This window comes from Amaranthus tricolor, chromosome 4, assembly GCF_026212465.1.
Source record: "Amaranthus tricolor cultivar Red isolate AtriRed21 chromosome 4, ASM2621246v1, whole genome shotgun sequence".
Taxonomy (NCBI): Eukaryota; Viridiplantae; Streptophyta; class Magnoliopsida; order Caryophyllales; family Amaranthaceae; genus Amaranthus; species Amaranthus tricolor.
The window spans coordinates 4,440,509-4,584,326 of NC_080050.1; the positions used below are offsets into that span (position 1 = coordinate 4,440,509).

At 32.8% G+C, this 143,818-nt stretch overlaps 13 protein-coding genes and 2 non-coding genes across 29 annotated transcripts in view; 9 read left to right on the top strand and 6 right to left on the bottom strand.

Moving 5' to 3' along the window:
• The first annotated feature begins 11,114 nt into the window (after window positions 1-11,114).
• LOC130810358 (uncharacterized) lies at window positions 11,115-17,862 on the top strand. The gene is made up of 7 exons (XM_057676383.1): window positions 11,115-11,681; window positions 13,517-14,248; window positions 14,572-14,927; window positions 15,094-15,305; window positions 16,588-16,844; window positions 17,000-17,178; window positions 17,275-17,862. Exons 1-7 carry the CDS (start codon window positions 11,381-11,383, stop codon window positions 17,356-17,358), a joined length of 2,121 nt encoding a protein of 706 aa, XP_057532366.1. The 5' UTR covers window positions 11,115-11,380; the 3' UTR covers window positions 17,359-17,862.
• Window positions 17,863-26,766: 8,904 nt separating this feature from the next.
• LOC130810473 (histidinol-phosphate aminotransferase, chloroplastic) lies at window positions 26,767-33,021 on the bottom strand. 2 transcript variants are annotated; one of them, XM_057676549.1, is made up of 10 exons: window positions 32,909-33,021; window positions 32,476-32,703; window positions 31,545-31,628; window positions 31,270-31,424; window positions 31,083-31,180; window positions 30,834-30,942; window positions 28,560-28,717; window positions 27,962-28,104; window positions 27,734-27,874; window positions 26,767-27,056 (listed from the first exon to the last, which is right to left on the bottom strand). In XM_057676549.1, exons 2-10 carry the CDS (start codon window positions 32,695-32,697, stop codon window positions 26,928-26,930), a joined length of 1,239 nt encoding a protein of 412 aa, XP_057532532.1. In that variant the 5' UTR covers window positions 32,698-32,703; window positions 32,909-33,021; the 3' UTR covers window positions 26,767-26,927. The 2 variants fall into 2 exon arrangements, with proteins under 2 accessions (XP_057532532.1, XP_057532531.1); XM_057676548.1 differs by having other exon boundaries at window positions 32,868-33,021.
• A 4,814-nt stretch (window positions 33,022-37,835) lies between these two features.
• LOC130810497 (probable magnesium transporter NIPA4) lies at window positions 37,836-46,740 on the top strand. 2 transcript variants are annotated; one of them, XM_057676585.1, is made up of 10 exons: window positions 37,836-38,648; window positions 40,130-40,186; window positions 43,771-43,861; window positions 43,965-44,125; window positions 44,292-44,419; window positions 44,786-44,923; window positions 45,368-45,460; window positions 45,860-45,968; window positions 46,052-46,160; window positions 46,233-46,740. In XM_057676585.1, the coding sequence occupies exons 1-9, from the start codon at window positions 38,489-38,491 to the stop codon at window positions 46,153-46,155; spliced, it is 1,041 nt and encodes a 346-aa protein (XP_057532568.1). In that variant the 5' UTR covers window positions 37,836-38,488; the 3' UTR covers window positions 46,156-46,160; window positions 46,233-46,740. The 2 variants fall into 2 exon arrangements, with proteins under 2 accessions (XP_057532568.1, XP_057532567.1); XM_057676584.1 differs by having other exon boundaries at window positions 46,052-46,740.
• A 1,966-nt stretch (window positions 46,741-48,706) lies between these two features.
• LOC130810667 (uncharacterized) lies at window positions 48,707-56,807 on the top strand. Its single transcript, XM_057676809.1, has 3 exons — window positions 48,707-49,562; window positions 56,335-56,407; window positions 56,601-56,807. Exons 1-3 carry the CDS (start codon window positions 49,057-49,059, stop codon window positions 56,805-56,807), a joined length of 786 nt encoding a protein of 261 aa, XP_057532792.1. The 5' UTR covers window positions 48,707-49,056.
• A 7,780-nt stretch (window positions 56,808-64,587) lies between these two features.
• TRNAH-GUG (transfer RNA histidin (anticodon GUG)) lies at window positions 64,588-64,659 on the bottom strand. The gene has a single exon. It is a non-coding gene; the product is annotated as a tRNA-His (tRNA).
• Window positions 64,660-65,361: 702 nt separating this feature from the next.
• Window positions 65,362-67,247, top strand: LOC130810399 (probable inorganic phosphate transporter 1-3). The gene has a single exon (XM_057676442.1). The coding sequence runs from the start codon at window positions 65,504-65,506 to the stop codon at window positions 67,103-67,105; it is 1,602 nt and encodes a 533-aa protein (XP_057532425.1). The 5' UTR covers window positions 65,362-65,503; the 3' UTR covers window positions 67,106-67,247.
• A 4,574-nt stretch (window positions 67,248-71,821) lies between these two features.
• Window positions 71,822-73,420, top strand: LOC130810668 (probable inorganic phosphate transporter 1-3). Its single transcript, XM_057676810.1, has one exon. The coding sequence runs from the start codon at window positions 71,822-71,824 to the stop codon at window positions 73,418-73,420; it is 1,599 nt and encodes a 532-aa protein (XP_057532793.1).
• Window positions 73,421-73,849: 429 nt separating this feature from the next.
• LOC130811979 (small nucleolar RNA Z279/snoR105/snoR108) lies at window positions 73,850-73,952 on the top strand. The gene has a single exon (XR_009041589.1). It is a non-coding gene; the product is annotated as a small nucleolar RNA Z279/snoR105/snoR108 (small nucleolar RNA).
• A 13,328-nt stretch (window positions 73,953-87,280) lies between these two features.
• Window positions 87,281-90,678, top strand: LOC130809911 (leucine-rich repeat receptor-like tyrosine-protein kinase PXC3). Its single transcript, XM_057675767.1, has 2 exons — window positions 87,281-89,972; window positions 90,059-90,678. Exons 1-2 carry the CDS (start codon window positions 87,437-87,439, stop codon window positions 90,364-90,366), a joined length of 2,844 nt encoding a protein of 947 aa, XP_057531750.1. The 5' UTR covers window positions 87,281-87,436; the 3' UTR covers window positions 90,367-90,678.
• A 106-nt stretch (window positions 90,679-90,784) lies between these two features.
• Window positions 90,785-94,836, bottom strand: LOC130809912 (dihydrolipoyllysine-residue acetyltransferase component 5 of pyruvate dehydrogenase complex, chloroplastic). Its single transcript, XM_057675768.1, has 5 exons — window positions 93,825-94,836; window positions 93,094-93,285; window positions 92,919-93,006; window positions 91,506-91,576; window positions 90,785-91,418 (listed from the first exon to the last, which is right to left on the bottom strand). The coding sequence occupies exons 1-5, from the start codon at window positions 94,782-94,784 to the stop codon at window positions 91,230-91,232; spliced, it is 1,500 nt and encodes a 499-aa protein (XP_057531751.1). The 5' UTR covers window positions 94,785-94,836; the 3' UTR covers window positions 90,785-91,229.
• Window positions 94,837-99,196: 4,360 nt separating this feature from the next.
• Window positions 99,197-106,736, top strand: LOC130810247 (uncharacterized). Of its 6 annotated transcripts, none has more exons than XR_009041006.1 (7): window positions 99,197-99,581; window positions 102,555-102,725; window positions 103,975-104,209; window positions 104,816-105,038; window positions 105,129-105,310; window positions 105,837-105,915; window positions 106,295-106,736. XR_009041006.1 is itself a non-coding variant. In XM_057676230.1 (5 exons), exons 1-5 carry the CDS (start codon window positions 99,282-99,284, stop codon window positions 105,229-105,231), a joined length of 1,032 nt encoding a protein of 343 aa, XP_057532213.1. In that variant the 5' UTR covers window positions 99,197-99,281; the 3' UTR covers window positions 105,232-106,736. The 6 variants fall into 6 exon arrangements, 1 of the variants encoding a protein (XP_057532213.1); XR_009041005.1 differs by having other exon boundaries at window positions 105,859-105,915; XR_009041004.1 differs by having other exon boundaries at window positions 105,129-105,289.
• A 3,022-nt stretch (window positions 106,737-109,758) lies between these two features.
• On the top strand, window positions 109,759-115,210 carry LOC130810511 (protein SENSITIVE TO PROTON RHIZOTOXICITY 1). 5 transcript variants are annotated; one of them, XM_057676608.1, is made up of 3 exons: window positions 109,759-109,778; window positions 110,903-110,944; window positions 113,615-115,210. In XM_057676608.1, the coding sequence occupies exon 3, from the start codon at window positions 113,651-113,653 to the stop codon at window positions 115,067-115,069; it is 1,419 nt and encodes a 472-aa protein (XP_057532591.1). In that variant the 5' UTR covers window positions 109,759-109,778; window positions 110,903-110,944; window positions 113,615-113,650; the 3' UTR covers window positions 115,070-115,210. The 5 variants fall into 5 exon arrangements, with proteins under 5 accessions (XP_057532591.1, XP_057532590.1, XP_057532588.1 ...); XM_057676607.1 differs by lacking the exon at window positions 109,759-109,778 and adding an exon at window positions 110,159-110,327; XM_057676605.1 differs by lacking the exon at window positions 109,759-109,778 and adding an exon at window positions 110,160-110,327 and having other exon boundaries at window positions 113,609-115,210.
• A 1,171-nt stretch (window positions 115,211-116,381) lies between these two features.
• Window positions 116,382-120,813, bottom strand: LOC130810509 (pentatricopeptide repeat-containing protein At1g02150). Its single transcript, XM_057676599.1, has 2 exons — window positions 120,235-120,813; window positions 116,382-118,024 (listed from the first exon to the last, which is right to left on the bottom strand). Exons 1-2 carry the CDS (start codon window positions 120,598-120,600, stop codon window positions 116,843-116,845), a joined length of 1,548 nt encoding a protein of 515 aa, XP_057532582.1. The 5' UTR covers window positions 120,601-120,813; the 3' UTR covers window positions 116,382-116,842.
• Window positions 120,814-121,142: 329 nt separating this feature from the next.
• On the bottom strand, window positions 121,143-138,568 carry LOC130810510 (dol-P-Man:Man(7)GlcNAc(2)-PP-Dol alpha-1,6-mannosyltransferase). Of its 4 annotated transcripts, none has more exons than XM_057676603.1 (20): window positions 138,317-138,337; window positions 138,141-138,226; window positions 137,974-138,060; window positions 137,826-137,871; window positions 133,525-133,611; window positions 133,198-133,253; window positions 132,478-132,595; window positions 131,537-131,595; window positions 128,905-128,976; window positions 127,351-127,414; window positions 126,932-127,035; window positions 126,713-126,784; window positions 126,345-126,431; window positions 126,199-126,266; window positions 125,156-125,224; window positions 124,987-125,069; window positions 123,711-123,807; window positions 122,876-122,941; window positions 122,355-122,448; window positions 121,143-122,271 (listed from the first exon to the last, which is right to left on the bottom strand). In XM_057676603.1, exons 3-20 carry the CDS (start codon window positions 137,974-137,976, stop codon window positions 122,194-122,196), a joined length of 1,323 nt encoding a protein of 440 aa, XP_057532586.1. In that variant the 5' UTR covers window positions 137,977-138,060; window positions 138,141-138,226; window positions 138,317-138,337; the 3' UTR covers window positions 121,143-122,193. The 4 variants fall into 4 exon arrangements, 3 of the variants coding, with proteins under 3 accessions (XP_057532586.1, XP_057532585.1, XP_057532584.1); XM_057676602.1 differs by having other exon boundaries at window positions 137,962-138,060; XM_057676601.1 differs by having other exon boundaries at window positions 121,144-122,271; window positions 138,019-138,060; window positions 138,317-138,566.
• Window positions 138,569-139,403: 835 nt separating this feature from the next.
• LOC130810512 (isocitrate dehydrogenase [NAD] catalytic subunit 5, mitochondrial) overlaps window positions 139,404-143,818 on the bottom strand; it is an 11,068-nt gene continuing 6,653 nt past the window's right edge. Inside the window, exon 7 of the mRNA XM_057676609.1 lies at window positions 139,404-140,025. Coding sequence (XP_057532592.1) covers window positions 139,834-140,025 — 192 coding nt within the window. The 3' untranslated portion in view covers window positions 139,404-139,833. The remainder of the gene's footprint in view (window positions 140,026-143,818) is intronic.

Consider the following 143,818-nt stretch of genomic DNA (forward strand, 5'->3'; position numbering starts at 1 on the left):
AGTGTTCACTCAGTAGAGGAAAAAATCTTATCTGCTGTGTGACATTTGATGCGGTTTTTTCTTAACGCAGTATTAAATAGCATGAAAAAACGAGGGAAAAAAAGTTACTGTGGTTTTTCGAAAACCGCAGCATATAAGGTAATTTTTGTTTTTAAATAAAATATAAAATACCTTATATGCTGCGGTTCTTTGAAAACCGCAACATATAAGGTATTTTTTATTTTTTTTTAAAAATGCACCTCATATTACTAGTCTTCATGAATACTATGCTACTGTTTTATTCTTCAAACTGCTTCTTGTTCTTCAAGTGCAAAAATCCATGACACCATTCTTCACATTGCTGCTGTCTGCAAAAACCCACTACATTTTTTGCTTCTTTTCTTCTTCATCCTTCTTTTTTCTTGTTTCTTCTTAAAAACCGACGAATTGCTACTATTTTATCGTTCTTGTTTCTTCTTAAAACCTATGAATTGCTTCTTCTTCTCAAAAACCCACGCACAAAATTGTTCTTCATCCTTCTTCAAACTTTTTGTTGTTGTCTTCTTCGACCTAACCCACGAAAAGGTGTTTTTTAGGGCTTAGTTTTTGTTAAGGTAATATATCATTTTAATTTTTTTAACATTTTACTTCTTTCAAACTTCATGGTATTTAGAGCTTAGTACGGTTGTGTACTAATTTTGTTTGTGTTTTCCCATTATAGATTACATAACTCCATTGTAGAGCACTAACATTATCATCTAAATACCAAGGTAATTATTAATTATATATCAAGTTTTGTTTTTGATGTTTTTATGTGTGTAATTATTAATGTGATTTTATTTATGAATTTAGTTGTTTTATTATTAGTTTGTAAAAGGGTTAATTTTAGGTTGTATTATTTTTAGAAATAATTAGCTAGAGTTAGTTGAATGAATGTTATTATTATATATATACATAGGTTTGGTTGAATAAATGTTGTTATTAGAATATACATATGAATATAATTAGGGTTAATTAGGATTAATTACTTAGTTTTAGGGTTAATTAGGGTTAAGTATATATATTGATTTATGTGTATTTATTTTGTTTTGAATTTATTAATCACACTTAGGATGATAAAAGATCGTTTTTGGATGTATGGAAACATTGAATCGTCAGAATTTTTTGATGGTGTATTAGAATTTTCTAGTATTGCCGTTGAACATCAAGTTAGGACGGGGGAGTTGGTTTTTATTGCTCATGTGTCAAGTGTGGCAATGTATCAAAGGTAGATAGTGTTGATATCCTCAGGGAGTACATACTTCGACTTGGGTTTAGGTCTTAATATTATGTTTGGGTTTGACATGATAAGGAGGGAGTTTACAAAGAAAAAAAGTGATGTTGAAGATGTCAATAATGTGGATGTCAATGAGTATGTAGTAGATTGTGTTGATGGGTATGAGACAAATGAAGAGAATGTCGAAAAGGATGTAGATCGTGTTGATGAGATGATGGAGGGAGTCGAGGATGAGTTAGGAAAACGTCCTTATGTTTTTGACTTGTTGACAGAGGCTTCTCAAAAGCCTTTATACCCTGGATGTTACAAAGTTCACCAAACTAACAACCGTGTTAGCAATTTTTAACATTAAGTCAAACTTCAATTGGAGTGACACTAATTTCACAATGTTATTAGAAGCGTCAGGTGAGATGCTTCCTGAGGGAAATGAACTTCCAAAGTCCACATATTATGCCAAAAAGCTCATGTGTCCTTTCGAATTAGAGTACTAGAAGATTCATGTCTGTCCGAATGATTGTGTATTGTATCGGAATGAAAATGAAAAGTTAGAAGAGTATCTTAGATATGGGTTATCGCGTTACAAGCGCAAAGGGGCTCGGGATGCTAAAGGGCCCTTGGCTAAAGTATTGTGGTATGAAGGGCCCTTGACTGTGTACGGATGGAATGAACCCATTCGCAATCTTAGTTCTCAACATAGTACTTGGCCAGTACTGTTAGTGATCTATAATTTTCCACCTTGGTTGTGTATGAAGCGTAAATATATTATACTTTCGCTTATTATCTCGAGTCCTAAACAACCTGGCAATAACATAGATGTATATCTTGCACCTCTCGTTGAGGATTTGAGAAAGGTGTGGGATGAAGGCGTTTCCGTGTTTGATGCACATGCTAATGAGGAATTCACCTTGCGTGCAATGCTCTTATGCACCGTTAATGATTTTTCGGCATATAGAAACTTATCAGGGTATAAGAACAAAGGGAAGAAAGCATGCCCAATATGTATCAATGAAATAGAATCCACGTGGATTCCTAATTGCAAGCATGTATTCATGCACCATCGAAAGTTCCTCCCACAAGATTACCAATATCGTAAAAAGAAAAACATGTTCTACGGAGAGGTTGAGGACCGTGTAGCTCATCGACTATTGACCGGTTATGAGGTTTACGAACAGGTTAAGGAAGTTGAAACATTATTTGGAAAAACAGGGCGAGTGCAAGGGTTAAAATTGAAAACAATAGTCATATGCTTGAAATTACGTGCTAAGTTCGTTTTTAAAGTTTTTAAGCTTTTTTGGCACTTTCTCGCATAAAGTAGTTCAAACTTGGTTTGTTTTGCATGAAACTTGGCGCACACAACACTATTTGGTATATATTGTTGTGTTGAAATGGTTAGAATCGAAAACAATAGTCATATGCTTGATATTACGTGCTAAGTTGTTTTTTTTAAGGTTTTTACAGCGTTTTTGGCACTTTCTCGCATAAAGTGGTTCAAACTTGGTTTGTTTGGCACGATACATGGCACACAACACTATTTGGTATATATTGTTGTGTTGAAATGGTTAGAATCGAAAATAATAGTCATATGCTTGATATTATGTGCTAAGTTTCTTTTTAATGGTTTTTTCAGCGTTTTTGGCAATTTCTCGCATAAAATGGTTCAAACTTGGTTTGCTTAGCACGAAACTTGGCACACAACACTATTTGGTATATATTGCTGTGTTGAAATGGTTAAAATCGAAAACAATAATCATATGCTTGATATTACGTGATAAGTTGCTTTTTAAAGGTTTTTTAAGCGTTTTTGGTACTAACATCTATTTTCTCTTAATGCTTTCGATAAGATAATGGTATTGATTGCGGCTACTACACTATCAAATATATGAACGATCTCTTACAAGCCGTGAAGAACGTTGGAGTCGAAAATATAGATGCTGTACGTATATGTTACGTTTCTTAAATTATAATATTATATATTTAATATTGGTAAAATCTAATGTATATGTATTATATAAACTTTTTTAATTATTTCATATCATATTTAGGTTTTATATGACACTCCAAGAGAAACACGCACTTTGACAGAAGGGGAAATGCGCGAATTGAAAGACAAGGTGGCCGTGTATCTTTCTAATTTAATTGTTTGGTAGTGTAATTAGTTTAGATTTTGGACTTTTGTATATGTATATATATATAATTAAATTATTGTTAGATTTTAATATCAATATACTTTTGCCATTATATATATATATATATATATATATATATATATATATATATATATATATATATATATATATATATATATATATATATAATATCAATATATATTATATATATTTGTTTATTACAATGATTGAGTGTATATTAGTGACGAATTTATGATTATTTACTGATTGCCATTGTGTACATTAGAAATGAATATATGCATTGGATTATTAATACAACGAAAAAAACAAAAAAAAAATCATTATATACTGCGATTCCAAGGGAACCGCAGCATATAGTGTGTTTTTCTATTTTTAAAAAATACACTATATGTTGCGGTTCTCTTAGACCTGCATCATATAATGTATTTTTGTGTGCTGCGATTTTAAACCGCAACATTTAAAATAAGTCATCTGCTGCGATCACTAATGCTTGGGGTTAAAACACAGCATATGGTGGTCAAAAAATCGCAGCATTTGAGGTTTTTTTCCATTAGTGACTGCGAGTGGTTTTAGTGTTTTGGATGCTTCTACTGATATTTCTATCGATATTGATGCCCTTATTACTGAGGTTCCATCTTTTATAGCGCTAGGAGCTGATTTCATCCCGGAAAATGAATAGTATTTATGCTTGGAATATTTGGGGTATTAATAAGGTTAATAAGCAATTTGAAATTGCATCTTTTGTTCACCATCATAATATTAACCTTTTTGGTATCCTTGAAGCTAAGGTTAAGAAAGCAAGATTGGGGGCTCTTTACCTTCGTATTTTTCCCAATTGGTGTATTATGAGTAATTTGAATTGGCATAGAGGTGGTAGAATTGTGGTAGTTTGGAAGAGTGAGGACATGAATGTTGATATTCTGACTTCTTTTAGTCAACTCATTCATATTTCAGTTCATCCTAGAAATAAGACTCAATTCTATTGTACTTTTGTTTATGGCTCTAGTGATAGGAAGGAGAGACTCGACCTCTTCCATCAGTTGCATGATATTAGTAAAACTTTGATTGGTCCTTGGCTTATTATAGGCGATTTTAATACTGTTGCTAATCTCAATGAAAGGCATGGTCTCCCGGTTCTACTTCGTGAAATTCAACCTATACGGGAATGTATGGCAAACTGTGATGTCCATGATCTTCACTACAATGGGTGTTTCTATACTTGGAATAATAAGCAGGTGGGTGATAGAGAGTCATAAGCAAGATTGATCGAGTACTTGGTAATGCTCAATGGGAGGAGGCTTTTCTTAATGCTGTTATGTCTTTCCTTCTTGAGGGAGCTTATGATCACTCTCCCATGTTAATTCAATTTACTAAGCAGCATAGGGGGAAAAACCGTTTAGATTTTTCATTACGTGGTCTGAAAGGGATGATTTTTTGGAAGTAATCCAGCATATTTGGGATACTCCTATTCAGGGATGTTGTAGCTTTCAAATATCTCAAAAATTGAAGATCCTTAAAAAGAGGCTTAAAGACAAATATGGGAGAGACCAACTTCAGATAGATATTGCCAAAGCTAAAGAAGATCTACTCCACTTACAAAGTAGGATGCATGATTACCCTGAGCTCACTGAGCTAGCTGGCAAGGAGTGCGAACTCAATAAACACTTGCGATGGTTACAAGCTTATTTTGAGGGTTCTCTGCGACAGAAGGCTAAACTTCAATGGCTTAAATTGGGGGATGACAATACAACTTTCTTTCATCGTAGTATTAATCATCGTGTTCGAAGCAACATAATTAATTTCTTGCATATGAATGGAGAGGACATTTATGATCCTGATAGGATTCAGGCTGCTTTTTTTGATCATTTCTTGAATATCTTTTCTACAGTTCCTTAATCTAAAACGTCAGTGAACGTTAACATTGCTCATAATGGTCCAATTCTTTCTTCCCTGCAAGGTAAACTTTTGGATCTCACTTTTTCTGATGACGAGATAAAAAATGCATTGTGGAGTATTCCGAATGAGAAAGCTTCTGGTCTGGATGGTTTCAATAGCAAATTTTATAAGGCCTTTTGGAGTATTGTTGGTAACGATGTTATTTCAGCCATCAAGCTTTTTTTCCTCACTGGTAAAATGCTTAAGAGTTGGAATACAAACACTATAACTTATTTGGTCCATCACATCCTAGGGATTTTAGGCCGATTTCGTGTTGCCATGTTCTTTATAAATGCATTTCAAAGCTTATTTGTTCTAGGCTTAAATTAGTGCTGGGTGACCTTATTAATTAGGCTCAAGGTGCGTTTGTGGCGGGTAGAAATATCATGCATAATATTTTACTATGCCAAGATCTTGTGAAGCATTATACCAGGAAGAATTGTGCACCCAGTTGTCTTATGAAGATTGATCTTTGTAAGGTGTATGATACTATGAATTGGCAGTTTATCAAGGAGATTCTGGTTGTTTTGAACTTCCCTCATACTTTTATCAAGATCATTATGATGTGTATAACTTCGACAAGTTATGTGCTCATGCTCAATGGTACTCCTACTCTTGTTTTCAGCGCAAAGAGGGGCCTTCGACAAGGAGATCCACTTTCCCTTTTTCTTTTTGTTATTGGCATATCCGTCCAGAATTTTGAGGAATGCAAAAGGTTCCTTTGATTTTCATACTAGATGCAAAACTATTACACTCTCTCACCTTTGTTTTGCAGATAATTTGATGTAAAACTGTAAAGGAAATATTTCCTCTGTTAGAGCATTGTGTAATTATATTCTTTTATTTTCCCAATCATCTGGATTGCTAGTTAATTCAGTTAAGTTAGCTATTTACACTGCTGGAGTTCCTATAGGAGATCAGGACTATATCCCAGTTTGCTTATGGTTCTCTTCCTTTCAAGTATCTTGGGGTTCCTCTTTCTTCCAAACGACTCATAGTTGATTGTGAGCAAATAGCTGACAAGATAACTTGGAGGATTAGAGCCTGGAGTGCGAAGAACCTTTCTTATGTTGCTCGCCTTTAATTAATAAATTCTGTCTTGATGGGAATCTCCACGTACTGGTGCCAGATGTTTATTCTCTCTCGTCGTGTTATTAAGACTGTTAATTCCATTTGCCGTTCCTTTTTATGGTTTGGTGTGCATGATTCACAAAACCTGGGCATGTTAGTTAGGCTACTGTTTGTAAGTCGAAAAAAGCTGGTGGTCTTGGCATGCGAAATTTGCAAGCTTGGAATATTGCGGTTGTAGGGAAAATAGCTTGGCATGTCTCACATCTTAAGGATTCCTTATGGGTTAGATGGGTGCATGGTGTCTATACTAAGGGTGGTCGTTGGGAGATCTTCAATGCCCCTATCACTACTAGTTGGACATTGAAGAAAATTTGTTGTGTCAAAGATCTTCTTTTGACCTGGATTAGTAAGGATAAATATTCGATCAAGGAAACATACATGGCTCAGGTGGTGCCTCATCTGAGGATTAGATGGATTAACGTCCTTTGGAATAGGCTTTCAATTCCAAAGACTTGTTTTATCTATTGGATGGCTGCTATTTAGAAGCTTAAGACAAAGGACAAACTGACGCTTATGGGAGTGGTTGATAATGATCTTTGCCCTCTTTGTGGTATTCATTCAGAATCTAATGCTCATTTGTTCTTTGAGTATATCTTCAGTCAGAGATGTTTGCAAGAAGTTCGCAATTGGTCAGGCCTGAAATTTAAACCAATTGCACACATGAAATTCCGGAAGCTCAAAGGTACTACAACGCAACGGAATACGCTTTGTGCTATTTATTCTTCTACTGTCTACCACATTTGGCGATCTAGGAATGATGCAGTTTGGAATGGCTTTGTGAGGTCACCTTCCTATATTAGTGTCGTGGTGCGAGCTGATGTGCGACATAGATTTCTTAGTCTGCATTCAGTGATAGTTGAGGATTCAATTTGATGTTGGCTTTTATAGTTTCTTGTATTCTTAGATTTTTTTTTTCTTAAGTTCCAGTTTTGCATTGTCTTGTATACAGTTTTTATTAGCTGTTAGCTCTCCTTGTGATGCATGTGTAGGGTGGGCTTGGGCAACCCTTCCTAGAAGGTGGGCCCTTGTTCCATACTGATGCAATTCTCACTTGGTGTTGTTTCTTTTAGCTTTTGTGTCTTTTTGTTCTGGTAAATAATAAATTCTTTTATTTGTCAAATAATAATAATAATAATAATAATAATAATAATAATAATAATAATATATCAGAATTTAAGAAAAATATTATAATAAAGGGTCACTTAAGACCATGTATAAAGCTTGTTTAGTCCATTTTATTTATGAAAATAAAGGGTCTATTTAAAGCCCGATCTATTTAAGGCTCAAATATTTATGGGTCGAATCTGAATCCCAATCCGTTGCACATCTCTATTTGCCACTCAAGAGATATCCCGATTTTTTAAAAAATTATTTTCTTTTTATTTGTTTATTCCGTATAGGGGTAAGAGAAGAAAAAATTAATTTTTCATGTTGACAATAAAAATCATTCTCGTATTATAAATGCGAAAGAATAATATATTCAATCACTAACAAATAATTCTCAATTATCTTTTTCTATTGAAGTCAAATGAAACCTTATTTTACGGAATGATAATAATAAAATTCAACGGAGTGAAGGTCAATTAATTACTCAAATTTTATGGAAATTATAAATTTGAAGTTTCAATATTGTGTTTAATGACAAAAATTCTATGCATTATAGATTATACCATGACCATATACTTAATGTACTTTTATTGTATACCACATATACATTTTGTAACAATTACGTCCTCCATTATTTTTATTTGCACACAAATCAATTTTTATACTATGTATCATTCTATAGTATTTTTTATATTGCGGTTATTATAAAAAAAAAAAAAAACACACTCATATAAGAGATTTTGTTTTATTTGTCTTATCGCATATTTTCTTGATATCAAATCATACATCATACATACTTATAATTTTGAAGTAAAATGATAAATGTTAATCTTCTTGGTGGCTTGCCCTTTGTAATTATGTGATTAGGTTAGAAATCTAAATGGACAATAATCTTTTCATATTAGAAGAATAATTTAATGGCATGTTAAATAAAGAATGTTTCAAATATATTATATATCTAATATGCATGCCTAATTTGCATATTTTTCATTTTAAATGCTAATATATGAACTAAAATTAATTTCAAAATAATATTTATTAAGTATGTCTAATTAATTAAGTGTACAAAGTCATTTAAGTATTATCTCAAAAAAAAGTCATTTGAGTTTGTTTGTCTATTATGTTTTCAAAAATTTTAGTTTTATAAAAATTGTGTATTGCATGGATTTTTAACTAGTTTTTATAATTAGTTTTTATAATTTTTAATTATGTATAACTATAAATCTAAATGATCCAACAAATATAAAGTAAAGTGCGTTTGGATGCAAGTTAAATAAATTAAGTAAAAGAGAAAGTATTATTCCCACATATCATTAATACTTCTCATAATTTGATAAAATATTTGACTAAGGATTGTATACGAATTACGAGTGTACATTGTACAATATAGTTTACTTTCTTTGTCTCATTAGAATTGAATCAAAGATAAAGAAATAGTTATTTTAAGAAAAAAATGAATAATGGTAATAAATGAAAATAGATAATGAATTGTGTGAATAAAATTAGAAAAAAATTAAAATGTATTGGATGAAATCAAACGAAAATAGTGGACCATTGTCAAAAATAAAAATAATATAAATAAATAAAATAGACTAAAATAACATATAATATAAATTGAGTGGGGCAGAAAAAATACATTTTATTTTATATATCAGGTATTCCCAAGCTGAAATAATATCATTACTGAGAGAATAAACACGAGGTGTATTAATCAAATTTGATTATTATTGCTTTTTTATTGAGTTTGATTCTCACAAATCCTCTTTATTTTTAGTCTACTCTATTATAAAAAATTTAAATTAAATTCAATTATCTTTCTAAATTGAAATTTTTGAAATTGATTTAATTGATCAAAATAAATTAATGTTAAAATTCAGGGGTGGAGCAAAAATTTTGATGGCCCTATTTATTTTTATGATGTCTTTTAAAATGGGGTTGTTTATTATATCAAAAGATAAAATTCTTTCCACTTTAAGAAAAATAATTCAAGACGAAATATATTATAATATTATATTCTAAAATTACTTTAAATATAAAAAAGATTTACAAATAAAACACTTAAAAAGTATTGCTAAAAACGGGGTTGAAAAGCACCATTTAAATTTTAATGCCTCTTATTTTGGAAGCCCTAGACGGTCGACTACCCGACTATACTTAGAACTGGCCATGTTAAAAACTCATTGTAAAATCATTGATATATTATACATTTATACTCATAACTTCTTACACAAACAATAAAAAATTATATTATCATTTTAATAAAGTCTCAAGTATATTTATGAAAGAGGATATTAATACACAAATCTATTCCCATGTGAACTTAAAACTTTTTAATCCTTTGTTTCATGTCAAATTGCTATGAAATATGAATGATCGTCAAATTAGGTATTGGTTGTTGAATAGTATTTTTTATACATATGAATAGGATTGTTTTATTTATTTTTGGCCCCAGAACGAATGATAAAAAGGCTCTAATATTTGTTTTATTTTGTATTGTTGATATTTTAACTATTTTAAAAAAAATATTTCTTACTCATAGTATTAAACGGCAAAAAAATGTAAATTATACCTAATATTTAATTAAAATTAATATCAATTTTGTACATGAAAAAATATATTTTTTGGGCCCTAAAAAATTCGAGACCCTGGGCGATTACCCGCTTTATCCTTGCTAATCGACGACCATGCATATCAATGATTGTTTAATTAGGTATTGGTTGTTGATTGTGGATTAGAGAAAAAGTGAACCCACATACGAAAACTGTTAAAAAAGTGGTCAAAACTAGTTTATATATATATATATATATATATATATATATATATATATATATATATATATATATATATATATATATATATATATATATATATATATATATATATATATATATTGGCTTAATAACCAACATTTCAGTTGACTAAGCTATTTACCAAATAAGTTTTTCTGACTATTATTATCATTTCTAGTATATTATGATCATAAAAACTATGATAAAAACGACAAATATAATTAAAGGTTAACTTGATCATATCTAATATATTATGATTATAAAATTTTTCTTTATTACATTAGTAAAAGTATGCTTATTTCATCCTTCTCATTTAGCATCATTTTTCATTTTGAGTTATCTTTCTCATTTAACATCATTTGTCATTTCTATATCTGCTTCTTATTTGTCGTTGTTTTTTTCATTGTGTAATTTTATTTTTTTTTCAATTTTACCCCTCACAAAAGTTTTGAACTTGTTTATTGATTATTTTTCATAAATATATTCTAACTTCCTTTAAATTTTATCCACATAATTAAATTTATTTTTTTATTTTATTTTCAAATACTATTTTTTTCTTCAAAACTTTACTTTCTCTTTAACGTAAATCAAACAGATGAAAAGTATAGTGAATCTCACCATTTGCCAGCCATCCTCAAGGTTAATAGCAAACGAACCGTGACGAAGACGAAGACAAAAAAATTAATTTTAATAAATTTTTAATAAATAAAATAGAAAAAAAAAAAGAAAGAAAAACGTTCGCTTTCAAGTTTCATGTTTGATACAAGGCAGCCACCATCTTCTTTCATTGACAGAACGAACCTTGTCTTCCCCTTCCTCACATTATTATTCACTTTCTCTCTCCACCTACATCTCACAGACTCCTTGCTCTTTTCTTCAACTTCTTCCTTCTTCACTTCCCATTTTCTTCATCTACTTTACATCTCAAGAATCCTAGAAATCCAAATCAAAATCCAAATCCAAATCTATATCTAAATCAGTTCATCTTCAGTCAAATCAGTGATGAAATGATTTGAATGGCTCAGTACAGACAACAATCAGGGTTTCATAACCATCTTGATTACGTTACTACAAGTGGAAATAGTATTATTAGTAATAATCATCATTATAGTAACGGCATTACTGGTACTGGTTCTGGAATTTCCGATCATGTTAGTGTTGGAATTCGTGCGGCGTCGCATAAACAATCGCGTCATTACCGTAGATTAGGTCATTCCAAACGCGGGATCTCGATTTGTACTATTTTCTCTTTCCTTTGTTTTGTTCTTGCTGCTTCCGCTTTTGCTTATGTCTTCCTTTCTCGAGATCATTCTCCAGGTTTTTTTTGATCTTCTTTTATTTGATTTGATTTTCCGACCATGTCAGTGTGCTTGATCCTGCATTATTTCTTTTTATTTTTGTTATTTTGTTTATTTTGGAGTTTTTAGATTGGATATAAAGAGTTTGTGTTGAACCTTGAATTGTATTTTTTTGAATTGTATTGTTATTTTAAGTTGTTGAAGTTGAAAAACTGCTTAATTTTTGAGTCTTTGTTATGGAGTCTGTTAATTGTACTACCTTTGTTTGAATCCTATCGGCTTATTTTAATATTGACTGGTTATCTTTGGGTAAGATTTGATTAGAGCTACAGTATATGCTTCACGAAGCATAACCTGGAATCAGATCTATTATCTGTAAGCAGCTAGAACATAGTATTAAGTAATGAGTTTATAGGTTAGAGTTGATGGATTATATACACGTTGAGTTTATTGGGATTCAATTGGTTCTTTGAGTAAGGAAAAATGAATTTGATAACAGTTGAACAAATATTATTTTCAAATATATAGGAATTATACATCAACTGTGAAAATGTAGAAGATGTTAACAGTGTTAGTGATCTTGACTTTCTCGTCCGAGGGTGTAACATTGTATTGTTTAATTTTGGTGAGATGCTGGAGAGTTGTAAGGAAGGTTCTTGAACCCATTGAATTATGATCTTGAGATTTGTGCATTAAATTCTTTAGGAAAGGCTATTCCTTTTTGAAATTAAAGAGCTGTGGACTGTGGATGTAAAGTTGACACAATCTCTTTGTTAACGTAACAGGTTTTGCTTGATTAGGAATAAGGTGTTTACTGAATTTGCTCACCTAGAGTGTATCCCCTATATTTGTTTATATTTCCCTCCTATACTTGTTGAATATGAGCTTTTAGATGTTTTGGGGAAATATATAGGGACCAAGTATTAATGAGCAACGGATGTGATGGGATTTATGATGGATGGATTGCAAATTTGTAATGGGATTTACGATGAATGAATTGTAATGGGATCTGTAATAGGTAGTGTTTTGAGGAAAGCGTCTCTTTTAAAATGTTCTAGTGGATGCTTTTGGTTGTTTTAAGGGTATGTTTCATTTTTACAATTTGAGCTCCCCCCCCTCTGCAAATTGATTTAGGGAAACCCATTTCTTGTTTGGATATGTGTTGTTACCTTTGTCCTTAGTCCGTACAAATGATGTTTTGGTTTGATCTCAGCAATAAAATGTCATCTATGGGTGGTTTGGGACCGTCTCTAGGTAGGATTGGTTGTGAGCATAAATAAATGTTATTTAAATAATTTGTTCTATTGATCGGTTCTTTCATTCTGTTTTGATTTTGACCATAATATGTTATTTTTTGTTTAACTGAATAACTTGCTTCTTCATTGATCTTTATGATTTTGTTCATTGAACAAAAAAATGGGTGTATGGGAGAAAAATTATGAGAACAAAAAAAAAGTTCTACTATTCTATTTTATACAGTCAATTGCTTGTTGTTTAGGTCAGTTACAAATACAAGCTTTTGAACTATAGCTTTTTAGAAAGAACATTATCATAGCCGCTCCCACTGTTCAATTTTAGGCTGAAATGGTAGCAGCGCATTTTGTAAATTTAGGCACTTTTTTAGGAAGGTTTTTGTACATTTGTCATAGAATTTGTTGCAGTCTCCTAGCCTCATGGCCTTATTGAACTACAATTTTTAATAGTTTGGAGGGGCCTCTTGTAAATTCAATGGTCTTAAATATTATCTGTGGAATTACAACTATTTTTTTCATCATCAAAATAGTATCTTTGACTATTGAAACTAGATGAGTTGTTTTTTGAGTCTCTTATAACATATTCTTGCTTCTTTTGCAGAGATAAATACAAGAGATACCCAAGATGATGCCTTAGATGATTTTCTGTCAAATGTGACAAGGATTAAACCCAAAGTGAAGTTTGGCCATGGGTCTGTTGCTCATGGACGAGATTCAAGGTATTGGGATGGGGATGATAGGAGAAGGGATGAAGATTACAATGAGGATGTGTATAAAAATAGGGTAGATACTGATGTCGAGTCTGTGAAAAGTCATGTATCCAGTAAGGGAAAATCTCCAACTAAGAAATTCAAGAGTCATGTAATTAAAGGCACAGATCATAATGGTTTATACAATGAAGCTGGTCGTAATGAATTAAAAATGTATGAGGAAAAATATGAAGCTTCTTTGAAGAATGTCGGCCATGCTGGTGCGGAAACTGAGGATAGCAATCATGTTTCGAAAGAGGGTGATTCTGATGTGGAGAATGAAGATATTGATGTGGATGATGAATATGATGATTCCATCGATTCACATGACGCTCATCTTGATGACTATGATGGTAATAGACATGAAATTGATTCTAAAATGAAACTACCCAAGTCTCACTCTGATCATAGTGCAAGTGGTCTCGGTAAAGGCCATGATTCCCACGTGGATTATGACTCATTAGATGATAGTTCTTCCAAACAGCAGAGTTCTAAGACTAAGCAAGCCAGTTCTGCTGATGCACGGTCAAATACTAGCTCCGGAAAGCCTCCTAAAAAACGTAGGAGACGTCGGAAGTTCTCATGTGAGTTCTTGATTTTTAAGAATGACTAATTAAATATGTATGAGGCCTGGGGGGATGCCATATTCTTTTCTTAGCTTTCTTTTTACATGTTTGGATTGTGAAGTTAGACTGTAGGCTATCTTCTAAAAAGCAAAAAATTTTAAAACAAATTTAAGACCACTTTGCTGCTAGTTTTTTCTCCAATGGGGGTACTATTCTATATAGGCTATGCTATATGATCTACTATTGGAGCTTTTTAGTTATGCGTTACTATCAGCTCAGAGTTTTTTTTATACATTGGGATCTTAATCTTATGCATAATTCAACCCTCTTTTTTTATGTAGCCTCAAGTTGTGAAATGAAATTGCTGAATTCTACCGCACAGCTTGTAGAACCCCTTGAAAGTAGAAAATTTGCAAGATTTTCGCTTTCGTATACAGAAAGAGAGGAGAAACCTGATGGGGTAGATAACTGGGAGCCAAGGTTTGCTGGGCATCAAAGCTTAAGAGAAAGGGAAGACTCGTTTCTTGCTCGTGATCAAAAGGTTAACTGTGGCTTTATTAAGGGTCCCAGCGTTTATTCAAGTACAGGATTTGACTTGGCTGAGGATGATTCCAGATACATCAGTAAATGTCACATTGCAGTTGTTTCTTGCATCTTTGGAAATTCTGATCGTCTGAGATCTCCCTTCATTAAAGCGGTAAGATATCTGTCACGCTTGGCTATTTTTGCATGTGTATGAGAACTTTGATTAACTTGACCATCTGAAAAATGATAGCCCAAAACTCAATTTTGTTTTTTGTTTCTTCGATTTTGTTAGTAAAATATTATATTCAGTCTTCATTTGTTTTTTATTTTATTTTCAGATCAGTCGGTTGTCTAGGAAAAATGTTTGCTTTGTGATGTTTATGGATGAAAAGACCCTGCAAACTCTTACTATGGAAGGCCATATACCCGATAGAATGGGTTTCATTGGTTTGTGGAAGGTTGTTGTGGTGAAAAATCTTCCTTATACAGACATGAGAAGGGTGGGGAAAATACCAAAACTTCTGTCTCATCGACTCTTTCCTTCAGCGAGGTAAAACTGTCTTTTGTATAGTAGTATGAGTATTTGTGTGTGGCATTGTATAGTTTTCCTCTTGGTAATAATTTTATACTCTGATATGGTAATCAGCTAATTATGGGATTGAAGTTCTTGCTAGAATGTGCCATTTGGGAATAGATCTGTAATTTTGATTTCAAGTGGAAACCAAAGAGTTAAATGATGGCACTGTCCGGAGTCCCTTCTAAATTGAAATTTTCCTTATGGGATTGGAGTTCTTGCTAGAGTGTGTTCTCCACTGGGGAATTTTGTAGTGGTCTATCTTTGATGCTTTGTTTGGATTGATGGGAAATAGGAAATGAATTTCCGTTTATTTGGATAGCAAATGAGGAGGGGAGGGAATTGGAGAGATGACATACTTAACATTTGGCACAAAACAAATCTTTCTCACGGTAAAGAGATTTTGAAGGAGAACTTGTCTCCCCTGCCTTTCCTTTCTGTTTTTTCATCCCAACACACACTTATTAAGAAAATCGTATATGCTAGGAATAAGTAGAAAAGGAATTGAGTAGATTAAAGTGCTTTTAACTAAGGAACATCCCATAAGATTTTTTGTGAGCAATTTCGAAATTGATTTTGATTGATAATTAAAAACTCGTAAGCTATGTTACTTTGAGTCTTCCTTGTGCCTTATGTACCCGTGTTAGATCCTTTTTATGCCATCGTCTTTGTAAAACACCATTGCTAAGTTGAGAAATAATCCAATTGCGACACATTTTTTATCTCACACAACAATTTCTTACGATTCTAAATTTTGCCAGTGAAGGGTATTTTCTATCATCATTTTGTTGTAGTTGACAAAATATTGAGAGAAAAATGACGATGTATATGTTTTGTAGCTCAAAGGTGGTGTTTTGCGAAAAAATTTATTTTTAGGGTGGCTTCAATGAATTTTTAAGAAGTTGGCTGTTGTTAACTTGACAAACATTTGAGGTAGCTGGAAATTATCTAAAAATATATTTGGCTAAAAGCCTTAAAACTTGAAAGCACAACTGTATGAGATGTCTCTATGGGGATTACGCTCATTCTAGTTATGAGTAGCTAGCAAATAACAATAACCATATCATCACAATTGAGAGAAATTAGAAATCTGGAGAATTTGACACCTTTTGAACCTTTTGCTTACCTGCATTACATCGTTGCAAGTTTTTATAGACATTGTAAACTGCTGTAGGCATGTAGCTAAGATAATTCACGGAAAATTACCTACATTAATATCTTTCCTGTGTCAATATCTGAACATTTCGTTACATGCCAGGTATTCTATCTGGTTGGATAGCAAATTGCGTCTTCAAAGTGACCCTTTGTTGTTATTGGAGCACTTCTTATGGAGAAAGGGTCATGAGTATGCAATTTCAAATCACTATGATCGCCATTGCGTTTGGGAAGAGGTTGAGCGGAATAAGAAGCTTAATAAATACAACCACACCATGATCGATCAGCAATTCCAATTTTATCAGGCTGATGGGCTGAAGAGATTCAATGCCTCCGATCCTGGAAAGTTGCTTCCGAGCAGTATGTTCTCATGCATATCATATCTTTACCTTTTTTGTTTTTATGTCTACCGATTCGAAAAATTATGTTATTGTTTGGTTAATCGTCCACTATAACTTTGGTAATAGATCTAACCTGTTATCAGTCTCGCTAATTCTTTTTTATTCTGCCAACAGACGTACCAGAAGGGTCTTTGATAATAAGGGCACACACGCCAATGTCAAATCTGTTTTCTTGTCTCTGGTTCAATGAGGTGGATCGTTTTACCCCTAGGGATCAGTTGAGCTTTGCATATACGTACCAGAAGTTAAATAAAAAAAATCCCGGCAAAACATTTTATATCCACATGTTTAAGGTAAGGAACATCTGTGATGAAGGCTTTATTTCCGCAAAATATTTAAAGTATTATCATATTCGTAGTATTAACATACTGTTGCTTGGGTACTTGCAGGATTGTGAGAGGAGGCAGATCGCCAAATTGTTCCACCACAGGTCCGAGGAAAAGCGTCGGATTCCCCAGGATGCTACGGAGTAGGCAAAGGAAGTCATCCGTGTTGCACAAAACGTGATTTTCCACTTTGTATGTCATTCTCGCTCATACCTTTACTCAGGGAATGTAACTACCCCACAGAAGTCCATATTAGGTCCAGGATGGTGGAGTATAAAACACCATATGCTGGAAATTTTTCATCGAGAAAACTGTTGTGTTTGACAACCATGATTCCGCTGGACCAGAAGTGGTAAAAGGGGCAGCGCAACTCATGGAGGTTAACAGCAGTAGAAGGAATTGTTCATTTTCCAGTTCCTCATTTGTATTAATTTTATTCTCATTCATTCTATGTTTGATGACTTACACAAGTCGTCATTCGATACTTTTGTAACACTTATTATGATCTTCAGAAATTGCTGTTTCCATATGTATTTTTAGGGAAGGATACGGAACAGATCATCGTCTCGAGGAAATTTTTTGATTGTCCATTTACAGTGTACCATTAGATTTTGGAAACACTCTAGATTAATACATGATGTTTGGTTCGTATATATCACTATTTTCAGAAGAATATTGGAATTATTGATTTGGATTTTTGTTTATGTATTAATGTTTTATGTACTATTTCTGTATTTTAGACAAACTCGGGAGTGTTTGTCCTGAAGGGGCGATTATATTCCAAGTGGGGAATTCGAATTGGGATCTCTATCTTGTTGAGTTGTACATAAATCATTTGATGTGATATGAGGTACTTTTTTTTCCTTTATTTGTTTTATTAAATTTGTCCTTTTTATATATTTTTTTTGTTAGAGTTTAATTTTGAAGAAATTACTTAGAATACTGTAATCTTTTTATGATTTCTTACAATAATCTTACTTATTGATTAACTATAAATAATTTCAACTTTTGAGGGTATTTTTCTAGAGTAAACTTGGTAATCTAATGACTTGGTATAGTATTTTTTTTTAAAGACAAAATTAAAATAAAATGTCAAAAAAAGTGCTTAAAAATGTTAGAAAAAAAATTCTAATTTATTTTTATTATTGAGAAGTTTTTATGTAAATTTTCAAATTTTTTTTTTTTGATTTTACATTAATTTTTAGTTTACTATAGCAAGTCATCAGGTTACCTAAGTTTACACTAGGTAAATACTCTTTAAAATTGAGATTATTTATGATTAATCAATAAGTGAGATTATTCTATTAATATCATGAAAATGTTGAATTATTATAAGTAATTTTTCCTATAATTTTTTTTTTCATTCACATATTTAATTTAATTTTTTGTTTCATGTATATGTTTCTTTTACTATTCTATAAATTATATCTTTTACTCACATTTCTTAATTTTCATCCAATTATACTTGCTATTCCTTTGAAACAGAGGAAATACTATATGCTGAAATGATGGTTTTTGTTCATTTCTTTATGAAATGCTTGGTCCCCGATCCTCATTTTGTAGGGTGATTATTATGAAAAACTGCATAAGGAAAAAGAAAAGAGTTTTCTTGTTATTAGTGTTTTTATTGTTACAATTGAATAATATTTGTCGGTATAATATCTCTATTGAATTGTTAGAATTAAGTTTTCGACATTATTATCATTACATTAACATCATTAAAAAAACTCAAAACACTGACTAGACGAGATGGTAGCAATGTGGTCACTATATGTGTATAGCGACCACATTGCTATCATTCTAGTTTGGTCACTACACAAATCTTTGCAGTAGTGAAATGGTAGTCATTTGACGCATCTGTTTGGTCGTCAATTGCGACATGGCCCCGCTACCCATCCTTGAAGCCTCCTACAACAAAGGCAACACATGAAAAATTCAACCACTTGGCCACTAACTATTTGGTGATTCTTCATATATACATGTAGAATTAATAGGCGTATTAGTATAGTAATATTAGTTGTACTATTATTGTATTAGTCGTAATAATATATAATAAAAAATATTAATTGTATTAGGCATATTAACATAAGATTAGTATATTATTACTATCATATTAGTCGTATTAGTACTTTATTAGTTGTATTAGTAAATTATTAATCGTATTGATATTTTATTTGCCGTATTAATATATAATTTTTCGTATTAATATATAATTACCATAGTATATTAGTTGTATTACCATATTATTGGACGTATAAGTATTGTATTAGTCGTATTAATATATGATTAGTAGCATATAAGTCGTATTAGTTTAGTATTAGTAGTATTTGTATAATATTAGTCGTATTTGTATACTATTAGTTTAGTATAGTATTAAGTTTATTAGTATTGTATTAGTCGTACTAATATATAATTAGCATAATATTTATCCTATTAATTTAATATTATTTGTATATGTATAGTATTAATCGTATTAGTATTGTACTAGTCATATTAGTGTTTAATATTGATCGTATTAGTATACTATTAGTCGTATTATATGAAATTATTGGAGGGACAATTTCCCTTTTTTATGAATTCATGATCACTTTGTGACCAATTGACGACTAGTCAACAACATACACTAAATGTAAAAACTTTATTCAATAAAAAATAGTAAAAAATAAAGGGTGGTCGCCAACTGGTCACAAGGCAGTTGACACATACGACCAGAACAGTCAACGACTAGCGCTAAAACACAAAACTTAATTTAACAAAAAAAGGAAATAAAGGATGGTCATCAACTGGTCATAAAGTAGTCATCATTTGCGACCACCCACTATCTCGTAGCCAACTGGTCACAAAAGGTGACCATCACGTTTCGCTAATAGAATTTGGTCGCTATTGAGGCGGTCAAAGTTTTCTGGTCACAATTTCTAACTCTTTTACCCGATTTATGACTAAATGTGATGATGAGTCGAGTAAATCCGCCAATGTGATACAAAAACAATATCTTTGAAATAATAAAAAGATTAGATTATTTTCCTTTAAAATAAGAAAGTTCCATAATTACACAACATGTTTAAGGCTTTAAGCTAATTAAGACTAATAGGATATATTAATTAATAAAATAACAATTTTATTCACATTTAATATTAACATTATTGGAATACATTTTGAAATTTTCAATTAATATTTACTTTCAATGAAATATGTAATTATCAACAAACCGTGAAATTAAGCTATCAAATAGGGCAACTAACTAAGCACCAACAGAGAATCGAAGTCCTTGCTAATATGCGTGGAAATCATCTCTTCCTTCCGCAAGTTCATATCCACACATCTTTATTTATACTTCAATAATAATATTATTAATATTATTAATATGATCAAGGCCGGGCAAGACCTTATACCCAGGGCCCACTAAAAAAGTTATAATTTGTCTTTATGAATTTTTGAACACAAATCTATTGTGTGAAAGATAGGTTACTTAACCACTAAGCTAAGGTCATAATGCTTGTATTAAATACAATATTTATTGAATTTATATAATTACATTAATTGCATTATGGTGTGCACAATTGCACATACGTTAAATTTAAGTGGATTTTAAGTCATTAAGCATTAGTTAATTTTCCTAATGAATACTTTTTAATTTTTTGTGAGTTTTGTTTTTCTATAATTATAAATCTCATAAATGTGTGATTTTTTTATATTTTCGAATTGTTTCTTTTTCTTATATAGCTTTGCGTACGTGTTTATTTGACTAAATTTATATTTGTTGGTTTTGCGTTAATTAATTAAAATGGTGTTGTTTAATATTTTCTCTTTTATTTTTTGATAATAAATACAATTGTTCTATGAACTTATATGTGCTCCTTTTTGAGTTGTAATTAGGGATGCAGGCGGGGCGGGTCTAATAGGAGACCCACCCCATCCCCGCCCCATCGGGGCGGGGATGGGTCCCGGTTTGATGGGTCATGAGGCGGGTACGGGTATAAAACTCATACCCACCGCGGGGATGGGGATGGGGATGGGTTTTAGGTGATACCCGCTCCATCCCCGCCCCGCCCCACCTCAAGATATGTACAAATTTTGGGATATGTGCTTGTTTGAAACTTTGGATATGTAATTATTTGAGACTTTGGATGTGTGTTTGTTTGAGACTTTGGAGTTTAGATATGTATTATGGGTTTTAAGGCCCAAATGATTGAATATAAATATGTGGCACAGATGGGTATTAAGCGGGGATTTGACGGGTGGTGGGGCGGAAAAAATGGGTATTAGACGAAGATGGATACCCAGATGGGTGGTGGGGTGGGGATGGTTTTAGGTACAAACCCATCGGGGACGGGACGGGGAAAAAAATTATATCCGCCGCGGGGATGGGGACGGGGATGGATATTGCATTAACAGATGGGGATGGGGATGGGAATTCCAATCCCCGCCCCGCCCCGCCCCGTTTGCACCCCTAGTTGTAATATTTCAAAATATAACTTTCAATTGTACAAGGCTAGCTAAGAGGATCATAAGTTGTGCAACCCTGTTTTTCAAATCATGTTTTGTCTTGTCCTTATTAATATAAAGGAGGTTTTACTAACTTAACTTTTTTTTTCTATAAAGATAGTCTCTTGATTAGATTTTGTTATTAGAGATATTAAATTAAAAATTTATCTTAGAAATTTATTTGATTTTATATTATTTATTGGCGTGTACATCCAATATTATAGATATATATAATTTTTTAATCTATATTTTATACTTCTTTCGTTTTTATCTATATCTCATTGTGATAATAAAATAAAACGGAAAACATATATCGTGAGGGCCCATAGTTTAACTTTCCCCCTGGGCCCTTAAAATCATAGGGTCGGCCCCGAATATGATCTTGCTAATGAACAACCTCGATAATAATAATATATACTCCCTCCGTTCTTTTTTGATTTTCCACATTACTATAACGGGTAGTTTCAAAAGTTCTTCCATTTTAGAATACTTTCTATTTTTAGAAAGTTTTTATCCCACTTTTACCCCTTAAAACCCTCCCTTTTCTTTTAATGTACCCCTTTTATTTTATTTATAATTATTTTCTCTCTCATACTTTCAATACAATCATTACCTCATACTACTATTTAATTAAAATAATACTCACTACAACCTCATACTTCCAATACAATCATTAGTTCACACTACTATTTAATTAAAATAATACCCACTACAACCCAAAGATTCTATCTTCCTTAATATGTGTGAAAAACTCAAAGTGGAAGATCAAAAAAGAACGGAGGGAGTAGCAATTTACATTAGAAAATATTTTAAAATTTAAATTTAAGCATTGATTATATTACTTATCAATCATAATATTAAATTTTGACAATTATCATCAAATCACACGTAAAAATGTACTATATTATTTTAAACTAGTATAGAAATTCGTGCAATGCACGAATTTATTTATGAAATATATATAAATATAACTTTAAAGAATAATGCAAGTATATATTATTATGATTAAATTTATCATATACATGACTTTTTTAAAGCAAAAATTAATTAAATATTGATTTTTTTAATTATTTATCGAATACATTACTTTTTCATTCAATTAAATATATCAAATTTTAGATTAGTTATATAGAATTTCTATAATAAATTATACTCCATAGTATACCTAATTTAGCTTTAATTTTTAAAATAACTAAATTCTAAATTAGGTAAATATTGTCATATAATCAACTATCATCCACTAAAATAATTACATTTGTCATGCCTCCTTAGAAGATGACACATGAAATTTTCCAACACTTTTATAGTATTGTATGATTTCCATCACTTTTATAGTATTGTATGATATGATACATGATTTTATTTTATTTCATAATTTACTCATTAAAATGTTTTATTATTCTCATTAAATAAGTCATGAGGATATTCGTTAGCTTTTTCCATGATAATTTATATAATAGTTAAAATAAAAATAATAACAGTAAACTATTTTTTTAAGCTTTGTTATTTTTAAGGGTAATCAAGTTGATCACACGTTTCCTCCCTTCAATAACATTCTCAAACAACTCATTCACTCCATACTCAAACAAGTCTAGACCTTCCTTAAGATCTAGAGCCCTCTTCTTCAACATCTCTAAACTTTTTGCTACATTCCCTTCATCAAAACTCGAATCCTCATGTTGCCCTTTAAACTCGATAAATGCATCCTCAATCATTGCATTCTCTACTAAAACCGACCTCTTTAACTCTTGCGCGTTCTGAAGCTTCTTACAAAATGCAGTAACAAGTTTTTGGATAGAATGAGGAGATGAATCGAAACGACACAATTGAACATAAAATCCCTCATCGATTTTGATTGGATTTGGGTGGAGAATCGAAACGAATATGAACAAAGAAATAATAGACATAGTGCACCTAATTGCTTGTAAAACATACACATTAGTCCTTCTAGTCTTAAGCTTCACTTTAGACAATCCTTCCTTATTAAGGTTCATATCTCTCAATTTCTTCACATCAAAAAACTTGTTATAATTCTCCCTTTCAATCCTTTCAAGCTCAAACTTACTTCTCCTCACATCATTCAATCTCTTAGCCATAAAATCGATCATCAATCGATACCTATCAAAGCTCGAAATAGCCGATTTGAGCAAGTTACACAAGTCTAAAACATCCAAAGTAGCACCCATATACTCATCAAGCAACTGTATAGCTTCCCATGAAGTAACATCCTTAGACTTCTCGAAATCAAGTAGGAAATGTGTATGAATTTTCTTCATAACAAATATGGCTTCACTACACCAATGAAGGGAAAGAGGGTTCTCTTCTAGAGACTTCTCAAGCCGCTGAAGATCATCTACAAGAGAAGAAAGCAACCCAACGGCTAGTTCATCACTTGAGAACGGTTTAAAAGGTGCAAAACATGTTAGAAACACCTTAGCCATATATGCCCTCGGATCCTGACTTGTGCGGAATATTGGGTAGATGACTCTAAATAGTGATAAAAAATAGAGGTTTTTAAGGTGTCCTAACTAAGATGGTTTTGCTAACTTTTTCGAGTTTTCGAGTTTTGGACATACATTTTAAAGATGTTTGAAAGAAGATATAGATAAAATTGGGGTACCAAAAGACTTGAAGAAGCAGAAGCTAACAGAAACTGAATAGGACTGGTAATATTGTAGCTTTGTAGTGTAAAATACTCTCTTTTCTCTAACAAGTGGGAAAGAATACGTGAAAAGCAAGAACTTGAGAGTTTGTATGGAAACTAAAGACTAAAGAGAAATGGTTAAGTCACGCAATGAACGTTTGCTATGTACACCACAAAAGTGTGCTTTTTCATCAACTTAACCAAACTAGATGTGTTCAAAATAGATTCGGCGATTCGATATTTATCTCACTTTGTCCAAATTCGACTTTGACCTGACTTTGAAATGGATTTGAATTATGTAAAAATCAATGTAGATTTTAAACCGGCTGAAACATTTGACCAAAAATCGACCCGATAACTGCTAAACTTAAATTATATTTATTTATTTATAACTATTAGTTTATGTACGTAATGAAGGTGGCATTGTCATGAATATAGAAAATATGGTTTATTTTATATTTTAAAATTGCTTACAAGTTAATTTTAAAAGGTTAGTATGATATATTTATTTATTAAGTTTATTTTATTCAAGGAAACTATTTTTTTTACTATAATACAATATGTATTTTTTACTCTATTTTCACCTAAGCAAAAGCTACTTACATGAGTGTTTAATCATTGTTAGAATTCAATGGTGGTGGTGGAAATGAATTTAGTTTTAATTTTCATAAAACATATTATCATTCCTACGGCAATAAAACTCCTCCGCACCTTCAAAGATATATTTTTCTTCATAACTTTTCACTACCGCTTGATATCATAATTTCGCAAATGATAATAAGAATGAATTTTGTGAAAAAATTAATTATTCATCATCAAATAGTTTTTCTGAAGCAATGATTTTTTACCAATAAGGTTCAAGGGTTAAGGTGAATTTACTATAGCATTTAGAGTGTTCATTCAGGTCATTAGTTAAGTTTCCATTGTGATGTTTCAGGTTGATTTATTTTGAATTTTGTCACGTGGCTAGCTAACGTGTTATTACGTTCAAGTTATTTTCATTAATTTGATTCACCATGGGTGGTGGTGTCTTTTTCATCCCATTTAGTATTCATTAAGAAAGGGAAACAAGGTTGGACATGAAGACAAGTCTTATCATAGCATCCTTTCATATAATAAAAGCAAAGAATGTTAAACTAGGAACATTGATGCCAATAATTAGCCATAAAAAGTGATACTTTGTTGGCCTCTTTATCCCATTTTTAAATCACAAATTGTTATGAAAGACGGTCTCTCTGAGAGACTCATTAGATATATGGGCTAAATAGCCCAATTAATATAAATTAAAGAGAAAATAAGAATGTGGACTTCTTGTTTTGAGGTCGTCTCTTTGAGAGACAGCCTCTCACAAGAGTAGCTGTTTATAAATACCTTAAAATATATATATAAATAAAAAAGGGAAATTTCACGTGGTAATCCTGAGGTTTTGCGTTTTTCACGTGGTAACCAAAACTTTTAAAAAATCCACGAGGTAACTCTGAGGTTTACCAAATTGTTCCACCGTGACCTTTTTATACATAAAACGTTAGCAAAAGTTAATTTCGAAGCTTTAAGGCTGTTGTACGCCTATTTATGCGACTCACCATTTCAAATGCCATCAATTTCAACCTTTTCTTCCAAAATATAAACCCTAACTCTACTATCTTTCATCCAAATCATTTTTTTACCCCATATCCAAAAATGGTAGAGTCAGGGTCTATATTTTGAGGGAAAATGTTGAAACTAATAGCAATTGAAATGGTAAGTCACATAAATAGACGTACAACATTCCTAAAGCTTCGAAATTAACATTTGCTAATGTTTTTTGTACAAAAAGATCACGGTGGAACAATTTGGTTACCGCGTGGGTTTTTTAAGAGTTTTGGTTACCACGTGAAAAACCCAAAACCTCAAGGTTTTCACGTGAAATTTCCCTAAAAAAAAATAAAAACAAATGATATCGCAACTAAGCAATCATGCAAATCTTGTTGAGTATATTGAATTAATAACTACTCCAAAACATGTTTGTATAGAACTTGTCTTGATTGTATTTTGATTGAGGTAGTTAGTGTGGTTGTGTGCAGCGCTATGTAATACTCATAAGTCGTAAGTGTTGCAACTTCCTAGGTGCTCGAGCTGCTGCAGTACTTGATGTCCTCGGCTGTCACACGCTCAGACGAGCACCAACGTGGTAGCATCTGGATGCTGCAAACAGCCATGCTCAGTCGCTCAGACAAGCTGAACTCTCGGCAAACATACCTCTTGTCGTTAAGTAATTGAGCGAGCATAAGCAGCCAATTCGCAGTTTGGATAAACTCAATTTATTTCACGAGATATATATATATATTTTATGTTCTTGGTTACGAAAGAAACAAAAAGTAGGCAGCCGAACATAAAAATGTGATGAAACTTTCTCGACAAAGGATAATACGGGGAAGGCTAACATATTAGACGGCAAATTCACTTCAAAATTTTAAGATTGTCTTTCAAGAACAAAGTTTTTGACACGAATCGAGAATTTGGTTGTTTTTACAGGAATAATAAAATCCAGTTGGAGAAGAATTGTGTACCCAGTTGACAATCCAAGATTGTTAGCGCTCGTGAATCATCATAATTCTTTGAGGCACTTTATTAAGACATCTGTGTGCTCAGGTTTTCCGACTGATACACGAACAAAACCCTTCAGCTCCTTGCTATTGTAGTGACGGATCATGACTCCCATCTTCGCCAAGTCCTCCTGTTTTTTGTTACAAACAAGATACATTCTATCAACCGTCGGGTTCAGAGAAAAATAGTAGTCTCCTCGTCCCCCCCCCCCCCCCTAAAGAGACGCAATACCACAACAAAAATGCCAAAGCCTTAATCCCAAAAGATACGGTCGGTTAACCCCCAAAAAAGATACATTCCTATTTAGGCCATCAACTTAAAAATTTTAAAAACTAGTGGTGGAGCCAAGAAAAAAACTTACTGGTCAGAAAAATATTCCCCGAAATTTTGGGGGGACAAACTACCATTTTCAACCTAATTTCTCGGAAATTCAATACAGTTTACCTTAAAATTCACAAAAAAAAATGAAATTTGGTATAGAGTAATGGAAAGATTTGGTCTTTTAAGTCAATTTCTTAAAACTGATTCTAATTACGTGAGGCATTACTATGTATGGATAATTATGGCACAAGATAGAGTTACTACCACTGAGCTAGAAAGAAGATACCCTAATTTTGCATCTTGTGTCAACATTAGTGTCACATGATTCGCTAATCTCCTCGTAAATCGCGAATCGAAAAAAACGAATTATGGTCGGTTTTGGGCTATTCTTGGGCAAATTTGAGCGAATCATGAATTCAAAAAGCGAATTATGCAACACTGGTCCAAATAAATTATTATTTATTTTTATAGGCAATATGATAGTACCTTGAGCTTCTTTGCATCCATTCCGGAGGTAACCGCGCAAAGAATAAAGTTTGAGAAGCTTGGAGAGGGTTTAAGAAAAGGAACTTCCTGCAAAAGCTTAAAAAGCCTTTCACGTTCCTTCACCAAAGCATCTTTGACATTCTGGCACATAACCATATATCAGCAACTTTATATGGAACACAACAAGATGTACTTACTAAACAAATTGCAACAAAGGAAAAACATTACTTCTAGATAAGTAGGATTTTGCAATGCGGCGCAAGCAGCTACTTCAGCAGCTACTGATACATTATATGGTTGTTTCGCTCTCCAGAGATACTCGATTATACTAGAAGGAAATGCTCCATATCCCACCCTAAGGCCAGCTAAACCTGTTGATCATAAATTAATGACACGATCTTATATACTTTTTTGGAAGTTTGATAAGAGGCCCCACTCGAGGGGGAGAGAATAGGAATTGCTTAATGAGTATCATGAGGTTTGAAATCTAGACTACAAGGTTATGACGTGGGAAGTGATGCACTACTCCACCACCTCAGCTTCATAACAAAATCTTATATAGGATAGTCTTTACTTGATTTTAGCTTCAGATTCCAGTGCCCTTTTACGGTTACAACAACATTCTTTTACTGGCTCCCACCTAAGGTGGGATTTGGGGTCCGATGTAAGCAACCTTACCCTTGCTAGTGATAACAAAGAGATTGTTTCCGATTGACCCTTGGTATCAAACATCATTTGTATCTTCACATAAATAAGAAGTGCAAGGTAAAAAATATGCAATTGCAATCAATCTTCTGTAAAAATAAACGAGGATTCAGCGACAAACCAGCCCGTTTGCTAAAGGTTCGCAGAACAATCAGATTCTCATGTTGTTTGACCCACTTCATTCGAGATTCCAAACCAGAAAATTCGATGTAGGCTTCATCTAGAATCACCAGTATGGGAAGATCAAGAATCTTCAACAAAGTTTCATCACTGATTATACTGTAAGAAAGTAATACAATGCAACTGTCAAGATAAAGCCATCACACTTACTTTTTAGGGTTACATACATATGATGACAAACCATCCATGGATTTACACACACAAACAAGAAAGATTGACCATAATGTTTTGGGAATTACACCTCTCTTAACCTTGTTTAAAATCATAATTGTATATATCCAAAACAATAATTAACAAGGAAAAATTATGTCCCAGGAGTCTAAAAAGAAACGCAATGACTCCACCAAGAGGAACCAAAAAGACCATCAAGAGGGACCCAAAATGGGAGAGCTCATTTGATCATATGCTACTAACAACCAAAAAAAAGGGGCGCTACATAAAGCCCCAGAAACAAAGGGCACCAAAGAACAACGACAACACACCACCCAAAGGAAAAGGCTAAGATTAGCATGCAGGCAAAACTACAAAAACAAGAGGGCTGGAAGAGCTACTCTACCAGTTAGGACAAAAAAGCTCTACAAAAAATCAGGAGCACAGGTGCAGAGATCCCTACTCATTGCAAAGGAGCACGAAAAGAAGCAATCCCAGCAGCAGACAGGCGTAAACAGCAGAAACAAACAGAAAAAAGAAAGAGGGACATGGGGGGGCCACTGTACAGGCACATTGCAACTGTTCCTCTGATCTGATAGGCAGAATCGACCCCCAAACCAGCAACAAACAAGACCAAAAACCCGTGGGCAGATAGAGACACCAGTAGAACACTGGTGCAACAGCCCTGCACAAAATCCACACACCAGCACTGCACAGGACTAGCATCAACACACAGCAGCAAGAAAGCCCCTGCCCCTGACCAGCACCAAGCAAACCCAGCTCGCACAGCAGCAAGCTGGCAGCAACAGAACATTGACACCCAGAGGAGCATCACATGCAGATAGAAACAGCTTAAGCCAACTCATCCAATTATCCTACCACTCCTTTAACAAGAATGAGGTCCTTTTTTCATTAGCTCAGGTGGCTACGCTAAACAGAACTTCTTTAACTACTTTGGTGGGGGAGTTGTGACAGATTCCAAATATATTCATGCTCCTTTGAGACCAAATCATGTAGAGCGTTTCCACCCAACAAAGGAGCAGAAGCTTCTTTTTCTAGGCTTTGCTTTTGCTAATATCAACAAATAAATATTTCTCTTCTTGCCAAGATCTACCCAAGCTCCCCATATTAAATGCTTTTAAAAGCCCCATTCTTAGCTTGAATTGTGTAGACACATTCATGAAGGGTGTGATCTATACTTTCATCTTCAGACACGAAGAGTGCAGGAAGAATTGTAAACAATTTGCCATTTAGCTAATTTATCTACTGTTGAAAGCCGTCTTTGCAATGAGCCAAAAGCAGATTGCTACTGCACACTAAACACATCCAAGGAACTTTCTCCCATTGGAGGTTGCGAATTAAGCTGCGAAGCTAGGGTTTACCCTCCATTGGGACTTCCTCTCACTAGAATCTCACCGTTTTTTTTAATATTACTTCTCTTAACTTAAAAAATACATTATTATCATACACAATACAGAGTTTCTCTGGTCGATGTTATAAGAAATGTATATTCAACCATTATTTTCTAATAGATACTTCATAAACCGAAACATAGTGCCATGTTCCATATAATTCTTACCAACACCTAGAAGCAATACAATTCTTACCAATCTAGTCAAATACAATTAAACTTAGGAATCATTCTACCCTCGACTAGATAACACCACCTAGAAGCAACTACAATCCTAAATCAATTTTTAAAACTTTTGCCATTTGTTTTCAAATTAGCATTAGATGTTTCTGGGTTTCTAAATACTTATTCATCAAAATTCATAATCCCCAGGTTCAAGTCCATCAACAGAATATAAACGCCTTGTATTCATGAAACCTCATCCCAAATGACTCTTCCTCTTATCCAACCTATAATACTGAACAACAGTGTCAGCTTAACATGTTTTTGCAAGACAACTTAAATTTTTGGCAATAATGTTGAATTGTGAACATAAATCAGGATTTCAAAAAATTGACCATACTAGGGCAGCTCATGATATCAACAGAACAGTATCAAACACGTAGGATAACTTGTTTTTGTGAACATAGCGTCTATTATCAGTTTATCACTAACCTCCCATCTGGATTATTTGGGGAAGTGAGAAATATGCATTTTGGTTTCTCTAATTCAACAACCCGTGCAATTTCTTCTACATTCAGGCTAAAATCAGGATGCCTCAGAACTGCAGAGAAAAAGTGAAATTCAAAATCTTTAGAACTTTCATTTTTGCACAATAACTCCCATGAAATTCAGAAGAAAAAAGAGATTGCATAAACACTAAAAATACATCCAAACTTGTATCAAGATTATTTTTTGTCCTACCCTTAAGGACAGCAGCTCCATTTACATTTGCATCAAACTCATACATTGCAAATGTTGGTGGGCAGTCAACTATTTTGTCACCAGGTTCCAGCACACAACTGAACTACAATATCATTTAGAACAAATGGTACGACAAACAGAAGCTGCTAGAAAATTGCTGACAATTAAAATGGTTATGATCTCTAACCGCATGATAAGATCAATTAACTCATCAGCACCACATCCTACAAGAATATAATCAGCCTCAAGGCCCGAGTCTTCTGCAAGGGCAGCACGCAACCTCCGACTTTCAGGATCAGGATAGATGTAAGGAAACTGCAAGGTCCCTAGTGCTTCAAACACCTAGAGAGTGATCAAAAATTGTCATTAAGGAATACATATTTGTTATAAGACAGGAAAAACAATAGATTAAGCAAATGCAACAGCCATCATATCAGCACGATTAATATTTGTTTAACTTGCCTCTGGCGGTGGACCATAAGGGTTCTCATTTGCATCCAATTTAATAATATCCTCAGGCTTCCTACCAAGGCGAGTTGATAATACCTATCAAAAAGCAGGAAGAATTTAAAGGCAGTAAGTTCTAAAGACAAAAATACAAACTTCCAATTAAGTCAAAACACTAGTATATATCACAAGCATAGAACAAAAAGAACTTCTAATCATGGTCACGATGATGCGCTAGCTAAGAGTTTTTCTTGCTTGATTGCCAAATATCTGCATGAACCACAAGATATCGCGTAAATTAGCCTATAATGTTGGCTTTTTTACACCTTTACAATGCAAGTAGTATCAGTTCAATAGATTTCAAAACATGCACAACTCGACAACATGATACATTGTGGCTTTGTTTTGACACCATGGTCCCAAGTCTCATGTTTGTTTTATTATATAATGAATCCCAATTTTTGGTTGGAAATGAAGTGTTAAGTATCCATACTCATCGTGCTTCAAGAGGAATTATACAAGTTACTTCCCAATGATTCTAAACCACATAACTTTCAATCAACAATTCCATAGACTCAACCTATGTCCAACAAAATGAGTCATAATTAGTTATTCAGCTCTAATTACACAATGGACTTCAAAATGATGAAACTAATCTTCTTAAACTCTTAACTTCAGCTCAATTCCGATTTGTACACTTCAATTCAGGTCATCCTATTAATTCACCATCACAGTCCACTAAATAAAAGTTCTAATAAGTTCATTGCAACAAATGGGAAGAATTGACCCACCCAAAAATTCACCCATTACACATCCAAAAAGAGCAATTATTATATAAACCAAGAGATGATCAACATCAATAATTACTATGCCAAAGCCTAAATACCAAAAGCTTTGGGAAACCAAAAGATTATCAACAAATAAAATAGCAAAATAATTGCTTTACCTCAAAAGGCAAAATGGGTTGGTAAGGGGATAAGTTTCTGAGATGGGTTCTAATAAAAGAGTCCCCAGTGACTCTCTGTTGGCTTTTCACTTGTTCAACAGGCAGTGTAGAAGCCATAGCAAAAACCCTTTTGTGATTCACCTCAAATCCAAAACTGGGTTTACTAAGACTTGACTTAATCATGCAAACAGAAGAAGGGTTGCACAGATCAATCACACCCATTAAAACCTGCATGATTTTTTTTCTCAATTAGGATTTTAGATATATGATGATTATAAGGAAAAAAAAAAATCACAGATAATTAAAATTAAATAGAAATAAAGAAGGGTTGGAATTAGCTGATGCCTGATATGATTAATGTTAAGATTGAGGAAGAGAGAATCAGAGTATACCTGAAGAAGTGAAAAGTTTGTATGAAGGAAAACCCTAATACCTGGAATTCAGCACAGTTAAGAATAGATGCCAATGCCACCAAGCTAGTTATTCTTCAACACTATTAGAGCCATCGATTCCTTTTGTCCAAAGTCCAAATCGATTAGAAATTAGTGTGGGGTGTTATAATTTGAAATTATTAACTTAATGAATAAAATAGTGTGACATGAAATGAAAGAATAGTAATTTTTAATTTTTTTTTAAAAAAGAATAGTAAAAATTGAATCAAATACAATCTTGGTTAATTATTTGAGTTATACGTCATCAAATTTATAAGGCGGAATATTTTGATATGTATACTCATTACCAGACATCTACACTTGAACCGGTTTGTCGGATGAGTTTCGTGTCAAATTATTTTTAATCAGGTCAATTTTGAGTCAAATTGGTTTGTGGTGGGTCGTGTTGTGTCGGGTTTAGGACGAGTCAAGAACTTTAAATATTTTTCTTATCATTATATTTCTAAAATATAGTAGTATATATAATAATTTAATTTTGTTTTCTTAGAAAATATTTTTGTATTAAAAAGGATAAATATACCGACTTTAAACTATAATAAAGATATGTTGAATCAAATCAAAATTTATAAAAATTGACTATAAAGGTAGTGGGTACCGGTTAAAAATGATGCCATGGGACTGAAACTGTTGAAATTAAACTGAAAACAGGTCAAAACGATTGATTTAGGTTTCGATCGAGATTGCTCTAGTTTTTTTCAAGTCTAGCCATTTTTAGGTCGCATGTCAAAATTTCTGAGATATGACCTACTAATTTCCGATTAGATTTTGAGTTAATTTTGGATTAAGTCAAAATTTGACAAGTCTTCCCCCACCCTACTAGTTATAGTTGAACAGTGAACAATTATTTATTTAAGTTAACACCTAATTAATTAATTAATTAATATTATTTAATTAATTATTTGATAAATAATAATAATATTGATAATAATAATAATAATAATAATAATAATAATAATAATAAATAATAATAATAATAATAATAATAATAATAATATTATTATTATTATTATTATTATTACTATTTATTAGAAATAATAATTAATAACACCTATAATAATAATAATAGTAATGATAATAATAATAATAATAATAATAATAATAATAATAATAGGAGTAATAATAATGATATTGAATTTCGGGCTGCTGAGGGTTGTGTTTTCAATGCATTGAATGTCTTAGTATTCCTTTTTGTAATAGAATTATGTGTAGGATTGCTAACAATATGTAAAAGCTAGACGATAGCTATACCTTTTGAGGAGTCGTCTCCCTCCTAATGTATGACAAGGGGCTATGTGTGATGGAAAGTTAGAAATGAAGTCGTCTCCTCCTAGCATCTGTAATCTATGTTATTATATATGGAAAGTTAAAAATGAAGTTGTCTGGAAACTCCTTATGAGTACCGTGTGGTGGTAGAAGTGTCAAATTATCTATATGTGATGGTAGTAACTCAATAACTCAAAAGAAGGCACATCATATTGAGAGCAACATTAACGGTGCAATAAAAGACATTTAAATATATAATTAATTGCTAATTTATGGGTGAGTTAATATTTCACTTAATGGTGTATTTAAGAGGCAATTAAACTAGGAATAACTGTCAGCTTTAATATGGTTTTATTGTCATGCATTATTATAGAGTTTATTGTTATGTTAAATGTTAGGTGTTAATGTACTATTGATGGTGAGTTAAGTAAGGATTTTAGAATGATGTATGAGTCTCTATATAAGGGTACATCGTTCTTAGAATCAAATCACCACAACACACATAAACACATTGTTGAGAGGACTATTACTTTGTAAGGGGCTAGGGTAAACACCAAAAAAGCGTTTCTTCTATATATTAGTATTGTAAGATCTCCTTTGTGATATATATGACTTGAGAGGTTGTTCTCAAGTATAAGAGTTTAGTCATTGATGTATAGTTGAATCCATTAATGAAAGTAAACATTTGTTGAGAGGGAGGTATCTAGGATACCTCATTAAACTTATTGTGTTGTTTCTTTTGTTGCATTTTGTTTTTTCATCATTTTCTACATTTGTTCTTTTGCCATTGTTGGGGTCCAAACACCCCCTCTTTCACCGTGGACAAAGCTTTGGATCATGTCCAAAATGAGATAAGGATTAGATTTTCCTTTTTATATTTTGTTAAATCTGAAACCAACTCTTGGTTTAGAGATCTTATCTTGTGATGTATTTTTTTGCTGAGCTTTATTTATTGTATGCACTTGAAGAGTGAGCCGATACAACCCTTCCTAAAAGATGGGTACCTTCTTCATACTAATGCAAAATTACATTATGTCGATATGCCTAACTATGATGTATTTTGTCTTTGTATTGGTGCAATGGAACTTCATCCTTAAAAAAAATAAAAATAAAAATAAAATAATAATAATAATAATAATAATAATAATAATAATAATAAGTAATCATGATCTCATTTGATCTGGTATAGTCTGATATAGTTTGAAATTTTCTAACCTGATCTAAAAAATTTTAATCTGATTTAATCTGGTGTAATTTGATCTGATCTGATTTTAATAAAAATAAGTAATAAGTTTAAAAAATAGTTGGAAGAAAATATGTTGTTTAGTCAATGGTTATCCTCATTCTTCACTAGCCAGCAATAGTATGATAGTATTTCTTCATCATCTTGAAACTTATAGTATTAATAGTATTTTTTTAAACGCAAATTCTTCTATAAAATAGTCTCATTGTGAGATGCATCGTATACATAGGTTGTATAAATCAAGTAATATAAATTATTAGCATATAAAATTTTTATTTTGAGGTCGCTTCAGTTTCTCATAGGATTCTTTTTAAAAAAATAGAAGAATATTGTTTTTGAGTAGAAAAATATTAAGATTTTTATTTTATGGTATATCCCCTAATAAATGTATATGAAATTATGAAGTTTTATGGTTATGAATTAAATTTTTCCTCACAAAAATTAAAACATTAGACACATATTTGAAATTATATAAAAAATAGGACCCCGTAACTTCTCATCCTAAATTTTCTATCACTTATATTTGTTAGCACTTTACAAGAAAATTTGACTTAATGAGACATATTATAAAAGTATCTCACATATTAAGATAATACTCCGAAGTCCAAACCTCTAAAATTTCTTAGTATCTAAATATTAATAATTTAAGTTTATTCAAATCTTTAACAAAGGAATAACATTTGAAAAAAAAAATAATGCTCACTCCTATTCTTTCTATTAGTCCCATTTTTAAATAGGGTTAAGTTACCCTAGTAGTCTCATTCTATTTAAATTGTATATATTTTACCTTATATTCTTACTCACATTACCTTATTATAATTAATCTCATGAAGAATCATTAACAATTTACTTATTACACCTTTTCTCATTTCTAAGTTGTCCCGTTTGAACCACCTAAAATTTGGTAAAACGTCAAAAGGGACTAATTAGAAGAATAAGACGGAGTCTAAGAGAGAGGCAAAGTCAAAACTTTTAGTGAAAGGAATTATTTTTTGGTTGAATACTTTTTGGTTGAACTTTAAGTTCGTGGTCCGCTCCTTATTTAAGTTTAGATTTGATTATCAAGTTGAATACTTTTACGCTTTATAAATAAGAATAAATTGCAAATTATAACCTTAAATAAGGCTTTTGCGAATTATAACGTTAATTTTTTTTTTGTGAATTATAGATACTAGAGTATCAAAGTCTACAATATTCGAGCCAAGTCACCAGAATCCAGCTAATTAATCTTCTAATGACATAGACCATCCCTAATTGCCTTTTAACTTTCTAATTTCTTAATTTTATATATATAAAAAAAAAACCTCACACCCCATCCTCCCACCACCCTTTACACCATCTAATCCTATACCCCTCCACCACCACCCTTAAACCCCCCCCCCCCCCCCCCCCTCCACTCCAAATCCCTAATTTCTCCATCTCTAAAATCAAATTTAGTAAATTAAAAACCCTGAAACCCTAACTTGTGATTTTTCTATCAATTATTAAAATACTTCTTACAATGTATTTACTTAATTAATCTAGTTTCCTAGTTTAGATCATGGATTGACTAAGGTTTAGTTTGGGTCAATTGAGTTTAGATCATGATGTTTACAATGGTATATTAATCAAATTATGGTCACATTTGACTATTTATGTTTTTGAAGTGATTCAATGGACATTTTAATAAAAAATATTTTAATTTTGATTAAACAAATAATTATGAAAATAACATATTATAAATATGTTTTAAGAAGAATAGAATAACATCAAATATGACTATATTCTTATTTGTTATGTGTAAATTCCTGAAATAAATTAGAGATAAATAGTGTAACTATTAAAATGTACTTTAATTTTATCTTAATCAAAGTGAGTCATTTCAAATTTTCAAGTCTTTAAGTTTAATTTAAACCGAATCATAAATACTACTAAAAAAGTTATGAAACATCAAATTGTCATATTATAAGAAACTATGACAAATAGCTAAAATACATTGGTTGAAATTTTTGTATGGCTACATGTCATACTAAAAGCTTAAAAATTTTCAAGTATCATAATTAAAGAGAGTACCAAATAAATTTTATTTATTGGCTAAATAAAAATGACGTAGCATTTGATGTTGACCAATATCTTTATCATTAAAGTATTTTTAATTAGCATTTATTTAGAGTTAAATTTAGTAAATTAAAGAATATATAATATAATATACTGTATAAATATATTGTTGATAATTTCTATAATACATATATCTTTCAAAATTGTATGTTTCCACTGTATAATATCTTTGACTTTATTTTTTAAAAATTATATGTTTATATATATATATATATATATATATATATATATATATATATATATATATATATATATATATATATATATATATATATATATATATATATATCCAAGTGACACCTTGATCCCCCATCCCCAACGGATGACAGACAGTAGAACTAAGGAAAACCGGAAACACAGAGAAATCAGAAAACCCTTTAACCCTCCCTTCATCTTCTCTTTCCTCTCTGTCACATTTCTGCAATTCTGCCCTATATGTCGGTGCCTTTCACTTAGATCTCCAGAAATAAAGCTTAATCTTATTGTCTCATAATCTTTACATTCTTACCTGCTCAAGATCCCACCTTTTTTTGTTTTACCCTCATATGTTAGCGTGATTTCAACTTTCTGACATTGTCGATTCACTTTTGCTAAAAGATTAGGGATATTATTACTGGGTTTGTTCAGAATTTGAAGAACAAATTTCCCATCTTTTGAAGTTGGGTTTTTAGGGCTTATGTGGGTCAAATGTTCGAGTATTTGCTCATACTATAAAAACTGCTTAAGATTACACCTTTTTTTTTTGTTTTGCCCTCAAATGTTAATATTGATAGGAAAAAATTAGTGGGTTTGTTTGGAATTTGAAGAAAAAAAAACCATTGTTGGAAGTTGGGTTTTTGGTTTTTATGTGGGTTGAAACTTGAAAGTTTCAGTATTTGCATCATACTAATTACATTTTGCAGAGGAGTTTGAGAAAGAAGAAATAATTAATTAAAGATTATTGTAAAAATATTAAGCTATGCAAGATTCAGGGGAAACTTCTGGAACTTACAATGGAATGTCTTCTGATAATATTAAAGGTTTAGTTTTAGCTTTATCTTCAAGTTTTTTCATTGGGGCAAGTTTTATTGTCAAGAAAAAAGGTTTGAAGAAAGCTGGAACTACTGGTCTAAGAGCAGGTTTTAATCAAAACTTTCCTTTAATCCTTAATTTTGAATTTTTTTTTTCTGATGTTGTATCTTCTTGGGTATTTAATTTGTGATTAGGGTTTTAATGAATTGGGAATCAAAATCAAATAGGCCTTCTTTATGTTTCTGTGGCATGAATTTGGTACTGGGTTGTTGAAATGTTAGTAATGAGCAGCACTTTGTTGAAGGATAATGGTATTTCCTTTGTATGGAAAATGCCATATTATGTGGGAATTTCGAAACTAGGTAAAAATTGCATTTATTTCCCATAAAAAAATACATCACTGATTTGATGTTCTGCAAGTAGAATATTTGTTTGATGAATTCTGGTATTGGGCAAGAGTTAATACATATCAGTCAAGGATTCAAGAGAACCTACAATGTTTTTATTGCAGGAAATGTGACTTTCTTTAGCGACTATATGTACATTATTCCCAATTGCTAAGTTCTCATTACGGTAAACTTGGATGGAATATATTGTTGGAATTTTGGTGCTTAGATCGACCGATGTAATTGTAAGTTGGTCATTGTGTGAGGTTGCATTGTGTATCATAAAGGATTTAAAATCTATCAAATTGATTTTAGCGTCTTAAAAGGTGTAAAAATACTGCATTTTAGGCTAGGTCATGCGATGTCTAATAAGTTTTGATGTATTACTTTACGGAAACCACATCACCACAATCGTGACCAAAAGCGCATTTTTTCTCTGATTATGTCTCACTTGATTAAATGAGCTACCTTGGAATTCAAATTTATCAATGATAGGTCAAGTTGTTTATTGGTCTTAGTTCTTTATGACTTTCGATATCATGTGGCATGGAAAGATCTTTTCTTAGAGGAACTCGATATCGGATTTTATATTATTCTCTTTAAATTTTTCTTAAAATAAGTTACCTTTTGTTACTGGCCTGGCACTCTGGCTTATATTCACATTATGCATTCACTACAAAGTTCAAAGGAAGTCATTTTAGTAAAACAAAGAGGATTTGGTAATGTTTGAAGGATTCTCGTAATTGTTGGCTTGCCCTTTTGGCATTAAACTTGTTAGTTTATGTTTGATCAACATAAATTCTTGTCCTCTTGATGGATGGACCACCTGTTTTCTAAATGTGCAAGTACCGCCTAAAGATAACTAAACATGAAATGATTTATGTTGCTTGACCCTAAGAATGATAGAACCAACTATATTATCTCATTGGACATTATTTGCACACCCATTTGAATTTTTTGCCTGAAATATAAGATAATAAGATAGGTTATCGTATGTGAGGAGTTACTTTTGTTTGTGGTGAGGTGGTAGGTTCTCGGTGATACATTATCTTTCTGATGATAGACATGCTACATTTGTGATGATGATAGAAATGCTCTTCAAATAACTTCTAAATTTCTTTGATGCTTATGTTTCAGTTTTTTCCATTGACGCAAATATTTTGTTATATAAGGCTGTAACTGTTTCCTATATATTTTTACAGGTAGTGGAGGCTACTCCTACTTATATGAGCCACTTTGGTGGACTGGCATGATAACCAGTAAGTTCATTAACCCTCTGCTCTTTGTAATATGTTATATAAGTTCTATTTAGTACTTATATATTAGTGTAGCTGTATTCACTTTTCATCATATTGCTCCCATTTCCACGGTATGGCTGCACAAAGTGTAGTCTACACTGTAATTTGGTTATTTGGTCAGGTTTAAAATTTAGTTATTTGATTAGAATTTTGGGCTTTTAGAAAGGATTATGATAGAAAGATGGGAGTAGTTGAAATGTGAATGCTTTGATGGATATAAGAAAGGGTTTAGGAGTTGCAAATATTGAGGAAAAGATAAAAGAAAATCGTTTAGATGGTTTTGGCATGTCCAAAGACGGGGTATTAGCCAACCGGCAAGGAAAATAGAAAATTAAAGGGACTCGAGAGGCTAAAAAAGAGGGAGAGGAAGATTGAAGATGACTTAGAGGACATTTGCGGAAAAAGATATAAGAAGATCTAGATTTACAAGTTGAGATGGTAGAAAATTGAAATGAATGGAGAAGATTTCATGTGGACGACCATTAGAACAAATATATATGTTCATGTTGTCGACTTCCAATCTTTTAAGATTAAGACTCTGTCATTGTTGTTATGGTCTAATTCATCTTTATAAAGGCTAAATGAGTTTTCGGTCCAGCTCGTTCCAAACCAGAAAACCCCACTTTTAAAAATATAATTGTTATCATTTAGTAGTTACAATTAAAATAATATATTATAAATATTTGAACATGTTTACTGCTGTACTTGTTGGCAAATTAAATGCTTAATGTATGCCATAAGATTCATTGAAATATTATGTTAGAACATAGACATATTATTTGTACAATATGTTGGCAAATACCCCAATATGTTGGCAAATTAAATAATATATGCTTAATTGTTTCCAAGATGCAAATTGAATGTTTGATGTAACTCATTTTATAAACCAATTATATGTAACCCAGGAAAACCGAACCAAACCATACTGTTTTGGAATGGTCTGAACTTGCCTAGTCAATCAAACCAAACTGAATCGTGTGCAGTCATATTTTTCTCTTTACCTCCTTGTGAAGTAGTAAAGATATATACTACCCCTTTTATTTCCTTATTTGTAATGATTGAAATTTTTATATGCTTAATAGTGCACTTGAGAAACTAGCTTCTGAAAAAAGGATCTTTAGATTCTTTATGTTACATAGTGAGGGTGTTTGGTAAATGACTTTTGGGTTGACTTTTGGCTTTTAGCTTTTTAGTTGGTTAAATAGCCAAAAAATGTGTTTAATAAATGACTTTTCAGCTAGCTTTAAGCTGGCTTTTAAGCCAAAATGAAAAAGCTAACTTTCTTAGTGTTTTTCAATAGCTTTTGACTAGTTGGCTTACTCTTCTTTTTATAAATTAATAACAGTCAATACTTAATTTTACCAAATATTTCCTAAACGGTCGACTTATCCATCTAGCTTAAAAACCAACAAAAACAATCGACACTTTCAGTTGGTCAATCAAGCCAACTAAAAAGCCAACGACGAACGGTCATTTGCCAAACAACCCAATGTCCAAATTACAAGATTTGCTAGTGTGTGAACAATTAAATAAACTAAGTGTACATTGTTGGTTGTTCTATGTTGAGAAGGCATGTAGAATTGTAGAGTATTTCTAACATTTAGGGAAAACTAATACCCTAGGCTATGTCATGAAGTTGAATTTTTCACTAAGAACCTGCTGCATAGTGTAAAAATGCGGTACTATCATGATCGCGGTAACGCAACAATGATAGGCTAACGACAGTGATGCGATTATTGTAACGCCTAAAAATATGTGAAATCATAAGTATCCCTTGATATGACCCAATACACTTTTTTATACCTTTACCACTCGAGAAATGTCGTTTTGTTTGTTTTGAAATTTTTTAAAACGTGGCCGATGCGATGCGATACGACCTTGTTTTTACACTATGACGTATATATACAGTACAATTTTATGCATATGTATTCTAAAATATTTGGCAATTGGCATATAAAGAAATAAACTTTCTCCTTTTATTTTCAAGTGTACAATTTTTGTTGGGCACGCAAAATAAAGAATTGTGAAAGATGATATATAAACATTAAAAAATCTGTGATTATAAGAGTGAGATTCATCTCCAAGTGGGTGAGTAGTATGAACATGGATAAGCTAGCAATTGAGCTAGAACATATATATATATATATATATATATATATATATATACATACATATATATATACATACATATATATATACATACATATATATATATACATACATATATATACATATATATATATATATATATATATATATATATATATATATATATATATATATATATTAAAGAAAACGATGCACCTATTTGAAATCTCTCAAGTGTACAATTTTTGTTGGGCACGCAAAATAAAGAATTGTGAAAGATGACATATAAACATTAAAAAATCTGTGATTATAAGAGTGAGATTCATCTCCAAGTGGGTAAGTAGTATGAACATGGATAAGCTAGCAATTGAGCTAGAACATATGTATATATATATATATATACATATATATATATATATATATATATATATATATATATATATATACTTATATATATATATATATACATACATATATATATATATACATATACATATATATATATATATATATATATATATATATATATATATATTAAAGAAAACGATGCACCTATTTGAAATCTCTCAAAGGGAAAGTGGTGCACAAAATAAAACAAAGGAAGTATAAAATTATCTAAACCAAAACAAGTGAAATCAAATGGTGCACCTATTTGAAATTTTTGAATCTTCTCAGAGGGAAAGTGGTGTAATTGATAAGGATAACATTAGCTAAACCAAAACAAGTGAAATTGATACAATGATAATATTATTTAGCTTACAATGCGTATGCTCTACTGAAACATTAACGACAAATTCATTATGGTATCGTCTAACATGTTGATCACCTTTCTAGACATTCTTTAATTTAGTTTACGTGTTAATGAGCTACGATATGGTCATACAACTTTTTTCGCATGTTACCTACCCAAAGCTCTCTAATTTTTATTTATTGCTGTCTTGAATTAGAGGCTAAATAAGACAAATGGAAGTATGTGTTAAGTGACTTGTACAAAAAGCAGAATTATCTTTTAGTGTGTATTTGAATTCGCTTCTTTTTTTCCCTCCTAGACTTAATCTGAAGTTGGGTTCCAAATTTCTTACTTCACTTGTTACGATACAACATTGCATTACCCGAATGCTACTAACTACTAAGTGGCTCCTGTTTTGTTAGAGTAAAGGCCAACATTAATTTCTAAGTGTATAATATGTCTCCATTGTGTCTCATTCCTCTATTCCAATTTGAAAATTCGATGGTTAAGATTACAACTTTTTTCTTTTCTTGTGAAATTTTTGGTGAACGATGGGTAAACCTCCCATTTTCCACCACCTATATAGTACTTATCTCTTGAGTCTCTAAGCTTCATTTCATGATAATCCCTATATGTGATTTCCAATTTTCTGTTATTTAAAGGACTTGATGTTTATTTCTTGATAGCCTATCTTTGAAGATTTCTGATTTAAATGACTTCTCTGCAGTGATTGTTGGGGAAATCGCTAATTTTGCGGCATATGCATTTGCACCAGCAATTTTGGTTACTCCACTTGGTGCAGTTAGTATCATCATAAGGTAAGTAGTTAGTATAATTTCCTATATTATACTATATTTGTTGTTCCTTTCTAGTTTTTATTTTTGTTTTAATTATGAAGTGTTTGCTATTATGCCACTTTAGTGCTTCCCTCGCACATATTATTTTGAGAGAGAAGCTACATATGTTCGGGATTCTCGGATGTATACTATGCGTTGTGGGGTCAATAACAATAGTTCTGCATGCACCTCAAGAGCGCCAAATTGAGTCTGTCGCAGAAGTATGGAATCTAGCCACAGAACCAGGTTTATATTCTTGTACCATTTGGAATAACTTCCAAGCTGTAAATGCTGTTGAATATTAACCAGTTAAGAGATTTGAAAGGTTTAGGTACAAAGATGAATTTGTGCTCATGTGCTTGCTCTTGATAATCTTCTATGAAGTACTGAATTTATTGCTTGCCCGTGGCAGGATTCATTGCATATGCAGTCCTGGTGCTAGTGCTAGTTTTCATTCTTATTGTGCATTATGTCCCACAATATGGGCAGTCTCATGTAATGGTCTACATCGGAATATGTTCTCTTGTGGGATCTTTGTCGGTATGTAGGTGACATCTTCTTTTACCTTTTTTATTAGAACAATTTGCGAATTACAACCTTAAAGTTTTGGAATTTTGCGAATTACAGCCCCAAAGCCTCAAAGTCAACAACATTCAGGCCAAATCATAGAACTCCGACCACTTAACCTAAAATTCCGACTACTAAAATGGTCGGAATTCTGTGATTTAGCTTGAATGCTGTAGACTTTGATACTTCAGTGGTTGTAATTCGCAAAAAATAAACGTTAAGACTGTAATTCGCAAAAGTCCTAAACTTTAAGGTTGTGATTCGCAAATTATTCTTTTTATAAATGAAAATTTTGCAAATAATTGTCCTGATGTTGTGGAGCTTTGTTTGCTAAAACAGGTAATGGGTGTCAAAGCTCTTGGAATTGCTTTGAAGTTGACATTTTCAGGAATGAATCAGTTGGCATATCCCCAAACTTGGGTTTTTGCAATCTTTGTGGCATCTTGCATACTAACACAAATGAATTATTTAAATAAGGTAATGCGTGGTTTTAGTCCTTAGAAGCATCTATCAATATAATAGGAAATCCAAAGAGCATACACCTTTTAGTTGATGTCTATAAATTTGGATGGTGTTCTATTTTACATATGATTGGGGAAAGTTGAGAAAATAAGTGTTTTTCTTGAGAAAAAGGTGACATTAACTAATATAGAAGTAATAATCTAGTGAAAAATATTGGTAACATCACCGCATTGCGACCGCATTTTTAGTTCACTGCAACCACATTATAGCCCTTGATAACCACAAAACCATTCGCATTGATCGTGAAAGTGGTTATGCGGCCATTATTGCAACTTAGACTTTGCACTATTGATACTTGGAACATGGACTAATACTGTCATCGTTTTTATTTCGTATTTCTTTTTTTCCTCTATCACGTGACGTAAACTTGAAGATTATGACTATGCCTTCCATTTGCAGGCACTTGATACTTTCAACACGGCTTTGGTCTCACCAATCTACTATGTGATGTTTACGTCCTTCACTATCCTGGCTAGTGTAATCATGTTCAAGGTAACTTATTTTATTAATCTAAAATTATTTATAAACATAAAAGAAACATATTTTTGAATTTAGATTTAATATTTAGGTTCCTAGTTTTGTCGGATCGGGGATAGTTTAGTTGAAAAGAGTTACCCTCCCTTGAATATATGGCTACCTAAAACCGAAATTTTATGGTCTATTGATTAAAGATCTTGTCTAAGATTGTATCGTCTAGATTTTTAGTTAGCATTTTCATATTTTAGCTTTTTGCGAGTGTTTTTTTGTGTGTTGAGGGGTGTGTTTTGGGAAGTGTTGACCGGATTTGTCCCTATCATCATAGTATTTCAGGCGTTTCTCGGCTCTGTCATATGCTTATCTGGAAAACTCGTTAAATCTTCGGTTTATAACTCGGATTCGGTTGTTACTCAGGATTGGGCTGGACAAAACGGTTCCCAAATCGTCACGGAAATGTGTGGATTTATAACCATTTTGGGTGGCACCTTTCTTCTACACAAAACAAAGGATATGGCGGCAGACAGTATGATCGTGTTCTTTTATCCTCAATACCCTTCTGTCCTTTATTAGATGTAGATCTTTTCTCATCCGTTTTTCCCTTCTTAGGTTCATCACTCTCATTCCCGAGAACACCGAAACACTCTAACATAGACGCATTTGACGTAGAGAGTGCCCCGCTGGTAAACCAAGAATTAGCCCGGATATCATAATCAAGGCATGTATCTTCTTAATTTTTATGGGGTTGGCAACTGTTTTTAATACAAGTGAATGAGCTTTCAATTTTTAGGCCAAAAAATATCGGCTGCAAAGTGAAGCAGCATGCAGTCCAGCATTAATGGATTGCACTGTTCTTTGATACATCCACCATCGTCCATCGGCTCTACCTATACCGTGTGCTTTACTTTCAGTCGGGATATTAAGAAATCTTAAGCGGGCTTTTGAGTGATTGATGATGAATACTTTGTCGATAGTTAAGATCAATACTACTTATTTTAGGTTCGAGCCTGTCTCTGTCACAGGTTGTATAAACACAAAGAGGTGAATTGAGAATTAAAATTCATTGTTGATCTCTTCTTTTGAGGGGTTGGGTTCATCATATGTACCATTTTGTATCTCATATATATTCTCTTGATTTTGCTGTCTTACCACTTATTAGTTACGATTATTCAATTTTTTTTGTTTATGTATATTAGACATCGACGCACCAATGAGGCATGTTATCTAACGACTCCTATATTTTGTCTTTTCCATTGAATTTGCTATACTATAATCAAAAGAGCTCTTATTTCAGTTTGTGTAATGTAGCAAATTTTCAGAGGGAGAATGTGCTTGAAAAATATATTCACTCGTTTTTTTGTTAAAAATAAGCGGATGTAAAATGCAATTGTTTGTAGATTAGTTACTCAGCGGAAGATCATGTGAACTTTCTAGTTTCTACCTTTCAGATTTGATTACCTCACAATTAGAGGTAGTCATGGGCGAGTAACGGACCTGACATTCTTATAAGAGTTTGCCTGCGGGCTCGAATTTTCAAAATTCTGATCGCTATTGTGGGATATTCTTTTATCTGACGGAACCCATTCAAATATCAAATTTTTTTCAAAATTATTGTCTGAGTCTGCCTATTTTTCGAGCGGAATGGGTTGAGCATAGCGAGTAGTGTACCCATGAAAAGCAATACTTACAATGCCGTTATAACATTGATGATTAGTCTTATCTTTGGACTATTTCACATAAACCTTGCTTTGGGTTTATTGAGTCACTTTCAGTATCACCACATAGTTGTGAAGAAAATGGCTGACGTTCTTGAAGTCTAACAGACTTTCGTTAACTTAGAAAAGTCCAGTTTTGCTACAAGCTGTTCATGAACGTATCTACTTCAATTAATCACATCAATGGAGTTTTGAAAACGAAAGAATGCACTTTTTCCGTTGCGTGGTCGAGTGACTCAAATGTCGAAAGTCAAAAATGTTTCTTTGTTCCATTTAGATCGTATGTAACCTTTTGATGTGAGGCTTTTATGATTAAATGTAACAATCTTAGTGGGACAGAGGAGTTTCTAAAACATTTAAAACTTCATACAGGTTTAAACTCGTAGAATTCTTATTGTCCGATTTAACGGTGTTCTAAAATGATAATGGATGTAAATAGGCTTGGTCTGAATCTGATCTGTAAATTTGTGAAATCTTAATGTTACTTTGCTGGTAAATCACAAGTGAAGGTTTTTGTTTAGCTTCAAAGATTTTCTTTAAATTGAGCAAAAATAAACATATTTAAGAACGAGGTTTTATTAAAAATAATTTGCTAACTTTATAGGAAAAAAAAATAAAAAATATTTGCATCATCATTGTACGTAGTGTATTTCGCTTATAGACTATAATCAAAATTTAGAGAGAGATGGAAAACGACAACTCATATCCATACAAAAGTATGCTTAAAGAGTTCTCTGATTTAAAAAAGACACTCAGATAGCAAATGGATTGTTTTATATCATTATAAGTTTATAACTATTTACACTTGGAATTTACCAGATTCTCCTGTCAATTGGGATTGTTTCATACCATTTGCTATCGAGTGCCAATCAATTTGGGTCAATTTTCATGGCCATAGTATACTAGTTGCAAGAGACAGAAAAAGTAATAATTAATCAAACCACAAGGGTAAGAGATGATGTCCATTCTGGATGGACAGAAATATTATTGTTTTTTTGATTTTGAACTATAATAGAATATTCTAAAATAACTCATAATTTTATAAGGATAAAGTTATATATATTCGATCTCTTATTTTATCTACAAGACATATACTAACTGACTTCGTATTAGGATTTTGACTAGAGCAAATTCAAATTCTGGTATATGATGTGTCGAACACTCATATATGCATGAGTGCTGAACTAACTCGGTTGCCATTTAATGTGTTATATGTTACACAATAAAAAATTAATACAATGTTTGGATTGCAGATTAGTGAAGAAAAAAAAGGGAGGAGAGGGGTACGGACGGAGAGTGCACCTTATTTGTTTAAAAGGAAAAGGAAAAAAAATAAAGGAAAATTAATGTTTTTCATTCAAATTTTTCCACTTTAAAAAATATTGTATTTTTAATATAATTTATTTATGTTTTCCTTTCAAACCCCTCCTTCCCTTACTTTTTATCAACAAAACAAGAGATTCTCCATCTTTCTATATTTCTTCCCTCTATTCAAACATAGTGTAATAGAAATTCTGATCAAATAAATAAGGTGATATCCTAAATAGACCTCGGTCTAGATTTTCTCTTATTGTTAGTGTTGTTACTATATAGTGCAAGACATGAGATGATGTTGAAAGATTGACGCTTTGAGAGTCATCTTTAAGTTAGGTGCACTATTGACTTAATTAGCTTAATAGCAAGAAATTGAGCACCCATCAACACAAAAGCTAAGCTTTTCACATAACTTAAACTCATACAAACAACTATACATACATTCCCCAAGTTGTCAACTTCCATAGTAGTTGAACTAATACTCTAACTTGTTATACTCCAAAATCCCAAAACAAACCAAATCAAACCAAACCAAACCCAACCCATTTCTTAAATCATTAACAAAAATTTGATCATCCAAACCAAATGGAATTGGATGAATTCACCTTCCCTACAACAAACCCAAGTACTCCGATCGATTCGCCGCCATTATGGCGGCTATCTCCTTCAGCATCTCCTACACCCTCCTATAATCAAAGCCCAACAACAAAAGAATCAAATTTTGTCCCCAAAAAAAGAGATCAAAATGGGAATTTTTACTCAAGAAAAAGTTGTTCTTTTTTAGAAGGAAAGTGTTTGATGAAAAGGTCAAAAATGGGGACAAATAATCATCATAATACTATGTATATGCAAGATGATGATCAAGAGAAGATGGATATGATATGGGAAGATTTGAATTATGAAGAATTATTTAAAAATAATCATGGGTTTAATCCTAAATTAAATAATGAAGTTGTAGAATTTGGATGTGTTCCTGCTTCTTTTAGATTGGTAAGAACTAATAATATGAAAAATAATACTTTTAAGAAACCTAGTTTTTTTGTTTTTGTTAAGATTATTAAGAGATTATTTGTTCTTCAACAATCTGCTAAGAACAAATCTTCATGAATCATCTACATGTACTTAATTTTTTTTTTAATTTCAATTTATAAGTTTAGCACTTATATTTTTTATATACATATAATATTATATATAGAGGAAAATAGAATAATACATGATTGTATTTCTATAACATATGGTTTGATTATTGAATTTAGTTTGATTCATTTTTAATGTTATTCTGGGCTGACCCAGAAATTTGAGAGGCCGAAAGAAAAACATTAATTATAAGCCTCTAATTTTAATATATTATCATAAGCCCTTAACTATTAAATATTAAAGCTTTTTTTGTTGATGAATCTGGGATACAGTCCCTTCTTACCTACAACCCTGTGTTTATTTACCGACTAAAAATTATTTTTTACGATGATTTGTTTTGGTTCATGTATGGCTTCATATAATTGGTATTAAGGTTTTTAATTTGATATTATCATTTGCTCACAATTTGATAGGAGTATTAGATTTGCAAATATTTACTCATTAGTTTAGCTTTTATATTGGATTAGTGCGTGTAACATCCACATTATTAGGCAATCAATCATATGCTAAGATGCAAAAAAGGTAGAATATGTTTGTAAATGAAAACGTTTGGAACTTATGAATAAATTAAGTTTCTTTTAGTGATTATTTTAATTGTTTGGGCTTTTAAATATTTTAATTTGGCTTAATATCTATGGATTCTTTAATTAATTAGTCAAGTTAAACACTTTAAGACTTGTAATGCTTTCGATGTAAATATATAAATATAAAATGATAGAAGTATGACGTGCATATTGCAAGAGCTAATTTTGTAAGAGGTTATCTCTCGGTGCTAGATGACCTTAAAACAAAAAGCATGAAATTTGTCTTTCTAGCTAGAATATGGAGTCTACTATCATACAACTACCCGGTTTAAATGATAATTTGAAGAACAACACCTTAAATATGTTCTAAAATCTTATTTGTGGCATATAACCACATTGAAATAAAGGGATAAAAACCAAGTTTAAACTTTAAACTATCAACATAAAACTAAAGAAATACCATCTAGTTAGTAAATCAAATAATAAAATTTAAACAGATTATCGATTAGAATTTAGAACTATTCTTGTATGATCTCAAATAAGGAATTTATATTCTCGTATGTATATTAGATGAGCTATTTAACCCAGGTTCAGTGACGCTTTGTGGAATTTGGGTTGAAATAAAAAATTAAAAAAGGAAACTTTGTTTAAAATTATCTTTCAAATTAAGTAATTTGTCATAGTGGGACCCAATTTATTGGAAAAATATGTAGTTCTTGATCAGTCTCACTTCTACTTCCTTAGTCTTTCCACCAAGTACCCACTATGTGTTTTTGTTGATTTGCGCGTGATGAACGCAGCTGATAGTGGGAACACTATACAAACTAGATTAACGGTACTAATTTTGTCTTATAGATATGTTAGTCTTTAATGGTTTTATTAATTCATCATTATGGAAAAAAAAATCTTATATGGAAGCATTTGGAATGTTAGTAATCTAAAACTCAACATCAAGTTCAGTTTGGATGGGATAAAAATGATGATAAAGATTATAGTTTGAATTTTGAAATTACTAATTTTATCTAGATTATGATATTGATAAATATTTTATCTGTTGCACCAAATTTGTTATAAATGCAAAATTCTAATTCTTAGCTTGGTTGTGGATTGTCAAATAAAAAAGATAAAAAAAATAAATAAATAAATAAGCAAAAAATTTATGTAGAAAAGATGTAGAGAAAATTGAGTTTCTAATTGAGACGGTAAGAGATGATGTGAACTCATTTCTAAATATAGAGTTATAGAAAATCACAAATTCTTAGTTGAGACGGTCTTTACAAAAGACCTCTTGAATATGGGCTGACCCATATTTCAAATTTAAAAAAAAAAAAGAAAAAGAAATTGTCTCACACGCGTTTCCTAATCACTTCCATATAACTTTTCAACTTTCATTTTAATTTTTTTGCCTGACAAAATCAATAAATTTTCTTAAATCACTGAACTTCCATTTCAACTTCCCTCTAATTTCACTTGCTTTCAGTTTCTTTTTCTTAACTTCTTCATTTTCGATCTCAAGCTTTTTCATTGTCGTGCTTCAGTTCTCATTCTCATCTTCACCATTTGCGGTTTTCATCTATGTATTAGGAGTTTTATCCTTTCCATTTGTGTGTATCAAACTTTTATTTTTTATTTTAATAACTTCACCATTGTCGTATCATCTTCACCATCTTCGTATTTTGGTGTTAAATTTGGTGCTTCATCTTCACTATTTTCGTTTTTAAAACTTCCATTTTCATTTTTTTGGGGTTAATCGTGTTATATATTAGTTGGAATTACAATCCTGTGGTTTTTTTTTTTATTAAAACTTCATCAATGGTGGAAAACAATAATGCTGAAGAAGACAATAAAATTGAAACTAAGGAAGGAATGTAAGTTAATGTTTGGACCTAATTAAAGTTTGTAGTTTAATATTTTACTATTTTAAATTTGTTTGTTTTTCGATTTTACTTATTCTTGATTTTTAGGGTTTAAAAAATGGAAAAGATAAGTGATGATACTGTCTTGGCTTCTGTATTCACAAAGAAGATCAAAAAGGTTCCTTTTAGGATTAAAATGACAACCCTCAACAGTCAAAGGTGGCTGATTAAGTACCCAAACAAAGGGCTTATAGTAGTTGGAATTATAATATTGTGCATTTAGATTTATAACATTATGTATTTGTGTTTATAATAGTGGTATCTGTCGCATTGTTTTGTATTCATATTTGAGATTATGTTGGAATTATAACAGTGTGTATTTAAATTTATAATATTGTGTATTTAGATTTATAATATTGTATATATGGGTTTATAATAGTATGTATTTGTGTTTATAATTGTGTGTAGTTTATAATATTTGAATTTATAAATTAATGTTATAATCCTAACTAAATAATGTTATACCCCCAACTAAACAATGTTATAATCACAAATAAACTATGTTATAACCTCTAAAAAACTATGTTATAACCCCAATTAAACTATGTTATAACCCTAACTAAACAAGGTTATGCTCCCACTACTTTAAGTTATAAACCAACTAAAAATGATATAACCCACACTAGACAATGTTGTACTCTCATCAACATCAACCTATGTCAAAGGTTTACAGTTATAATACCAATTATATTATGGTATAACTACAATATATGTTCTTATAACACAAAATATATTATGTCATAACCCCAAATATATGTTGTTATAACTCCAAAATATATTATGTTTGTAACACCTCGTAATTTATCTGGTTTAAAAATAAATAAAATATAATAAAATAAAGTATAACAAAATAAAATAAATAAGTAATATTGAATTATATTATTTTACTTGGTTAATTATAGGAAACGAAGTAAGTTTAATTTAACGGTAACGCGTTTTATCGCATACGTTGTTATCGCGTAATATTTCTTTTCTGTTTTTAACAAAAAAAATAGACAATTATATAATTAATAATTAATTAAAAAAAAATAAAAGACTAGAGGAGGGGAAGGGTGGCCGGTTGTGTGGAGGAATGGGAGGAGTCTTGTAACTCCTCTCATAAGTGTGTATTATGGCACATTAAGCTCATTCCTTAATTGCCTATTAATCCTTGTGAACACCATTTGAATTCTTCACCCTTCTAAGCTCCCAAGTGAACAAAGAAAATCAGAAAAATTCTCTCCTTTGTGCTTTTGGTTCGGCATTTCCAAAAAAAAAAAAAAAAAAAAAATTGTTCTCTTGTTTTTCCATTCAATCTTTTGATCAAAGAGGTAAGTTTAATTGAATTGCTAGTTATAGATTTTATATACAAGGTTTTCTAAGATGAATTACATTTTACGTATAATGATATCCTATGACTTTGAGGAGGATTGAGTATATTTTTATGTAATTTTCTTTAACAATCCTTTAATAAACCTTAACTTTGTTAAAAGGATTAAGTTATGTTCTTGATTTATATTCTTTAACAAAGTTTAAATTTGTTATAAGAATTGAGTTTATGTTGATGTTTAAATAAATTTCTTTTATGGTTTAAATTTCTCTAACTAAAGTTCAATTTGTTAGTAGAAATTAAGTTGGTATGGATTAAGTTATGTAGTCATCCAAGGGTTTAATAATCCTTTAGCAAAATTTGATTTGTTTGAAGGATTGTGTTATATTTATATATATGTGTCTTGATTTAAAAGGGTAATTTGGTTTTGTAATTCTCTACAAAATTTAATTTGTTAAGAGAATTAAGTATTTAATTTAGTTATCATAATTTATGAAATTTCAAGTCTCTTGAAGGATTTGTTGAATGTGACCTTGCTAGAATTATTTTGGTTATGAGATTTAAAAGAAAAAGGGGTTGATAATGTATATATAAAATAATAATAATTATGAAGCAGCAGCTGATCTGCCTCGTTAAAGGTGCCGACCCGGAAACGTTAGTTGTTTTCCGTTGTTTTATGCACCGTTGCGTTAAAAACTCGTTAAACGCTTAAAATAATTAAAAATAGTAAATGGATGTTAGAAATTACGAAATTTGGTACCCAAGGTAATTGACGCGTTCCGAACGCAATGGCGAAGTCGGATTTTTCATTTGAATTTTCTAATCTGTCCGAAATGACCCTTAAAGTTTCTGGTCAGAACTTGAAATTTGGAACCATTGGGAATTGGATCTAAACAATTAAAAATTATCAAGTCTTCGTGATATTTTAGCGTATGGAGTGGATTAAATGTGTAAACACGTCCTAATACGTGATCGTTTTGTGTGTGTGTTATTTAGGACCTCGATTCATAAGAGGGCGAAATTTCTGTCGTGCTTGAACTTTGTTGTTGCAGCGCTTAAAGGTACACGCTTAGACCATACTGTTTATATGGTTGTGCAAGTAGTGTTGTTTCATTTCTAATCAAGGCTTTGTAAATCACATAAGAATTAGGCACTCAAATAATTTGAAAGGAATTAATTGAACATTAACAATTTATGTGTTTGTCACCCAAAAGGGTTGACCTTTGGTTATGTACCCAAAAGGGTTAACGTATTGGTTTGGATTATTATAATTATTGTTCCCATGGCAGTTTTGGATCATTACGGTCACCATGGGGGTATGCATACTTTACCCTTTGACGACCCGAACAGGACGGGCAACATCTTAGGTCGGTGGTTGCCTTGGGATTAGCTCTCCCAAGTGTATTCCTCCAAAAAGGATTGGTTTATACTTGAACGACCCGAACAGGACGGGCAACGTTACAAGTTGGAATTATCTAATAATGAATGATTTATACTTGAACGACCAGAACAGGACGGGCAACGTTACAAGTTGGGATTAACTAATAATGAATGTATTAGAGCCTATGCATGCTAGGATGAACATTTTGCTTGTATTCAACCTGATTGATATTTGTATGAAGTCTCTGACGTGTATTGGTTTGTTTCTTTGGAACCTACTGTGTGTTGTCATACGACGACTAGTAGGTTGATTGCAGGTGGGGTCTGGAGTGAGATCTCGACTTAGAACCCGTAATCATCAAGACTATGTTATTATCTTTTGTATTAGATTATGAGTAGAAAGAAACTTTGTATTTAAGTAACAAGGGATAGTGTAGTTTTCTTTTCGCTTCCGCTATTTTGATTAGTTTGTTTAGAGGCCTTTAGGCTCTCGAGTTGTACGTTAGAGCTTCCGCTGACTTATTATCTTTCACGTTGGTACTGTTTTCTGTTTATCTATATTTCTTTATCGACGAAACGTTGACGGTCCTAGAGAAAAGTCTTCTCTGGAGTCCTAAGAGTGAACCGGAATTTGTATTTTTATATGGATTTCCGGGTCACTTAAACCGGACCGTTCCACTTAAACCGGACCGTTCCAATTGGTATCAGAGCCAACGTTCCATAGATGATAAAGGAATAAACAACCTAGTAGAGAGTTGGGGCACAGTCCTTAGGACGTATTTTTTTGTTGAAATGTGTTTGTGTTGTAAGTTGTTTTGTGATAGTAATGTTTTGTTTTGTACTTTCGTGTAGAATCAGAATTTATGGATAAGGGAAAAACACTTTTGGACTCACACACCCCCGGGGAGTCTAGTAAGGTATCGATGTTTGACCCAGAGACTGCCTGGAGAGAAGTCTCCAATGCTGATATTTGGAAAATAAGGGATGGTGAAAGTATCAGAGATTATAGGGAGAGGATGCGTATGGTTAAGGCAAAGGCTGATAGGGTATGTTATGATTTAGATTTGGACTTAAATGAGTTACATCGTTTGTCCGAATCTAGGAGCGGAACCCCACATATCGGACGACGCTGATGTAGTCATGGAACCGTTGAAGGAGCAGAACCTACCCAACCCTCCACTAGTGGAAACCGAGGTTCAGTCAGAGAGTGATGTCGAAATGTGGGAGCCTAAGCGGGAACCACCTATCTATGTAGAGATTTCCAGCGAAGATGAGAGTGGCGATTGGGGTTGCACTATGATCTGTATGGCTATGAGACTGGGTTTGACCTCAGATGAAGAGGATCCCGAAGAAGACGTGGAGGAAGTTCCAATAGACGTTCCTAGGAATAGTGATAGTGAAAAGAAGAAGCACACTCGAACTCCAGCTCTGATTCTGGGGAAGATGCAGATGATGAGGACTTTGACTTAGTAAGCTATGATGAGAGTGCTGACACTTGGGACGCTTGGCGTTAAATGTTTCCCTTCTTTTGTTCAATGTTTTCCTTTAGTTATATTTTTTCTTTAGTTATTATCTTTATGAAAAATGTATATGCTTTGCGGAAACCAGTGAAGACGCATCAGTTTATATCAATAAAATATCATAATATGTTTATGGTTTCTTCCAATGAGGTGTGATGTGTATTATATATTGAGTCGCTTTTACAATGTTTTTATTAGGTTTAATAGTATATACATTTAGAAATAAATAAACCTATGCACTAGTAAATAAGTAGTTGTATGTTAAGTGAAATTCTGTTCTTTCTCTAGAACTTTCGAACCCTTAGGTCTTTCTTGTAATTAGTACCTTCTTTTTTGCTTGCAGAAGATGCCTCCTTTGTCAAGAAAGAGACTGTCTAGAAATGATGCTAACTGTACGCTAAGAAATCTGGTGAAAGCGTTATCAAGTGTAAGCGCACCACGAGAGAGGTCTATGTCGGAATTAGCATCTGAAATGGCAAACGGATTAGTCAGAGCAAACCCTCGACTTTCGATGGTAAAGGGGAACCGTCGGAGCTTGAACTCTGGTTAAGAGAATTTGACAAACTTTTTGATGTAGTAGAATGTCCAGAAGAATTGAAAGTCAATCAGGCTGCATTTTATTTGGTTGGAGAAGCCGACTACTGGTGGGCAAACAGTAGATCGGGGTTGTTGGAGTAGGCTGAGGGGGATTTTAGTTGGGATTTGTTTAAAAGGGCCATGCGAGAGAAATTCTATCCGCTGCACGTAAGAAAAGATAAGTCGAACGAGTTTGCGCGGTTAGAGATGGGTGGTATGACTGTTGATGAGTATTACCACAAATTTATGGAGTACCTCAAGTACTGTCCTGATGATGTTCCCACTGAAGAGATGAAAATGCAGCGATTTGAGCTGGGATTGTCGTATGACATTCAAAAACATATCGAAAGTGATCGTTATAACAACCTGGAACAGATGTACAAGCGAGCGTCTAAAATAGGGAATATTTTGAGGAAAGAGAAGGAAAAAGAGAAGAGTAATGTCCCTGAGAAGAGGAAAAAGGTTTCTGGCCAGACATCGGAGAACTTGTCGGGCTTTTATCATAAGAAAGCAAGAAATTTCGGAAATTTTCAGGGAGGCGGGTCTAGTACAAATTATGGGTTTAGAGGAGACGCGAAGCCTGCTGACCCATTACTGGACCGAGATGGCAATGAAAAGAAGTATTTCTGTAGAAGATGCAAGAGAAATCACCCGGAAAAAGATTGTGATGGGAATTTGATCGAGTGTAACTTTTGCCACAAAAGAGGACATAGGGAGTTTGAATGCTACATAAAGAAAGGGGGTAGAAGTCAACAGCCGGGTGGACCACACCGGCAACAGAATTTAAACAACGCCGGCAGTCAAGTCAGCCAGCAGTACGGGAATGGAAATCGTGGTAATGCGGGTCAGAGGTTCCAGCGACCTTTTAATGGGGGACAAGGCCGGGTAGATGGAAACCGGGCTGAAGGGTCAGAAATGCATCGTGGGGGCAATCACGTGGGAGGAATTAATGCACAAACAGCTAGTGGAAGGGTATATGCAGTCAGTGCAAGAGAAGCTGACAGGCGACGGATGTGGTTACAGGTACGTCCGCCATTCATTCTATAGCTGTTAATGTATTATTTGATTCGGGAGCTACATGTTCATTTCTTGCAAAGAGTAAAGTAGAAGAATTGAATTTAGGAACTTTTGAACAAGTTTCTTATACGGTGGCTGTTCCATCGGGAAAATTGTACAGTTGTGATAGACTGTATAAGGATGTACCCTTGAAGATAGGGAAAGTTGTCTTTCCTAGTGACTTGTATGTATTAGATATGGAAGGCTTAGAGGTAATTTTGGGAGATACAGTTGAAGGTTGTACAAGGGAGATGAAAAAACTAATGTATCCATAATTGAAGTTGTATATTGCTTTGGAAGAGGTAGTTAATAATTAGATGTTTTCAATTTCCAAGCACAATACACGCGCTTTACTTTTCTAAAGTAGCAGTTTTTTTTTTTAAATGAATTATCAGATATGGGCTGGGCTTCTTGAGAGGCGTCTTTACAAAAGATGGTCTCTCAAGAGAGGACCTGGTTAAAAGTTCTTTTTAACAAAATGAGATTTTTTTTTAGTAGATTTGGCTTGCAATACACAGATATCTTAGTGTATTAAATTATATAAAATTAAATTAAATTAGCTGACAATTTAAAATCTAAATGATGAAGTAAAATAATACTAAAAAACGTATGATTTTTTTACTAAGGTTATGTTATTGATCTAACACATTTAATCAATGTATATATAATTGTGCAGTGCATGCATCTTTTAGTTAGTTAATTTACATAAATTAAATTGAAAATTTTTAAATTTTTATATCTATAAATTTTTACATCTATAAATTTTTACACAATTTTTAAATGAGACAGTCTTATAGTGAGACTATCTCTATTAAACTGACACATGCATATTTTGCTATTAAAGTGATCACTTATAACTTTAAAATGATCAAATAATTAAATAAACTAATTATATGAGTCCGTCTTATGTTGACACGGTCTCATATAAGACGAATTGTTAATCACTAGTTCTTTATCTCATACAAAACGAGATGCTTTCTAGTAGAAAACAACAGCTAGTCACTTGGGAGACTTTCTCTTTGAGAGACGTATCTCAAGCCCAACTCATTAAAGATTGATGTCTACTTACCGTATTCTTAATGTCTACTTACATTATCATTAATGCTTATATACCGTATCCTTAATGCCTACTTTCAATATCATAAATGTTTACTTATATGATTCTTAATGTCTACTTACAATACTTTAAAAAATGTATACTAGGCCGAGCCAATTAAATATACTCTTTTAAAGAGACAGTCTCTCACAAAAATTTGTGAGAAAACAAAAAAAGATGATTTTAGATGGGCCTTTTGAATAAGCCCAAAGTTCTGTATACTAATTCAAAGTTCAAACCAACACCAACTAAATTGGTAGGACTTTCTAAAGAGTGTTTAATTTTGTGATGAAAATATATTTCGTAACACAAATTGTTGTGAGAGACAATCTCTTTAAGAGACGCATTAGATATATGGGCTAAATAGCCTAAATTAATACAAATTAAAGAGAAAGTAAGAACGTGGACTTCTTGTTTTGAGGTCGTCTCTTTAAGAGACGATCTCTTACAAGAGTAGCTGTTTCCGTAAGAATGAAATTTTGATAAAATTAATATTGAAAGGAGAATATAAATATTTTTTGTTGATTTGATAGAATAATATCACGCTAAATAATGAAATAAAGACATTGAGAATGAAAATTGACAAATAATTTATTTACTTTTATTTTTAGTAAAACTTATTTTAACAAATTGTAGTGAGAGACGAGAGATAGTCTCTAAATGAACCGACCCAAATTTTAAAAAAGAAAAAAAATAAAATTTACAAATTGATAACTAATGTGTAATTGCATGCTTACTAGGTAGGGTTTTAGGATCTCTCAAGTAGGCATTTATGACAAGTCAACTAGGGGTTCACTGTACGTCAAGTAGGCATTTAGTATATCTTAAGTAAGTATTTAGGATGCATCAAGTAGCTTTTTTGAATAACTCAAGTCAGGGTTCTACAACGTATAAAAGAGGGTTTTTCAGCATATAAAGTAGAACTTTACACCATATGAAGTTGGGATTTAGAGTATAATAAGTTGATGTTTAGGGAACATTAAGTAGGGGTTTAATGTAACTCAAGTTGAGGTTTAAAAAGTGTCAATTAGGGGTTTAGAGTACCTCAAGTAGGAGTTTGTGATACCTCAAGTAGTGATTAAGTATCTATGGAGTAGGGATTAAGAATATGTTAATGTGTTCAGTAGGGTTTTACACTATGCTAAGTTGGGGTTTAAATTATACCAAATTGGTGTTTAGGGAACCTCAAGCAGGAGTTTAATACACTTAGCAGGGGTGATGGACCCAACGTATATTTTATTACTGCATTTGCAAATTATTAATTATTTTTTTTTATACAATTTAGTTATTTGTCATCTTAAGTCTATTATCTCAATCGGTAGAGCACTATGAAATTGCGTGGTAAATATAGGTTCGACTCCTACATAGATTATTATTGTTCATAGTTTAAATTTACTATATTTTTAGTGACAAAATTATCTCTCCCCTACTTGAGGTATCCTAAAATCCTACTTGACGTATCCTAAATGTCTAAATGTCTACTTGAGGGATCCTAAAATCCTAATCGAGGTATCCTAAATATCTACTTGAGCTATACTTAATGTCTACTTGAGGTATTTTAAACCCTACTTAAGGTATACTAAATGCTTACTTGATATATTGTGAACTCCTACTTAACTTATCCTAAATGCCTACCTGAATCCTAAAACTCTACCGAATAAACGTGCAGTTTGAGTTACACAAATTAGTTATCATCTTTTTTTATTAGGTTTTAATGGGCCGTGTCTCCTAAAAGACATCTGTTAGAGAGACGGGCTCTCAAGAAACTGACTATATAAATAATTGGAGAAAACTCCGATCCTTTCAATATTGGCTTTTCTAGCTATTTAAAATCTATTATCAAACCAAAATAAATATAACTAAAAGTATATTTTGAAAAAATGTCTCTCTTAAACCAAATATCCCTAGTATGAAAGTTTAAAACAAAAATTTTTAAACCACCAACTTTTATGCTCCATCAGATTTTTAAGTGAAATAACTTTATTTCTATATTTTTAAAGTGTCCTATATATAGAATATAATTATAAATGTACTTACAATTTTTGACAAACTCTTAAAAAAGACTTTTTATATTAGGTTGACTCAATGTATATTATTTATAGTTTCAAAATGATTATTTATAATCTGTAACTCTTACAATAATCATTTATAATCTTAAATGACCAATTATATCCTTAACGTAAAATACTCTTAAAAAACCAATTGTAATAGGATTTTCATTGTGAGACGTGCATTTCCTTTTGTCTTGAAATTATAAAATTTGAGGTTTAACATCAAGATTACAATTACCTAATGTTATTTTATATTCTATGTAATGATCAAGAAATTTTTCAAATTTTAAACTATTTATTAAATAACCTTGCAACCATTAGTTACAAAATTTATTATCAGCTTCATCATTAAAAAGTTTATTTTATAAATAAATTTATAATTATTTGATCAACTAATAAATTAAAAACCTAAAACCAGCAATACACCGACAAAACTAGTAGCCAAACAATTAGGCCACCACACAATATAACACTTACAAATTACAATTTAGTGAGTACGTACAATATGAGACGTGAGAATGGAACCTAGCTAAAAGATTTCTTTCGTTCCAAATTAGTTCCAACATTAAAAAATGATATTTTTCATTTATCACTCTTAATTTGTGATTAATTTTAATTTATAGGTCAAAACATAATCAAGTAAGATCTTATTGGATTCGTCTCATTGCAAAGATTATTAATATCAAATCTGTACAATTTTTTATTATACATAATTAGATATATTAAAAATTAAATTAGTGTATTAAATTGCGTGAAAAAACAAGTTCTGCAAATAAATTGAAACGGAGAAAATATTTTATGAATTATTACTATTCTCCTAATCTATTCTTTTGAATTTTTAAATACTACTATTATAAAAAAATTTCGATTTAATTTATATGATGTAGCAAACTCAAAAATAAAAGTAAGATTAAATAACTAAACCATGTTCATCAATGAGATTCTAAAGACAAATATGTTAAAAACGTGTAGGCAAACAGTCTCCAACAAAATAAAATTGACTTGATCTGTTTATATATGCTGGCTGGAGGTCAACAAAGAACGTGTTAGCATGCTTTTTCATTACATAATTTATGAAAGAATACATATACATATGTAAATGTAAGTTTATGATTTATTTATTTATGTATTTTTTTTTTATGCAGATTCAGTCCTGAATATTCAGTATATTCAAGGTATTACATAATTTTGAATATTCATTGTTCTGTATTACAAGTATAATTATATTATCTTTTTTAGGGCTTACCTAACGCCCAAAACAGTTTTTTCTTTAATTTAATTAAGATAGTTGACCTTTATATATAAAGAATTATATGCTGATAATTTAGGATTTTTGCGAATAATAATTTTTAATGTTTATTTTTTTTAAACTACAGCCATTAAAATATCAAAGTCTACAGCGATCAGGTTAAATCATAAAATTCCGACCACTAAAATGGTTGGATTTCTGTGATTTTGTCTGAATATTATAGACTTTGATAATTTGGTGGCTAAAAGGTAAAGGTAAAGGACACTCCCAGTATTCGCACAAGGCAGGATTTGAGTGGGGATTTTTTCCTGAAAGATGCGGACTGAATGGGGATTTTTTTTCTAAAAGATGCAGACAAACCATACATGTTCCCTTCAAGGATGGAGTAAAGAGAATGCGCCCAGTCAAGAAATCCCTCTAGCTGATACCTGTCCAGTATGGGTCAAACCTCAAACATTCTGCTCAATATGAAGCTGCTCTATCCATTGCGCCACAAGCGTTTTTGGTAAAATAAACATTAGCGTTAAACTTTAAAATTGTAATTCATAAATTATTTATATATACATATTATACATACCATCTAGAGAGTTAAGTGTCATCACATTATTAGCTAAAGTTTATTTTATTATATGTGACAAAATACATGATCATGATCATGAGAATCTATATTTTGTCATGTTATGTCTCCCATTATTCTCTTAACCTTTAGAAATTTCTAACAGTTAGCTAGTTTACCTTTAGAAATGTCTTAATAGTTAGCTTCCTTACCTTTAGGAATGTCTTAACAGTTAGGTACTTTTTTTAATAATAATATAATTTCCACCTCCAATTTTCTTCTTCTTATAGATGTTTTTTCCTGGAATTGTATCGACTAACACCAGTTATACCATCTAGACAGGTTAGTGATCTCTCATTGTTTTTCTCTCTGTTCTATTGAATTTTTTTTATTTTTTATTTGAGGTAGGCTATATATTGAGTATATATATGATGTATTATTGGATATTAATTAAAAGATTAAGCTAGAATCAATTTAATAAAAAGTTTAAACTAATAATGATTAAGGTCTCATGATATACTATATATATACTCAAGGCCCAATTTATTTTTGCGATTTTTTTTAAATGGTGCCCTTTATTATATTAAAAGATAAAAAATTTTCCACTTCACAAAAAATAATTCAAGACAAAATATATTGTAACATTATATTACTTTAAATATAAAAAAAGGTTTACAAACAAATCACTTAAAAAGTGTTGCTGGAAACCGGACCTAAATAGCACCATTAAATATTTGAGGCTCCTTATTTCGAGGGGCCCTAGGCGGTCGACTACCTGAGATGCCCCAAGAACCGCCCATGTAGTTGAGAATCCCTATAAAAAATCATTCTGCTAGTAATGAGAATCAAACTCTTATCGTGAAATAGAAATTAAGTTTTCAACCACTAAATTAATACATCTCCTAAGAGTATTAAATTTTCTTTATTATTTCTTCGTGTTGAACATTTTTAATTTTTTTGAAGTAAATTCAAGGACATGGAGAGAAATTTTGTTTTTAAAGTTGGTAATATTTTGTACGTTATTATTTAATAGAAGAGGGGAAGTCATATACATGCATTGTGTCATAATAGAAGAGGCGATCGACCGTACAAGACCCTCTCTACATGCATTACGTTATAAATTCTTATTTACAAGGGTCTTTGAGAGTGTGTAAGGTGATCGACTGCACAAGATCCTCTCGTTTTCCTGTATATGAAAAAGTTAATAAAAATATAAATATGTTGAGTTTATTAATAATATATATATATATATATATATATATATATATATATATATATATATTTACAATAAATAAGACGCGAAATAAAAATTTTATACAGAATTCCAAATTTTTCAAAACTGCTCTATAGTTATTTAATATTTAAGTTAAATTTGAATTTTTCGTATGAAAATTTCAGTTCATAAATATTGCCATACACAATAAAATCCTTTAAAACTAACAAATAGAAATATATCAAAAATTAAATTACATTCTTACGCGTAAAGAAAACTAAAGGTTTCAAAGAATTCATTAAAAAAAAAAAAGCAAATACATAAAAATTGGCACTCAATATGTAAATAAACTTTATACAATATTAAAAATGAGAGAGTAGGAATTAGATAATATTTTGATATATTATTCTTTTCTAATATTTCATGTAACAACACTTTTATCTCTACCTTTTCAATGAGAAAAAGTTATAAATTATGTGATGGCACCAGACTTTCAATAGTCATTCAAAAATGATGATTATAAAGTTGAAAATTGTGGCTGCTGGGATTCGAGCCCAGGTCTCCACGGCCACAACGTGGAATTCTTACCACTAAACTACAGCCACTTTGTTGATTATAACAAAATCTTAAAGTTGATATTTCTGTTGTTTTTGACTTACAACTTCTTACTTCTCCATAGTGTCTGTTTCCTATTCTAATTATTCTAATTTAATGTCTCATATAATGCATAATGGCTAATGATATATTTTAGAAAAAGACATGGGAAGAATGAGTAACGAAAAAACGATAATTAATTGTAATTGTGTAAATAAGATATAATTAAGAGAAAACAATTATCAAAAGGGAAATATGACATTTAATATAAATATGTTCAAAAAATAAGACGTTTGATTTATAAAACATAATAAATATTTATATTCTTAAGAGTTAGTTTGGTATGAATCTTTTCAAATTGAATAATGAAATGAGTCAAAGCATTCCATTACTTATTATTTGGCATAAAAAAAAAAATTTAACCCATTTCATTTTTGTGATTAACAATTACCTTTTTTCTCATTTTTTAAGTAAAAAAAAAAAAAATTTTAGCATTTACCTTATCATATCTATATCAAATAACCAATAAATTTAACACATATTATTTATTTTACTTGATCCTTTCCATACCAAAAACCCTCCTTAACTCTTAAGAGACATATATCATCTATCATTATATACAGTGTATCCCATTCATAGGAAAATTATGATCAAGTTTTAAGGAGGAAAAGAAAACAACAACTCATACACATAAAAGAAAATGAGGTGAAAGAATCCTTTGGCTCATAATAGATACTTGTAAATTGTAATTGTGTATATACCTCACTACCTCATTTCTAATTTTATTGACAGGGCAGATCACATGTGATTGAAGATTTTAATCAAAGAAATAAAAGTTTTAAAAAATACACAACAATGGCAAAGGGACAGGTCAAAGTCCTAAATGCCCTGGATGTAGCTAAAATACAATGGTACCATTTCAAAGCCATTTTAATCTCCGGTATGGGATTCTTCACAGATGCATACAACTTATTCTGTATCTCAACAGTAGCAAGATTACTCGGACGCTTATACTTCACCAGACCAGGATCCAACAACCCAGGGATCTTACCCATCCATATTTCAGCTGCAGTAAATGGAATAGCCTTATCAGGCTCCCTTTTTGGCCAACTTTTCTTCGGATGGTTAGGAGACAAAATAGGAAGAAAAAAAGTTTATGGCATAACATTAATTATAATGATCATCTCAACTATTGGGTCAGGAATGTCCTTTAGTAAAACTCCTAAGGGGGTCATAACTACCCTTTGTTTCTTTCGGTTTTGGGTCGGGTTTGGCATAGGAGGGGAGTACCCTCTTTCGGCTACAATCATGGCCGAGTATGCCAATAAAAACACTCGCGGAACATTCATAGCCGCGGTCTTTGCAATGCAAGGAATGGGCATACTAGCGTCCGCCCTAGTAGCAATGTTTATTGCTGCTATATTCGATAATAAGTATAAACCTCCTCCTTATAATGTAGACCCTTTAGGGTCAGTTCCACCCGAATCAGACTACATTTGGCGTAGTGTACTGATATTTGGTGCTGTCCCTGCTGTTTTTACCCTGTATTGGCGTATGCAAATGCCCGAGACTGCTAGGTACACTACACTAGTCGCGCAGAATCCTAAACAAGCAGTGAAAGACATGTCGAATGTTCTCGATGTTCATCTCGATCCAGAGATAGAAAAAGTCGAGGAATTAGTCCATAGTGAGAAGCACAAATTCAAGCTATTCTCAGCTGAATTCGCTCGTATATATGGGATTCGTCTCTTGGGTACAACCACTACATGGTTTTTAATCGACATCGCTTTTTATAGTCTAAATCTGTTCCAAAAAGATGTGTTTTACTCTGTTGGGTGGATTCCTTTACCTGAAGAAATGAGTGGTATGAGGGAAGTTTATAATATAGCCAAATTTCAAGCCTTAATTTCTCTTTGTGGAACTATTCCTGGTTACTGGTTTACTGTTGGTTTTATTGATATAATTGGTAGGTGGTGGATCCAAATGATGGGATTCTTTTGTATGACTATTTTTATGGTTGCAATTGCAATCCCATACCAGCATTGGAGAACAAAAGAACATAGAGTTGGGTTTCTTATATTGTATGGACTCATATTTTTCTTTGCAAATTTTGGTCCCAATGCTACTACATTTGTGATCCCTGCTGAGATTTTTCCGGCTAGGTTCCGATCGACATGTCATGGGATATCGGCTGCAGCAGGGAAGGCCGGGTCAATAATTGGAGCAGTAGTGTTTTTATATGCCTCTCAAGAGGAGGATCCGGCTAAGAGAAATCCGGGTTATCCGGGTGGTATTGGCAAGAAAAAGTCCATTTTTATTTTGTGTGTGACTAATATTATTGGTATGATGTGTACGTTTCTTGTGCCTGAGACGAAAGGTAAGTCTCTTGAAGAACTTTCCGGAGAAGTTGATGTTGAAGATGATGCTCCATATGAACGTATTGCCGTTCCTCAATAGTGTTATTTGGTGTTGACAATGGTTTGCCCTTTTTCATTTTTCCGAGCTAATGCTAGTTTTTTTTTATAGTGGAACACGTTGAATATGCTGATGAATTGTGTTCTCTTTTATGTATATTGATAAGACTTGTCAAGATTTTAGCTAAAACGAACCTGACTACAATTTTATTTAGTCTAAATATGATTCTTTTTTATTGTGCTTATCTGCATGATGAATTATGAATTCTTTTCTTTCATGTTGATTGTTTAAGCAGTTGGAGTAAAATATACAATGAAATATTTTATAAATATGGTATGGCTAATTGACCATGGCTAGTTGAGAATCGAATTTAGGATTTTTACATGAGAAAGTAGTAGTTACTCCAACTGAGATTTAGGGGTAAGTAAAGTTAGATATCTAATTGAAACATGTAGTCAAATCAAATAACCCATATCCAAAAAATTGGCATTTTTACTATCCGATCTGACTCTGACATCTGAATCTGATATCCAAAAGTGTTCGAATCAAATATCTGAAATATATGATATCCGATGCCAATGAGGATAAGTAGAAAAATTCAAATAGGATATTTGATATCCGAATTTGATCAAATTGATTTTTTAAATGTAATTTTATTCGATTGATAACAAACATTAGAATAAAAATATTCAGATATCCAATATTTTAATATTTGAATCTCAAATACATGATATTTGAATTTGTAATTCAAATAAAATGTAGAAAGTAGTTTCCAAAGAGATAGAGGCTTTCTTAGGATTTTGGTTTTCCTCACCCTTGGAGGTCCTTATGATGGCGGCGCCGCCCGCTTTTATTTCCTTTCTCCTTTTCTTCTTTCTGTGGCATACTTCAATTTGTTTTGACCTCAATGGATGTTTTTTTGGTATTTGTCGTTTGGCTCTCATAGGGTTTTAGTCTTTGTCGTTTTTAAACTGGCGAAATGTTTACATAGGGTTTTGGTTTGCTGACTTACTTTGGAGGTTTGCTGGTGTTAGGATGGCTCTAGCGTATTTCAGTGGTTTGTTGGTGTTTGGATAGCGTTCCCCAATGGTGGTGTTGGTATTTTTTGGTTTTTGTTTGTGCCGATGAGATGGTGGATCATTTTTATTTGTGTGTTTCTCGATGGAGGTGTTGGTGTTTCTGGGTGTTTGCTTGATCCTTTGAGTTGTGGCTCGTTTTTGCTTTCAACCATGAGAGAGGTTGAAGTGGTAATGCCGTGTTGACCTACCCTTGTCACTTATTTTCATCGGCATTTCCCCATGGTTTGGAGTTTTTATTACTCCTTTTGTGGTCCTAACAGTGTTGGATATCACCTCTTTTGAGGATCTGACAATGTTGGTTGTCACCTCTTTTGAGGTCTTGGCGGTGTTGGCCGCTACCTTTGGTGTGAGGATTTGATGGTATTGCACGTCTCCTCTAGGGTTGGGCGTGGGTCGGTGGGGTGTAAGTCGGTTCAACATGTGATGGTTTCAATGAATTTGGGCTGAGGGACTTCGTCTCATGGTCTGTTCGAAGGTGTAGCCCGATCCTAGGGTTCTCCGTTGGTGGTGTCTGTTGGTGTGTTCTGACACCAAAATGTTGGTGTTTGGCGACGCATTGGCAGTTTTTAGTTTGGCGGCTGGTTTGGCTACCCTAGAGTTTATAACCCTTTAGAAATTTTGTTAGTCTTGAGCCTAGGTGTAAGAAGTTTTTGGTGGTCTAGTTTTGTGGCTTTACCCAGGAATGTAAGACCTTTTAGGTCATGGTGTTTGTTTGGTATTAACCCATTTGGTGTGTTCTCGATGTATTTACTATTTAGTGGCTCAATCCACTTTCTGGGGTTTTTTTTTATTAAAAGGTGCTCCCATATCTTATGTTTTGTCAGGGGTTTTTTCCACGAGATTATTATGCCGGTAATATCATGAGATGTCCCTTTAATCTCTTTTTTTGAATAAATTTAACCAATAATTATCAGATATCTGTATTGGATAACCGAATATCTGATTCGAACAAGAATTTTGAATCAGGTATCAAATTGAATCACTGAATTTTCGAATCATTAGATGATTTTTCTCAACTCTAACTGTAACAAGACTCGATTTTCATGAAACAATTTCATCTTAAATACTCGTTTATCAAAATTTTCAAACTTTCTATAACTCAAATAAGGTAAAAGATACTTTCAGTATCCCGCACAAGGAAAGGTCCGAGTGGAGGGTTTTCTTTTTTCTGAAAGATACGGACAAATCATACCCGTTCCCCCAAGGAGGGAGTATAGAGAGATACACGCAGTTAAGAAACCCCAACTGATACCTGCACCCAGTTAGGGTCGAACCCTAAACCTTTTGCTCTACATTGATATGCTCTATCCATTGAATCACAAAATACTTTTGGTTTTGTGCAAAATGTTTGTAAGATTGCTCTTAGAACTCATTGATTTTGTGCAAGATTCAGAAGACAAATATGTTACAATTTACAAACGTGTAGGCAAATAACCTCTAACAAATATTAGTTGACTTAAGAGGATAACATTAAACATACAACGTGTTAACAACTTAACAATGCTTTTCAGTGATTCTATTTGTAATTATTTAGTGTTTATGTAAGTTTTATCTACAAATTAGAATTTGATGCAGATTCAGCTCTGAATATTCTGAATATTCCAGAGATTCCATAGTTTAGGAATCTAGATATCATATTATATATACTAGGGTTTACTTTTTATGCCCAAAACAAAATTTTCTGATAAAAAACATATTACTATGAGATAAGAACATTTTTCATTGCAATTATGTACCTTAGCTTATTTAATTTTAAAACTTTTTCCAATTGATTTTTGTTTGTATCAGTATTCAAAATGTATTAAGACAAAATCAATTTTAAAGGGTAGTCAGAAATGCGATAGATAAGAATTTACGGTGAAAAAAGCCCTAAAGGCCAAAATAAGTAAAATAAATTCGAAAAAATTATCGTAAAAACTTTCACTGATACTTCTACAATAATACTAACTTTTGATTAATCATAAATAATACCAACTTAGGAAGTATTTGCCTAAAATAATACTTCTAGCTACTAACATTTGTGTATACTAGATTGTTTGACAAAAAACCAAACGTAATATAGTGGTTAAACAAAAGTTGATATCATTCTAAAAAAATACTCATAATTAGTATTATTCATAGAAAAGTTAGTATATTCATGCCATGAAAATTAGCAAAAATTTGTTTTATTCACGTTAATTTTCTAAAAAACAATTAGTAAATTTTTTTTATATGATTAAAGCAACGCACAATTTAACACATATTTTTATGATTAAAATAATACTTATATGTATATTTAGCTATTATAACCCCTAAAAGGATGTTGAATTAAAATTTTGACACAGTTGCATTCTCTTGAAAAGGATTTTATTTCATTTTGTATTACATAATGATAATTGTAAACAAAATTTAAATCCAAAATTTACTTGTCTTACCAATTAAAAATTATTTAATAAAAAATACACTATAGTTGACATTTATATTATACACTTACAAGAGTTCAGTTGTCATCATATTATTAGCTGAAATTCTCTATTTTTTTCTTAGAATATTTTTTGACATGTTGCTTCTTCTCATTCTATTAACCTTTAGAAATGTCTAATTGTGTATCCTACTATTAGTATATATAGCAGAACATTACAAGATACACTTTGTATAAACTGTACATGTTTCTGAGTTCCACTTATTTTGTATCCTTCGATTCGTAAAGGTTCGTTTTCTCCATTCTTTGCCGTTACTTTCTCTGTCTTTATGAGTTTAACTTTTACGATTGTTTATATATATAATTAGATAAAATTGATAGGATGTAGAGAAATCATTTTGTAGCTTTACATTAGTTAGATGTTTTTACTTTAAGTTCGTAAGAAATTTACAAAATATCTTAGAAATTACACTTTTAGATAAATATAGATTTGATCTATTCATATATAGTAACATTGAAAATAATATGAAAGTAAATATCTCACTAGGTTGTGTTATCTCGAGAGGTAGTTAATTTTATGTGTGTATAAAAATGAGATAAATATTGTGCAGACAGTAAAAACAATTACTTAAAACAATAAAAGAAACAATAAATATATTAATGTGTTTGGTAGGGAGAAATAGGGAAATAAAAGGAAGAGATTTTGAAGGATGGAGAATACCTTATTTAGAGAACAAAATGAGAGATAAGTAATTTGAAAATGAGGACTTTGAAGGGAAAACATGAAAAAATCTTAGTTCAATCTACTACTCTACTTCTATCATTTATTACCGGTTAATTAATACTCTCTCCTATTCTTCTGAGTAGTTTTAGTCCTATTTATTTTTTCATATTTACCGAGACAACCTTTTAACTTTTAATATCTTTAATTATATATAATTAAAAATTATGAAAGGTTGATAACTTGATTAATAATTCTTGTATTGATATGAACGAAATAAGACCCCACTTGAATATATTTTAACTTATAGATCAAGAACAAAATACAAATTAAGAGAGAGAAGTGAATAGTAACCCAAAAGTAAAAAGGATTACTAAGAAGAATAGGAGGGAATATAATTTACTATTATCCACTTATCATTGTCAAACAGGATCTATGTTTGCTTGCATATATATAACACATGTAAATTTTCACCCATTTAATTTTACTTGTTGGTTGGTAGCTGTGATTTTAAGATAAAACACAACCAAGAAATCAAGACCAAACAGATAATAGCCATGGCTAAAGGACAAGTACAAGTGCTTAATGCACTTGATGTAGCAAAAATACAATGGTACCATTTCAAAGCCATTGCAATATCCGGTATGGGATTCTTCACAGATGCCTATGACCTATTCTGCATCACAACCGTTGCAAGGTTAATCGGACGCTTATACTTCACTAAACCTGGCGCGGACAAGCCAGGAATCTTGCCTATCCATCTATCGGCTGCAGTGAATGGGATCGCGCTCTTAGGATCCCTTTTCGGCCAACTCTTCTTTGGATGGTTAGGTGACAACATAGGCAGAAAAAAGGTCTATGGCATAACATTGATCATAATAATAATCTCGACTATTGGCTCAGGAATCTCGTTTAATAGCACCCCTATAGGGGTCATAACTACCTTGTGCTTTTTTCGGTTTTGGGTTGGGTTTGGCATTGGAGGGGAATACCCACTCTCGGCCACAATCATGGCTGAGTACGCCAACAAAAAGAGTCGTGGGACATTTGTAGCCGCGGTTTTTGCAATGCAGGGGATGGGTATTTTAGCAGCTGCACTAGTAGCAATGTTATTTGCTGCTATATTCGAGAGCAAGTATAATCCTCCTCCTTTTAGTGTAGACTCAAAAGCATCTGTTCCACCGGAATCTGACTATATTTGGCGTGGTGTGCTCATGTTCGGAGCTGTTCCTGCAGCCCTTACTCTGTATTGGCGTATCCAGATGCCCGAGACTGCTAGGTACACTACATTAGTTGCGCGGAATCCTAAACAAGGAGCTAAAGACATGTCAACTGTCCTTAATCTTCATCTCGATCCAGAGATAGAAAAAATCGAGGAATTAGTTCATAGTGAGAGGCATCAATTCAAGCTATTCTCAGCTGAATTTGGTCGAATGTATGGAATCCGTCTCTTGGGTACAACCAGTACATGGTTCTTAATCGACATCGCTTTCTATAGTCTAAATCTGTTCCAAAAAGATGTGTTTTACTCTGTCGGATGGATTCCTTTACCTAAGGATATGAATGCTATAAGGGAAGTTTATAACATAGCCAAGTTTCAAGCCTTAGTTTCCCTTTGTGGAACTATTCCTGGCTACTGGTTTACTGTGGCTTTTATAGATATAATCGGAAGGTGGTGGATACAAATGATGGGATTCTTTTGTATGACGATATTCATGGTCGCGATTGCCATTCCTTACGAGTATTGGAGAACAATGGAACATAGAGTTGGATTCCTTGTTTTGTATGGACTCATTTTTTTCTTTGCAAATTTTGGACCTAATGCTACCACATTTGTAATCCCTGCCGAGATTTTTCCATCGAGGTTCCGATCCACTTGTCATGGGATATCGGCTGCAGCAGGGAAGGCCGGGTCAATAATTGGAGCAGTCGTGTTTTTATATGCTTCTCAAGAGGAGGATCCGGCTAAGAGAAATCCGGGTTATCCGGGTGGTATTGGCAAGAAAAAGTCAATTTTTATTCTGTGTGTGACTAATATTGTTGGTATGATGTGTACGTTTCTTGTGCCTGAAACGAAAGGTAAGTCTCTTGAAGAACTTTCCGGAGAAGTTGATGTCGAAGATGAAGCTCCATATGAACGTATTGTTGTTCCTTAATATAGTTTTGTAAGTCATCAACTATGTTATGTTGCTTCAGAACATACACTGATACAAACCATATTGTTAGTCCAAAAACAAGGAAAATAACCTAACCATAGTTTTGCTCCATTTGGATATTAATTCATAATTTGTTCTTTGATTTTTGATGTATTATTGATATTGATTATTGATTGATAAATTATGTTATATATATGTATACTCATGTATATTATACACAAACAATTAAAACTTAAATTGATGATTGAGAACTCATGATATGTTATATATTTATAAAAATATATACTAAGCGAGTACGTTCGGGAGAGAAAGTGATCAGAAGTTGAATAGGCTTCGTCCCACACCAACGAAAGAAGGATAGTATTAGCTGCATAGGTTATATAAACACAGATTTTTAGTGGTTAAAGTATGATCCTTCAGGCAGTTACTGGGAAATGAGGCGTGGTTATAATCTTGCTAATTTGTGCGAGATGGGTGTCCGTCCCAAGCCTGGTTACGACAATTGGGCATCCTTTTTTTACCATCTGATCCCTATTCTTGAAGGTTATCTTTTTAATACATTTACTAATTTTTTAGTCTCAACTAAATTTATATATGGATATGGCCAAATAAAGGGTTACGTGGCTGCATCTGAATTATCAGAATACGTTTGCTGTCCAATCAATTTAGCATTATTTTATTTTATGGGCTATAAAAGTTAGTTTAGTTTAGATGGTGTCAATGGGATTATAAAATTCAATTCTTAAATTTCACCACCCTTTTCATTTTATTGCACCCCTTTAAATGAAATTACGAATTTGCCCCTGATTTTTAAAAAATTACAACATTGCCACTTCCTATAAATTTCTTATTTATAATAATAATAATATCAATAACAACAATAATAATAATAATAATTAACTTTTTTATATTCTTCAAAAAGAATATAAATAAAATTAATAATAATAACAATAATAATAATAATAATAACAACAATAATAAAATTAAAAATAATAATTATTATTCAAAAAGAAAAAAATAAAAAATAAAAAATAAAAATAAATCGCCCAGAACCGGGCGATTGGACCCCGGTTCAATCGCCAAAAAAGTAGTAATAATAACTTTTTTTTTTTCTTTTTGGAAAATTTATATTAATAATAATAATAATAATAATAATAATAATAATAATAATAATAATAATAATAATAATAACAACAATAATAATATTATTAACTTTTTTATATTCTTTTAAATAATAGTAATAATAATAATAATAATAATAATAATAATAATAATAATAATAATAATAATAATATAATTGAATTAATAATAACAATAATAATAATAATAATAATAATAATAATAATAATAATAATAATAATAATAATAATAATAATAATCATAATAAAATAAAAATAAAAAATCAATCAAAAGCTTTAAAATTACCGTTTCATTCTCTTGATCTTCCATTTTTCTTTTTTTTTCTTTTTGCTTTGATTTTTCACCACTGATTGTTGAAGATTGGATTATGTTGATTTATATTATTATTGTTGAAAAGAGAAAAATGGAATCGCTTTCTTCAATCACTGGAGAATTCTTACAGAGAATGTCAAACTCTTATTCTAAACATCAGCCTAAATATCAGAGTCAGGCCAACCCTTTACAACAACTGGGAAGGGTATTTATATCAAAAATATCAGCTCCAATACCCCCCCTCAAGTTGGAGAGGTATTAACAACTCCTAACTTGGACAAGAGTTTGCTGAATTGAGGTGATGGCAAGGTCTTTGTAAACACATCTGCTAGTTGATTCTGAGTAGGAAGATATGTGAGTTGAAGAAGTCCTTCAAGAATCTTATCTCTAGTAAAATGACAGTCGACCTCTATGTGTTTGGTTCGTTCATGAAAGACGGGATTTTTTGCAATGTGTATAGCTGACATGTTGTCACAATGCAGAATGACAGGCCTCAAATTGTCCACGCCAAGGTCGTGTAATAGCTGAATTAGCCAAGTAATCTCTGATGTGGCTGAAGCCATGGCTCTATATTCTGCTTCAGAGGAACTTCTGGAAATTGTGGCTTGCTTCTTAGACTTCCAAGATATAGGAGAGTTACCAAGCAACATCACATACCCAGTGACGGATCTTCTAGAATTTGGACAGGCTGCCCAGTCACTGTCTGAGAAGGCCTGAAAGGTTAATTGATTAGAACCTTTTAATAAAAGTCCTTGTCCTGCAGTTCCATGTACGTACCTCAATATATGTTGTAATGCTGAGACGTGTGGCTGCCGTGGAGTGTGCATGAACTGACTCAAAGTTTGGACAGAAAAAGATAGGTCTGGTCTTGTGTGAGTCAAGAAATTTAACTTTCCAATGAGGGATCTATAATGAGCAGGGTGATCATATAACTCACCTGAGTCTACCAGAAGTTTGGTGTTTAAAGGCAAAGGGGCAGGAGCAGGCTTAGAAAGATCAAAACCACAATTATCAAGGAGAGACTTTGTAAATTTCTTTTGAGTAAGGATAGTACCTTTTTTTGTGTAAGAGATCTCTAGACCAAGAAAATAATGTAATATTCCTAGATCTTTTATGCTGAAGGCTGTGTCTAGATGAACTTTCAAGGCTTGTATTTCACTTTGGTTTGTACCTGTTAACAAGATATCATCAACATATATAGCAATAATAGTGATGTCAGAACCCAACCTTTTGGTAAAGAGAGAATAATCGTGCTTAGACTGAGTATACCCTTGCTGCAATAATGTTGTTTGCAATTTATGAAACCATTGTCTGCTAGACTGTTTTAGCCCATATAGGGACTTTCTGAGTTTGCATACCTTATTCCCTGGATTCTCAATTCCTTTTGGCATCTTCATGTAGACTTCTTCATTAAGATCACCATGAAGGAAGGCATTGTTAACATCTAGTTGAAAAATGTCCCAACCTTTGCTTGCAGCTACAGTGATTAAGGCTCTTATGGTTGTCATTTTAACAACTGGGGAAAAAGTTTCTGCATAATCTATCCCAAATTTTTGTGTATACCCTTGAGCAACCAATCTTGCTTTGCATCTTTCTAGAGTCCCATCAGGTCTTAGTTTTACCTTGTAAATCCATTTGCAGCCTATAGGTTTCTTCCCAAGAGGCAGGTCAACAGTGTCCCAGGTGTTATTTTTGTTTAGAGCATTTATTTCCTGTTTCATGGCTTCAACCCATACCAGCTGTTCTGAAGCTTCTTTATAAGTTGTAGGCTCAGTGATGTTGCAAATATTTGAGACCAAAGCAATGTGGGATAGGGGAAGTTCAGAGAAAGAAACTAAATTACACCAATGTTTGATAGTAGGACATACATAGTCACTGAGGTGAGAGGGTGGTTTGGAATATCTGGAAGATTTTCTGTGAGTAGGAGTAGAGGTAGGGGTTATTTCTGAAATATCAATTAGATTAGTGTTAGAGGAAGAGGAGTCAGGAACATGTGGATTGGAGGGGTGTGCAGTATTAAGGGGAATGTCAATATTGGTGTTAGGGGTGAATATGTCAGGAATTTCATCTGGTGAAATGTGTGTAAAAGGTGTGTGTGTGGGCAAGTATATGGCGGAAGAGAAGTCAGTGGAAGGAGATGGGATAGAAGAAGATACAGGACATTGATAGTGAAAAGGAAAATGATGTTCATGGAAGTGAACATCTCTTGAAACAGAGATTTTGTGTGTGACTAAATTCAGGATTTTGTAACCCTTTTGTGTGGGTGAGTATCCAATGAATACTGACGGCGATGCTCTGGGATCAAATTTAGTTCTGTGAATAGTGGGTGTAGAAACAAAACAAAGGCATCCAAAGGTTTTTAGATGATCATAGGATGGTTTATGTTCATATAATTTTTCAAAAGGTGTGATGAAATTGAGGCTTTTAAGGGGCATTCTGTTTATGAGATAGGTTGCACATAGGATACATTCTCCCCAATATTTAATAGGAAGTTTTGATTGAAAATGTAAGGCTCTTGCTGTTTCCAAGAGGTGTTTATGTTTTCTTTCAACAACACCATTTTGCTGTGGTGTATTACTACAACTGGTTTGGTGTAAAATACCAAGGTTGAGGCAAAGATGTTTGATTGGTCCTTCAGTCAATTCTAAGGCATTATCAGTCCTGAAACACTCAACTTTTACATGAAACTGAGTATGTAAAAACTTCAAGAATTGATCAATAATACTAACAACATTAGTTCTAGACTTTAAAAGAAACACCCAAGTTGATCTAGTAAAATCATCAACTATAGTAAGAAAAGAGTTACATCCATTATAAGTGCCATGTTTGTAAGGACCCCAAACATCTAAATGCAACATTTGAAACTTCCTAGTAGTTTTTATACTACTTATTGGAAAGGAACATCTAGTCTGTCTAGCTGCAGGACATATAGTACATATAGATTTACATTTATTAGGATTCAACTGTATATTAGGTTGAACAAGCTTTAAATGATCAAAGGGAACATGACCTAATCTTAAGTGCCAGAGTTTAGCAGAGTCTATAACAGAGATGCAAGCAGTAGGCTGAAGAGGCAAAATAGTCTGAACATTGTAGAGACCAGCTTCTACTTTACCAAGAACATGTGGCACACTCATTGAATGGGCCTGTATAAAGCATTTATCAGCAGTGTATGCTATTGTACATTTCTTGTCAACACATAGCTTGTTCACAGAAATTAAGTTGTAATGAAAGTCAGGAACATGTAGCACATTATATAGAGTGATGTGTTCATTTAAAACTACTGTTCCAGTGTTATGAACTAGAATTTGTCTACCATCAGGAATGGTAATGTGAGTTTTTGTATGCAAAGAGGAGTCATAGGTAGAGAATAAACTTAAATCTGAACACATATGATCAGAAGCTCCACTATCCAATATCCAGATAATGTTGGAACAAGTTAAAAAACAATAGGATGTACCTGCCATGAGAGCCTCTGCAGAATTGTCATGTTGATTAGCGATTTGTGTTTTAACTTTAGTATTATTTGGAGGTTTATTCAGAAGAGTAAGTAAGTATGTTCTGAGTTGTTCTTCTGTATCGTTCTTAGAGAATCCAATTGCAGATTGAATTTTCTGATCTGCTTGATATCCATCTGCATTAGCATGTGCAGCAAATCTCTTTCCCTTGTCCTTGAAAGCACTAAAACCTGGTGGATATCCGTGAAGCTCAAAACATCTTTCTATGCTGTGACCAGGTATCTTACAATGATTACAATAATAGCTACTAGCAGGCCTTTTGTGGTCACTTCCTTGTGCAAACCTTCCTCCTGTGGCTTTGGTCTGAGATAAGTTTCTTGAGTATCTAGAATTATGTGAGTACTGCTTATGATCATTGTTCCTTCCTCTGTTTCCTACCAAAGCTAATGACTCAACAACAGAATTATTATTTGTAGTGGAGAGCTTTGTGTCTTTCTTCCTGCATCAGTAATCTGTAGGCTTGTGTGAGGTTTGGTAGGGGATTCATCATCAGTATATTTCCTCTTACTGCTCCGAATTCATCATTTAATTTCATGAGAAATTGCATTAACCTAAGATCTTGCTGCTGCTTGAAGATTTTTTTAGTCAGATTGCAGGTGCACTGATTACAAATACAAGTAGGTAAAGAACATGCCTCACTTATTTTATCCCATATTCCTTTAATTTCAGTAAAGAATTCTGCAATACTTTTTGTTCCTTGCACAAACTCAGATACCTGTTGTTGTAGAGAGTAAAGCTGTGGTGCTGATACATAGCCATACCGTTCTTCAAGATCGTCCCAAATTTCTTTGGATGTTGGTAGATACAACACACTTTTGGCAATTGTGGGATCAAGATTGAACAATATCCAGGATATCATAAGGTCATTGCACCTTTTCCAAGCTGAATAAAATTTCTCATCTGCTGTTGGTTCCGGAATACTCCCATCAATGAAGCCGAGTTTATTCTTGGATGAAATAGAAATCAACATGCATCTCTTCCAGTCTCCAAAACCTTCCATTGAATTTGACGGATACCAATTGACTGGCTGTGTTGTCGGTAGGATGTAAGTAGTATGGACTAGTGAGATCTTGATTTGGAGGAATGGTGTGAGCAGCCATGGTCAAGAGAATGAAGCTCAAAAACCAGATGAATCTTGATTATTAAGAGAGAAGAATAAAACGAACAGTGAAATAAAGAAAACAAAATCAATTTCCAGATCTGATTTTGCTGGGAAGAAAGAAAAGAAAAAAAAATCAATCTAATAGTAGATTGAATCGAACAAATGAAACGAAAAGAAAAAAAATATCAGAATTTGAAGATCAAGATTTGGAAGAAGACATTAACAGATTTCTGCAAGCTCTGATACCATGATGAAAAGAGAAAAATGGAATCGCTTTCTTCAATCACTGGAGAATTCTTACAGAGAATGTCAAACTCTTATTCTAAACATCAGCCTAAATATCAGAGTCAAGCCAACCCTTTACAACAACCGGAAAGGGTATTTATATCAAAAATATCAGCTCCAATAATTATTATTATTAAATTTTTTATTTTTGTTTTAATTATTATATTTAATTTATTTTTAATTATATTATTATTGATGTTGTTGTTATTATTATTATTATTATCATTATTATTATTATTATTATTATTATTATTATTATTATTATTATTATACTATTATTTTTATTTTTATTATTATTATTATTATTATTATTATTATTATTATTAATATAAATTTTCCAAAAATAAATAAATAAATAAATAAATAATTGCCCGATCTGGGCGATTCATTTTTTTTTCTTTTTGAATAATAATAATTATTTTTAATTTTATTATTGTTGTTATTATTATTATTATTGCTGTTATTATTATTAATTTTATTTATATTCTTTTTGAAGAATATAAAAAAGTTAATTATTATTATTATTGTTGTTATTGATATTATTATTATTATTATTATTATTATTATTATTATTATAAATAAGAAATTTGTAGGGAGTGGCAAAATTGTAATTTTTTAAAAATCAGAGGCAAATTCATAATTTCATTTGAAGGGGTGTAGCGATAAAATGAAAAGGGGTGGCGAAATTTAGTAACTCCCATTATAAATGTGGATCCTGGTCACAATAATAATTTTGGCATTGCTTTTCTCTATTATTGCAGTAGTGGAAAAACTATGCTTATTAGTTTTAGTAATTGAATAAGTCATTATAGTATATAAATGGATAACTACACAAATAAAAACCCAATATCATCATTTTCATTTTATCGCCACCCTCCAAATAAAATTACGAATTTACCCCTAAACTTTAAAAAATTACAACTTTGTCACCCCCTTAAAATTTCTTATTTATACTAATAATAATAATAATAATAATAATAATAATAATAATAATAATAATAATAATAATAGTAATAATAATAAAAATATTTTAAAAAATAAATTAAATATAACAATTAAAACAAAAATAAAAATTTAATAATAATAATAACAATCACAATAATAATAATAATAATAATAATAATAATAATAATAATAATAATAATAACAACAATAATAATAATAACAATAACAATAATAATATAAATAAAATTAATAATAATTATAAAAAAAAACGAAAAAAAATACCCAGTTGCAGGAAAATCCGCGAGCCAACCACAGTTCAGTCGCAGGAAAACCGCGGCTGGACCGCGGTTCAGTCGCGGTTTTCCTGCGACTGGGTATTTTTTTTCGTTTTTTTTTATAAAATTGTTATTATTATTATTATTATTATTATTATTAAATTTTTATTTTTGTTTAAATTATTATATTTAATTTATTTTTTAAAATATTATTATTATTATTATTATTATTATTACTATTATTATTATTATTACTATTATTACTATTATTATTATTATTATTATTATTAACTTTTTTATAAATTTAGTTGTTAATTAATTTTTAATTTTTTTTAATAATTTTTTATTAATTTAGTTGATAATAGTGTTATTAAGTCCAGCGACAAATTCATAATTTTTTAAAGTACAGTGGCAAATTCGTAATTTCATAGGAAGGGGGTGGTGATAAAATTAAAAGGGGTGGCGATGTTTAATAACTCCCAATAAAAATCACATGCATAATAATTAAAAAAAAAGAAAGTAATTCTGATTATTTCAACCATTAAACGAGAACTTTGAAATTTAAGGAGTTAAAACATCAAAGTTACAAGTATTATTGAAAACATGTGGATATACTTCAATTAGAAAAAGATCAACTCATTTCTCTATTATTGGTTAGTTCTTTAATATTATTCTACGGATGAGAACGACGCAAACAAGGGCGTATAACTCCCTTATAATGATTTATCATTTTTACTCTTAATTATTCGATTTTTTTATTTCTTCATTTCTAGAATATAGATGGTAAAAGTAGTTGATTTTGAAAAAAAAAAGTAAAAGTGGTGATTTTGTGAAAAATAGTTAAATTCATAGAAATAGATTATTTATTAGAGAAATTTGCAAAGAAACACCTTTTAAAACCCCTTTTTTGTAAAGAAACACCTTTTATAATTTTTTTTGTAAAAAAACACCTTTTAAGAGACTTTTTTTTTAAAAAAAAAAAAACTTAAATCAGTTTCCGGTGACTTTTGTCAACTTTCCGGCGTTGACTATGCCATTTGAGCTCAAAAGTCAACGCCGGGAAGTTGACAAATGGCATAGTCAACGCCGGAAAGTTGACAAAAGTCACCGGAAACTGATTTAAGGTGTTTTTTTTTTAAAAAGTCTCTTAAAAGGTGTTTTTTTACAAAAAAAAATTATAAAAGGTGTTTCTTTACAAAAAAATGGGTTTTAAAAGGTGTTTCTTTGCAAATTTCCCTATTTATTATGATGAAAAAAAATTCTTTGACATGGAGGAGTAGGCTACAAAATTAAAGTATCAATCATGTCTTCAAGGAATTGTTGCCGCTTAGGAGAATCAGTACGGAGGTAGAGATTATAAGCTCCATTTGTTATACACTTGTACTTGAGGAAACCATTACCTATGATTGTTTTTTAATGTAGTGTTTGAGAATAAGTATTTGATTTTAAATGATAGATTTCAATTATGAAATCATAAATGAAGAATTTAAAATGAAAAGATTTTGGTAGTCATTCTCAAATTCTGAACTTTAACTACTTTAAAAATAATGATAGAATTTAATTCAAATTCAAATTTAAAAATTTTTTATTTGTCAAACAATAAATTTAAGCCAATTTTAAATTTTTAAATAAAATCATAGTTCTCAAACATAACAGAATTTATGTGCGGCATTTTATGATTTGGCTTGGTCAAAGGGATATGGAGAACGACATGCATTTGCTTCATCAAGAGTCAAAACAAGAATTGTCATTGCTTGTTTCAATGGCTTCGTGTATTGGAATTAGATGGCTAGTAATAAGTTGTTTGGGAAGACATGGTATTGTCTACTAATTACATTCTTGGCCATATTAAAGGCTCAGTATAGATAATGATTGTATGTGTCTAGATCAAATTCCCACCATATAGACCCAAAGAGGGGGGAGGACCTTGACCTGAAACCTAAAACCCTAACTCAAAAAAAGCATAGGCAATCTCGATGAAATTTACTAAGGACAGGAGCGTTTAATAAAAAGTAGAGGGAGTACAGTCACGTCATAGTACCTCGTCTACAATAATGATGTGACTAACAAACACAATCATCAGAAAGGAGGAAATATTTCTTCTTTTTAAGGAAAAGACGAACTTTGTATTTAGTGCACCGTAGCACTACCAATAGGGAAATGCCAAGTCAAGGCCTATTGCCGATTCTACACAAAACATAGGGAAGCGTGTCAATCTCAATAACGGTATTATCAAAAGGTTAAAATAGACATTCTATAATACAAGGAATGATCCTGATCTACAACCAACAATGAATATAAATAACATCTCATAGCACCAACTGCAAGGTATCTGATTTTCATTAGTGGAAGCATTACTCTCGAATATTTATTAAACTCTAAGCAATATCTATTGAGAACGAGCTGTATTTACTAAGACCTATCATTCATTAGGTGTTTAGGATTCATTTATTCCTATAAGACAAAGTGATTAAATCACGATACTTAGGCCCCATGCCACAAAAGAAGTCCTAGCATTAACTCTTCAAGCTAAGAGTCATTGTGCACTTTAGAAAGAGTATCTTAGGCATACATCTAGGATTCATAGTGACTTGATCGTTGGAGAAGGTTCCAGAGAATCTTTCCAAAACCTTATAAGTTATAAGTTATAACTCTTGTTACTTGTGCAGAATGAAGTCATCTAGGTAATCTTATAGCAAGAAGCGCGAGATAGTAAAAATAAATCTCAAACCAGCATAACTTTTCTTGTGATAAATCATTCTGCTAACACAGATTAATAGCAAAATTAGTTGTATCCAATCCTAAACAACATTAAAAATAAATTTCAGCTTGGTTTGATAAGCTTTGTTTAGATGCTTTGTTTTTCAAATTTGTTGTTTTTTCTAATTTTGTTCTCACCTTTGATCTGGGGGGGGGGGGGGGGGGGGGGGTGTTTGATGTTTTTTCCATCCATGTGGCCATTTGTATTTGTCCCCATAAGAGCTTTGGGAGGGAGTCAATTCTAATTATACAAGAGAAAATATACAATATGCAGATAATTCAAAATTCTACTACAAAATAAATCTATTATTTAATAATGATTGTCAGAATATTCCTAAAGAATAATTTGTGAAATACAACCTTAAAATTTTAGACTTTTGCAAATTACAGACGTAATATTTAGAATTACAGTTATCAAAGTATCAAAGTCTACAACATTCAGACCAAATTGCAGAATTCCAACCACTTAATTTAAAAATTCTATAATTTGACCTGAATGCTGTTGACTTTGATACCTTGGTAGAATATTAAGGATATAATTCGTAAAAGTATTAAACTTTGAGGCTGTAATTCGCAAATTATTCTATTCTAAAGTCCTATAATTTCCAATTAATTTGTTAAACAAATAAAACTTCAAATTAACTTAAAATTTAAAATTCTTATCAAACTTTTATCTTCCAAATTTTTGATAAGATAAAAATGAATTGCACACTAGCCTTAAAAAAAGAGTCCAAAGTATATATTGCCTTACAATTAAATTATTATCCTGAAAGAGTTACATCATTATGCAAAAGGAGACCTGAGAATATATACTCCCTTCATTTTATACTCGTACTCTATATTAATAGGGGCACAAATATGCAGACAAGGAACATGAAATGAAAGCAAAGCAAGAATGGGAAAAACATTTGTAATTTTTTATTCACTCAATTAAAAACAAGGAAATTTTGATTTATTTCCTAATTAAACTTTGAAACCCAACTTTGTTGTTTTACTTATGCATGTTTAGTTTACCTAATTTTTACTGATTTAAGTATTTAATTGATTTTTATTGATTAAAATTAATTTTTATTTATCAAAACTGACTTTTACTGATTGTAATTAATTTTTACTGATTAAAATTGATTTTTACTGATCAAAACTGAGTTTAAATGATTGTAACTAATTTTTAGTAATGAATTATAAAAGGGTTGTATAGATTAAAAGTTAAAACTAATTTTTGCTGATTATAAATATCTTTTACTGATTATAACTGATTATAACTGATTTTAACCTATTATAACTGATTTTTGTTGATTGAAATTTATTTTTTCTAATTAAAACTAATTTTTACTAATTACTTATATTTAAAAGGTAAGCTAAACAAGACGTTAAACGAGTTTACTACATTCCTATTTATGAATATACACAAGTACACAACCCACTCTATTTTCTAGTCTCATCCATATTTTTTTTCATCTCACCTACACATTTTTTTTTCTATTCACTAGATTGTTTTATTTTTCTACTTATAACCTTGAACAATTCATCTTTATTGTTTACCAACAATATTCTATATTTCCTCCTTCACTATGAAATTGACCCTGTTTCCCATATTACTTTATACTAGATACTTACCCGTGCTATGCACGGTATTTAAAAAATTTTGTTATTACAAATTTATAAAATATTTTAAACTAATATTGCTAAAATTACAAAAAAGGGTTTAAGTAATAAACATGATTAAACAATAACAACACATTTATGTATATATAAATATATAAGTAACAATACAGACAATTAAATTGTATTATTTTATTATCCCACAAAAAACTTATTTACTATTTAATTATTATACATAAAAAAATTATTGTTTAATTATTATACACAGAAAATCAATATATAATTCATGAATCATATGACTTAGTTTTCTTGATTATAGACCTCTTCTACAATGAAGATCTGATTGAAACTAAGAGTCAAAGGACATGCAAATATTAGCAATAACTTATAAACAATATAGCTATCTTTTTTTACAATAAAAAAACCATGATTTAGCACTAAATAATCCAAAATAAATCATGGAATCATGACAAATATTAAAACAAACCAATAAGAATGTGTTTTATACTATTTAATTTAATTTCATAAAAAAATTTATTATTAAAAATACAATTTCATAAAATCAAATTGTAGCAAATTGCAAATTTATTAATCTCAATCTAACAATTAGTGTATCGAAATAAGAAGAATAAACTAAATTAAAAAAGTACCAATTATAACGAACAAATAAAATAATAAAACTCATCACTCCTTTATTATCATATATATGAACACCAAAACTAATCTAGTAAGCCTTATATCCATTAAACTTCTTTGGATACAAATAACAATATGACATAAATAAATTATAACATTTTTGGAATAAAGTTGAGGTGTGAAAGAACTTATGTTCTTTCTTGTTGTGTTGGAACTTGATAAATATATAGTGGAGAAGAGTTTATAGAATAATCTAAGCTTTTCACATTATTAATAATAATCATATACTATGATTTTCTAAGAATTTAATGGAGGTAATCAAGGGACTTGTTATTTAAATTTTGTGGGAATAGCCTTCAATTGTTAATTTAATAATACCTTAAACTTTAAATAATAGTCATATTTAGTAAAATCAATGCTTTTAAGTATTAGCTACATTTAATGAAAACCATGCAAATCTTATGAAATCTATTAAGCTCATCAAGAGTCACAATATAAATTAAAAAAATAAAGTTCTATCATATGAAAACGAAAAGTCTTTTATTTATTATCGATATTAAATTATTATTATTATTATTATTATAACAATTAAATTTGGAAATTCAACACTATAATGACAATGAAGCAAAAAAACACTCTTTGATAGTGTGACATATGGACAAAGTTTTTCTGAATTATAATATGCATATGACTACTTATTTTACATTATTTTTGACAATATTTAAATTATTTTTCTTTAAATCTCATTCACAAATTTATACTCTCTTATCATCTTATCTTACTTATTTTTGCATCAACTCAGAATTTTCATTCTCCAATTATAAATTGATATTAACTTTAAATAAGAGATGCATTTTCATAAGGATTGAAGGTGTATTAATCAAACCTAAGTGATAAAATAAAACAAAACTCTTCACAAAAGTACAAACTACAAAGTGTATAATCTAGTCAACGAAACTTTAAAGAAGATAACTAAAGTCTATGCCACTTATTCCAAGTCAATCCAACCCTTTCAAACACGTCTGTAATATGGAATACTCGTCTCTTTGAATTAACATCATTCAAAAAAATACACTTATAAAGAAAAAATAAATATTTGATAATAAATAAAAAGTGATATAATTGTAAAGGTAAAATTAAAGTAAATTGGTTAACCATTATCCAAAATAGAAAATTACAAAATTATTAGGACGGTCTGAAAGACCAAAATAACAAATATTGCTAAATGAGTGAAAAAATGAGGGTATGTCACTATTTTTCCCATCTTCGTTTCCAAATCCCCCTTCTTTCGCTCTTTTCTTTTGTTCCCTCTTAGGCTTACTCCATCTAATTCTTCTCTTAGTTACCCGTGAAACCAAAAAAATTCCAATTCATACCAAAATCATAACAAAAAAACCAACAAAAAACTCTTTTAGAACTAATACATATACATTAAGCCAAAATGAAAAAAAATACCTTAAACTTCTTTGTGATACTCCTTTTCATGTTGTTAAATTCTGTATCTTCTCAACTGTCTGCAACACAAAAAACATCCATGATCAACCTCTTTCAGCTACTTTCCAAACAAGTTAAGCCCTTGTGGAACTGGAACATCGAAACAAACCCGTGTAAATGGACTGGTGTCGAGTGCAGCAATGCCGGAGTCACAAAACTCGTACTGTCCAACTTAGCACTAAGAAATCCCAGTTTCTTGCATACTGCATGCCAAATTGACTCCTTGGAAACTCTTGATGTGTCTAAAAACCTTCTGAACACTATCCCAGATGATTTCTTTGCGGGTTGTGGCCAAATTTCGGTGCTGAAATCGGTGAATTTCAGCTGGAACAGAGTTTCTGGTGCTCTCCCTTCTTTTCAGAATGGTTTTACCAGTTTGGAAACTCTAGACTTGTCTCAAAACTGGCTAAGCGGAGAGATTACACACCAATTGAATGCTTTGATGGGTCTCAAAAGCTTGAATCTTGGCTCGAATCAGTTAACTGGGACTATTCCGATCAATTTGGGGAAATTAAAGGGGTTAGAGCAACTCCAATTATCAAACAACAAATTCCAAGGTACAATACCAGAAGATCTTGCTGATTTCGGGAACTTAACAAGTCTCGATCTTGGTTTGAATCTGTTACATGGAAGCATTCCTTTTAGAATCATGAAGCTTCCTAAACTGGAAGTCCTAGTGGTATCTGCAAATAATCTAAGTGGTGAAGTCCCCAAAAACTTTTCCAGATCATTACAGAGATTTGCAGCAAATTTGAACACTTTTCATGGTGGAATACCATCTGGGATATCGAAGTTTTTGAGGAATTTGGACCTGAGTTACAATAACTTAAATGGGACGATACCAGACGATTTACTCTCACAACCAAACTTGCAGACAGTTGATATCTCACACAATAGTTTGGTAGGAAACATACCTGAAAATCTTTCGTCGAGTTTGATTAGGCTAAGATTGGGCAGCAATTTTCTGCAGGGATCAATTTTGCGTATTAATTTCGGTGCCCTTATAAACATGGTCTACTTAGAACTGGAGGACAACGGCTTGACTGGAACAGTTCCGCCTGCACTTGGTTCTTGCCAGAAATTGAGCTTATTAAACTTGGCAGGCAACAATTTCTCCGGTGCACTGCCGACAGAGTTGGGTAAGCTGAAGCAGCTTCAAGTTTTGAGTCTTCAGTCCAACAACTTTTTGGGCAACATTCCTAGTGAAATCACCCGGCTATCGAATCTGATAACCCTGAATATCAGCCGGAATTCATTAAGCGGTCAGATCCATCCTTCTATCTCGGGTTTGACAAAACTTCAGTACCTGCATTTGCAAGAAAACAATTTTAGTGGTTCAATACCCGAAAGCATTGGTGACATGATTTACCTGATTGAGCTTCAGCTCGGAAAGAATCATCTCAGTGGAAAGATTCCTCCGATGCCTAAAAACTTGCAGTATTCACTGAACCTCAGTAACAATCATTTTGAAGGGCCAATCCCAGAATTATCATTTTCTATGATGAATGAACTTGAGATTTTGGATCTATCTCACAACAGTTTTTCTGGTGAGATTCCGAGATTCAATGGTATGGAAAGCTTAACATTATTGTTACTCAATGATAACAATCTCTCCGGAGTTGTTCCTCGTTTTGGTAAGAATGTGAGGTTCAATGTCACAGGAAATTTAGGAGTTGTATTTCCACCTCCAGACAGTCCAAACACCAATGAACCTAGCCACAGGAAATTATCAGTTCCTGTCAAAGTTGTGATTTTGGTTGGTGCGGCTATCTTTAGTGGGATGATTTCATTCCTTGCGATTTTCTTTTCTAGACGGATACTCTGTAAGGTTCATGATATCGAAATTCAGCCAGAGCAACCAGATTCTCCCCTCTCACAGGCAGTAGAAAGTCGCTTCTTGAGAACGAACGCCATTCATAAATCAAATATTGATTTTAGCACAGCCATGGAAGCAGTATCAAACCCGCTAAACCTTGTCATGACGACCAAATTCTCGACCTACTACAAAGCAGTCATGCCCTCGGGAGTCAGCTACTTTGTCAAGAAACTCAACTGCACTGACCGGATTTTCCAACCGAGCAACCACGGAAGTTTTGGGCAGGAGCTAGAGGCTTTAGGGAAGGTGAGCAGCTCAAACGTCATGACTCCTTTAGCCTACATCCTGGCCGCAGACAATGCTTATCTCATCTACGAAATGGCAGTAAAAGGTACTTTGTTTGAAATTCTCCATAGAAGTTCCGGGAATCCTTTAGATTGGGCGAGTAGGTGTAGTATAGCGGTCGGAGTAGCTCAAGGTCTGGCTTCTCTTCATAGATGCTCATCTGGTCCTATACTGCTTTTTGATCTCAGCAGCAAAACAATAATGCTCAAGGCATTAAAAGAGCCACTGATTGGTGATATTGAACTTTGTAAAGTGATTAACCCCTGTAAGAGCAATAGCAGCCACTCAGCGGTGGCCGGTTCCATTGGTTATGTTCCACCAGGTAAAAAACTATTTGGTTTATAATTCCCCCAATATTTTTATCGATTATGTTTTCGGTGATCAGGCTGCAATACTCTTGGTTTACAGAATATGCTTACACAATGCGAGTGACACTGGCGGGAAACGTTTACAGTTTTGGGGTGATTCTTCTAGAACTTCTAACAGGAAGGCAAGCAGTTAGCGAGGGTACTGAATTGGCTAAGTGGATTATGAAAAACGCAGCACAGCCACAAAAATGGGATCAGATTCTCGATTTCAGAATCAGTCGGACAACTTCATCTGTCAGAAGCCAGATGCTAGCAGTGCTCAAAATTGCTCTGGCGTGCATTAACAGTTCGTCAGAGGCAAGGCCAAAGATGAAGAGTGTGCTAAGGATGCTCTTAAATGCAAGATGAGCCCAAATCTAAAAGAAGTTCTATAATTCCACAATGAAGCCTACGCGGCTGCACCTCGTCTTTCCTAGTATTATAGAACTATGTAATACAGAATTTAACTACAACAATGTAAGTTTTGAGAAATAAGACAGAATTTGACATAATAATCTGTAAAAAAAAGTACAAATAGCTATTTGTATTCTTATCATCTGGATATCCTATTTCTTTCATTGGTATTGCACTTGGTATTCAACAAGTGATTCTAGCATCAAACTTATGTTCATGTGTTCTTTTGAAATGAAGAATGATACGAAGAAGTATTTGTTACTACAATCAGCATATTTGCAAATGCAATGGATCCTCTACAACATAGCAACAAGCTACTTTGATACATAATCAACTTAGCTATATATAGTAATACATAAATCACAAGCAGAAAAGGCGGAACAAAGCATTTCGAGTTCTAAGCATCACACGAACGTTTTGCAATATGTAACAGCATACTTTGCTGAAAGGGAAAATAGATGGAGACAAGACGTTTCTGTAGTAAGGCAGCAACTAAATTAGAGATTCTATTCAATACTCAATAGTTCCAATGTTGAATAGCTCAAGTAATGCTAAAACTACACGAAAGACCTTGATACATGGGACAGGTTTGAAAACAATGGACCCAAAGCAATCCAAACTTCTCAAGGTATGCGGCTTGTGGAGAAAAACATGATGGAAAAATGACCCTGTACTTAGAAAATTCTAGTTGTGTTCGGTCACTCACAGCTAAGTTTTCTCCACTTGGTTACCGGAAATTACAGTAATTTGGGAAGTATCATTTGAGGAATGAAAATTTTAACACTAGGAAGTTATGCCTCGGTTCAGAATGGGATAAACTACAGTGTCAGATCTTTAGGATCTTCAATAATTTGTGATAGAGTTTGCAAGAAAGCAGCAAGATCAGCACCATATATAACTCGATGATCAGCAGTAACATTAACCTGCATCTGGTTTTTCATGCCTATCCGACCATCTTTACTGGCAACAACAGAAGGTTGAGATGCACCAACAGCCATAATTGCTCCCTGGAACAGTAAATTCAATTGGATTTACCATTTCAGCTTCCAATGTTACTATTTTGAAAATGAACAAAGAAAAGTAAAAGAGCTTACAGTTCCAGGTGGAAGAATAGCATCGAAGCGGTCCACGCCAAACATTCCAAGGTTAGATAGAGTAAAAGTACCTCGAAAAATCAACAACATTACAATAAGAAAACATCTCAAGAACATAAGGTTATATTCTCAAAAGATTGGAAAATCAGGATAACTTTTGCACACATAAAACATATTTACAGACAAAGAAGCTTTGAGTTGGAACTGGAAAGACCAAGAAGCCTACACTAAACCACCATCTTCAACATCTCCTTAGTGTAAACATGTACCCTTAAAATGAAAAAAATTAATCCATCCCCACCCTTTCCTTAATCTTTCTCATGCTCCAAAGTCCAACCATTATATTCTCTTTGTCACCATCCCATTCCTTTGTCTCCACCCCCTTTCCTTCATCTTTCTCATGCTCCTACCATTATATTCTCCTTGTCACCATTCTATTCCTTTGTCTTCACCTCTATTCAACTACATTTTAAGTCAACCTTTATCTAACCCCCTTATTACGTTACTCCCTTTCCAAGCATACCCCAATTGTATTTTAAATACAGCACAAACCAGAAAGATAATTCAATGTTATGCATTTTTTTAACTAAAAAGCTGATAACATTGACGAACCCATTCGAAATAAGGGAAATCATAATGATGGATTAGTTATAGCACTGTTTGTAATTTTGTATTTTTTTCAAAGCTAATTTAAATAGTTCTTCCTAAAAGGGGTTGTTCTCTGCAGCTCTTAGACCTCATATACAGCAACTATACATCATAGTCCAACAGTTTAACAATCATTTGACATGAATCTGCTTTTGAGAAGGGTGTCGGAATTTTTCTTTCCAGATTTGGTTCAGTTATTATTTTTAGTTCCTTCTTATCCCAAAGACGTCCATTTATAATTTTTAGATCTCTCTAGTCCCAAAGATGCCCATATAATTTTTAGCCCTCTCTTATGATTATAACTTTTAGTACCTCACAAAGTTCGTATGCATACAGATACCACAATATCACTCATAGAAAGCACAATGTCCTTGGTTTAAGGCTTAATTTCTCATAATTCCAATTTAACCCAAACTTGCATGGTAAATTTCCAAGTAACTTTCTACTATGAAAGTGCATAAAACCATAGAATACCAAAGCAATTCCTAGGTTGAAAAATAAAGTGACCTATCAGATTACCAAAGTAGTGTATATAGCTTTCAAATAATTTCCATTTCGGAACACCTTTCCCCTGTAGCTTTCATAGATTTTCCAACTGGTAACCAAGACTTTCTAAATCTCATAAAAATAAAAGCATTGTCACAACTCACAAAACAGTTATGTGAAATGTTATAGATCGTCAATAAGGTTTCCAGTGTCGTGTTGTAGAAGTATTAATTCAAGGTTGGGAAACTACTGCACCAATGCACTAGTATGATAAAGTACCTGTATTATATTCTTGAGGTTGTAACTGCTTGGAACGAGCCTTATCAACTAACTCCTTCCATTTTCTTGAAAGCGTATAAATGTCAACCTACAACCAAATTCCACAAATATAATGAGACCCTTTAATATTTCAAAAGCAACAAAATCAGCAATAGAAAAAAGATATACAACTAACCTTATCAGCATCTTGGAGAACTGGTGTAAGTAAACCACCATCCATAGCCACAGCAACAGCAATATTGATATGACTATTATAAGTAAAACTTTTTCCATCTCTACAGCTTGAATTCACCACTGGATGCTTAACCAATGCCAAAGCTGTTGCTTTAGCTAACAATGCCGTCATGGTCACCCCCTTTGACTTAACCTAAGCATTATTTAAGTCATAAACATGTCAATGAATTGTTCACTCCACATTCATTATGAATCAATTTTAAAACATTACCAATCACCAAATACTTGACACACAAACACCTTCCATTACTCAAACAATCCTTTCTTCTATAAAAGTTGAAACAACAAACATATAAACAAAACAATTTTTCCACTGATCAACAAAGCCCCTACTTATAGGTTATAACATCTAACAAAAAAGGCACAACCAGTTATTTCTAGACTAAAACTCTTGGTTTAAAGCATCAAAACAACTTCTATAGCAATAAGTAATTACAACAATGTCAAAAACTTGATCCAAAGATGAGGCCCTCGGCACCAAGAACCAGAGAAAAAAGATGAATAAAAACATAAGATCGTCTACAAAAAACTATAGCATTCAATATATATCAAATTAATCAATATAATATCTCTAAATTAAAATCAACATAAACACGAATATAGTTGTTAATTTGTTATACTAATCAGTCGAATTAATCATTTTCAGTTAAAATTTCAAATTTCAGACCTCACCTTCTTGTACAAAGCATCAAGAGCATCAGTAGTAATTGTATACCCAACCCTAAAAGTTGGAACACCAAGACTCTCCACCATATTCCTACTCACAGCACCCTGCATTGTCGAAAATGGCACCGTTTTACCTAACTCCACCATCGGAGAAACCGCGGCATCCTTCGAAACAACAGCCTCCCCCTTCACCTCAACCAGTGCCTGCGCTGCAGCGGCCGCCTCAACATCCTTAGCAACAATCCTCCCTTGTGGTCCACTCCCGACCACATTTGTCAAATCAACTCCTAATTCCTTCCCTAATTTCTTCGCATATGGCGACGCTACCACTCTCTTCCCTCCTTCTGACGCTGGATGAGTCGAAACATTCAGGCTCGCTTCCTTCACTACCGGAGAAGCCACAATTTCCTTCTTCTCCGCCACCGGAGCTCCGGAACTCGGATCCGAACCTGATTTCGACGCAGAAGGTTTTGATTTCAACGATTTCGCAATGGCATCCGCAATTTCAGCTTCGGATTCAGCTAAAAGAGCAATCGCGGATCCTACCGGAGCAACATTACCTTCTTCAACAATGATTTTCGCAAGATAACCATCATAAAATGTTTCAACATCCATATCAGCTTTATCGGATTCAACAACAACAACCGAATCTCCTTTAGAAAGCTTTTCGCCTTCGGATTTGATCCAAGAAACGATTTTACCTTCCGTCATGGTTGATGAAAGTGCCGGCATGAAAATTTCTCGGATTTTAGCCTGGATTTGGGAGGGTGATCGAGTGGTGAGGAGGTGAGGGGGGAATTGTAGTGTAAGGCGAAGAGAAGAGGGTGACGAAAGGAATGGTGTGGGTTTGAGGTTTAAGAGATTCGCCATTGTTGAAAGCTTTGAAATTATGTGACTGTGTATGATGGGAGAAATAGAAAGAAGTGTTGTGTTTGGTGTGATAGAGTAGAGAAGCCTCGAGTGCATCGAAAGCTGGCGGAGGGAGTTCAACAACTTAACTACCTGCTTCACTGCGTGTGACTTGGACGTTAATAACATTTTAATTCAATCTTTAATATCTCATTATATATAATAAAAAATTAAAAAAATTTAATATTAATAATTTTTATAATGAAGCAAATTAAACAATATCTCATTTGACTATGTTTTAACCTATAGATTAAAAACTAAATAACTAATCGTAAATTAAGAGTTATGAATGAAGTGTTATTTTTGTTATATTGCAACTAATTTAAAACTGAAGAAGTATTTTTATTATCTTTGTTTCGAAATATACTTGAAGTATTTTTATTTTTACCTTTTCATTTTATATACTTGAATTTGATTTTGATTTTTTCGGTCGAAATCCAAATTAAAATTTTCATAATCCAAATTCAATCAAATCGATTTATATGTCAAATTCAAATTGAGCCGATTTTACCGAATTCGATCAAATTACACAAAATTGATTGATTTACACCAAATTGGCTAATTGGCATTAAAACTACTTGTTTGCACCAATTTTTTTTAAATATATTTCAATATAATTGTGCTATTAATGTATGCAATAACTATACTAAAAATTTTACACTTTCCTATTTTATCGATAATTGTAACTTCACACTAATAAAAATACCACTAAGTTATATTTTTGTTTAAGACGTTTTTGTCTCAACTTCTTAGACGTGCAATGTATAAGCCCTAACATCTTGCTCAAATTCGGTATTTGTTGTTTTTCGTTTACAAAACCTCAAAGTCAAATCCAAATCGAATGCCGAAATAAAATTAAAGTTCAATCTAAATTAAACCAAACAAAAAAATAGTCAAATCGAATTACTTATTTGATTTGGTTTGGTTTGGTATTTAGTTTTTCACCAAATTACTTATACCCCTGCATATAAGTAATAATATGAACAAGATTATGTAAATATCATTATGTTGCATCATTTAAATCATGATTTTATTATAATTTAGCAAATAAGATTTATTCAATTATTCATGCATAATTATCATATAACATTATAAGCTTTTATAATATATTTTGTTTTCATACGCCTACTATAATATTACAATTTTTAGGGAAATTTGCAAAGAAACACCTTTTAAAACCACTTTTTTGTAAAGAAACACCTTTTATAATTTTTTTTGTAAAAAACACCTTTTAAGAGACTTTTTTAAAAAAAAAACACCTTAAATCAGTTTCCGGTGACTTTTGTCAACTTTCCGGCGTTGACTATGCCAGTCAACGCCGGAAAGTTGACCAAAGTCACTGGAAACTGATTTAAGGTGTTTTTTTTAAAAAAAAGTCTCTTAAAAGGTGTTTTTTTACAAAAAAAATTATAAAAGGTGTTTCTTTACAAAAAAGGGTTTTAAAAGGTGTTTCTTTGCAAATTTCCCTAATTATTATTATTATTAATTTTTTTTAAAATTTTTTTTTAAATTTTTTTTTATATAATAATAAAAATAAATTTTTTTTAAAAAAAATAATATTAATAATAAGAATAAAAATAAAAATAAAAATAAAAATTTTAAAAAAAGTTAAAAAAAATTTAAAAAAATTAATAATAATAATAATAATAATAAATATTATTATTCTTATTTTATATTTTTTTATACTTTTTATTTTTTTTATTATTAATAAATTTTTAAAATTTTTTTTTTTTAAAATTTTTGTTTTTATTTTTATTTTTATTTTTATTATTAATATTATTTTTTTAAAAAAAATTTATTTTTATTATTATATAAAAAAAATAAAAAAAATTTTAAAAAAACTAATAATAATAATAATAAGGGAAATTTGCAAAGAAACACCTTTTAAAACTCTTTTTTGTAAAGAAACACCTTTTATAATTTTTTTTGTAAAAAAACACCTTTTAAAAGACTTTTTTTAAAAAAAAAACACCTTAAATCAGTTTCCGGTGACTTTTGTCAACTTTCCGGCGTTGACTGGCATAGTCAACACCGGAAAGTTGACAAAAGTCACCGGAAACTGATTTAAGGTGTCTTTTTTTAAAAAAAGTCTCTTAAAAGGTGTTTTTTTACAAAAAAAATTATAAAAGGTGTTTCTTTGCAAAAAAGGGGTTTTAAAAGGTGTTTTTTTGCAAATTTCCCCAATTTTTATTATAACTTTGCAAAATAAATCCTTAGATAATTACGAGAATAATGCATGTTAAATTGACCATTATTCTTCAGAGTTTATTATTTAGGTATAATTTTGCTGTCATAAAATCTTTAGAATACCCGATCTTTTTTTTGAAATGCACTTGAAAATATGTATTGATTTGGACAATAATTACATATCAAAAAGCTCTCATAATAATGTGATAATACATGTTAAACGACCGTAATGCATGTTAAATTGACAATTAATTGACACATAATTATGTGATAACGAGTGACAAAATGACATTTGACAAAGCTCTCATAAGCAACCATTTATCATCTTAAAACAAAGTTATTAAATTGTATAGTACGATAACTTATTGATTTGTAGTTGGAGCTTTTTTCATTGCATCTTCATTTCATTGTTGAACTTGGTTACATTTACTTTCTGCATAATTTTCAAGCATCAAGTTTCAATATCTATAAATATATTTCATAAAAAAGTATACAAAGTATGCCTTTTTAGCAAATGGTTGTTAGATGAAGTTGTTGACTAGTTTGAAAGTGGATATATTGGCTGATAAACTAATTGTTAAGTCAGTTGTTTAAACAAATTTTTACAAAAATGTTTGGTAAAAATTACTTGCTGATTGTTGGCTGTCATAGAAAAGTATGTTTAAAGCCAAATACCAATAACAAGGGTGTTTGGTTCATGTCTTTTTGTTTAAATTTTAAGTTGGCTTTTGGCTTTTGGCTTTTGGCTTTTGATCTGTTGATTGATAAAACAACCCAAAAAAATGTTTGGTAAATAGCTTTAAGCCAAAATTAAAAGCTACCCCGATTAGTTTTTTAGTTGACTTTTGGCTTATTGACCCACTTTTTCTTTAATAAACAACCAAAAATCAATACTTAAATTTACCAAACAACTGATTTTTTCTACTAGCTTAAAAGCCAAGAAAACAGCTAATATTTCCAGCTCTTCAAAAATGCAAACTCAAAAAACAACAACCAATCGCTAAACACCCCAAAAAGCTACTAAGAGTAGCATTTTAATTTTAGTCTTAAAGCTAGCTTTTTAAATAGCTTTTCAGTTGGCCATTAGCAAACACTTTTTCTTTTTTCTTTTTTTGGCTATTTGTCCAACTATAAAACCAAAATTCACATGTCAATAAAAAAGCTAATTACAAAACACCCACATAGCTTAACAATTTCCGATACTTACTAACAACGTCCACACATAAATTGGCTATTGACTCGAACTATATACAAATCGATCCATACTTTTCTTTAGTTTCTTGTGTCAAATTTAAAAGGACGGAAGAACTAACCTGCAAGGAGCAAACCAAGTTGGTCAAGGCAAAAGGTGTTCAACGAACCGGGTCGAAGCGGGTCAGGTCATGTCAAATGTTAAACGTAGGGCTGAACAAAGTTTGGTCTAAACCGTAAATCAAACCGGAATTTTAGTATTTGGTCTGGTCTACGGTTTAAATGGTCTGGTCTAGTTTTTTTTCAAATTAAATTACGGTTTACGATCTGGTCTTGATTTTTTTATTTTTCAGACCAGACCGGACCGCAAACCGTACTATGGTCAAAAAACATAATTTTTTATTTAAAAAATTAAGTTGCTACCTAGATATTTTAAGATGTAGTTATTTTTATATAGCAATATATACTTGAATGATGTTGATGTTATCAACTAATTACAAATTATTATATTTATTAATTGTAGATGTGAAATATTTGCATAAATACATGTATTAATTTGGATGAAAATATAAAAAAAAATCGTAGACCAGACCAGACCGGACCATTGTAAAACGGTTTGGTCCGGTCTGGTCTGGTGTTTTAAACGGTCTGGTCCGGTTTGAAAAAATTTCAGACCGAAATTTCTGGTTTGGTCTGATTTAAGTGTCAGACCAGACCAAACCCGACCATGTTCACCTCTAGTTAAACGGGCCGGGGCGGGTCAAAATCAGTTTAAATACGACCCACTTTGACCCGTTTTCTAAAAGTTTATAAACTAGTGTTTTTATTATATTTTATAGCCCATTGGGCTAATTCAACTATGCATATAATAATATCATATAAAAATATAAAAAAAATGGTAAAATAATTTTTACAACCAATTCCTATAATTATCCGACCGATCCGACCTGACCCTCTACACAAAGGCCTATTAATGACCCCACCTGTTATCAACCCAACCCGCTAATGACCCGTTAAAATATAACCCGATCTTTATCCCGTTGAATCGACCCGTCCCGTTAAACACCTCTTGTCAAGGCTCAATACTTTTGAGTCCAAGCTCTCATTAACCAAACCTGTCTCAACAGCAAATCCAATCTTAATCCGAGCGAACAATTGAATTGGTGAATTGATAAAATGTTGCTAACTGCATCAACCATCTTACACAAACCCATCATCTTTTTCCCCCAAAATCACAAATGTAAATTCACAAAACCACCAATAACATTCTCAGTTTCCTCTAGTATTCAAAAAATTGATGAACATATTTCTTCAGTTCCTGAAAACCCAATTGGGAGAACAAAAACTAAGGAAAGGGTTTTCTTTTTGGATGTAAATCCTATTTGTTACAAAGGAAATACTCCTAGTTTGCACTCTTTTGCCCATTGGATTTCTCTATTTTTGTCTGAAGTTAGCCTTCATCATCCTGTCATTGCTGTAATTTCTTCTCTCTTTTTCCCTTTTTTGTTGGTGAATTATTGAATTGTATTGATTTTGAAATGATATGATTGTTTATTTTATCTTATTTGTTTTTCAATTTTAGTTTGTGGGGGTTTTCCGGTTTCATACTTCTATAGTTCTATGTAACTAAAAGATGATTTCTGAAACATGCACAAAAACAGTACTAAACCTGTTTGTGAGTTGGGTTTAGTGGTCAATTTAGAGTTGAATTTCTGTATTTTTCAATCCAATTTTTGGATATCATGCGGAAAATTCGGCTTATATTTAAATATTTATGTCACTATAATCTAATGAAACTGTCATATGCGTTTCGGGATTGAATGTATTAATAGTTCGTGGCCTTGTGGGCCTCATTTTATGACTGTATTCTATGATGTGCTTAATACTAGTCACAAGTTATTATGTATAGCTGTTGTGGTTTCTAAGTTATACGTATTTGTTTTATCCTGTCATCCCATTATCAGAGAAAATCAAAGGTGAAAACATTAAGGGTCATCACTTTAGGGAATACACGTATTAATTTAGAAGATCTAATCGCTCTCGTTCTCTAGATTATCTCTCGTGCAGTGGAATCAGGGTCTTTTATTTGTTCTTCTAATTCAACATAATCGATCTTGTATTTAGTAATGGTTTTCACCATTGATTTGTCCCAACATTCTTTTCCAATTTTAGTTTGTGGGTTATATTTAAATTTCATACTTGTATGTAAGTAATTTTAGTAAAGATGATTTCAGAAACATGAACAGATAGGGCACTGAACCTGCTTGTGATATGGGTTTAACAACTAATTTAGAGTTGAATTTCTAATTTTTATTTAGCTTTTGAATCCCATGTGGGAAATTAGGTAGCTTTTGTGTTGTTGCATACTTTTCTTAAATGAATTTAATTATAGTTGAAATGATAGTGCTTGATTATGGTTTCTGAGAATTCAATAGTCTAACTTAGAACAAGATGGGTAGTCTTTAACTCTATTAGTAATGGACAATGGTCATAATCTTCAAATCCATGGCTCATGTAGTGTTGTTGTGCTGGTAACAATTGCTCTTCAAGGTGATGTTGGAACTTGGAACTAGGAAGTATTGAGTATTGACTAATGCTTTATTCACTTTGACATATTTCCGGGATAATATTCATCATGTGGAACCGGGTATTTCAGAATCTTATTGAAGTGTGCTTCAAGAAATCAAGGTGTCCTTAATTTGAGGACGGGAACCATTTCTCGTTTTAGTTCGATTTTACTGATGCACCTTATTCTTTTATAGAGTAGGTTTGGACTTCGAAGGCCTATCTAGAAGTGTAAGAAAAACAATAGCATTATGCCAATTGGTTGCCTTGTAATCTTGTTAAGCCAATATACTATTTAATACATGTTAGGATTAGAGGTGACTTGATTCACCAAGTAATTAGGACTTAATTAAAGCAATTGATTAAGTGTGTTAGTATGGTAAGAGAAGGGTCATGTGCTTGCTTGGCATTGGTTAGAGGGGGAATAATCTAAGTACCAATGATTGAGCAATCATTGGTTGGTGTAAACCTTGGAGAGCAAGGCAAGAAATCAGACTAGGAGAAGTGTAGGTTGGAAAGAGGGAATATAGGGGACCATTGGACACGTTGATCATGCAAGCTGACCAACCAGAAGGTGCCTGGCAGCAAGTGCTCGAACGAGCTTCTGCGTGTTTCTGTTACGTTGGCTGTTTTTGTGGTGTCTTTCCTATGCCTCTGCCTATGCTTTCCTATAAATACCACTCTCCTAGGTCATTGTTAGTCTACTAAAGTCTCATTGTAAAGCTATTCCCCTCATTAGCTCCTCTCTTCCCCATTAAATCTCCATTTGTAGAATTTTTGTTACGTTGGCTGTATTATTTCTCATTTAAAAGTTTTCCATTTGACTCTGTTTTTTCTTTGAATTTTGAACACTTCGGAAGAAAATTACCAGTTACGAAAACAAGAACACACTGTTCTTGCTTAGCACCATGTTATTTTTGTTGAGATTAACGGTGTGACTCGAGTGCACCATTCAAGTGTGCGTTCATGTGTGACTCATGGGATGGATCCTATGAGGATGTCTAATGGGTGAATTAAGTTAGTGACTTAATGTGTGTGATTGATTGTGGTGTTTAAGTTCGTGGTTTAATTCTTTGAAGTTATGAGGGAATTTTGAAAGTATGTAATTTAAGCATGTGAATTATGGAGTGTGATGAATGATTCTTAATGAGGATTTGAAAAGTTTCTGATGTTACACACGATGCCTTGAACGAGGCATCCAAGTAGGGTATGTTGCCTTGAACGAGCATAAAAAGCAGTGCAATACAGTAGGTTCTGACGTCTCATGCTCAAACAAGCAGTTCGTGAGGAGAAGTCAGTAGCTGCCATCTGATACCCGCTTGAACGAGCAGCCTGGTGGCTCGAACGAGCGGCTCTGCTGCTGAGCCTAGGATGCTGTTTTTGACGTTCTGTTTTCATGAGGAGCAGTTTATTATGTCTTTAATCTATTGTATTAAGTATGTATTATAATTAAATGCAATTAGCTCTATAAATAGGGAGCTTAAGTGATCATCCAAACACATCAAACACAAACCCCAAGCCTAAACACATAGCCTTTGCATTCTTTTACATCATTTGTAATACTTCATTGTAAGAGTTGTATTTCTCAATTGTTATAATATAAGCAAGTAACTACACACCACGGAGGACGTAGCCATTGTTGGGTGAACCTCCTTAAATCCTTGTGTTCTTTTGCATTTGTTTTATTTCCTTTAAACACTGTCATAGTCATTGAAATTCAATCTGTTCATCAAAGTTATTTCTAACCTGGGGATCTTGGTAACATTAGTGGTTATGTTTTATACTTAGACTCTAATCAAGCAATTATTTCAATTTTTATTGTTGTAACTTTAGGTGTGTGTGTGCCATTGTCCTTTTAGATTGACAGGATATACTATTTGGTAGGTATTTGATGGAGAAGGTGGCCATGAATATCGGAAACAAATACTACCATCTTATAAAGCACACAGGATAAAGTTTTTAAGGCGCATATATACTCCAAAGGGACTCGAACAGCTTCCTATCAGAAGGTCCCAGCAAACTATTGTTGATTTTCTGAAGGACTGTAATGTGCCGGTAAGTTGGCCACTGTTATTAAACTGTTTATTTCTGTAAAGTTGGTGGTTCAAGGATCTTAGATGGTATCTATGCACTTGCTATAGCATGATTGTATGCAATGTTCTAGTGTTGAAATCCTTAATATTACTAGTATTTGTTATGGAACTGTTGGCTGGAAAATTTGATGGAAAAACATTTTGTATCCTTTACATTCGTTTCTTTGCCATTCTTTGGACCATTTGGATGGAAAGACTAGTTAAATTTTAAGGGCTAGAGCTCTTCCATTAGATGTTGTTTGGGAGAGAGCCAAATTCCTAGCCACAATTTGGGCCAAGTCCAATTGCTTGTTTCAGATTTTGCTCTTGATGATCTTTGTAGGAATGAATGGAGACATCCTTAACCTTGTATGTTGTTCTCTTTTTATAATAACTTTTTCCCTTAAAAATAATTAGAATTTTAATTTAGCCGGAAAGTGCACATTATGCCTAGGCTCCAATTTCCTTTCCGTCTCGTTGCGCCTCATGTCATTTTTTATGAAGACTATAACTCAAAAAACTTGTAAAGATTATGTTCTTATTTTTCACTGTGCACAAGTGTATCAAAAGTTGCACGAGCTCTCGTGGCCAAAACAAAAACCTGGAAACGGAGAAGAAAAGGGGATTGGACGAATCTTTCACTCTAACAAAGTCCTAAAAATTATTTGGATATTTCATTGAGTTGGCCCAAATCCTTATAGGACATCAAATCTTTTTGTTGATTATAAATGCTCCTTTTGAGCGAGCAGTGGGTGATTGGTTGGTGTAGATGCAGCTACAATATTTAATGATATCCAATGTGCTTAATTCCGCCAAAAGCTTAATATTCTTGTGTGATATTCCCTCTGTCCCTCTCAATTTGCATCACTTTCCATTTTAGTTTATCCCGATCATTTTGTACCATTTCCCTTTTTGGCAATGGTCCCACATTCTTTCTTTTAATCTCATTCACAAACTTATTATCTCTCTCCATCTTAACCACTCATTTCTATCATCATTCATCAACTTGTTTTTTGTCTTATTCTCCAACCCAATTTCCCTTTTCACTAAATTTCACCCAAAACATTTTGAGTGCATTCTCATAGGGACGGAGGAGGTATTCGGCTTCCAATAATCGAAATTAGAGACAAGAGAACAGATTGGTTAGTGTTGAAATCCTCAACAAGATGAACAGGATACTTGATCCTGCTTTGATGTCTGTCATTTCTGAGAATGAAATTAAACGTTTTCAGATCTTGAAAATTGAAGGTCAGGAAGCAGATGATGTTATAGCTACGCTGACTAACCAAGTCTTAGATAAAGGAATGAAAGTGGTCATTGCTTCGCCAGATAAAGATTTCAAGCAATTGATATCAGAAGATGTGCAACTTGTTCAACCTGTGCCAGAACTCAAAAGGTGGTCATTTTACACACTGAAGCAATATTTTGCTCAATATAATTGTGACCCACAGTCTGACTTAAGTCTAAGTGAGTTTTTTTTCTTCCTTTGTTATCTACAAGTTCAATTCATTTGTGTTGGTCTTTTCTTTCAGTATGCTGGGTTTTCCCGTCTTTACAGCTTGTTTTTTTGACTTTCCTGCATATTTGTGTTGGAACTGAGGGCTATGCCAACTATGCTTTTCCCTATTTTCAAGTATTTCATTTTAGCTTTGTAATTTAAGGCATTAGGGCTATATGAAGGGGTCTTCGCCAAAGGAGGTTGTGAAGTCTAGGAGGAAGGAATAGAAAGTGCTCAGAAATTTCTTTGTGGAGTGCAAGGACACCATTTTATCTATTTTTTTTATGCTTATGATATGGAAAATTATTTTACAATTTTACAACTGTAATACTGGATCAATGTTAAAATTACAATAAAGCAATGTCGTCAAGAAATTTTTTTCTCGATCTGACTCTCAGTGTGCTAATGGTTTATACTATAAGAACTTGCTCACCATAAATATTTGTTGAAACAAGAATAGCCATAACTTTGCGGAGCCGTTAGCTCAGTATAAATAAGACGAGTAATCTATGGATGCTTGTTGTACGTGACTATGCAAATTCTTCTATAAGAACTAAGGAGATTCGATGTTGTAGGATGCATTATAGGCGATGAAGTTGACGGTGTTCCTGGAATCCAGAATCTGGTCCCTGGTTTTGGTCGGAAGACTGCTCTTAAGCTAATTAAAAAACACGGATCTCTGGAGCATTTGTTAAACGCAGCTTCCGTGCGAATTGTGGGAAAACAATATGTCCAAGAAGCCCTTGAAAAATACAGTTTTGAACTTAGAAGAAACTACCAAGTTCTTTCCTTGAGGAGGTAAGACGACTAATGGTAATGTTATCCATATGTGTTGTATATCTCTTAACAAGTGGTTAGATCTGAGACGATATTCATGTTTCTTTGTAGGGACGTTGATGTGCATGTTAAAGATGAGTGGTTATCCAAAAGAGACACAACGAATGATTCGGTTACCATAGCTAAATTGTTCAGCTTATTGAAAGGAAGCTAAATCGTTAAGTTGCAGATGTAGGACTCAATTGATTAAATTCATGAATTTGAGGGTGCAAGTAAGTATATCTGACGTTGAGGTACGTTCTGTTAGCTAAATTTTTCCCAGCGGGCCAGCTAGCTGCTAGAGGTGTTCAAAACTGATCCGATTACCCGAAATCTTCCCGACCTTGTAACTGAACCTGATTTGACCCGACTTCAATAATGATTTACAATTATGTAAAAAACAATACGGATTCAAAGCCCGATTTCAAGCCTACCCAAAACACCTAACCCGAAAACAACTCGATGACCCGAATGAACACCTCTAGTGCCTGCACGTGAGGGCACTTGGCTCAAGAACATTATCAGCTTTTGATATATAATCATGATATTTTTATTTGGGAACATTAGATTTTTTCCGTGGGACCTGCGCCATGCATATACAGTAGATTTTTATTTGGGAACATTAGATTTTTCTACTACAAACATTTTATCATTTTTGTTTTTGTTCATGTTGTATAATTGAAGTTTATAATTATGGGTGATAGGGGTGCTTGAGTAATGTCTTGCTAGTGGGAAAACCTTGTATAGATATTTTTCTCTGATATCTACATCATTACACAGGAGACTGAACTGTACTGTGCAGGTCGCCATTTTCCATGAACAGTGAATTTTCAACGATGGGATGACATAAGATACGCTGGTTGGTCTATCTCTGTACCTTGAACTTCACATTTACTCAAAATTGGATTGTAAAAGTTGTTCAATTTTGACTTCAATATGAACAATATTACTCCATTCGTAAACTACAACGAGATTACTAGTTAAAAAGGAGACTAAAAGATTAAACATTAACTGGGCCCTACCAGGGCCCATCATTTTGGGGAGTATTTCAGTGCGTGCATTCCTCTATGCCCTCTACTTGGAGGGGTACGGGTATGGTCTGTCCGTGACCTTCCTCCCTTCCTGAACCCCGACTAGTGAAAAATACTGGATTAATGATTATGAGTATGACTATGACTTAATCACTAGTAACCGCCAATCATGACAAATATGTTACAATTACACCCTTCTTTTTGTAGGCATTGCACATTTGACACTGAAAGCTCTAAGCAAGTAATCTACCTACAACCATCGAGAAAACTCGTTTGCAAGCCTCTTGTTGATGCATCGCTTCAAACGGTCTAAATCTCGTTCATGTGTCGTTTTTTCTTGGCACAGTTGCAAAAGCTGGATAAATTTTGTATGATGATGAATGGTGTTGTCGTGGAACAATGTGGTAAAGATGTATGGATGCAGCTTTCATATGATATACATCAATATTTCGTCATTGCAAATGTCATTTTTGGGAGGGACTCGTCATAAATGGGTCCAATACTTGCTCTGTTTTTTAATGCTTTATTTTTCATCATTTTATCTACCTTTAATGTAATGGGATTTTTGGACCTACAAACTTTAAGCTCTACAAGAGTCCCAACGAGAAAATTATCTTGATTTCTATATGATATACTAATTTTTAATTAATTATGAATAATATTAATTTACTAATGTTTATTCCGAATAATACTAACTTTTGTTTACAACAAATTATTTGACTAATAACAAAGCTAAATTAGTGTTCAATAAAAGTTATTATCATTTTAGAATAACTCTCACTAAATTGGTATTATTTATCGTTAATCAAAAATTTGTACTAATATAGAAAAATTAAAGAAAATTTATATTATTTACAATAATATTTCTTATTTTTTTAATGGGTCCATATTGTTTTATACTTGCTCTATTTTTTAGTGCTTCATTTTCGTCATTTTATCTCCTTTATGAGATTTTTTGGACCTACAAACTTTAGCATTGTAAGAGTCCCAATGAAAAAATTAATTATTTTTTTAGATGAAAAAAATTATGTGTAAGAATATTTCATGTCAATATATTTTATTTCTTGTGCTGATTTGTTTTAGTTTTTTAGTCAAGTTTATATTGTTGGGTTTAAGATTTTGATCTTGTTATTTTCTGAATATGAGATTGTATTTCAATAAACAATTGGTTTTTTTAAGGTGTAAAAGTGTAAATATTAGTTGAAATCAAGCTAAAATAGTGTAAAAAAAGTAATTGAAAACAAATGAAATAAATGAGAATATATAATAATATATCAATATAATTATTATAATAAAGATAGTTCGATATGCAATTTTAAGGACTAACAATGACAAAAAACGTGGGAAACATTCATGACAATTGACACTTATTGAAGTACAATTTTATAATAACTTATTAGAATAAAATTTGTTTGTATAGCTTATTAAGAATAATTTGGGTAAAAGTTTTGGATTCGATTTTTATTTAAATTTTTCCTCTCTCAACCTACCCTATAATTATATACTTTAATTTTTTGTAAATATTTAATTTTCTTTTTAAGCCAATTCACCCTAATTATCTCAATTTTACCTTAAGTAATGATTTTTGACATCTGTAGGCACCTTATTTTGTTGTGGTTCCTCCTTAATACATGTGGACAACTTTTTGTAGTAGTTTCCTTTTTAATTTGTACACAAAAGTTTTTTTATTTTAGTCTCCTCCAAATTTGTAAATATAGACACATTTTTATTGTGATTTCTTGTTGTCTTAATATTTTTGTAAATCACAATTAAAACAGAGTAAATTGGAGAGAGCGTATAAAAAGTTATTATAACCATAGATAGAATGATTTTTTAGCTAAGATTCAATAAGTATGTATGGATAAATCCAATTAAGTGAATCTCTACATATGTTTTATATTCTATTCTTTTTTTTTTCACCTAAGATTTTTCACTTTGGAAGAGAAAAATGTAATTAAAATTTTTAAGAGATACATTAAAAACTATTCATGTATATGTGAAATTTTGTTAAATTTGTCTAATTGTAAATTTTATTATTTTCCATTTTTGTAATTTTTAATGAAGCATTTAGAGATATTAATATTTAAAATTTACTTTAAAATTGTACAAAAAGTAAATTTTATTCATTTACATAAGGCTTTCTGTTGAAAACTGGACAATAAACACACTTAACAAAGATGTCAAATATTCTCTATATATATATATATATATATATGTATTTTGAAATTATCATGAGCCATACAAAATGTTGTCTTCTTAAACTTTACTAATGTTAAAAGAAGACAAAGTATTAGCTTTTTTTTCTAAATTAAAAAAAAAGTATTAGCCTTTTTTTTTCTATATTTATATAATATTTGTTGGACTATTATCCACTCAAATTAACTTTTTCAACTTGAAATTCATTGAAGGTGACCTAAGCAAATCTACAACCATAAATCAAACCTAAGAAACTAATTGTATGGAGGAAAAATCCTTAGTTTTCTCTATGATCATGTCATTGCCCAAATCATAAACCACCACGCCAACAAACCATGAAGTAAATTATAGTTGGCTACTAAATTTTTATCATACATATTCAATACTCTAAAGTCTAAACATGTGTTGTTTTTTAATTTTGGACTTTTAAATATATCAGATAAGAGTAAGTAGATACGTTACGTTATTCAAATATTATTAAGCGATTTCTAGTTAGGAAAGGATTTGAAAGGTCAAATGTATGTGAATGTGGCAGGGTGAGTATATACGACTTTAAGTATGTCAAGTAAGACTGGACCTAATTTAACGACTTATTTTAATGTAGTCCATTTTAATTCAAAATCAAAGAATCATAAATCTTAGACCTAACGAAAATAGAAATAAAAGACATTGTGTGTCAAATAAGAGTATTCTTTGTTAAATGACATTTAGATTAATTTTTTGATGGAAAAATTACCGTGAATAATACAATTTTTTGTTAATTTTTCTATAATAATACAAACTATTGATTAAACATGAATAATACCAACTTAAGGGGGTATTTTCCTAGAATAATACAAACTTTAGTTTATTAACTAATTTATCAATTTTTTTATCTTATAATCACTCATAGTTTGATTTTTTTTACATGTTAGGGATTTTCTAGGAAAACACCTCTTTAAGTTGATATTATTCATGGTTAATCAATAGTTGGTATTACTATAGGGAAATTAACAAAAAATTGTATTATTCACGGTAACGTTTTCTTTTTTATTTGATTTTTGATGTGGATAATCAATACGTATATGTGTTTGGTAAAACAGCTTTCCAAAGTCAATTTTAAAGCCAAAAGTTAAAAGTTAATTTTTAATTTTTTTATAGTGCATTCTATGTGCAACTAAAAAGTTATAAATACTGTATTTTATACTAACTTTTAACTTTTAACTTTTTTTATAGTATAATATATGCTAATTTCATAAACTAAAGTTATAAGTCAATCTACTAAACTAAAGATATAAGCTATAAGCTAATTATCAAACATCCCCTTAAATTATAAGTACTTTATGACGTGAATGAAGCAAAATCAACAATATCCCACTTATATAATAGTCTTGAAAATAGTCTTGAAAGTAAATAAATTAATACATCCAAAATTGAGAATCTTCCACACATAACTAACAAAAAAAACTACAACAAAATATGTAATCACCATTATCAACAAGAGAAAACAAAATATGTAATTCATTAAAGCTTAATGCCTATTTACTATATCTTTAATGCTTACTTACTATATTTTTAATGCTACTTGTAGTATCCCTAAATGCCTAGTTATAGTATGCTTAATGATTATATACATTATTCTTAATGTCTACTTACATCATCCTTAATGTCTACTTACCGTATCCTTAATGCCTGCTTACAATATCCTTTAATGCTCATCGAATAAGCATGCAATACTTATAATATCTTAAATGCTTACGTACATATCCTTAATGTTCACTGAGTAATTTGCTTTACATTTTCCTCTAAAGAGTCGGTCAGATTTCAAATGGTCTTTCAGAATTTGTGAAACTATATTAATCAAATATGTCATAGACAATTGCAAGTATCGGTATTAATAAATGGTGAATTGCCCTTAGATTAGCAATGAAATTGGGTATATCATTAAATTGTTGGCATTGACTTTAGTTATTCCAAGCAACTTAAATGGCTCATTGATTTTCCCTCTTGGGAACCTTCCTTGCAGCTTGCAGGTGTCAAACCATGGCTTCCTACAACCAGCAAAGTACAAACTCACTTTTTTTTTCTCACCCCCTTTATTACTTATTTGCCCTTCATAATTTGATTCTTCTAGTGTGAAAACAACTCACAATTTCCTGCCATCAATCAAAAGATCAAAACTTTTTTCATATTGGGTAATTATAATGCTTTTTCCTCTATACCCATTTTTGTTTTTTGTTTATAGATGTAAATTTTGTGATTTAATTATAAATTTATCACCAAATTACACATTAATGGTTGTTAATAATGTTTTAGTGCTATCAATTTTTGATATAGTATACTCAGAAAAAGACCCATCAACAAACGGTGCTGATTGAGACTGGGACTGAATGTAGTGGAAAATAAACGGTGATGATCAAATAGTTGACTCATGTGGGTCCCATATAGTGTATAACTGTAACTGGGGTAACCCAGAATAATGCTGCCAAAGTGCTACTACTAATTCATTGAATCATTTGATTTTTTAGCTTTTTTATTTTTTTTTTTTTATTTGTTTGGTGCTTATTTATTAAATCTTGTTGAGCTCTGATTCCCCTTTCCAACATTTGGGTAACTTTTTTTTCTCTGGATGGAAAATAGGGCACAAAGCTGACAAAAAGGAGTTTTGAAACCCTAAATCTGGTGAGTTTTCTCTTGTTATTTGTAAAAATGAAGATAATGATTTTATTTATTGAAAAAATTGTTCTTTTTGATTGTTTGATTTATTTCAGTTTCTGGGGTTTTTTTTAAGAGGAAGATCTGTGATGTATGTCTGTAAAAATTGAAAAAATATTGGGTTTTAAATTGTGGGTTGACCTCAAATTAGCCTAAAATAGAAGTTTGTCATCTGTTTTCTTGAACTTTGATGCAATTTATAATGATTTTCACTTAGTTTTTTTTGGTGTTTAAGTTTAATTCAAGTTGGTTGTTGACCTTAAATTGGATAAAGATTAGAACTTGTTATCTGTTTTCTTGAGTTTCTTATGCAATCTTGCTGTATTTTTTTTTTATTTTTTTATTTTTTTATTTTTTTTTTCTGTTGTTTAAGTTGGATTGATACATCTTGATGCTTGGTCTTAATCTGTTACTCGTATCCGATCGAACATAGGATTTATCCTAGATGTTGTCCAAGTTGAGGTCTTTATTGGGTGATGTACTTGAGAAAAATCAACTCTAATAATCTTTGATTTAGTTGAAGGTGAAATTGAATTATTGGATAAATCTTGATTATTGCACTTGTATATTCTTGCTGTTCCTTTGTGCAGGTTTCTAATTGGGCTGTTCTTTAATTGTCTGAGCTTGTTGGTGTCGTTACTTTAATGTTAAGTATTCATGTTGTTAGAGATTTGCCTGGATCTAATTGCTATCCAATAATAATAAACAAGAAGTGACTAAAAGGAAGCTTAGATTAGATGCATAGATTCACTTGAAAGTCTCCCAATATGAGCCAAAAATTACATAGGAGTTATTTTACTCGGACTCTTCATTTTGCTTCACGTACCCGTGTCCGATCCTTGATTCTTGGACATTGGTATGGCACTTAGACACTTCATTTTAGGCGTAGAACTAAATATTTAGACGTATTCGACACTTGGACACTTATCAGTATCCGACACTTGGACACTTATCAGTATCCAACAGTGCCTGAGTCCAAGTAACATAGCATAGGAGTGGAGAATAATCCACTATAAGGAATAGAGATTAGTCGGGTACTACTTTAGACTTCGCTTGGTACTTTGTTGTACCGATATATGCCTTCTCCAAATCGATGAAAATCATGTGAGGGTATACAAGTGATTGTAATTTGTAGGTCTGTTGTAGCTTTTGACTCCTATGTGAGGCTATTGTAAATAGTTGTGTGATATCTTGTGCTCAATGAGGTCCCGGTACCTTATTATAACATCTAGACATGTTGTGCTGAGCCTAGTCCAACCTATCTCCGTTAGTCGTTACTGTATCGTTATGGAATGCAGATCTATTTGCTTGGAAGCTCTTACAGCCTAGTGGTAATGAGAATGAAAACTAGTGTAATTTTGGTTAAAAAATCTCTTGGCTACCTTGATGACCATTCTTGTCTAACTTCAATCATCTTATTTTCTTCATAAAATTCATTCCAATGCATTACCATTGGGCGAGATGGTATTAGGTGGTAATGGAAATTTGTAAACAATTTTTTTTTTGATCAAAGTTTCATTACCATGGAAATGACATAGAACTTTTGATGAAATTTTACGCTATAAATCAATCCCATTCCCACCATTTGGTACCACTGACCAAACAGGCCGTTATTGTTTTCCATGGTTGTATTGGCGAATGACTTATAGAATAAGCATGTATTGTAGCTTTTGAAAATGAATGTAGGGATTGCTTTATCTTGTTCTCTTTCTAAGGTTGTGGCGTTATTCATGTATAAGTTTGATTGTTAATTGAAGGACTTTTTCTATGAAAATACCTCATAAAATCACTTTTATTTTTTCAAATAACTACCTTTTAAAAATGTTGTTTTTTCAACTACTCTCTTATTCATTTTTTCTTGAATTTTTACCACAAAACCGATAGAGTAGAAAACATATCCCAGGCACTAAGCTTATGGTTAAATTCTTAACTTAAGCTTTTGGTTGAGCTGATTTCTTGACTTGATATCAAAAGCTCACATGACGAAAGGTCATTCAAATCTTATTCACTTTTCATTTCAAATGAAATATTTAGCGTTGGATGTGTAGAGGGCATGTACTGCATTCATAATTCTAGCCCAAAGAACCCTCTTATAAGGGGGATGTGGTATAGTATATAACATATCATGGGGTCTTAACCATAAGTTGAAGCGTTTGGTTGAGTTGGTTCCTTAATAAGAACCTTTTCGGTGTTAGCATGTAGGCTCCATTCCTGCGCATCTTTATGTTCCCCCTTTCCCAAGCTTCGAAATGCTTAAAATGATTTATATCTATCAATCAAACATTAAAATATTAAAAATCTAGCTTGATCTTTTCAATCAATTTGTTCTTTGGAAAGTTAAAAAACTTGTTTTTTTGCTTAATTGTTGATTGTTATCTCTAAAGATCATGTTACGTACATCCGCCCCCAGACACCGCTTAGGTGGAAGTCACTTAATAGCATTGGGTTAATGAATTGTTTCTATTGTCGTCGTTAAATGTTAAAATTTTAGAGAATCTTTCTTGATAGTCTGAACCAATTTGTCCACATTCGAAAAGTAAAGAATTTCATTTGCTTGAATGTTGATTGTTAGTGTTTATGAATCTCGAATAATCTATGAACCGTCAGTTAATCACCACTTTTTGTTCTCAGGAGCAGCCGAGTTGGGAAGATCTATCTATCCTTGACTACAACATGAATATAAATCCTGCATTCCCAAAATTTAACCAATCCTCTCAGTCGTCGCCTTTCCTTGTTGCCAATTCTGGTAACCCGGATAAAATTCTGAAACAAGATGGGGATGAAATGAGTCAAATGCCCGATGAAGGTAATTGGGATCCTAGAACAATGCTCAACAATCTATCTTTCTTGGAACAAAAAATTCACCAACTTCAAGAGCTTGTTCATATGATCGCTGGACAAAGGGCTCAAGTTCCCGGCAACCAAGACGAGCTCGTTATTCAGCAGCAGCAGCAGCTAATCACGAGCGATGTTACTTCCATTATCGTCCAGTTAATATCTACCGCTGGCAGTCTTCTTCCGTCAATGAAGCACAACCTTTCTGCTGTCACTCCCGGCTTGCAATTAAATAGGGTTCTTTTTCCTTCAGCGGAAAATGTCAGCACCGGATTAATGTCACAAAACAATGTAGGGCAAGGACAGCAAATTGTTGCCGAGGTTCAACCCGTGGAGAATCCAAAGCCGGTGGATGTAATGGCGAATTGTGCGACTGAAATGAACTGCAACATGGAAGAAGATCATCATGATCATGAACTGAAAGAAGACGACGAGGGTAAGGAAGAAGAGCACCTTCCTCCCGGATCATACGAAATCTTGCAATTAGAAAAGGAAGAAATTCTCGCACCTCATACGCACTTTTGTACCATATGCGGAAAGGGGTTCAAAAGAGATGCTAATTTGAGGATGCACATGAGAGGTCACGGAGACGAGTACAAAACTCCGGCTGCTCTGGCGAAACCTAATAAGGAATCTAGCTCGGAAAAGGTTCTTCTAAAGCGGTATTCCTGCCCGTTTATCGGGTGCAAGAGGAATAAGGAGCATAAGAAATTTCAGCCTCTAAAAACTATTTTGTGTGTGAAAAATCATTACAAAAGAACTCATTGTGATAAGAGCTATACTTGTAGCCGATGCCATACCAAGAAATTTTCGGTTATTGCTGATCTGAAGACCCATGAAAAGCATTGTGGCAGGGACAAATGGCTGTGTTCTTGTGGCACAACCTTCTCTCGGAAAGACAAACTTTTCGGGCATATCGCACTTTTCCAGGGCCATACTCCCGCCATTCCTTGCGAGGAGCATAAAGGAACATCAGGGCCTTCAAATCTTGTAGAAAGCTGCGAGACCGCCAATAATGCTCCAAATATGGGATTTAGCTTTGGGTCGAGTGTTGCTAACGTAAATGTTGCCCCGACTGTAATGGATACGAGGGTGAATATCGAAGATTCTCTCTTCTCTTTGCTAAACTACGACTATAGTCTTAATGGGCTTCAAGATTTCCCGCAAACTGCTTTTGACGATACAGCAAATTCATTCTCGTTCCTTATTCCCGGAGAAAAGGATGACATGCTATGCGTAAGTAACGATGTTGATTAGTATTTGATTCGCCTTAAATATTTTTTTTGTGCAGAGGAGCTTCGATCATCCTGACTGGAATCGAAATTGGATGTACTCGAGCTCCTGTAATTTCTTAGCTTGAATAAAGGCTTTCTATATGATTATTGCACATTAAAGTAATTTTTTGTGTGTTGCATTCTTTCATTCATATTGCTTCAATATGTAAGTGTTGGGGCAGCAAGATGGTATCTAGAGTTATCGCTCCATCTTTGCATATGCCTTTTGAAGGTGATTTGGTTATGCTGGTTCATTTTCCCTTGTGTGCACTATAAAGGGACGGGCTCGGTAATGGCACGGTGATGCAGTTATTAGAAGACTTCAGAATGCCCTCTCTTAGAGGGTTGATGGCGAACTCGACTTGAAATTAACTGCTCTTATCGGGTTGATGAGTGAATTGGGGTTATCATTTTGCATTGATATCTATTCACAAACTACATCCCTTATTTCGATAAATAAATTCTCCATAAGAAGACTGTCTCACCGTAAGACGGCTTAATATGGACTGACGTAATATTTAATTTTAAAAAAATAAAGACAATTATCAAATATGTCATGTCATGTTACATTGTGTTTCAATTTAATAAATTAAATTTTTAAAAGTTTTTAAATGGGAAGCTTATATGGTTTCGTCGAGACAATATCATATACAAGACTTGCTGATTTCGATAAGGCCAAGACGGTATAATTTCACAACCGTTACTATAATCGTGTCTGCATTTGAAATTGTATACTATGCTTTGAACTTATTTAAGATCTGTCTATTCATTCGTATCAAGAAAAAGATTTGCCTATGCTTTGAACTTATTTAAGATGTAAATGTAACATATTGAATGTAATCCAACGTATTACAATGAAAAAAAAACACAAATTTTTAAGAGGCTTACACCATAGCGAATATAAAACTCTACGTAATATGTGAATAAAAGATCTGATATCTTTTGCTCGTCCCCTTCTTATTTATACTAGTTTTTCTCTTTCCTAGTGCCTTTTAAAATTCACCGTTCAACTCATTTTAAAATACTCAAGCTTTTCCATATTTAATATTCTCTCCGTCCTTTTAAATTTACATCATATGACTAAAAGCTTTTATATATTTGAGTCATATGATGCAAACTCAAAAGTATACAGAGCGAGTATATACCGCATCAATAATAAACTTTTGCAACTATAATGGAGATTGGAGAGGGTATTTGGATATACCCTTAATAATAAGAAAAACAAGACAAAGGACAATTTAGTAAGCAATTTTGATCTATATAACAACCCTACACCAAAACCATCAATACACTAATTGTCAAAATTGTGAAGCATCAACTATAATCATCATTTAGAAGTACAAACTCATACAAATTCCATCTCAAGGATCTTCTAGTGATAGCAAATAAAACCAAAATCATATACATGACCAAGCACACTACATGTTGCACAACTGATATGCAACCTAACTAGTAACAGAGACAATTCGGTATACAATAGAGATGAGATATCCAAGAGAAAATCGAGGTCATGAAAGGCTATTTATAGCAAAGGACAAAAACCCATGTAGAATATTGCAGGAATGGTATTAATCTGACCTCCCCGAGCTCTGGAACTGGCTCTTACAGCAAATGACATCATGCATCATAGATATCTGACATAGAACCATTACACAAATGAACACATATCATCGACAACCATTCGTTACTCTGCAATAGACAGAAGCATATTAGATTCTTCGGTTTCAGTCTCTTCACTTTCAATGCCAATCTCGGGTTAGTTTTCAGACACAAACCGCTCTTCATTATCTCCGACTTCTATACCATGTTCGACTAAAAGTGTCCGATAGGTTACATCTTGAAAGCAACCAAGTTGCTTCAACAACAAAACGTAATTTTCCTTGTTGATGTGGTCACCTTCTTGTTCGCATAACTCCAAAAACGCAGATACATTCGAGAGTTTAGGCTTCCAAATTTTCGGAACTTCTGCAGATACAGCTTCCCGGAAACAAGATAAAGCTTCAGAAATCCTCCCCTCTTTAATGTGACCTTCTCCGAGAATCTCCCATGAGCCCGAATTCGGTTTCCCGCCTCCTTCAACCATTCGATCAAAGAAACTCTTAACTTTCTCAAAAGGTTCTTCCCTTACATACCATCCCATGAGAAGATTTGCGACTTTGGGATCATACGAAACCTTCACGGGTAGCCATTCTTCATAAATTTTCTCAGCTCCTTCAATGTCGCCTAACCGGATTAGTGAAGAGATGGCAGCATGATAACCCCAATTCGGGATATTTGGGAAAATCGATTTATATGTGTTCCACACACGGTAAACCTCGTCTTTGTTTCCCAAGCTTCCATAAAGACTTAAAAGATAATGATATGGTGTTCTATCTCGTCCGGTGATTCTCGTCTCGAGGTCTTTAAGGCACTTTTCTGCTTTGTCAAGAAGCCCCAACTTGATATAAACAGCAGCTAAAGTGCTGTAAGTAGTCCAATTGGGAATAATAGTTGGCGCTAAGTTTAGTTCTTCAAAAACTTGTTCCATCCCTTCAACCGAACCTTGGGACCCTCGAGCAGAAAGCCAAATATTATAAGAGTATAAGTCAAGTTGTACGTTTTTCTGCTTCATTTCGGAAACCAGCTTTTCAACATTATCATACTCGTTGAATTTCATGTAAAGAGTCATCATCACATTGAAGGGAAGCGAGTGAACAATGTACCCTTTATTTCTCATCCGCTCCATCAAAGACTCCGCCTTTTCTCTTTCTTTAGCCCCTACATAGGCATTCAGGAGAGCCCCATAGATTCGCTTATCTTTGAGTGTATCAGGTAACCTTAAGAAATAATTTTCGGCATTTGAAACGCCTTGAACTTTGGCGATTAGGTCTAGTTGAATGGCTGTGTCACTGCTGGATAATCTGAACCTCTCTATTCTGTTATTCATCCATTCATAGACCTAGTCGTGTGCAAATTTATCAATTTGTAATTAGTCAGGCAGACGTTACGGAATTTATGACCTAAGCGATCTGTAAATTAACGAGCTAAGTATCACCCCAAATTTTATTTTCCAGTAAACAGCATAGAATGACAAAGCATTGAAAATCAAATAGCTAGATCAACTACAACATACTTTAAGTATCCTAAGGCATATGGAAAAAAGCATATTAGCATGAATTCCAGCCGTTCACCAATTCCAGCCGATAAAGAAATCAAAAGTACAAAAAGAATAACTATCACAGCTTTAATGATGTAGTAAACTCAAGCAAATGACTTTAATCCAATTCTAGTAAGTTTTTCAACTCCCTTTCACTCACATTTTTTCACTTTTTAGTTAGTTTTATGTTCAATTTAATTTAATTTCAATGCGGTTCTAAGAATTTGCAAAGAACGTAATAAATCATACTTATAGTCAATAGTTTCATTGTGAACCAAAATGAACGGATACAATGCCTAACCACAAGAAAGACTTGTCATATTCAATCTTTTAATTAATTGTTACATTCTCATTTCATATAGTCCTAGACTCCTAGTGAATAATCTTCATATATCATGCATAGAAACTATTTCAGCTATCCTTGTCGGACAATGATAAGAGTACACTATCATCACTAAAACATGGAATTTCTCACTCAATCAAATAATTTATTATTGCAAGAGCCAAACCTTACAAAGTGGAGGAGGTTGGATCACTGTCACAAGATTCACTAGTAACCTGCCAAGCCACGAATCGCGAATCGGAAAAAGTAATTTATGGTTGCCTTGGGGCTATTTTTGGGTCAATTTGAGAAAATCATGAATTCAAAGCGAATTATGTTACACTGGGTCGAATAAGATAGCAGTGAGCACATTTGACCAAGCGTTGGAGGAATGCTAGCCAAGAGTAACAAGCACTAGAAGGCCTACATTGATGGCGAGTCTATGCAAATGTTATTGGAAAAGGTTGCTTGAACGAGCAACAAGAACAAGAGGACAACATTAAAGTAGCTTGTGGCCAAGGCTGCTCAAACGAGTAGCATGTAAGCAATGGACATGGCTGCTCGAATGAGTAGGAAGTAACATTAGGTAGCCCATACTTGAACGAGCACCAACGAGCTTTTTGATCGAGTAATGAGAACTTATATACGAGCAATCAAACATGGATTTTTGTGCCCTATGCGGGTATACTTGAGGATGTAGGAAGAGAGTGCTTGAACGAGCACAATATGTGCTTGAATGGGCACTCTTTGTCAAAAAATTAGGATTTAGGTCTTGCACACATTCCGACTTTAGGGAAGTCTAGGAACGATTCCTCTAAGCTTTTGTGGGTTTTAAGAAGGGGTCTTGCTTGAAAACCAAAATCAATGTATGTTAAAAGTGTGAATACTTGTTGATATTTAATCATCCTCAAGAGAAACTCTAGAGTGTAGAGTGAGAAAAGAACACAACCATTAAGGGAGAACAATCCTTTTGAAGTTGTCTCCATTGTTAGTTGAGGATAGCTCAAGCTGAGTAGTTCAACTTGAAGCTAAGATTAACTATCAAAACACATGGGAAGGAGTGCAAACACTAAAAGATCTAAAGAGTACTTTGTATTCCATTTGTGAGCAAACACCATGGAAGGTGTTTGAGCTAGAGAGACAAAAATGTAGTGAGTGTTTGAATGCTAAGTATTTAGTTATAATTGAGTATGATTACATGTAAGAAATACAAATTTGATGTTTGAAGTGGTATTTTAAGATACCCATTTAAACCACTTGTCTTCCCTTTTCCTTTTCCTTTCTTTGTTTTTGTTGTTTGCTCAAAAACACATTGACATTGCTTGTTCATAATTTTTCTTCTCAATTCTATCTTAAAATGCCAGATTTCACAACATAATAAGAACATTCAAATCAACAATTCATAAAAATCATACCAACATAAAAATTATAACATGCAAAATAAACAATTGTTTTATGTAAAACTAATAATTATCAATTATCACCCACACCACAACCAAAATCCCAAATCCCAAATCCCAAATTTGAATCAAAAGGAAAATAACCAACAAAATTATCAATATAATACAAATAATAATCTAGATAACTCACTAACTAAAAACCCCTCTCTAATTCCTACTTTCCATATCCCACCAAAAACAAGTAAAATATGTAACACAAGAAATAATTAAAAGGGAGTTGATTAAAGTACCTCAAGAGCAAGTCTGAATCTTCTAAACTTCCTGAGCTCTCTAACAATCCTACAAAGTTCCCATTTAGTTAATTTCTTACCTTCTTTTTCACATTTATTCAATACAGAAGCAACCCCCATTTCTGGGTTCTCCATCACAGAAATCCTTTTATAAATATGATTCCATTTTAGCATTGGTCTTTTTTCATAATCAACAGTTCCATAGCTATAAACTTGAGAAATTGAGCACTGAATTGAGTGATTTAAGGGTCTACAGTTGGGCAAAGAGATAAAGGAGCAAGACCTAGATGGGAAATTGTGTGAATATGTAAGAGATGAGGACAGAAAATGGGGACTTGATGCTGAAGTTGTAGATTGAAGCATCATTTTTTTGCAGTTAATGGGAATTTTAGTTTCTTGAGGAAAAGCAAAGTTGTTGTCTTTGGTTTTCCTGGAAAAATATGGAAGGATGAAAGAAGATAAAGGGCTTGTTTGTTATTTGGGGGGTCATTTTGGGAAAATTTGAGGATCTTTATAAATGTTACCTAAGTATTAATATCCCTCCCTATTGTTTTGATTGATAATTTTTTATTGAACAAATTGATTATTATAATTCAAATTTTCACCCAACAGTTTTTACCAATATTAGCTTTATTGGATTTTATAATAATATAATCTATTCTTCTATTCCATTTTCTTATATTAATGTTGTTATTTGTTAGTAATTTAATTGTCAGTTTTAGTACGATACTCGATCAAATTGTTTACATGACTCGAAAAATATTCAAATTCGATAATATCAACTCCAAACCGATTGGGTAATTAAATTACAGTTTAACTTTTTGATAAACTATTAAATCAGAAAATTAAGACTAAACAGATGATAAAAGAGAAAAATATAATTTTTATTTGAGTCAACTACTTAGTAGGTAACAAGTGAAAGTGGGCCATTAGTAAAAGATAGGGGAAGAATGTGGGAATGAATTGTAGATGGAGTTACCCATATCAAATCTCAAAAATATGCTTTTAAAATTGTACAAAAAGTAAATGAAAACAGAACATTTATCATCCCAATTCAATGTAAAATACCTTTTGACCCCTAACCAAATAATTTTCCAAAACACTTCTCATCTACAAGTAATCTTCTTTGTGCAAGTAGCTACAAATACAAATTTCTATTTTATTAATGTTTGGTTGGGTTTAAAGGAAAATAAGACCAAATATTAATATATAAAATAAAATGGTAAGTTAAATGTGTGGACAAGATTATATGAAAGAGTACAAGGGACTTTTTAACCACACGACAGTAAACTTCTAATCTAACTAGAATTCTACACAATTAACTTGTTGCTTTGCTAAAACTAATGAACAACCAGAAGTATGCATCGACAATGCACACTAAAGCACCTACTCAGTGGTAGATTATGGCTTCTCTCGTAGCTTCTCGACATAGAGCGGATGGCCTCACCGACAAGCTCTTCCCCACACACGCACAAGCACGACTCTCCAATAATGCCCACAAATAAACAACTTTAACTTCATACTCACAATCATTCTCATGCACGCAACCATGAGCAAGTTCTTTCCTCCCTGCATATTTTCTATGTGTGCATAGCCAAGAACGATCATTCATATGGTCATCTTCATTCAAATGGACATGTAAATCTTTTGCATAGGCTGACATATAACCAAACCTTCACAATCCATTCCGTAAATTCTCTAGCATTACCCACGAGTCAAAAAGAGTCTGAAACATTAAAATGATCACGAGGCTCCTAAAACCATTTCGCAAACCAAACTCGAGTGAAGTCTATGCAAGTACAACTTAGACCAACGAATAATCCCAAGTAACTAATACAAAGATCATAAACTAACTTGTACTTCCGTTCTTTTACTTGCAAATTGCAACGTACGACAGATTAAGAACAATTAGGAATCAGGACTAAGCAGTAATAAGGATCAAAACCCTGAAACTGATATCTAACATCCCGGAAAATTTCTACTTGAAATTTCCTCGTTGCATATAGATCCATGAACATACACCTTCGGCTCTTTCACCTGGAACACAAGCACAAGAATGAAATCAAGAACTTTCAGAAGTACAGCTTTACCGAGCTGCATCATTTAAAGTTTCTTCTTACCAATGCAATGGGCGGAAAACTCTTTCGAAGGGTAACCCTGGAAAATCCATCCACAGAAAACAAGCACTGATATCCATCGATGTAGGAGTGCTCACTGCCACACAAGTTAAAAAGTTAATCCAAGTCTACTAATGATTGTTATAGATGGATTCATACATGTTTATGCCTATATTCTTGGGCCACAAACTCGATTAAAACAACCATATTTCCCCAGTAGGAAACACAGACGGTCTCACTGTGAGATGCGCCTCATACTGGGTTAAATAGCCAAATAATAAAAATTATTAGTATATGGACGTCTTGTTTTGTGGTCGTCTGACCAAGAGACAGTCTAACACAAGAGTAGCTCAACAATAAATAATCAGTGCATAAAGTTTGCTAAACTCTCTTTCTTCCTTTCTTTTATTGGTTTCTCTTTATATTCGGTTTGGGGGTTCACTATTTTGTCTACAATCTGGAATAAGAGATCTATTTGTTTTGTTTTATTTTTTTGGGAAATATTCAGAATATCAGTGACTCACTTCAAAAGGTAGGTGAAATTTCTGTGATTATAATCTTCAAGTGCTATATCCTCCTCTTTGGAGTACCTGCATCATATAGCACAGTTGAGGGGAAGTTTGATTACTGAAAAAACAGGATGCCAATATTCGAAATACTCCTCAATGCAAAATACAAAACAAAACAAAACAAAACTAAATTGTAACAATACTTTTTTCATGGAAGTTATCGACTGAAACTCACTAGATAACCATGAATCAACGGATGACATATATCATTGTTTTTTGTTTAAGAAAACTCGACATAAAGCTAACGTAGAATTTGCTTTTCATGACTACAAATCTTATCTTGGAAGAAACAAAAGACTACAGATCATATAACACATATAGAGGCCACAAGATTTGAAGCATGTGGCACGTCTATCAGAAATTTGTAAGATGACCGATTGTCTTTGAAACAAAAATTAAAACCAGATGGATACATAAATCACCCATTTTGCAACTGAAAATCCTGTTGAGGCCGATGATGATACAATTTCACAAACATCATTATTATTTGAATGTAGAGGTGTTTAAAACAAACCCAAGAACCTAACAATCACCCGACCTTGTAACATAACTCGTCTTTGACCCCATTTCAAAATGAATTTAAAATTATGTGGAAACCGATATGGACACAAGACCCAATTTTGAAACGATTTGAAACACCTGATCCGAAATCGACCCGATGGCCTGAATGAACACTTCTATCTGAATGTAGAAGAATTGATATTGCATAAAAACAAGAGAAACGCATGAATCAGTAATCACACACCTTTTCAAAGAATCAACCAAAGATGAGAAACTCAGCTATTCGTACCTCCATGGAAGATCATTTTCACAAAAACGGCTAATTCCATTCATTGCTGAGTAAGTGTCTATGTGAGTCCAAATTTCACTAGTGCTGTTCAGATTACCTGCTCAAAAGCCACAAGCATCAATATCAATATGTATCTCTGCTTGAGCATTAGGAGTTCAGTGCATAGTAGTATAGCAGAATACACTAAATAGCTAATTGGCAGCCAAGATTTCGGCCAATGCTCTCTCAAGTCAAAACTACCCTCCTAATCAAAAGAAACTTTCATGTTCCAATTCCTAAGAATATCAGCGAAATTTCATCCGTCTCATACTACCAAACTGTTTCTTTCCATTGGTTAGGAATAAGGCCTTGGTATTACTGAGTCATACCACCATAAATAACCCTTCAGTTTAACTTTTTAAATTAGTTGCTTCATCTTAGAGCAATGATTAGTTGTGTGTATACAGTATAGTACAGACTGACAACCATGAAATGAGATGGCATAAATGTAGTTAGAGAGAGGCTCAAATGTAGATAAATCAAATGCTACTAAGGCCAGCCTATCATGAATACTTTCATCGTCAATAAACCTTTCATCCTAGATCACTCTTCCCTCTTTCCAATAAACCCTGATTCATTCATCCCTGACAGCTAATCTATTGGAGTGAGTTTTACCCTTTTAAAAACCATTCCTGTAAGCTAATCTATCGGGTAGGTTATATTCTTTAACCTCTTTGATTGTAATATGGAGGCCCCTAACTTGGTTATTACAGTTCATCTTGGATTTCATTCTTTCACCTCCATTTAAACTTCCATTGTGCTTTGAAGATCCCTACAACGGGTTATTACAGTCCAATAAGAGAAACTTTATAGACAGATTTTGTTCAAGCAAAAACAAAGTTATGAGGTAAAGCTTTCTTAAGTCTCAACGATATTTATGATAAACATTTTCTTTTCCTCTGTGTCTTCCCAGCCACCACACCAACCTACCCCTTTACACATGACATTCTCTCCCACCACAAAAAATGAACAGTTCATAAAAATCTGGAAAGGAAATTTTTCTATATATAAACAGACATGATAAAAAAGAATCAGCTTTTGTCTTAAACCAAAGTGACTGGGGGTTGAAACAAAAACAGCTAAGAATAATATAATGAAAGGGTAAATCTCCTGTATGTCTACATCTATGAGTACAATTCTTTCGAAATGTGCATCCACAAGCAACGAAAAAGGAGAGTGAAGAGTATACTAAGAACTAAGTACAAACCCATTTTTCATATCACAAAAAAGGACTAACCGATTTCATGGAGCTTCCTTAAAGCATAGCCACTGGGGTAATTGTGGTACGATGCCATGAAGAACATTGATGTGCATCCTAAACTATAGATAAGATAATTCAAATTAGAATGAACAAAGAGACTCGACCACTACTTTATTAAACTTGCTTATGCTTTGTAAAAGTCCACCTCAACAAAAATAGACCAATCATTCCAAAATAAAGCAACCTCCAAAAGCTCTTGTTCCTATTATTGTATCTGTGATATGAAAAATTATCAGACCTCCAACGGATCATTATACGCGAAGATTTCAAATTTAGAAGAAAGAAAAACACATACAAGATACCAATATAGATTAAACAAGAAGTGAATGCAGCACACAAGCAAAAACCAAGACAACCAGCCAAGTAGATAATTTTGGTTTGAGCATGAACATCAATATTGCATAAGAAAAAGTCATAGTGCTACTACCATCTTACTAGTACTACATTCATTCCATGAAGATTTAGGCATTAGGCTTGTTCCTCAAAATTCTTGGAGAAATTGTTTTAAACCTAAGTAGTTTAGATTTAGGACCCACTCAAATCCATGTTCCGCTTGCACTAAATGTTCTCTACTATCTAAAAGCAAAAAAGTTCCACTTTTTTGAAATTCTCCTCCCTCTATTCTTGTAAATACAACAATGCCAAAACGTTAAATATAGGGTCAACTCCATGAAAAAAACAAATCAACAAGAGATCGTTGCAACAACGTTTAAAATTCATTCAGCAATCAGCCCTATGTAGCTCTAAATCTACAAGGATTAAGAAAACAAATTCCAATGGTCATCCACATATATTTCCCTCCTCCATTCATTCATGTTTCCTATTTACTGTCATATAGAGAGGAATGAAAGAGGAGAATATATGTATGCGATCAATATTCCCCTAGAGTAACCACACCATGTTCGAGGAGTAGGAGTATATAAATACTAAGTAGAATTTACAAGCAGAGAAGAAAGGTATCAGGAAAAAAATTATTCAAGGCTGAAGAGAGTCCCTATCCCCCAAAAAAGCACAAATAAGCTGAGATGGGATTTCTCATCCTTGATTGGCTACAAAATTAGGCTAAACCATCAGTCATTTTATTTAATGACATGAACTATAGAGATATAGTACAAACCACTCTGCGGTGATGCACAATAATTTTTCTCAATGGTAAATTCAATAAATGAGGATGGAAGAAATCCATACATCCTGCTTGCTGATATTGCAGCCGTCAGGTTAAAAACTGGAAGTGAACCAATGACAAAGCGCAACTCCTACAACATTCCAAATGTGTTGTAGTGACATGTAGTAAAATATCATCAAGAATTAAAGCACATGCAAGCAAGGCATACCTTGTGAGGTAATTTGGAATACATGACCACAAACGATACAATAGGGAGGAGACAGGGCAAAATCCTCCTATCAAGTAAGAGACCAAGCTGTAAAAGGACATCCAGTCATAAGATTACAACAGGAATGAAACATAAAATCCAAAACGACAAGTGTACACGCTAAATAGGAAGCAGCGTTAAAAGTTGTGTATTTAAAAGGCTAGAAAAATGATAATCACACTCAAAGGAATTCTCTCAGTTCCCATGCAAAGGGCAAGGTATAGAAATAGTCATGCAAATAATAGAATACAGAAGTTATCACAAAGCAGTTTCTATGTGTATAATATATAGTATATAGGACACTTATTATATCTGCAGTCTGAACTCACAATGACGAGCGGATACGCAGCAAGAAGTGACCTTGGAAGCGCTGAAGTGAAGTACCAGTGAAATGGAGAAATCTAAAGCAAGTACTAAGGACAGCCAATAGTAAATTTCTCAACATAATATTAAAAGAATCCTTAAACTGTATGGACCAGGGGCGCCTAGCATGAGCACCCTCAACATAGTTATAAAGTGACAAGAAAAATTCACAATCTAAAGGATACACCCCATTCAGAGCTCCGATTTAATACGGAATTGAACCAGAAGACTTCAAATTCAGGCCATAGTACCCGTCTCCACATTATTGAATCAACCATTACTGTAAGACCTGAAAATGTGACAAATGCAATGGAATTTAAGAAAACATCAACAACTGAAATCATACGATGAGAAAAGGCAATCAGTGGGCGATATTTCCTCGGCATAAATTACTCTTTTATATCTTCTTCTGTTCAGGTCGAGGCATTCGGAGGTTACTGTTGTGTTTCAAGTAGGGGAATTTAAATTCCATTTTATTTCATTTTCCATAACTTCCCAAATATTTTTATTGAATGTGCCAGGTGTATCCTTTCACTTGAAGAAGAGTTAAATACTAATACTCTCAACATTAAAAATATAAATGTAAGGCAAATGGGCAACCAACCTATGGAAAGTATAGCAGCCACAATACAGTGTTTAATTGCTTTCCACAATGTGACTGATCTGGTCTGCCATTGCAAAGAAACTTTGAATCCGTAAAAACAATACAACAATGCCAATTTCTAAAGCCTTAATCACAACAATATAGGGAAGTGAGACAATAGTGTGAGATGATTTTAAACTTACAACTCTAGTTTTCAAACTACAACATGTAATAATAAGTTGCAGCACACGATACTGGAAAATCCTTTAGTTAATTTATGTAGCTGTCAAGAAAGCAACGAGAGTACAAATAGAATAATGTTCCTTGAAGAGAATCGGATCTTGTCTCAAATGGAGCAAGTATCACTTTCCCAGGCACGGTCCGGGTCCGATTCTCACCTAGCCCTCCTCTTACTAGCCTAAACTGTGATAAAAAAAGGTTCCTTGGAAACTAATTCTACCAGATGTCCTTGTAATTCCTAATATTTGATTCTCAAATTTATCTGTCCAATACTGGGGTACTTCAACAATGGTAGATACTTTCTTGATAAGAAAAGCTATATTATTGGAACAAAAAGGGTACAACAACAGGGATGAGAGATCCCCAAAAAAACATAGTAGTTGACACAAAAATTTTCCAAAAAGGTATACTCTCATCATTTGCTCACACTTTGTATTTTGAACTGAAAAAGTTTCCACACCTCATAGTTGGATTATAAAAGAAAATATAAGCACAATGATATAAGTCATGAGAAATAAGCAACACAAATTGCAAATCATCATGAAACTCCATATTTAAATTGAAGTGAGAAAGAACATTTATGTTTTCTGCATCACTTAATCAAAAACCAAAAGCAAGGGCATAATTACAGGGAAGAGCGTTTATGATCGTCAATTTATTTCAGAAAAATCAAAAGCAAGGTTAAAACTACAAGGAGTGGCGGAGGAAACCCTAACCAGATTTATGACTAGCAAAGAAATAGCTAATTTGAGGACAAATTTTGGATGTTTAGCGAATGCGTGGTAGAGTTTCTTAGTTAAAAACTAAAAGGTTTGATTTGGGTAAACATCTTGGAAAAACTTTTAAACTCATTTTGCTTCTTTTTTTTTGCCTTTTTTCCATACTTCAAAAAACAAATTAACTTTTTCTTACTAATCATTAATGCAATGCCTTTGCCTCAAACAAGGGTGGGGTAAGAAAATATTTTTTTATATTGCATAGATTCAACTTTTAGCCTTATCTTTATAGTGGTGAACAGCCTTCTATTAGACTAGTGATGACAGTGGTAGACTAAAAGGTTTAATTGAGAATAACCTAAGCACGCTAAATTAACAATGCAGGAATATGTAAGCCATAATCAAGACAACTATCTAAAATGGTGCTTGTTCTTCAACAATAAAACATGATTGATGAATAAATGAGAAAAAAGGCAATAAGATTAAATTGAGATGAATGCACAATTATAAGAACAAATGTTCCTCTAGTTCAAAATTAAAAGGTGCATTGCATTAGAAAAAATAACATAAAGAAACTGTACTCATTTTTCACTAGGATCTATTAAAAAGCATAATATACCAACAAAAGCTGAAGACCAATGGGGCAGGCTAACAGCAGCACGTCACATCTGAAAATCAATGTTGCAACAACCTGACAAAAGGGGACAGAGAACATTATTCACCTAAAACAACCTCCGGGAGATGGAAAAAAGGGATACGGTATGGTTTCCGCAATACACAGAATCTAGATTTTTTATAACAAGTTTCAAATGTCTCTTCACGAGGAGTTCAAAAAATTATAAACCATAAATTTGCTCAATTAACCAACATTCTACACATAAAGCAACAACAAAAAAAAATAAGTAAGGTTTACCGTCAAAGGAATAGGAAACGTGACATTTAATAGAGAGGAATACGAAGCTTTTAGCCAACATAAGAGATTTAATCTACGAATGTCTATCTTGCTTCTTCAGTCCTGAGCCTGTAAGGCTTTATGTCCGAAAAGGACATTGACAAAACTTCCACTTCCAACACTAACTAGCACCAAAAGTTGATAGCTTTCCAGTTACCTATTGTATAAAAGGATAAAAGGCAAAGAGAGTACAGGGTACTCCATTCCCACTCCACTTGTAGAGACATCACTCCCACTCCCTTAGTTTTAAAAGATGTGAGGCGTCCTATTCCCATGAGCCTAGGCTTTAGGCATTAGGCAAAGGTGCTAGACTTCGGTGTGAGGTGCCCAAAATCCAGAAAAAAAAAAAAAAAAAAAAAAAAAAAAACTTAAAACCCTACAAAAAAAAGAGAGATGTAAAAACGAAGAGAAAGCATACCTGGAGGATGCTCACATCAAATAAGCTTCTTTTGAAAGGTGCGACCAAAAGGCGCTTACCTTTAGGCATTCTGAGCTCTACTTAAATAATCACCTTGCCTGGGCAGCTAGCCTTATCAAAGTAGGGATGGCAATGGGTCGGACTCGGCTCGGATTATACATACTCCGACTTTGCTTCGGATTTTAGTCGAAATTTTTTTTTAGTCCACCTCCACTCGGAGTCGGATTATGCATACTCCAAGTTGACTCAGACTCTCGGACCTCCAACGGAGTCGGATTATTATCAAACTTTATCGTTGTGATATTGTATTAATGATTTAAAGCATACGAAGTTAACAAAATATATTTTTCAAATACAATTTAACAAAAAAATATGTACTTTGAATTCAAGTTCAACATGAAAAATATTCCTAGTACTACAATTTAACAAAATTTTCTCGCATTTTGATTTGGCGTATTTTATTTCTCTTGATCTGATTTGTCGTATTTTGATTGATTGATCTAAATAAAAATACCAAGCAGTTTTTCAAAATCGAAAATTACAATAGTATGAGAGAGAGCTTGAATTAGTCACGTCTAGAGTTTTAAAGGAAAAAAAATATTGGGTTAAAAGTCAAATTCAAAGTCGGATTTCCTTCAGGGTCGGAGTCGGGTCGGAGTGTCGGATTTTTAATAAGGTCCAACTCCGGTCCGTCTCTAACTTGGATTTGGATCGTGAAGTCGGAGTTGGAGTCGGATAACCTTTTCCTCGGAATCGAATTGGATTATTTTCCTCGGACTAGGGTCGGATTCGGACTGAATTGCCATCCCTATATCAAAGCGCCCACCATTCGAATACCCAAGGTGCACCTAGGCAAACTATTTTAAACTAAGCCCACTCCAATGCAGGTATAATGTGATTATTGTATTAAAATTAGAAGCAACAGGAGGAAACTGACATGGAGTGTGAATGTATAGTAGCAAAGATATATTGGCTGAAGATGTAGTTATCCACTGATTTGGAATTTAATTGGGCACATGAAAACAGAGAATATTGTCATTTTAGAACAGAGTGAACATGTAGATGGAGGAATGAACTTGACCATAAGCCAACAGAAGCTGGTTGAACGAACGGTATTTAGTACAGTGTAAAGTTGAGACATGGAGTACATTTGACCAACCCAAGAGCCGACTGTATAAATCTTTTTGCAAGTTCAGAGACATCTTTGAAAAATCATATAGCAGAATGTCAAAGACTCTATGGTTTCTATATAATCAAAGAGATGAAAAAACAGGACTATTGAATCCATAGAAACAGCAGCATGCAACTGATCTGCTTTACACCGGGATCACTAATCTAAAAGTAACCATGAATGTCATGTTATAGCCAACCTAGTTTATGGTAATGACCTAAAAGGCGAAAACCCAACATCCATCCTTTTATTCTCAGAGAAGCAGAAACGAGCATTACAAGTTATAATTTACTCCTCTATCCAAAAACTGGAATTTGGATAATGGGCAGCTATTGGAGGACCACAAAACATCAGAGCAACTTATTATGTCATTACCTAGTTGGCTAAAGATAGCGTCGAGTATTGTCGGTAAGGGTTGACGAGCGAGCCAAGGGAAGCTTATATACTACAAATATTGTCTTCACAGGAGAAATTTTACAGCTTCTGTAAAACTTAAGGTATCATGTGGCTGTAGTTATAATACAAAATAAAAACAAAAATAATTTCCAGGCGCGTCTATTCGATTTCCCCTATGTATAATTCAACTTCCAAGACCCAGGACCATTATGGTCAAAGTACTCACTCCTACTGTTGGAAAGTGAAAACCGTTGGAAAGTGTAAATATACTTGATATATCAAACAATTAGATTCACACAGTAGAAAAGACGCACCAGAAAACGTAATGCTGTATAAAATCTCTCCTTTAACCAATACCCATAAGCCATGTTGACTGCAGTACAAATGACACATCAGCTCGGGAAGTGAAGATATCAAAGAACTACCAGTATTAAAGGAAAAATATAAATTCATGTCCTGAGCATGAAGATGTTGAAATCAAAACAAAACAAAATCCATGTCCTGAGAATGATCCAGATGTGGCTTACAGAAATCATGAATATTTATCGGGCCTTGTGCAGAACCTTTAACATAGGTCGTATGAGGTTAAATCAAATCCACAATCTCATATTTTCAATAAACTTATAAAACCTCATGAAAAATGGTTGCAAAAACAGTTACTTGTTAAAATACTTAAATAATACTCCTATTTTTATTTTGTTAACAAGGGCATCATCAAAGAATCCCTAATTTTGATAAGCCCAAAGATTCAAGGTTATTTGGTTTTGGATTATAAAGGACTATATTAAAATCGCTCACTAAATTATGTGAAGTAGCATATGATGTTTATTACCAAGGGTCAATCGAAAACAACCTCTTTGTTATCATTAACAGGGGTATGCGTACATCTAACCCCATCCCCTCCCCCCCCGACACACACACACACAAACCCCCCACATAAGTAAAACTCATTTTATGGCGTTGGGGAAATGGAATGTTGCTGTAACAAGGGCATCATAGATGCAAATTTATCAAAAATATGTTATCGAGGCCCCTTAAAATTGGAGGTATGATGCCTTGAAATCCATTCGGTGTTAACTATAAAAGAACCCTTTGACCTCCACCAGAAAATAGAAGGATGTAAAGATAATGAGTTGAATAAAAATAAGGTTTGTTGAAGGTCATTGATCCACAAATAGATCAATTATAATAAATGAGAAAGTACGTCCAATGAACATAGAAAGAAAAGGTAGAAAAAGAGAGGAAAATTAATCACCTAAACCCAATGCCAATATGTTTGGAAGGGGACGTGTGCAGTAGAACAACAAGTGGAACTGAAGACTTGTTAGTATCACAAAGAAAGCCTCTACTTGATGACCAAACTTGCTTCGAACCTGTAGTAACAAAGTGATGTCAAACGTAATTTATGAGTAGAATAGACCTTCTTATATGGAACCAAAGCCGATGTTAATAGAGTCTAAAAGTGCAAAGCATAACACAATGGACATTCTCATGCAAAACGGCATATGCAGATACAAAATTTGAATTTTTTTTGCAATTAAATTGTCCTCCATATGTTAGGATCTATTAGACAAGAACTACTTATACATACATCATTTGGCCGAGCATCAAACTCCCTGGAGACAGGGTTTTCTTGTTTAAGAAAAACTACTCGAAGTAAAAATCTAAGTTGATCATGTAACAACTGTTTCAGCAGTGTCAAGATAAACTTCTCACAAGAAAGTTGACCGAAGACCAAGCCCAAACATGCAAAGTATTAAGCTTAGTAAATCATGGGGAATCAGCTATCAATGACAAAGCGGTCACCGCTTCATCAGCTTATTGCAACATGATTTAATTTGTTTGATTAACATGATAACATCATAAAATCAGACATCAATGTCATAACAAACAGAAATCAAAAGACAGATAGACAAAAAAGATCAAATAGATTTTCCACATTGATACTTCCAATAGCCAGAAAAGAACCATGCACCTGAATCCGGAAAAAGCGCAAGGTGGACAGCATAATGCAACCTAACACCAGACGAACTGGGAGGAAAAGGAACAATTCAAAATCAAAATTGCGCATAAAACAAAATTGAAGCAGCAAATGACAGATAAAGAACGGCAGTACACAAGAGACAATCTCAAAGTTCAGCAAATAATGCCAAGATCAGCACGATCAAGATCTAGCCATTTGCAAGATTCAAGCTAAAATAAGAATAAACTTAACCTAGTTATCAAGTGAAGAAATGACAAACAAGTATATCAATAAACAGAGAAAAAGGACTTCATATATAAACTAAAGTCTATATCTCACCTATATAGAGGCTATATATCTTTGGAAAATGTAGGAAGTTGATGATTGATACGACAGGAGAGGCCAAAATTGACACAAGCCAAGCACCTACCCGCAGTCCGGCAAAACAAATGGCAAAGTTACATAATAGCTAAAATAGAATTGCATCAGATCATTAATAAATGAGCAAACAGATACAAACAAAGAGATAGTAGTCAATGATTACAAGGAAATAATTGGATTCAAAAACTTTTGAAAATTCAACTTCATTTTGTTTCCACAACAATCAGACACAAAAAAACACATACTTGATCATAGCCTATCATCATCAACACGAATTGAGGAGGCTTAGTCACTACAGGAAAGCAAGCAGGTCTGTGTAAACATACTAGGAACCACATAAGTTTCTCGTACAATTGCCAAGAAAGCAATCAATTATCTATGAACCTCCAAACCTTACAAAAAAAAATAAGACACGTCTTTCCCCTTGCTCTTGATAGCAAAGCCCTAGGTAACTTCCACCCTGTGGCGCAACTTTGATAAAAATTTAAGGGGGCAATGTTTTGAACTCTTGACCTTTTAGTTATAAAAAATTTTACTTTACCACCAAACCAATTTTTTTTTAATGATTTTTAAAAGGATCATAATATAATAATTAGGATATAAAGTTCAGGAGGGGAGAAGGGGGCAGTGTGTGACACCCCCTCCCGCCCCAACTATCTTCCACCACCGCTTACACACCCAAGCCTGAAGCCAACCATCAAACACCGATGAAGTAATTGTTGTTCTATGCATAATCCTCTCTTGATTCCCATTAAGCCTATAAGGTTCTTAGATGCCGACTTCCTCATGAAATCCTCACACCTCCTCGTTCCCACCTACTCACCCCCTGAAGCTGACTTTCGTCCTGATATCAACATTTTTTCATCTTTTGTTAAAAGAGAAGTATCTCCTACTGCTAGATTGTCCATATATAACATTGCAAACTAATGATATTCCCTCTGTCTCTCCAGAGTTTCTCTTAATACCAAGGACTAAATTCTTAAAGATACAAGTTGATAAGGCCTTTAACACTATGTTTGGATAGCAATTTTAGAGAGAAAAGAAAGGGAGGGAAGGAGAAAGAAGGGAAGGGAAAGGAAGGGAAGAGAAATGGAAGGGAAATAGCTCTTATATGTATAGGAGGGAATGGACAGGAAAGGAAGGGAGATGGGAGTTTTCCCTTCAAATCATTCCAACTTTGAAGAGATTGGAACCTTAACAAAATGTATCAATCAAATCCTTTCAATTCCCTCCCCTCTAAATCTCTTCCTTTCCATTTTGTTATCCAAACAATGTATTCTTTCTCCCTCCAAATCCCTCCCCTTCCTTTCCCTCGATTTCCGTCCATCCAGACACACCCTATATGTTGCTAATGGCCAAGGGAAAGGGAAATTATCAAGTTAAATGTCCATCCAGGCACTGACTTATTGGTTGTTGCTTGTTATGGCACTGCAGTATTGCAGTATAAAGACAGGAAGCAGAGAACCAGGATTCCAAGAGTCAAAAACTATAACTTGCATCCCTCTATTCCTGTACTGAATATCCAGAATAACTTTAATTCACAATCTTTTAACTTTCTTGGAGAAAATAGGGAATTAACTTGTCATGAAGTCAATGAACGTTTAAGAATCCTTCTTCTCTTTCTCTGGAAGATATATGAAGCAATAAACCCTATCTAGTGTAAAATCTTATTTCCAAATTCCATAAAACATGAAATTGTCTCCAAAAAAGTTAGTTTTTAGCGCTACCAATGACCTAAAATTAGAAACCTGAATAAATTTCACTTTCTATAAGAAAAGACCTTTCAACTAACAAAATAGATAAAACTATTTTGTCCTTCATTCCAGGTACATGTTACCAAATGTGCAAGGTATCAATAATTCCACCAAATTTCATTGTAAATTTGATTCACATGCTCAAATTTCTGCTAACAATTTGAAGGGGAACATTTCAGTCAGCCTACCCCTATCCTCCAACCAAGCCTCAAAACCCATTTTATCTACTCCTAATGTGCCCACTGCTCAGGGAAGATGAGCTTTCCTTTTTGCAATTGGAAAAGCAGGAAAGTTTGACTCTTAAAAATATATTCATTTCAATTAAGAGCCCCCTAAGTTTGACATATAAGATAACCCCCAAAGCAGAAATTATGTTATTGGCTCATTGTTTAGAAAGAATTTTGATAAATGAGCTACTATCTTATTGTCTTGGCCTATCCATCCCACTAAAGTCTGCAAATGAAATTCTTTGGAGATCAGCAGGGATAGAAGATATCATCATCTGAATCAATCGAACTCCTTAATTAGCTAGCGAGTATGCAGCCATGTTAGCTTCAGGATAGCAATGAGTAATTGTCATCCTATTCATTTTTGCTGATGATCAATATGCATAGCTTAATTAAATGGAAAAATGAGGAGTTTCATGAAGTTACCAAACACAAGATTTAAACAACCACTTCCAATCTGAGTCAACACAAAATAAATGAGCTATTACGGAAAAGGAAAATGAAAGAATCCTAGTTCTTCCCTTTTTTTCAGATCTCTCAAGTTACCCCATGCATTGAGAAAACACTTTAAGAGCTTGTTTAAATAGGAGACAATGGAGGGGTAAAATGGGAGGGAAATGAAAGGATGAAGTTTTCGTCGTTTGAATTGGAAATTGGGAGATGAAGGAAATTGACGAATGGATTTCTTTTCATTTTGTACAAAACTAATTCCTCCTCAAGTCTCAACAATGGAAAGATTAAAAAGGAAAAATCGCCACTTTTCCCTCCCCTCCCCTTCCTTGCACTTTCCTTCTTTCCTTCCTCAAAAGCTATCCAAGAAACCTATAAAGCAAAAGATATTAGGAATTCCTGTCCAGTCAATTTATGTTTGTCCCACTCCTTGGAATGTACTTAAATCTTTTGAGCTCCTCCACCTATAATCATATGGGGGGTTGATAAAGGAGACATTGATGAGTTTATCAGGGCTATGAAAGCCTCCTCTTTCATTCACTGTACATTCTATCTAATGAAAATTTCCAAACATTGTACCCTAGGAGTTTCCTAAACAAATAACCACAATTCCTAACCTTTGGTCATCTCCGAGCTCCAAATCTTTTAAAACAACATGGTTACTACTGATTCCTTTGCGCATGCTGAAGTTTGCAGGAACATATGAGTCTCTTTTTAAAAATGAAATCCAGATTTGTTGCTACCATTCAAGCTGTGATTTGGAGTGAAAAAAAAAAGATGGAAATACATAACCTTTGCCTCCAATAACAAATCCATGGTCAAAAAGATCAATTACACAACCTTCCCACAAGAATAATAGACTAACAATGTCATTTCATTGTAGAGAATAGAGATTGTTAAGCAGCTATTAGGCACGCTAATGTTCTGACAGACCAGCAAGGACATAACAGTCAGCTTTGATATTTTATCCTACTCAGACTCCTCCCCTATTCTATAATGATCTCCTGACTCCTAGTGGAAGACTTAATTCATCAAACAGTAAATTCTACCACCATAGTCTCTAGAAGAAAAACCAATACGCTGTACTTCTGAAAGATATTGATACATCTATGCTCTTATGAATTTGCAATTACATAATTCTAACCTAAAAAATAAATAAACAAAATTATTGTTGAAATATTTTCACAACTGATAGGAACATATCCTAAAAAGACACAAACTCGAAGCCACGATTCATATTAGGACTTGGAACAGAACAGACTCTCCACCTCAATGAAGCCTCAAACATAGTAAGCAGCAAAGAAGGAAGAAGGAAAAACTCCACAAGCTAAATAATGGTTGCTATCTTATGTGTAAAATCACAAAGTAGTAAGTGTTGCTCTAATCGGGACATCTACTCCAACTACGCAAGTTTTTAAAGAGATAATAGAAAGCACTTGTGAACAAGCTATGACCATAAAAATTGTTTGATTTTCGTTAATCATGTACAAGTACAACACCATCCAATTAGGTAAAGAAGCAAGCTTTGTGAGGAGCTCTTTACCTCCAGCTCAACTGTGACAACAAATCAGGATTACTGTTCTTTCGGGTATTTCATCATAGATACAACATTGTTTTACACCAAATGATAACAAAACCAACTCAACGATCCACATTGTTTGTTGATACAAGATCAAAACAAATTAACGGTAGCTTTCAATGCCCCATCATTTGCAGTCTTATGAAGTATAAATTTCCAGATTATGAATTCAATTCCAAGATAATACTACAATCACTCACAATTGGCAAACTACATAACCCAAATACACAACAATAAAGTGAATCTTACCAATGAAAGTGCGAGGCACGACACCAGGAAACTCCAAATGATCATACTGTTAAAAATGAATCATTAACCATTAACCATTTATCATTAAGATAAACTAAAATAAAGACCAAATAAAAGCACAAATTAGCACTTTCACCGTAATATTAACCATTACTCATAACCCAAAAAGGTATAATGGCAAAGACGAACATACTTCAGTCAAATGATACCGATGGTAAAGTATATCATGCATTGCCTATAAAATCAACCAAAAAAATACCATTAACAAGCAAAATATTCATAGAAAAATCAAGGGTTTGATATAAAATCAATTACCTGCATGTTAAAACTCTCTTCAACTTTAGTGTAAGGTATAGAAAATACATAAAATGCAGCAACTGAACCCAATATTAGATCATACCCTACAAAGATTTAAACAAATTAATAAGATAAAGCATAGTTAAACCCACAATTAATTGAGTGGTATATAAGAATCTAAGAAAGTTAATTACCGTAATTGTGAAGAAAATTGCCAGATTTGTGTGCCATTGAAGCTGACGCATAGACTTTTCAGCGACGAATTTAGAAGAACGGCAGTGAAGAAATGAGAAGAACACATATGTCTGCAGTCTGCACTTTGCAACGAAATTTTGAAACTTCTAAACGTCGCTCTGACTTGAATTTCCGATTTACCTTCCCACACCCACCTCTCTTTACCTGTTCTTTCTAATTGTTACCCCTACTCCATTGATATCGAGTGTTCGACAAATAACTAATAGTGCTAATTTTTTTATTATTTATTATTTTATGTATTTTACATTATACAACTATCATATAAGGTAAAAGAATTATTATATAAAATTTTATTATATTTATTCCGTTGCATATTTTCATAAATAATCCAAAAAATATCTTTAACTTCGTAAAAATGAGTTCAGAGAAGTAAAAAAAGGGAGAAGGTATTTTTTTTTTTCATTTTCATTTGTAAAAGAGTGAACTTACTTTTCTTAATTCTTTTACTTTTAATTTTAATTTTATGTACATGAATAAGTGTTCCTATCATCCCATTTTTTTCTCAAAAACAACAAATGTCCTGTTGTTGAAATATCTTAGCAGCAATAGTAAATCAAAATATTAGAAAGTTGTAGATGAATCAAGACATATATATATATATATATATATATATATATATATATATATATTTATGCATTACATATTTATATAAAAAGACAAAATTGACATTTGTAAAGTATGTTGAGTTAGAAACTTAAAGAAGGGAGAAAACACAAGAGTTGGAGCTTCCAATGAAAGAAAGGAAAGTGTAGACTCTTTTACTATAATTATTCTTCATAAAATTGACTTATATTTTCATTTTACTGTCAATATGGGATGATATTGTAGTTGTGTCGGCCAAAAGCTCAAACTTTTACTCAATAAAATGTACTTTTGTGGATAAGTCACACGAGTCCATAAACTACAAATTTGGAGATCAAACTATTTTTATTTTTGTTTAAAGAAAAAGAGCTACTTGGTGAGACGAGCTCAATCCCGTATATAAAGTGCGACTTATGGTTACGGTGAGACCGTCTCATACAGGAATTTGTTAAAGCAAAACGACATTTAAGGACATTAGAATTAAAAGCATGATAAAATACTGCCGGTACATCACCAAAAAGATTATTGAGTACAATACCATGAGCTAAAAATATAAACATGCCCAATCAGCCGGTCCGAGCCGACCCATCAAAATCCTACTTATTGATATTTGATAAAATAGGGACCGAGTTTGGTACATTTCTCATAAAAACTTTGGGGCTTCCAGTATCCATAGGAAGCGTTTTAAAGAATATATCAAACAAAACCAGGTTGTATTGCTCATTCCTCCTAGAAGATGAACATGCCGTGTAGTCTTTGTCGACATTTATCAAGGCAATCACCTTCCAAGATAAAAAGAAAACATGTTTGAAGGGAGGAACTTCATAGAAAATAAACTAATCAGACGCATGCTTAATGTAGAGTTCGTATGTGTTCAGAGATGATCGCAAATTGCTTGTGTGAAGTCTGAAGTTGAAGCTTTTCCTCCAAGATCGACTGTTCGATATTTGCCCTCTGAGATTGTGTTCAGAACAGCATTCTGAATTTGATCAGCTTTGTCGTTAAGTTCTAAGTGTCGTAGCATGCTCACGGCACTAAGAAGCAAGGCCGTTGGATTTGCCATGTTCTGTAAGTTCAACACAAGCAAGGTTTTAGCTCAGCAGCAACGGATAAGCATGCTAACAAAATAAACTAGGAATCTAAAATGCATAAAATGAAGCCGTCTTTATGGCCCATGATTGTTTGGTGGGAATTAACCACCATGCAACAAAGAAATCACATTGTACAGCAGTAGATGGCAAATTTCGCACATAATTTCGAATTCTCCTTGTAAGACAGTTCCCACAGAACATTGGAAGGTTGTTTACAGGCTATAAAGAAGGAAATGCAAATTCACCAGTATCTCCACTATAAAACACAGTAAATCACTAATCAGATCAACTATCTACTATGTCCACATATAGCTTAGTCTTAATTCAATAAATTTCACAGAAATGGTATAAAACAAACTCTCCACACGTCTAATTGGGACTGATGCCTTCCATTGGAAAGAGTTCAAAACACTACTACCTCTGTCCCCATAAAATAGCAACAACACACCTTGCACAAGAATGAAGAAAATAGTGGGGATAGTTAAATTGTGTGGATAAGATTACAAGTAGGAGAAAATGAGAAAAGATGTGTAGATAAGAATTAAAGAAAGTTGTGCGCACTTATACCAAAATAGAAATGTTGTAAAGTAAAAGAGACAGACCAAAATAGAAATGTTGGGAAACTCATGGAGGACAGAGGGTGTAAGTGTAATTTGCTAATTGTTAGGTGTAGAGTATTTTGCTAATTACTAGGTGTATCTTGTTATCAGGAGAGTTTTAAAGTTTTTTTGTGATTGTTTAGCACAAAGGGAAGCCAAGAAGCTTCCACCTGCCAAAACTGATTTTGCCAAAACTCGGAATGGTGAAAAAAGTGATTGTTTACAAGGTAGCTTGTTTAGGCAAAAAAAATCATGATTATGCAGCAGAAGTTCTTCAAATTCAATTTTATTTTAGGATTTATACCTTGAGAGGAACGGCTTAATTACCGAAGCTCCATGAGCAATGGTTTAGGGCCCAGGGTGTAGGAAAGTATATATATTTACGAAATAATATTATTATGTAATTATTTTGTTTTTTTTTGTTTCCTACATTAGTTCTCTTATTTTTGTATAAATAGGAGCCATTGTTTCTTTGATCAATTAATACAAACCAAGTATTCGAAACCCAAACTCTAATCTCTACTTTATTTTCCGCATTATTATTTTCTTCATGGTTTCAGAGCCGTAAAGTTCAGATCTCTGCCTTTACCACAACCACCGGAAAAAAATTTCCGATTAAAAAAAACAATCTCTTTTCTGAACCAGACTAAAACTTAGTCTTCAAAAAAAAAAATTAAAACAAAGGAAACAAATAACCCAGATTTCAAAAGGGAACAAGTATATTCCCACAAAATTAAGAACCAGTTGGTGAGGAGCTTGAAAAAGTTCAGGGGCAAGGATAATTTCTCCAAAAGGATTGTGAAGCCATTAAAAAAGGGTCCTGCAGTCAAGAGGCCTAGATCCTGCATCCTCACCTTAATTCATAAAAAAATTTATCGAAAATCTTGTTGGTAAACCATACCGTCGCCAAACAAATTCCTTGAAGTTTCACCACAAACAAATTTTGGCATTAAAAAAAAAAACAATGTCGTCTATGATAACCGACCACCGGACCGCCTCCAAGCAGTTAGTAAATTATACCGACGACCAGGCCTCTGATGTTGATGCTGCCGCTGGAGATACACGGTTGTCACCACCAAGAACTCAAAATGGGAGGAGTTGTTGTTGCTCTTTGGCCATGAGAGAAATTCACAATGGGAATGAGGGAGAACGAAGCGCACTAGGAAAGAGGGAAAACACAAACCCATTTTTTGGTTTTTATATGGAAGCCCAATCACATTCCATTGAAACCAAAAAACAAAAACCCTAAAAAACTGAACCAACTCATCCATTATTTCCTTTGACCTGCAACCTTGGCCCACAAAATATTTCACAGCCCATTTATTCCTCTACAATGGGCGTGGGCCTATTATGCAAACCTACTCACTCTAATTGGATTTTTGACTGTGGCGCTATAGATACTATGACATATGACCCTCGGGATCTTTTTATTTCTCGGCCCGGCCTCTCGGTCTCACATCCAAACAGCAAATGGGGCATGTGTCAATGTTGATCACACTGGACCCGTTGATATTTCACCATCTCTCCATTTAAATAATTGTCTTTTGATTCCTAGTTTATCCCATAAATTATTGTCAATCAGACAATTGTCCAAAGAACTTAATTACACTTTCTCATGACTTCTATTGGGTGTATTGTGTAGGATGCTCAAACCGAAAGGATCATTGGACATGGTACTAAGAAAGGAGGCTTATACTATGTGGACGAGGTGGTTCAAAAAGGTCACACTTCGCTTGCTCATGGGTCTCCTGATCATCAATTATGGATGTGGCACCGACGTGTAGGTCATCCTTCCTTAGGGTACTTAAAACGTCTATTTCCTTCTCTTAATAATTGCAATACATCTTTGAATTGTGAATCATGTGTCTTAGCCAAAAGCCATGAACACTCTTATGCCCCTAGTTTGACTCATAGCATTAAACCGTTTGTTTTAATACATTCTGATGTTTGGGGTCCTGCTCCCGGATGTGATACACATGGTTTTTCATATTATGTCTTATTTGTGGATGATTGTACTAGGATGAGCTGGGTTTATTTTTTGAAACACAAGTCTGAAGTCTTTGATGTGTTTGTCAAATTTTATCATATGATTCTCACTCAATTTTAAACTCAACCGCAAATACTCCGGTCTGACAATGGGGGTGAATATGTTAACTTGAACATGAAAAAGTTTATTTCCGACCATGGTTTAATTCACCAAACCACATGTCCTGATACCCCCAACAAAACGAGGTTGCTGAACGAAAAAATCGTATCCTTCTTGAAATTACCCGAGCCCTTCTATTTGAATCACATGTTCCCTCTCAATTTTGGCCAGAAGCCATTGCTACTGCCACTTACTTGACCAACCGTCTTCCCACAAAAACTCTGAACATCCAAACCCCTCTACATACTCTCCAAACTCATACCACTATTCCTTCCTCCCACTCTTTACCTCCCCGTATTTTTGGATGCGTTGTCTATGTTCATCTTCCCAAGGGGGATAGGAACAAACTTGAGCCTCGGGCTGTTAACTGTGTCTTTGTTGGTTATGGGGTTTCTCCGAAAGGGTATCGATGTTTTGACCCAGTTCATGATAAGATGTACATTACAATGGACTGTGAATTCTTTGAAGAGTCCTACTATTTTTCCCAGCTCGGTCCTCAGGGGGAAAGTGTTGGTAATGACCTAAACTGGCCAACATATCCAGTAAGGATGGACCTACAGAGCAAGTAGATAATATCGCTGACATTACTATCGACCACATAGTATCTTTATCTCAGATCACCCCAGTCCTATCTGATGAGCATCCAAATGAGCCAGAGGTAACACCTGCACCTGAACTATTTGTTGATGATATGCCTAGTACAATGTCAACTGATGAGATACTATCCGATGATGTGCTATTGACAAATGATGTGCTTAATGATATGCCCAATGTTGAGATACCAAACAGGTATGAGTTACCACCTAGAAGTACAAGGGGAATTCCTCCGAGGATATACGATCCTGAATTTGAGGCGCAAAGGTCTAGATATCCAGTAAATAGAGAGAATAATAAGGCTCTTTCACAAACAGCAGTGGCCTTCAATACTTCTGTTTATTCCAGTATTGTGCCTAATAATGTTGTAAAAGCTCTTCGAGATCCGAACTGGAAAAGGGCAATGGAAGAAGAGATCTCTGCTCTTGG

What these genes read in the sequence shown, in the direction of transcription:
- LOC130810358 (XM_057676383.1), top strand. Translation starts at nt 11,381, where the DNA reads ATGGCTCAGTACAGACAACAATCAGGGTTTCATAACCATCTTGATTAC. An exon ending in GATCTCCCTTCATTAAAGCG is followed by an intron (nt 14,928 to 15,093) that starts GTAAGATATCTG and finishes TTTTATTTTCAG; the next exon opens with ATCAGTCGGTTGTCTAGGAA. An exon ending in TGGAAAGTTGCTTCCGAGCA is followed by an intron (nt 16,845 to 16,999) that starts GTATGTTCTCAT and finishes TTCTGCCAACAG; the next exon opens with ACGTACCAGAAGGGTCTTTG.
- LOC130810473 (XM_057676549.1), bottom strand. Translation starts at nt 32,697, where the DNA reads ATGGGTGTGATTGATCTGTGCAACCCTTCTTCTGTTTGCATGATTAAG. An exon ending in AACCCATTTTGCCTTTTGAG is followed by an intron (nt 31,629 to 32,475) that starts GTAAAGCAATTA and finishes GCTTTTTGATAG; the next exon opens with GTATTATCAACTCGCCTTGG. An exon ending in TTAATTGATCTTATCATGCG is followed by an intron (nt 31,181 to 31,269) that starts GTTAGAGATCAT and finishes ATTGTAGTTCAG; the next exon opens with TTGTGTGCTGGAACCTGGTG.
- LOC130810497 (XM_057676584.1), top strand. Translation starts at nt 38,489, where the DNA reads ATGCAAGATTCAGGGGAAACTTCTGGAACTTACAATGGAATGTCTTCT. An exon ending in CTAGTGTAATCATGTTCAAG is followed by an intron (nt 45,461 to 45,859) that starts GTAACTTATTTT and finishes GTTGTTACTCAG; the next exon opens with GATTGGGCTGGACAAAACGG. An exon ending in AAAGGATATGGCGGCAGACA is followed by an intron (nt 45,969 to 46,051) that starts GTATGATCGTGT and finishes TTCCCTTCTTAG; the next exon opens with GTTCATCACTCTCATTCCCG.
- LOC130810667 (XM_057676809.1), top strand. Translation starts at nt 49,057, where the DNA reads ATGGAATTGGATGAATTCACCTTCCCTACAACAAACCCAAGTACTCCG. An exon ending in GTTCTTCAACAATCTGCTAA is followed by an intron (nt 49,563 to 56,334) that starts GAACAAATCTTC and finishes TGTATATGCTTT; the next exon opens with GCGGAAACCAGTGAAGACGC. An exon ending in TTATGGTTTCTTCCAATGAG is followed by an intron (nt 56,408 to 56,600) that starts GTGTGATGTGTA and finishes TTTTGCTTGCAG; the next exon opens with AAGATGCCTCCTTTGTCAAG.
- LOC130810399 (XM_057676442.1), top strand. Translation starts at nt 65,504, where the DNA reads ATGGCAAAGGGACAGGTCAAAGTCCTAAATGCCCTGGATGTAGCTAAA.
- LOC130810668 (XM_057676810.1), top strand. Translation starts at nt 71,822, where the DNA reads ATGGCTAAAGGACAAGTACAAGTGCTTAATGCACTTGATGTAGCAAAA.
- LOC130809911 (XM_057675767.1), top strand. Translation starts at nt 87,437, where the DNA reads ATGAAAAAAAATACCTTAAACTTCTTTGTGATACTCCTTTTCATGTTG. An exon ending in CATTGGTTATGTTCCACCAG is followed by an intron (nt 89,973 to 90,058) that starts GTAAAAAACTAT and finishes CTTGGTTTACAG; the next exon opens with AATATGCTTACACAATGCGA.
- LOC130809912 (XM_057675768.1), bottom strand. Translation starts at nt 94,784, where the DNA reads ATGCACTCGAGGCTTCTCTACTCTATCACACCAAACACAACACTTCTT. An exon ending in TTGATGCTTTGTACAAGAAG is followed by an intron (nt 93,286 to 93,824) that starts GTGAGGTCTGAA and finishes AATAATGCTTAG; the next exon opens with GTTAAGTCAAAGGGGGTGAC. An exon ending in TTCTCCAAGATGCTGATAAG is followed by an intron (nt 93,007 to 93,093) that starts GTTAGTTGTATA and finishes ATTTGGTTGTAG; the next exon opens with GTTGACATTTATACGCTTTC.
- LOC130810247 (XM_057676230.1), top strand. Translation starts at nt 99,282, where the DNA reads ATGTTGCTAACTGCATCAACCATCTTACACAAACCCATCATCTTTTTC. An exon ending in TGAAGGACTGTAATGTGCCG is followed by an intron (nt 102,726 to 103,974) that starts GTAAGTTGGCCA and finishes AAACGTTTTCAG; the next exon opens with ATCTTGAAAATTGAAGGTCA. An exon ending in ACAGTCTGACTTAAGTCTAA is followed by an intron (nt 104,210 to 104,815) that starts GTGAGTTTTTTT and finishes TCGATGTTGTAG; the next exon opens with GATGCATTATAGGCGATGAA.
- LOC130810511 (XM_057676608.1), top strand. Translation starts at nt 113,651, where the DNA reads ATGAATATAAATCCTGCATTCCCAAAATTTAACCAATCCTCTCAGTCG.
- LOC130810509 (XM_057676599.1), bottom strand. Translation starts at nt 120,600, where the DNA reads ATGATGCTTCAATCTACAACTTCAGCATCAAGTCCCCATTTTCTGTCC. An exon ending in GATTCAGACTTGCTCTTGAG is followed by an intron (nt 118,025 to 120,234) that starts GTACTTTAATCA and finishes GCACACGACTAG; the next exon opens with GTCTATGAATGGATGAATAA.
- LOC130810510 (XM_057676601.1), bottom strand. Translation starts at nt 138,353, where the DNA reads ATGGCACACAAATCTGGCAATTTTCTTCACAATTACG. An exon ending in ATCGGTATCATTTGACTGAA is followed by an intron (nt 137,872 to 138,018) that starts GTATGTTCGTCT and finishes CATTTTTAACAG; the next exon opens with TATGATCATTTGGAGTTTCC. An exon ending in GAAAATGATCTTCCATGGAG is followed by an intron (nt 122,942 to 123,710) that starts GTACGAATAGCT and finishes TATATGATGCAG; the next exon opens with GTACTCCAAAGAGGAGGATA.